At 41.0% G+C, this 122,453-nt stretch overlaps 1 protein-coding gene across 3 annotated transcripts; it reads left to right on the top strand.

The window, feature by feature from the left end:
* Nucleotides 1-25,550: 25,550 nt before the first annotated feature.
* On the top strand, nucleotides 25,551-118,315 carry PRKAG2 (protein kinase AMP-activated non-catalytic subunit gamma 2). 3 transcript variants are annotated; one of them, XM_054390131.1, is made up of 14 exons: nucleotides 25,551-25,656; nucleotides 61,197-61,415; nucleotides 80,053-80,130; nucleotides 92,637-92,746; nucleotides 102,971-103,052; nucleotides 104,501-104,559; nucleotides 107,434-107,479; nucleotides 108,317-108,371; nucleotides 109,155-109,281; nucleotides 110,010-110,175; nucleotides 110,461-110,498; nucleotides 112,588-112,734; nucleotides 115,056-115,149; nucleotides 117,574-118,315. In XM_054390131.1, the coding sequence occupies exons 1-14, from the start codon at nucleotides 25,551-25,553 to the stop codon at nucleotides 117,603-117,605; spliced, it is 1,359 nt and encodes a 452-aa protein (XP_054246106.1). In that variant the 3' UTR covers nucleotides 117,606-118,315. The 3 variants fall into 3 exon arrangements, with proteins under 3 accessions (XP_054246106.1, XP_054246104.1, XP_054246107.1); XM_054390129.1 differs by having other exon boundaries at nucleotides 25,563-25,656; nucleotides 61,197-61,411; nucleotides 80,037-80,130; XM_054390132.1 differs by lacking the exons at nucleotides 61,197-61,415; nucleotides 80,053-80,130 and having other exon boundaries at nucleotides 25,563-25,656.
* Nucleotides 118,316-122,453: the final 4,138 nt, after the last annotated feature.

A 122,453-nucleotide genomic window follows, 5' to 3' on the forward strand; every position in this document is an offset into this window, starting at 1 on the left:
AATTATGCTAGCCAAATTTGTTGATGATGCAAAGAGGGATATTATTTTTCATCAGAGGGAAGAACCTTATTGGGGAAGACCTGGCTGACCTTCAGGGTGAATAATTCTTAACAGCACAAGATACAAGGTTGTTCACTTGGGATATGTCAACAGGAGCAATAAGTAAGAGGTCAGGGAGTGTTCTCTTGGCCTGGAGATGAAGGACTTGGGTGCAGTCCTGTTGCAGAGACAAACTCTTCCACCCACTAGAGTGGGATGACCACATGTAACCTAGGACTGGCCCAGAATTGTGCTCTCTCTGAGCCCAGATGGCACCTGGGGAGTGCTTACAGAAGATAGCAAATCCCCATCAGATGCTTAGTGAGCAAGGCAGACACACAAACAATTGCTCAATGGTTTAAAACCTCTGTCCAGATGATTCATTCACTCAAATGGGGTAGTCTGGGACTGAGTGGTAGTGGTTGTGGTTTTGTTGGGAATTCTGTCATGTAGGAGTTCATATGTTGAAAATGAAGGTGTGAGTCTACTAACTAACCATAGAGTGAGACATTAATACACATAGAGAAAAGAAAGGGAGAAGAGATTAAGAAGAAAGATTCTCTCATCCAGGTGAAATGACAGAGGCAGCTTTCAGGATTCTATTTCTTGTGTTGAAAACTTCTAGAGCTGCCCAACTTGGGGCAAGTGCCACACTGTTCACTGTACTTTTCATTCGCTACACTGAACATTAAGTCTGCTGGATACAGATACTGTAAGACGTGTCTCATTTTGTTGTTTTATTTTCAACAGGGGCCAGTTCTGGATGTATTTTAGAAACCTGCCTAAGAACATTTGGTGTATGTTGTTGCATAAAAACTAACAGTGTCTTGCAACATTTTAGGATGCTTACAGTGCCATGTATGGGCACTAGTTTAGCCTTGAATAAGCAGAGTCAGTCACTAGAAACAAGATGTCTGATGTAGCATGGGGCTCTGCTTGGTTGCTTGATCTCACCAGGGAGCATACTGCTGTAGGCAGAGGGTAGGGTTGCACTGACACTGGCATTTAGCCCTATTCCTGCTGCATTGTGCTCTGCAGACATAGTCACAATCTGACATTGCTCTCCAGCGTAACCAGTTTTAAGGTTTAAGGAGTCCAAGTTTAGGCACAGAGCTCGAAGGTCCTGTATATGCTCTGCACAAAGCCAACACAGGAAATGTTTTGTTGTTGGTTGGGGTTTGTTTGGTTTTTTGTTTGTTTGTTTGTTTGTTTTAATTATGTGAATAGTCTTCCTACTTAGAGGAGATACCAGCTTGTTTGCTTCGACCATGTTTGTGCCTTGATTTATATTCTACTTGCATTGTGCATTTGGATTCCTTGTCTCCAAACAGCCAATTATTCAGTCGAGGTCAATAAGCCATCTCACTACATGCAGGTATTAGGTGTGTTTCATATTTCTGTTCATTCTCATTTTACTGCTTTTCCTGGACCAACACAAACTGATGTACAAGGGTTGTTCATGTGAGCAAAGAGGGTGCAATGCCTTTTTTTTTCCTGCTACAGCTAAGCTACGGAAACAGTTACCGTTCCAAAGCATGTGTGGGAGTTTTCTGCCCACCTGCCTGGCATAGCTTAAGGAAATGAGTCCAAAAAGCACGAAGAACAGGCTGATGATCCATCTAGCTGTGTAACTTGCCTCTAGCACCATTGCCAGAGTCATCACACTGATGGAGTGGTTTATTCCATGGCACAGATTCTTCCACATTCCCAGCTGAAGCATGAAAATTAACTCTGCCTTATGCCTTTTTGTATACACTATGATGACTGTTGTTGCTGCTGGTTTTACTCATAGAAGCACATAATCATCTTTTAAAACTTGCAATCCATTAGTCTCAAATAGTCTAAGCAAGCAATCCTGTTGCAATTCCCAACGCAGGATCACAGGTACTTAGCCCCTTTGATGGTGGGTGTAGCCTATTTCTAACTAATGTGTGGAGTGTCTGGGGAAGAATTCCATGTGGTAATTTCCTTTAATTTAGTAGCATGCACATGTGTATTAAGCAGCATGCCCCTGGTGCTCTGACAACTATCTAATTCATCTGCCTGGCATGATGGAGAGAAAGCAAGCAGCTATGATTGCAATAAATAAAAACATCCTGCTGCTTCTGCTAGGAATTTATGAACAATTTGCTTTCAAGTCTAACTTGCAAGCACAAGGGTAAGCTGACTATTTTGACAAATTGTTGCTTGACATTTTCCATTTCTAGAATTGCTTTAGCATGTGAGGACACCACAGTCTTTTTAAAGTGTCTGCTATGACTGTGTCATCATAACCAAACAAGCCTGCAAGAAAGAGAACATGAAGCAGTAAGGGTAGCACCAGAATGACATCCCTCTCTTGGCTTTTAAATGCCATGGCTTGTCACTTCAGGAAAAACTATAATGAAATTGCCATCCTGCAAACAGTCCTAAGTTACAGTAGTAGTGATGGATTTGTATTATGATTAAAATGAACTTGAAAATATTTTTACTCCTCACTTTCAGACAGAAGATTTTCCATCAGACCTATTTAAATTGCAATGCAAAATGAGGTGCTGTTGTGATGCTTGGTTGTTTCCTGGAGTATGCAGTTGTGAAGAGAACAATGTAGAAGTAGTCTCAGATGATTTACAGTTGATATTTTAGTAAAGTTAATGAGCTTTGATGAAAAAGCTATTACTTTGGGACTGTTTTACCCATGACTGAAGTGTAATTTGTTTATTAATTTACTTACAGTCTGGTTATTATTTCAGGTCTCAGTAGAGGGATTGTGCTCCATTATTCTTGACAAATGGAGACAGTCTGTGTGCCAGAGGACTTAGAGTAGGAATAAACGAGATATGGTCCTTGTGGCAGAATAGATGTCTAATATGAAATCAGTTTTCCAGGGTGCACACAGAATCCATGACAGAGGTGTGAGGCAAACCTGAGGGTCAGGCCACTTCATTAAGCTTGAAACACTCTTTTGTTCTTCTCTAATGGATACTCTCAGAGTATTTGGTACCCAGCTAGAATTGATTTATCCTTTCCAAAAATTTCCCCTGGGCAACTGCTTCTCTTCTTCCTTCCTTCTGCAACAGTACAAGTATATTTTTGTGATATTTTTGTCCATGCTGTCAAAAATAAGTGTGCAGGCACAAAAAGCAGTTGTGCATCCTGCAAGGCATCTCTGTGCTGTGTAGAGAAGCACAGTGCAGAATTCATTGGTTGTCCAGGGCTGTGCTGGCACATCTTCATGCCCCTTCTAGTGACCCATGCTATTTGTGTCTCACAGACCAACTGCCACTTGCCTTTTAGGCTAGAAACCTTCCCAAATGAGAGACCACGCTCTCTGGAAGCCCTTCTGCAATTGCTATGGAGCAGGACCCATTCCCGCTCTGTCCCATCCCAAGTAGAAAGAGGAGCTGGTCCAAAATGCAGTCGAGAGTCCTTTCTGCAGGAGAGAGAAAGAATATGAGGAGGGGGATCCTGTGTTACAGAGGGAGCAGCTATGTGGCCATCATGATGGTCATACGTATCTCTACAAGTGTTTTGGAGCAGTGGCTAACCATCCATTTGAAAGAGGAGGTAATTGCATGTGTGTTTGAAACTCAGCTGGCCTTTTGGGCTGGACTCATATATACAAGCCCTTCACTGACTCAAAGGAGGGCAGATGTACTTAATGAGGCTTGCTTTCATCTCTTCTTTCATCCAAGTCATCCTAGTAAAAGGTGCTGGGTTTCCCTACAGTTACTCCAATGGCAACAATGCCCTTACCTAACTAGACTGACACACATCAGATAGCATCTTGGCAGGTAGAAATTGTTGTCTGCTCCATACCTACTGGTTTGTGTTGCATAATTGGAAGTAAAGGAGCAGGCATGCAAAGGGCTTGAAACTCAGTGGCACACTGTGCCTGTGGGCACATACACTCTGACCTTTGCTTATATGTTCCCCTGGAGACCCAAAACCCACCACTACCTTTTGCCAGGAACAGAGCCCTCGATTCATGAGCAATGCCCCCAGCTGAAAAAGCAGCCTCATATGCATAGAAGAACTTTGCACGTCCAGAAGGAAATAAACTCTGTGTATAGCCCAGCCACAAGCAAATCCCCCAGAGATTTTTGGGTCAGCTGCTCTTAACTGTATGTGGGGAGTATTTAATCTTTACTTCTTTTTTTGGTTTGTTTTTCTGGATTTTTATGCCCCCTTGTTGGATGAGCCTGCACAGTGCAGCACTGTGTTGTGCAAAGATACTCAAGCTAGCTGGAAAGCCAGCACAGGGCCCAGAGGAGATACAGCTGTTAGAAAGGTCATACCCAACATGGAGGCTGTGCTAATTAGCATCCCCACTCTAAAATGGCTCCTCTATTTTGGGACTGGAGTTGCAGTCCCACAGTTGTGGCTGTGGCCAGCATTGTAAAGACTTGTCGAGCACTTTAGAACTTGTGCACTGTGCTATGTCTCACCTTGTGATGGAGGTGTGAGAACTGAAGATGGGTGCTTAAATTCACAAGGGAGACTTTGGGGCACTGTATTTCCTTACTGATGATCATTCATTGCCTTAAATTCAATGTCAGTCACCTCAGTTGTCAGGGGAAGGCAGAGGGTTGTGTTCCAAGTAAAAGCAGTAAATAAAATCCTGCATTATATGTGTGATAATGAAACGTATGCACACATGCTGGAGTTTTTGGTGAAGTGCTGGGCATCTTTGAGAGCAAGGGACAGCACAGAGCCCAGAGAGGTGGCACACACATGCCTGTGGAGGCAGACCCTGGCGAAGGGGATATCTGGCTAATCTCCCACCTGAATAAATAGAAGTTGACTGCATTAGACAAGTTCAGAGATTCTGATGGCCCATGCTGAACTGAATTATTTGAAATCTTTTTTCTTGTTTTTCTCTCTCCTCCTCAGGTGGAAGACAGCTACTCTGCTGGCAGCCCTTCAAAAGGCTTTTTCTCAAAAGGGCTCCAGAATCGACCCTCCAGCCCCGTTTCTGCCCCTGTGAGATCCAAACATAGCCCTGGCTCACCCAAAACAGTGTTCCCCTTCCCCTACCAGGAGTCTCCCCCACGCTCCCCACGTCGAATGAGCTTCAGTGGGATCTTCAGGTCCTCCTCCAAAGAGTCCTCCCCCAGTTCTAACCCGTCTACCTCTCCTGGGGGCATCAAGTTTTTCTCCAGATCAAGAAAAAGTAAGAAATTGCTCATGTTATTTCAGGAAGATAGACGGTACCTCTGGGCTTGGCCCATTCTTTACCTGCGGTAGTGAAGTAAGTGCAGATGAGGCATGTGCTAATTGTTTGTTATCGCTTGCACTGACCATGTGTTCTGGGTTTCTGACATGCTGGCCACTAGGGCATGACCTCTGCAGGGCTACAAACACCTACACAGGGCTGAGGAGGGAAATCGAGCTTCAAAGCTGTGGCTAAGAAATCCTGCATCCACATTAGTGGGAGTGTTCTGGGTGGTTTCACTGATTCTGGTTGGGTGTCAGCACTGGGGCTTGAAAACTGATGGAGATGCTCATGAGTCAGGTGGAGGTGAGCACAGAAAGGACATCATCTCAAGAGCTAAAGGTGACTTGCTTCTCTAGAGCCCACAGAGAATTTCAACTGTTTTTTAAATTGATATTTCTTTGCCCTGTTGTAGGAGGAAAAAGAGACCTTTACTGGACAGAAGTGAATGATATGTGTTTCCAATCAAATAACCATTAAGGGAGTGTTTGAACTCCTCAGCCAGGATATGAAAGGCATCATAGGCCTCCATAGTGCAGAGCACTTGCCTGCTTTATATCACACACAAATCTTCAGCAGCTTGTTGGTTAACAGACCTTTAAGAGTCAGAAATGAACTCAGTGCAGAACAGACTTTAATTATAAAACTTTATTGTGGAATAAATGTTCCAAATGCTGGTCTGCAAACCAAACCTGGTCTAATCAAAGGGTTAGTGGCTATAGGAAGGGAACAGAGTTACAGAGGAAAGAGGAGAACAGTATTCTGCCCCTGGGCATGCTGGATTGTCAGACCACAATGAGTTGTACTTCTGTGAACAGAAGAAATAACTCAGTGAAAAATTATTGTCAAAGCTTCTGTGGCAATGCAGGTACAGATTTGGTGATGTGTATACCTGCATTTGGCTCTATGTCTCCTGCAAAGCACCAATAGCTTTCAGTGACTTTTAAATAGCACGGAGGCTCCTTCTCAGTTTTCTTTATTAAAGATTTCCCTTTAAAAGTTGTTTTAATCAGAACAAGTAATTTCATAGTGACTTTTGTGCACAACAGCACAGCTATACAAACCCATGGAGAGAGGTTTTCTTTATGTTTGTCAGACGTTTGCTGCAGCTTAATTGAAACTGAATCTTTTCCAGTTCTTGCCTGTCTCTAAAAGACCTTCAGGAGACTGAAAGGAGGAGAGTCAGTGTTTCTGAAAGACTCCAAGTAGACTCCAAACATCATTTCTATTCAAGGACCTTTGCTCCTCTCTGCTTGAAGCTCAAGTATGCTTTTTAAGCTCTGCTCTTTTGCAAGCCTCACAATAAATAAAGTCAATTTAAACTCTTTTTGGTAGTCCACATAGAATTGAACACCACATAGGCAATATGCTGCGGACTGAGTACACAGAGAAGGGCTCACTGCTGCATGGATAACAGCAACCCATACACTGCAGAGCAAAGACATCTTGTGACTTCGAAAGCCCATTATCCTAGCAGACAGCCCTGATTAGTCCTAGCTAGGTACAACTGAATATTAAATAAAGGAGTCTTCCAGCAGTCAGCAAAATCCTTTTGATAAGGTCACATCACTGTTGCAGGCTTGGAACAGGGCCACTCTATTTTTGAGCTAACAGAAGATCCCCATGACCCTGCAGCTCCAGAGAGGATTGCTGGAACTGTGCTGGGCTGGGGTGTTCATGGTCTTTTGTTTTTCAGGCACGAGAGAGAGCCTTTTGGAAAGACGTGATGATTAAAACTGGTATTTAAATTGATAACTATTCCTATTCTGCAGCTTTTTGCTAAACAGACTGTTGCAGATAACTATGGGGAGATTAATGCATACCCTTCATTACCTTCTGGGTTTATAGCAAACCTATATTTTATCCAGGCATTGTCCAATTAAAAAAAAAAAAGCACAAACAAAAAACAAACAAGCAAACAAACAAACAAAAAAAACCCCAACAACAAAAAAACCCACAACCCCAAAAAAAATCCTCCACCAAAAAACCCCTCACACCAGACAAAAGTTTAGAGGAGCTTTTTGTCCCCCCCAATTTACCTGAAATGAGGCTGTGCTGCAGTCTTTTGCCTGTCATTATAGAGCAGTATGCAGGGGAAGCATATGCAGTGTTTGTTTCAATTCAGAGGGGCTTGGGAGTTTTTTGTCCTCCACTTTACCTGAAATGAGTGTGTTCTGCACTCCTTTGCCTATCATCATGGAGCAGTACGTGCAGGAAGTATATGCAATGTTTGTTTTAAATACCCTGTCTTCCCTCCCCTTCCTCCTCCCATGCATTGTTCAAAACACAGACTAACCTGTTACTCTGCATATTCCTTGTTTTTCTTGGAAGCAACTTCTTCCTAGATTGTTTTCATTTTAAAGGCTATGTGTGGTATTTGCAGCACTTGCTTTCCCATCTAGTTGCTCTTTTCCCAGATCAGTTATTTTGCCTTTGGAATATATGTGGTTTAGAAAGGGCATTAATGGTTAGGGTAGGATGTTATTAAAATGGAAAGTGATTTGCAGACTTAAAACACTTTCCACTCAAGGCTGGGAGTTAAAAGCTTTAGCTCATCTTTAATATTGTATCACTTGTTTTGGCAATAGCCAAAGCTCATCTTTTCCCTTTGGTTAACCCAGTTCATTGTCTGATCATAATCCCAAGGCTCTGATCTGACAAATTATTTGCCTTGAAAGGAAAAATACCTTCTCATGACATGTCAACCATGTCATGTATTTTGGAAGTAGAGCTTCAACACAGTAAACTGCTGATTTGGGCTTCATGTCCAGGATTCCACCTTTGAAAAGGTAGGAAATCCACCTTAAGCTCTGCATGGACCTTTCTGGGTGAGCTGTGTGCTTGGCCACTGTTGTAGCCCCTTTGGTTAGGGAAGTTCATGACAGAAAAATCCAAGCCAGGTCTTTGTGTGCTGGGTTTCTGTACAAGTGCTTTGAAATTTAATTCTCAGCTTTTCAATTTCTTTTTTGTCTGAGACTTTGCAACAGCACCATTAGACCCACAACAGAAAATGGAATATGGATTTGGGATCAATTAAGCTTGGCTTTGAGGTGGTGCAGATGACTTTCTAATCCTACTCCCCACCACTATGAAGCCTGGTAGATGCAGTTGCCTCCAGTACTGCTCATCTTACATCTCCTAAACCAAGGCACCTTCTGCAAGTGGAGGTTTGGCTCTCTGAGATGCAGAGCTCAGTACCCACATTTTACCCAGCAGTGTAGGTGCATGAGCAGCCGTGGAACATTAAACAATTACATTAATTACATTTCAATTATTTGTAGACAATTAGGTACTAAATAAAGAAATAAATAGTAAATTGGAGTTTTCTAATTTTAGAATAACACTTGTGACCTGTAGCTGACAGAACTGGTGCTGATTTCCTAGATGGTTATCAGGGACAGAGGGAACAAAGTACAAATTAAGAGGTGCCACTTGAAGTTTGAGGTGCTGCAAAAAGTGACTTCAGAATTGGCTTTGTGAAACCACTTTATGGTTTGTCTAAAGTTTGCTCAAAACTCCATGAACTGCTCTCCTGAGGAACAGCTTGGGGCCTGATGCTCTAAGATGTTGCTGAGTCTTGCCTGTGAAGGAAATGCATTTCTCTTGTGGACACATTTATGCACAGGTATAGTGCCAAGAGAAGGAAGCAGCATAAATTTACTCACAATAAAAAAACCTGAGGTGATCCAAAGTAAACACAGAAGGACTGGGGGGAAACAATTCACATTACACTTTTCTTGCATGAGCTTTCCCTTCAGAGCTAGTTGATGTACAGACAAACAAAGAGAGCTTTATTTTAATGAGCGGAAATCAGGGAGCTACCCTTGCAGATGGGCTAAAATCAAGTACCTTGAATATTTGAAGTAGATGGTTGTATGAAATTCAAGTCACTAAAATGTAGCTTTTTCCATGGGGCCAAATGCCCCATTTGAAGGACAGCAGAGCTGTCCTGTTCTGCTTCCCTTTCCAACACCAGCAGCTCAAGTTACAGCTATACTCATGACACATTGATGCTGCTGCCAGTTTTAAGCGCATGGGAAATCAATTAAAAGGTTTCCTCTGAGCAAAAACTTTGGGCTGTGGTGGATGGGATCAAAAGATAAATTTAGCTCAGAATTAAAGGTTGCTTAGAGAACTTTGAATCGAAAACTATACAGCTTTCAAACACCTTGAAGCTGTTGACCGTATTGGAATCACAGTGAATTTGCACTAGTTTTGAGGAAGGAAAAATCTTTCAATACAGAGCTTTAATTTTCTGTCTTCTCCTTTGAAATTCAATAATGTTAACTGTGGTGCCTAAAACAATCCATAAAGAGGGCTCCTGGTGCTCCAATAAAGAGGGACCAGACAGTAGTTTTTTTCAGAAGGCTGCAAGATGCAGTACAGAAAGGCTGTCATATATTTTATTCATTCTAATTATTTATTTTCTTGGAGAACATCTTGTGGTTAGATTATGTCCTCTGCAAGAAAAGTTTATGACTGTACTAATTTTTACCCATAGATGGAGCAAGTAGCTCTCATTTGCAACAGGCCAGGGAAGAAATGTGGAAAATCCTGCAGTTTCGTGTTGCCACATTCAACTCTGCTCCCTTGAGGGCCTTCTGACAGTGGCTGATCTATGTTAAAACTTTTCTTCTTTAAACTGAAATTCATTCCCCAAATTTTCCTCCATATTTGTGACATTTAGATAACAACATGCAATGAAGTGGAGTTTAGTCTAAGACAGGCTGTGGAGGATCAGCATCTGGGAGCATGCATTTCATATGCCATTGACTCAAGCTATTTCCCACCATTACTCTTTAGGAATACCTTCCCACAATACTTGGTGCTGTACAACAGTCTGGCCTCCCTCATGACAGCTGCTGGAGCCTGTATGGGGATTTTTCTTTGCTAAATCAATACATTTGTCCCATAGTCTTGGACCCTCACAGCCTTCAAACTGCAGCTGTAGGGAGTCATCAATTATAACTTGCATCAGGATGCTGGATAGCTAAGGCCACTTCCATGTTCCGTTTTTCATCTGTGTTCACTATCCCCCTGCCTTCTGAATGGGCAGGCAGGTGGGATACCAGAGGGAAAGGCCACGAGGCAGATTTTATCTCTGCCTGTGACTACCCTTGCCATACAGGAGAAGAGGAGCAGTTTGGGGAAGAATGGGACTGCTTGGCCCATGTTCACTTTGAGAGGGAGGTCATCCCATAAAACTTAGGAAAGGATCAGAGCCATTTGTCTTGATTTATTTTCCAGTATTGCTGTGCAAAAACATCTAATAATTTTTCAAGCTTGCTTTGAGTGCAGAGGCAGACAGAGGGACTGACATTGTTCATTTCAGTCTTGTCTGCACTAGAAAAATGGCTTTTTGCAGACAGCATCTATCAGCACAGCTGCAGCTGAGCTGGTGCTGCATACGTTTTAGCATGGCCCAAGACCAGCCATGTTCAGCACCATTTCTCCTGCCAGTTACTGACATCTGCTGTCAACAGCAGATGATTTTTCTGGTTAAAATGTGCCTATGGTGGTTGGTCTTAGTTTATTTGGAGAGATCTTTCAATGTGCTTCCTGTTCCACCTTTGTTTGCCATGGTCAGTGTTATCTGCATAGGTGGAGTACATCCAGCATGCTTTTATGCTTTTATAGTATTTATCTCTCCTTCTAAGAAACAAGAGATTTTGATGGAATGACCAAAAAAAAAGTAAAGTTTTTCAGTCCCTAGCTTTCATCTGTAGCATATGAGGCAGACCTGTGACCAGATGCATTCCCATCTTCTATATCTATTCTGGGGCTTAAACTATGGAAGATGCTATAATTTATCAGACTTTTCAATAACAACCAAATTATTGTTTCTTGTGATGTACAGACAGGACCTTAGTTTTATATTTGCTCTTTTAGAGTCTGCTGCTGGCATGCAGGGGAAATAGAAACTATAGCCTGAACATCTCTGAAGGCTGATGAACCTTTGTGGCCTTTCACTGCTGGTCTTCTTTGTGTCCTTTGATAAGAGAGGTCTCCAGGGCAATGCTCATATGCAGGTGACTTTGTTACCCCACAGGTAGGAATGCAAGTAACAGTAAAGCTGAAGAGAGAGTTTTGAAGTCTCAGGCTGTCTAATCATAGGAAATAATTTGGAAATAAGTTGTAGGCAATTCCTGTGGGGGTTTGAGTTGTGTTTTATTAACCTATCTGTAATTTTAAAATCAGGAATACATGTAGGAGCAGATTTTTCAAACATATTTATGTGTGTATTTTCCAATTAGAACAATCATTTCAGAATTTGATTCCTAAGCAAGTATTTGGTTATCAGTGCTGCAGAAATGCTGTTTATTTTCATAGGTTTGTTCATGCATTTAATGTTAAGTGTATTGCTTTTGCTCAATCTTAGCAAATGCTTGTCACAGTCTCATTGCAAATACATTGTGCATCCAGCCTCTTTTGATATGTGGTTAGAGTCTGAGGTATTATTAATCATTTAAAGTATCAGATCCAAGCTTTATTGATATTATGAGTTCAAGGAAAATATCTCAAAAATTGAATGAATAAATGCGATAAATGTTGAATCAATCAGTTTTCTAGTCTGGAAAAATATGAAATGAAAGAACCTGACCAGCAAGCAGAAAAACAGGGAATATAGTATGTGTAGTAGAATAAGTAAAGCTCAGCTAAATCTGTAGAGCCTGTAGCTCTCACATAGACCTTGTTAAGTCAGTGTGAGTTTTGTCTGAGCTTGAACTGATTGAAAACAGTTTTAAAAAGAAAATAAACCCCAACGGTAAATTGCTATGCTTTGTGAAAGTCAGTAGAGCAAGGTGTAGATTGCTCTCATGTCTCTGGTGTATAGGCCTTGTGGAAATGAGCCTTTGCTTTATGCAACCTTTGGAACTCTGAAGGCATCTTGAAGGAGAGCCCTGATGATAATCAGACTGAGAGGATACTAAAGACTTCACAGGGACTCTACCACTTTTCTGAGCAGATTACTGGATTCATTCTCTGATTTCACTCTGTGTTGTTTTCCCATTGACTGTAAAGCCAAATGAGGTAGCATGCTTCTGAGAGCAGCCCTGCTGAGGAGGACTTTGTGGGTACTGGTGGATGAAAAACCAGACATAAGCTGGCAATGTGCACTTGCAGCCCAGAAAACCAACCTTTCCCTGGGCTGCATGAAGAGAAACGTAACCAGCAAGTTGAAGGAGGTGATTGTCCTTCTCTACTCCACTCTGGAGATACCTGGTTTTGCCAGGAGAGGTTTAGATTGGGTATTAGGAAAAATTTCGTCACTGAAAGGGCTGCAAATCACTGAAACAGGCTGCCCAGGGAAGTGCTGGAGTCACCTTCCTTGGAGGTATTTAAACAATGTGTAGATGTGGTGCTTAGGGACCTGGTTTACTGGTGGACTTGGCAATGCTAGCTTAACAGTTTGACCTGATGATTTTAAAGGTCTTTTCCAATCAAAAAAGTTCTATGATTTAGGCTATCCTGAACCCAGGAGTGGTAGTTGACAAATAACAAACCTAAAGCCATCCCTGAGCTTATAATGGTCCCTGTGCCAGGGATCTCCAGAATGGATCAATAAACTTAACCACCCTCCCCTCCCAGCAGGGATGGCTGGTTCTAGCATGGGGGACTGTTTAATGAAATCTAAATTTCCTTTTTTCAGCTTTAAAGCAAACAAATGGATTGTAGATTGCTTGCAGTCTTGTTACATTTTTTTTTAAGAACTTATCTTATTTCTCTATAGGCTTTCTTCTGTGCCCTTGTCTGCCACAGCTCACCCAGTAGTTGAAGACTCTCTTAAAATAATTGTCTTACTGTGGAGGATATTAATCTGTGTGTACTTGCTATGCAGAACAAGTACTTGGAGTCTTTGATAATCAACCATCAAAACACCTCAATTTCTTAGTTAAATTATTTTGAAGCTTGCCTCAGGCTTCCTATAAGCACAATTTATTGGCCGGCAGCTGTGGTGATTTTCAGTGGGGTTGGTTTGTAGTTTTCCTCTTGCAGCATCTCCTGCTGCTTGCAGCTCTCAGAGCCCAAAATGCAAGTGCAGCTCTGAAAGGCCATGCAGGTGTGTGGCACATGGCTGCAGTGACAAATGTGTGTGAGTAGCTATGCTAAACACTGTGCCAGCTCAAACTGTATCCCCCTGGGAGCTCCTATATGACTGTGAAAGATAGGTGCCCTCCTGTGGGCATCCTGCTGCTCTTCCTTTGTGCATGGAGAGGTGGGGCTTGCCTTGCCTGCGTGAGGAGCTTTGGTTTAGGTTTTGAGCAGGATGCTAAGGAACTTTTGGTATGCTTTCTTTTGATTTTTTGCTTCTAAGCCCATTCAAACAGTGGGAGCTGAAAGCATCCCTCCCTCCTGCCTGTGTAACAGCAGTAATTTCAGCAGTTGTTCAGGAAACCAACTTCTCTCCTTGTCCCATTGCCCTCAGGTCAGGATATGGCCCTCAATATCAAGATAGACATTTATTTGCATTGACAAACGTGTGGACCCTAGTGCAATTCATTTTTGGCTGGGGAAGGCATTTGGAGGTAAGCCATTAATTATCTTTTCTTCAGCAGACACTGAATGTTTCATTTCAGAGTCACTGTGAATGTGTCTGCCTCATTGCCTGCCTAAGCTGGGCAGAAGGTTTGGTGTCATATTTGTTTGTTTAACCTCAGTATAAGGTTTCCCTACCTCTTCAGGTTCACAGCCTTTCCACAGAGCTGTTTAATGGTGAGAGAACTTTGCTGGGCAACCTGAGCTGTAAATCCAACAGAATTGTGCTGTTTGCAGTTACGCAGTTGTTGCAATTCCTCTATCGTGCCAAAAGTGGCAGCAGTAAGGGAAGACAAGCAAGGAGAGATGTTGTGAATCTAGAGAAATGGTCAGAGCTGTGGCTTTCCGTTGAGGAATGTGGCACTGATGTTTGGGATAAGATTATTGAAAGAGAGAGTTGGCTGCTTTTGTATTCAAAGCCTGTGATATTAGTAAGTAAATAAAACAAGTGGCACTAAAGAAAGTATCAACACATATATAAAGAAAGTAACAACACATATATAAAGAAAGTATCAATACTTATATGAAGAAAGTAACAACACATAATTTCCTTTGGAAAATAACCCTACAGGATACAAAATCTGCTGCAGGGATAACTGTGCATGGTTCCTCACTTAAGAACCATATCAGGGACCAGACTCGAAAAATGATCTGTCATGGATTTTTTAACTTCTCTGTCATTTAGCTGCAAGGAAGAGGAGTCCAGTGCTGTATTTTGTCTATGCACTTTGGTCATGGTTCTGTTTTGGCCTGAAGTGTTTTCTGAAGTCCTTTCAAATTCTCTACCATAAAAGATAAGAGGACACTAAGTGGCATCCAGAACTCTTCCTTCAAACACTAAGACACAAGTCAGATTGGGAGAGGGGCAGCAGTCAGGGGAAGGACTGGGGAAAATTTGCTTCCCTTTGGAGTAGCTGGAGTTTGCCATCAGTGAAAATCTGGAATGCACTCACTGTAATGAAAAAATAGCAGGTAGTTAACAATGCTCTTTTTCCCCCCAAGACTCTGTGGATATCCACCAGTAATGATTTACTGTAAGAACTCCATGAAAAGCAGTGTTCAATCTTGCTGCCTTCCGCTTTGAAGGTCACAGAGAGACAGCTGAGTGAACCTCATCAGTGGCAAATGTAAAGCACAAAATACTGTCATTGGGCACAGAAAAGAAGGAGCCAAGTCTTAATCACATTAACAGATTCTCATACACTTTCTCCATGCTATTTTATAAAGTGCTTATGTAACTGAAAAGGTTAACCTTGAAAGAAGAAAGCTAGAAAAAGTATTTTTACAGCTTCTTATTTATAGCTTTACTACAGTCAAGGAATTAGTTTGCATTTTACAAAGCCAAAAAGCGAGGGAGGAGAGAGGAGGAAGGATCTGAATAAGGAGAGGTATTTGCATGGGTCTCAGAATTGTAAAGGAAAACTAAAATTCCAAGGAGTTACTGCTGTCATGCAGACATGCAGACATGCAGGCAAATCCTAGACTGGAGCAGGACTCAGTATTCAGGCAACATCAACATTTTTTGTTAAGCTACCGCCAGCCCCACTGACAGGTTTTGGCACTTTATAGTTACAGTTAAAAAAAAAAAAAAAGAAAAAAAGAAAATTCCTGACGTCACTGAAATTGTTAGAAATTAGTTTCTCATCCATCCAGCAGATGAGAGGTTCAGCAGCACACAGCACATGCACGTCTTACAAAAATTCTGGAGGAAAAGCCTTTGATGAGTTCACAGCTAGGAAGGTCTGTGCTTCCATGTTTCTCTCTAAAACCGGCACTCCATTTCCCTCAGAGTTTCTTACCCTCTTCCTTGGGCACAGATACTCACTGTGCATCCCTGCTTGTGCAGTTGCCCGTTAGCAGAGCTGAGAACGAAACCATCATCTACTAACACCACACTCAGCCCCATTTCACTGTTCCTTCCTCCTCTTCTCTGCCCTATTGGTATTCTATTATGACTCAAAACAACCTACCTGATTTACATGAATATGTAGCTTGGAGCAATAATTTCTGTGTCTGTTAGCACAGAGGTTTTAATATTTTTCACTCCAGTGACACTCTTGCAAATAAGATGACTGTCAGACTTGCCAGGCCTTATTGCTAGCTGCCAAGGTGATGATGGAGTATTTTTTTTCCACAAATATGTGTTATGTAATAGTAACAAAAGCATTCAGTCAGTAATGCTGATAGGTTTTTCCAGGCTGTTTTAGGCACCCTTGACTCTGAGAGCCAGCATGGGCAGGGTGATGACAGCAGCTTAATACCAGATGTACCCACCATTTGAGCCCAGATGTATCCACCATTGGAGCCAAGTCACTAAGCAGAGGGCTCCAGAGCAGAGTGTCACAGTGGAAGAACATTCCCAAAGTGGCAAAATTGCAAAGGCAAAAGTGCAGGGAGGGGGAGGATGTCCCCAGCTCCCCCCTCAGAGTGGAAGGGTGGGCTCTTAGGAAGAGACAGCTCTGACTCAGTGTGGCAGTGACAAGACCATCTCCTACAAGAGCAGTGGTCATCACCCTCCCAGAAGAGGACCCAGCTGTGGTTTCCACTTGGTCAAAACCCATTGCAAGAAGGAACATGGGGACCCAAACAGAGCTCCCACACATACATCTATCTACAAATATAGAGAATGCTCTGGCCTGTTGCTAATAATGGAGGGCAGCAGAGACTGTGTGAAGTGTGATCTGTTGTGAATGATCTGCTTAGCCTGGTGGCAGAGCTGAAAAAGGAAGTGGAAAGGCTAAGGAACATCAGGGAGTTTGAACACTGTTGGTGGGGCCAGAGTCTGCCCTCCTTGAAACACAAATGGGAGCACCCATTGAAAAGTACCCAGAATGAAGGAGTCCCTGTGTCCTGTCCCTGTCAGAATGAAGCCTAAATGAAAAGAGTGAATTGAGGCAAGTTTATGGTGAGGGCAGCAGGTCAACTCCCTGTTTGTCCATCTCAACTCATCAGGTACCTCTGAACAACAAGTGTGGTACTGTGGTTGAGAAAGAGCAGTCAAATGAGGATGTGGATGTGCTGCTGAAAAGCTACAACATAGGGGCCATTCCTGAAACTTGGTGGGATGAATCCTGTGACTGGAATGTGCCTATCAATTGCTACAAGCTGTTGAGAAGGGACAGGAGAGGAAGGAAGGGAGGAAGTTTTGCCCTCTGTGTTAAGAAATGGATAGAGTGTGAAGAGATGTTCCAAAAGAACAGCCAAAAGCAAGTTGAAACGTTATGGGTAAAAATTAGAGACCTGTACAACAAGTTCTGCTCATCCATGATACTAATTTACATATTTTTCAAATTACTTTACAAGGTACAAATGGTGTGATTGGCTCAATACATTGCTAAGCAAAGTCATGACTGAAAGAGTTTTCATGGTTCCAGAAGCCTCTCCTCATCTTAAGGCCTGGTATGTTTTGATGAAGTGAACAGGAAAAGATACTGGCTGCAAACTGTGTGCCTGAGCACTGATACCTGCCCTGTGATCCACAAAGGCACCCTAAAACCTAAGTAACCAAGGAAGTGTTGCCTCTTCCCCACTCTCTCTGGCTTTCAAGGAGTCCCCCAAGGACACAACTGACAGACTTTTCAGTGGCTTCCTTTATCATTAGATTTTGTGAAAAGGTTTCAGACTGTTTTTTGTCCTGCTAGGTATTGTGTTTGCAGACTGACAGGGTTAGCTTTTCCAGGAATATTCTCTTGCTTCCCTTGTAGTTCCCAGGTTTCCAGCCCTTCTGTCATCTAAGCATAAAGACTCAAAAAGCTTGCTCTAGGTTTTTGTCTGCATTGGTCCGAGCCAACCCACTGAGATTTTTCACACAGTCCTAAATATAACAACTCTGAACTTTACAGTGCTTGGTGCTTTCACTTGCACGGTGAATGACCAGGGAGCCTTTTACCACCCAAGCTGTTCCACGTGGTCCTGTGTTTCAACACCATCACAGGCTTGTGGTTCCTGCAGTTGCAGCAGTTTCCCAGCTGGATGCCGTGGATGTGTCCAGATGCTTTTTTCAAGTTATCTATCTGCTGGTTAGATTAATTGGTAAAATTATCAATAAATGGGAAATATTTGAGCTTCGATTTTTTTGTATTTCCTTGTAGACAGCAAAACCATGCCATCTTTTCCTTACTTTTTGCCATGTTTTCCTTACTTTTCCACTGTCTCTATCTTTCTCCCTTCTGTACCCTGGCAGATTGCTAAGGTACCTCTGCTATCATCTCAGTAAACTGCAGGGTCTGTCTTTTCATACTGTGCTCTCTCTCCCTTTAAAAATCAGTAAAGTTTCTTTTGCTAAATAAATGGCAATGTTTGATTTGAGTGTAAAAAATCTCAACATCCCTTTCCCTCCCTGCCCCTCCACTGAAAAAAAATCCAGAACCCACCAAAAAATAATTAATCAAGAGAAAAAGAAGAAGCCAAAAAGATTTTGAATTATTTCTCGTCCAGACCTCATGTATGTGCTAACAAATGTTTCCCCCTCTACAGTCCCATCTGCTCTGGCAGATCTTCTGAAATCTTGGTAACTAATTCTAGTGATCTCTTTGGAGATGCAGCATGTGAGACAACCACTTCAAGCACACAGTGGTTTAACAGTATGAACAGCATGTCATGTTCTTGCAAAGGATGGAGCAGAGCCATTGAGTCCAGCAGACCTGTCTTGTTCTGTTCCTCACTGGTCTCATGCCAGCCTGCTGCACAGAGACTTTTGGAAAGTCACTTCTCCCTGTGCAAAGAAGCTACAAACCATGATACTTGTCTCCTGTCTGCTGAAGATAAAAGGTGCTGTATGAGATCCAGGTGATGGCAGTGGTTCCTGAGATGTTTATCTTGGGAAGTTAACAGAGTTGGTTTGCCAGTTGTGCAATTATTATGACATTCAAGTATGTAATGTACTTGGGTTTATTCCTTTGCTTGCAGAATCATTAATTTGTAGGAAAAGTAAAGGTAGAAAGTGAAGGCAAGTCTTGGGAGTTTCTTGGTGTATTTTTTTTTTAATCCCTTGTTTGGTTGGGTTTTTAGGTACTAGATGAAAGCCTACTTTATTCGCTTGGTACAGCTTGAACGAGTAGATGGAGGGAGCTGGCTACAATGCAAAGAGGCTGTGCAGGAGGCTGGATTTCAGTGCAGTCCCTGTCTGCACACAGTGGATTCCTTCCTTTCTAGTATAATCTCCTTGCTGGAGCAATCCCACTTGTAATGACAATGCAGTATTGGGTGATCCTCTAGGAATTTCCCCTCTTGGCACTATGCCCATGTTTAGTTCATCAGATTGGGATCTGGTTCTGTGCAGTGTCTGTAGTGAGTCATGTAAACACACTGTTGGTAGCTGTATAATAAGTAATTAAAGCCCTACCTGTGGATACCCCAGCTAGTCAATGGGATTTTGTGAGTTTTGAGCTTGATTTCAATGAGCAGTTCAACTCACTGCTGTTCTGATGCTACAAGACCCTGCTTTCACTGAAAACAAACAACATTTGCAATAATTAATGGAAAATGCCCATTCTGTGCAAACAGCTGCATTAGATGTTCAGGGAACCTGAACCTTAGGCTCTCCTGCACCATCATAGCAGCTAAGAGCAGGAGAGGCACATGGATGGAAACTCCTTCAACCTTGAGGTTAGGAGTTCACAAGGAATGATTCTTTCCTCTGGAAATTGCTGCTAATTCAGTGAGCTTTCCTTCTCTCTCCAAATAAATCTCCTAGGGCAGAATCAGTGGGGAGTCAGGGTGCTCTGATTTTTAGTCTCCTGTGTTTTCGGGTATTCACTGTGAGACAGTGATGTGAATTTCACTCTTCAGGTCCTGGCCATCCCTGATGTATCACTTTCTTGGAATAATTTCTGGCGTTATTCATTTGCTGTCATTGACTTTTCGACCCATTCAGTGCTGGTTGAAAGGCTTTGTCTTTAATTTAAACTGAAAGGGATATTTTGTTCAGCCTTACAATGCCCATTTTAACTTTAACATCTTTGAATCTGTTCCAATCCTGCATGAGAAGCGAGAAAGCAGGAAAGAAAGAAGAAGAAGAGAACAAAAAAGAGTTTTGTGACATTCGAGTAAATCCTATCTCCATCTTGAGGTTTTGTGGATGGATATTGTTGAAAGACTTTGATAGATGCAAGACAGAAAGAGAAGCAAGAAGAAATGAGAAAAACAAAAGTGGAAAAACTCTTCTAAGGAACTTTATTGCCTCTGCTGTTTTTTTGGTAAAAGTTACTGCTGAGATGTTTTGCTTTAGCTGGGAACTTACTGAACTTGAGGAGTGGTGTTGTCACACCAGACATCCTGTTGCCTGCTGGATCAAATACTGTTTTGCTGGTTTGAGCACAGCCAGATTGCAGCGTGTATAAGAACAGCTCCATTCTTCGCATTACCAACTGAACTTGCTGAAGAAGTGTGTGCTGGAAACATCTGCACCACACTTTAGTAAGGCAGGGGAAAATGATAAAATTATCATTTGGACAAGAACGTAGTCATCAGTCCCAACGTACCAGTCTTTTGGGGTAGATTCTCTGAGCCTAAAATAAAGTGGTTTTCTTACTAGAAATCTCCAATATGCCAACACTACCATTGCTGTCACTCCTATTCCTGCTGGCTCGTGTTATAAGCTCTGGAAAAGTAGGATAGGAAAACATCACAAACATGCCAGGATGTAGTTTATAAGTGATTTACCAAATTTAGTGAGCACCTTTGGGACTTCTAAAAGAATTAACATTCAACTTTTGAATTTTTAAAAACCAATTTAGTGCCAGCCTGACAGCTTCAGAGATTGAAATCTTTCTTAACACACAGTGAAAGCAGCATGAAGCAGTATAAAAGAGAGGATAAAGACAAAAACTCATTACAGTGAAACACTTGGTTATGATTATGGAAAGTAATTGAGCCCAGCTTGGCATCATAAACTTGCAGTTCTTTTATGGGGTGTGAGCTGGACTTGGCCCAGATGGAGAAAGTGGTAGCTTGTATTTCCCTTTGAAAACGCAGGCTGCATGCTCTGTTCCACCAAACTACAAATGGTGTTCAACAGGCAAAGCAGGCTTTTTGTTACTGTGCATTGCATCAGTTGTAGTCTTGAGCAGGTGTTTCTTAGAGCAGAGATCTCTTTTAAATACTCAGTTGTGTGTTAGTTCAAAATATTTTTCATGTTTTCTACTTACATGACATACAGTTGCATTTAAAATCAATCTGTTGTCTGGAGGCTCATAAGCCTGTCCTGGCACCACTGACAATGACAGAAAATGTTTAATTTTGCTAACAACTGTCTGTAGAATTTAACTAAGAAAATTATAAAAACTCCAACTCAGGGAAATTTTTAAGGACAAGGCAAAAAAACCCATGACCCATATGGAAATGCAAATGTGGTTCATGCTTCACCTATCTAAGGGTGGATCTGAACTTTGTTCCTTTGAGCAACGACAAAACTAGAGGGAATTTTGAACAAGGAAATTCTCAGCAATGAGGAAAGAGAAATACTTGGGTTTGCTGATTTGTAGCTAGAAGCCAGTTGTAAGTGTTAGTTGTTACTAAGGGTATACATTTTCTTTTTAGCCTTCCTGTTTTGTGCTAAACAAGCTCTTTAATTTCAAGGAGGACAGTATTTTTCTTTTTCCATTTCCCCACCAGAATAAACCCTGACAGGACTAACTGGTCCCCGTTGCCTGCCTTGCACTCTGATTCTGCATTTGTAAGGTTAAAGCTCCTATTGAAAAGGCAAGTGAGGAAATGGTTCAAACTATCAGCATTTAAAGTATTTTCACTCTAGCACAGAATGTACACTGTACACTTCTGTGAGACAGATAAATCATTTTGTGTTTCAAAACTCTGACGTCTGGGTCAGACACACCATGGTTGCTGCACTTGGTTGGTGCAATGGCATTTTCCTTATTTGTTATCTATTGACAGAATCTGAATGCCCAACCTCCAATTCTACCCTGTAGAACAAATCTTCACATCCTGTCAAGAGAAAGATTTTTGTTCTGTTTGTGACTCAAGAATCCTGTTAAATCACTGGGGGATGGGTACAAAATGTTCTTTTATCCTGAGAGATGGAGAACAGAGAAATAAGAAGCACCAAGAAGAGAGAGTCCAACCCCAGATGGGGATGTTTGGAATTGTGTTGGAGTTGCCTCCTGCCATAGAACTCTTCTCCACATGTGGACATGTGAATTAGTGAAAAATATAGCAGAAGGAGGTTTAGCTTTTCTACTTTGTGTGCTCCAGCCTCCCTCTTCAAAACAAAACAAAACAAAACAAAACCAAAATAAAACAAAACACAAAACCCCCAGTGATTTAAGGGGATGGAGGGCTGGGATGAGCAGAGGAGAACATTGCTGGGTGCATTGTGCACAAGACATCTGATGGGAATGAGGCAAGAACTGGTATAAGAGAGATTTCCAGGAGGTGTGGGTCTTTGTTCAGCTCTAGAGCCTTTTTAGGCTGTTTTTTGGACTTGATGTTAGATCATCAAAGTAAAACTGTCATAGGATTGGATGACTGGGGGCAAGAGGGTGGTGGGACTGCAGACAGGATGGCAATTTGTCAATGTAGATGATGCTCTAAGGTGATGAAACAGCTTAGATCCAGCCATTTTAGCAGATACAGGACTAGGGAAGCATTTCACACACATACATGAGTGTTTGTTTCTTCCCCCTTAAATAATTTTATTTAGCTGCTTGGTAACTCTCAAAGTGAACCTGTATATGTTTTTTGGAGGGGGATGCTGTTATCCTCATGCAGCTCAAGAAACATAATATGCTATAACTGATTTGGGTGACTTGAAACTAGCTTGACAAGAGTCCATTTCGTGGTTGTTTGAAACAAATCTGTGTTTCAAATCTCTAGAACATAGGTGGCCCCAAAGGTACTCTTTGAAGCCCAGCTTTTCATTATTCATTTTGTAAGGTCCTTCCACTGGAATCATTAAGAAGATGTAGTATCTGGTGTAAATGTGCAAGTATCTGTTAGGCTGTTAGCTGTGGGAGACAAAATGATAGTAGTCAAGCTGCTTAGTGTTTTTTAAAACAAATTACTGTAAAAGCCAGTTGTTCAACAGCATTGTTTCATTTCCTGGTAGCTCTGTGCAGAAACAGTAGGGTCTTGCTGATTTCCTTAATAAGGGGAAATGAGCCCTCCTGGTGCAATAGCCCTGCATGAAAAGGTCATCAGTGACTATTTATCCTTAGCCTCTATCAGAAAAGGGGCTGTTTCCATGCTGAAGCAACACCAGTTCTTATCTCATTAAAAAGGGATTTACATTTTTTGGTTTCTGATGGCATTAAATCATTCTTAGCAGTCCTTTGGTCACTGAAGGATGAGGAATGTTTTTCTAAGGAGGGTAACTTGAGATACAGATTGCATTGATGGTGTAGGCAGAACTTCTTGTGTCATTGGGCAAGTAAAGACTGGAAAGAGAACTGGGTAGTTGTTTCCAACTATGTCAAGGGCTGCTCCAGAGTAGAAGGGAGTAATCTGTTCTCCATGTGCACGGTGGATAAGAAGAGAAGTAGTAGGCTTAAACTGTAGCAAGGGAGATTCAATTTTACTAGTGGGGAGCAGGTTTGCAAATGAGAAGGACTATGAAGGTCATCGCTTTCATGGAAGTAGATTGAGGGCTGGCCCATGGAACATGCTTATGGGGAGAGACAGAGCTTGTCCCACTACAGCTACTCTCTTAGTCATGGTGGCATGAGCATGGCAGAATGAAAGGAAGTGAAGATGAAGATTGCAGAAGCAAATGTGGTGGTCACACATGGCCAGATGGGGTGTGAAAAGCTTGACATTTTCTACAACTACATTAAAAGAAATACTTAAGTAACACTGGCACTTTCCTCTGCCAATCCCTCAATGCTTCTCATTGCTCTGCTTGCTTCTCCTCTGTGCTGGGGGAACAGTGAGCCTCAAGGGAGGGACAGGAGAAGAGGCTTTCTAAAAGCTCTGTGCTGACAAGCTATTTTATGTAAAAGATTGTTATTTGGTGAAATGCTCTGGGATCCTCACTTGGAGAGCTGAAACAGGGCCACAAACTGATGATACAAGAAAAGCAGAGGACAAGTCAGAAGGGGGAAATCTAGAAACAGCCTTAAATTAATTATTGTAGTTCCTTACTTGAATATAAGTGGGAATCTTCTCTGGAAGGTCATTTGGGGTCTTGTTAAGAATTTTATTATTTTGGTCACTAGGTGGAAGAATAAAGGCCCTCTGCACTGTCTTGTTCCACATTCTCCATAAGGCAGACCAAGGGAAATCACTGGTAGCTAAAGGATGGCAGAGGAAACTGTTGTCATTTCTGCAGCTTCTATGGGGGTCCTTGAAGTCCTGGGACATCCTTGCATTGATGCCTTGGAGACAGCCATGCTTCTGAAAGACCAGAGGTTGTAAGGAATCTTTGTTGATAGAGGTATTTGCTGAAATAATCGTGGCTATGTTTTTGTGGGTTTTGGTGTTCGGGGCTTTTTTTCTTTCTAATGATATTAAGTCCCAGGAGCAATCAGGGGCACAAAGAAAAAGGCCTGCTTCTTTGCAGAGGAAAAAGGTGATATGACCTTTAATTCTTCCTAGGAATTAAAAACAGAAAACTCATTACTCATATAGGGTTTCACTTGTGAAAGATCAGAGTCTCAAGCTCCAGTGATGTCCACTGTGACTTAATTTAAAAAAAAAAAAATCTTTTAATTTAACAGAACCTTTGCTGTAATGTTAGGAGGGTTGGCCATGATAATTCAACCATGCCTCAGTTCATGCTTGCACTCCTTTCCAGCTGCTCAAGATCTAGCCGATGCTAGATATACAGACTCAGAGCCTAACATAATACACCCAGGCCAGATGGGATGAGCAATAGCCCTATGAATGTTTGTCTCATTGACAAGACCACAAAGTGGATTTCAATTGTGTTGCAAACAGCTGCCCTGAGTGGCCTTTGCTTTGCAGACAGCAAATCTGAACAGAACAATCTAGGCAGAGCATATAGATATGCGTAGCACAGGAGGCATGTCATTAGAGATCAGCCAATCACTCCAGCTGCAGTTTCCAGAAAGTATCAGCCTTCATTTCAGGAATTGGCAGAATCCTATTGCCATTAATCCTTCAGTCATTTAGTCAGAGGGCTGAGCATTTCAGAGCTCAACGACAGGCAGCTGGACTGTGCTGTCTCTGCAAAGACCCAGCACACATGAATCAAAATAGCTGGGTGATGTCATGTCATGGTGTGAGTGTGCCTGGGACACTTGCTGCCAGGAATTGTCTGTCCAGGGTGGTTTCCTTTTACAGCCTTTTTAAAGAGTCATCATGCCGAGCTGCACATGACAAGTCCCTTCAAGAGGGCTTGTGGCTCCTTTGCATAGTTAGTATTTCTTGAACGAGGGAGCTTATCGAGCGGTTCCTGACCTTTTCCACATGGTTTGATCTGCTGGGAAATGTTGCCTCAGTCTCCAAGGCTTCTGATGGCTGACGGATAAGAGCTTAGTGGCTGCAAGCTGGGCAGACTTTGAACCTCTCCCTGTGCCCACAGACACTTGCAGACAAGTTACTGTACACTGGAATTAAGACTGGAAGCACCCAGCATGTGAGGTTTGGCAGCCTTCTGCAAAGCGGTTCTCCACGAACACCACAATCAAGCGCCTTGGAGCTGAACCACTGGCAAGCTGGACCTTATTATTTGCAGGCACACAGTCTTTCTGGAGCTTTATTTTCTCACACCTGGGCATTTGGTGTAAGTGACACCTGGCCTTGCCCCTTCTGCTGCTTTTTTTCTTGTCCTGGGCATGACCGACAGCTGCTGCTGCGTGAGCGCATGTTGCAGCTCATGAAGCGTTTTGGTAGCTTTAGAGGGAGCAAGAAGAGAAAGGAGCAGTGCAAAAGCTCGGAGAGACGCCAGTCTGATCCTCGTGGCCTCTTCGGTAGGGACCCTCTGCATTACCCACCTGAAAAAGGGGGACATTTGTCTGTGGGAAAGGGCAACTAGTGGGGGATAGCATATAACTGATAAACCATTTTGTGTTTCCCAGTTTCATTGACTGAATTGTGCAGTTGTTGCATGGAGGTATCTGTTGGCTTGCACTGGAGATGAACATCTGAGCTGACACTTGCAGCACACATCAAATATAACCTGATGTGATGGTACAGGAAGAATTCAGTAAACACTGTGAAATGCATTCAAAAGGGACTGTTGACTACTGTGACTTTAATTGAAGAATAGTAACTAAATGCTGAGTTAGGGCTAACACTGTGTATTGAAAGCTGAATTTTAAGTGGAGAAAAATTGCATATTAATCTGATGTAATGCATTTAAAAACATATCTTTCTGTAAATATTGCAGTTATCAATATAATTGTGTTTGCAATATAATTAGGGGCCAGTCTCTGTTAATCAAAAGCTTTTCCTGGTCAGAGTATTAATTCTAGTTACAGATGCTGAGCTGTGTGTGCCAGAAAGCAGTTGTGTATCATGTAGGGATCATCGGGTCAGAAGACAAGGGCTATTCCATCAGGATCTAGCTGGATTTCTTAATAGTGGTGGAGGAATAGGTTTAATACATTTCCTATATGGATTAATGGTAGCTCAGTGGTTCCTTGAAGACCATGAGTGCTGCTGAGAGATTCTGTGCTGTGACTAAGAGGTCTAAAACTGATGTTATGCTGAATCAGCCAGATAAGGCAATTTAGAGGCTGACTTGTATGAAGGATAGACAAGGTTCTTCTCTGTTGGTCAGGAGTCACTGCATTAAAGCCAGCAGAATGACGAAGGTTTGAGTAGTGTTGGACCACAGGGATGGTGCAGAGAGATATACACAGATTCAGTGACAGGAAGCTGCAACTGATGAATGGGTGTATGCCCAGAAACTTGTTTTTCTGTTATTTACAGTTTTACAATTTATTCATTAGTCTGCTGTGTTGTTTTTAAGGTGTCCTTCTTGCAAATGCTTCTTCTTTTGTTCCTGTTATGTACAGTTATGTGTTTTGAAGTTTAAGGTTCTGTGCCCTGTTAGGCATTCTCCTAAACCCAACAGGGCTTCTGCTGGAATTAGGTTAAAATTGTATGAATCAGTTAGGAACCAGCTGTTTCTTGTTTCACAGTGTCAGCAAGATGCACAAAACCAGGCAACATTTTCTACAGGAAGAGGGGAAATTTTCAATTAGACTGCCCAGACGTAAAATTTATTCCCAAATTTCTAATTAAAACTCCTAAATTCTCACCTAGGCAGAAAAACATATGTGATTTCAGTGATTAATGGCACTCTGAGCCACTGATTCACCCACTTCTTGTGTTTTCATCAGTAAGATGAGAATAGCCAATATCTACAAAAGGATTTACTGCTGGAAGCACCAAACCCAGTGTTGCAAGTCTACTTCCTCAGAGTCTAACTGTAAACATCATCTTTTCTTCCTCCATAGACAGAATAATTTGTCCTGCACCAGGAATACTGCCTATATTAGCTGTAATGTTTCTGACAGAGTTATAAAAATCAGTTGAAAGTATAATGCTAGAAATGCCAAAAAATGTGCTCCACCTTACCTTCATTCCCTTAACCCAGCTCTGTAGCCCATTCCAGGGGCACACAGTGAGCTTTAGGCAGAGTTTTCGCTACGGAATTTGCTCTCCAGACTTAACATATGTCATTGTCATAGAGTGTGGCCAGGTCAGCTTCCTGCATTGCATGTCCATCAGGAGCAGAAAGCTACCAAGTCGCAGGAGCAGGAAAAAGCAAGCAGGATGCGTTGTGTTACTGCCTTCCTCAGACATGCTACCATGGGAATTGCCCCTGCTACCCAGTGGAGTCTGGATTCCTTTCAAGAAACAGGTTAACACTCATAAATGCTTCTTTTTTTTTTTTCCTTTTAAATAATTTTAATAATTTTTTCCCAAATGGCCTTAATTATTTACAGGGAAATGTCAAACCAAAAGCTTTGCATTATTTGCTGGATTTAATCTGTATCTTATTGCTATTACACCTTACTAAACATTTTCTGAACAGACCTCAAGGGAGCCACTGGCACTCAGCAGGCTGTAAGATCAGTATTAGTGGTGTCCAGGAGCGTTGGTAGCAGCCAGACTTGGAGTCTAATCAGGTTTGTTTGTGCACCGGTGCATCCCCTTTAGCTGCCATCTGTCATCAGGGATGAGAAATGAATGATGGCAATCCAACCTAAATTTTCCAGCCCACTCTCCCAGGATCAAATGAGAGCAGGGAGACCTGTGTGGTAAAGGCAGAGAGCCCACAGCAGCGTTACTCCAGAAAAGGAGCAGAAGTAGAGAGACCTCAAAGCCTGAGCTATCCACAAACAGCATGAAAGGTGATTTATGCAATATGATTTGGGCAGGGCTGGGGACTGGAATTGTTCATTCTCAGAGTTTCTTCTTTACTATTGCAGTTTCTGCTTGCCTGTGCAGGGCTGCTGGCAGGTTCTCCACCCACCAGGTCTTACTGTGGCCCGGTGTGTTGTAAATAGATAGCCTCTGTGGCATTTCGGAAGGGGACAACTTTTTGGCCCCAACAAGGCTAATTGATCTGCCCTTTAAAGGACACCATCCATTTGGTGAAGGATTGAATGACACATGCAAAAGGCATAATGGTCATAGTGCCCAGTGAAGAAACCACTCTTCAGCACTTGTGTTTGCTTTCACCCCTGGCAATACCTTCTGCCCAGGCATTTAGCCTCAGATTGCTCATTTTGGAGGCTTTCAGCCACATGGAATGTTCAGGAGCTTCTTCTTGCCTGTGCATTGGGCATTTTGTTGGTGTGGACTGTAATTGCCAGTGCTGCCCCTTGGCCCCAGACCTATCCCACCTCAACAACACTCTGAAGGACAATTTCCCTGCCAGCTGTTATAATCCAGGTGTGGATTAGGACTTAATTAGAAGTGAACCTGCTGAATGACTCAGACCCCAGTCACACATGTGCAAACACCTTTGGCCCCTCCATCTACATGAATTGGGCAGTCCCAGTGTGAAGGGCAGGGACTTGTCCCCAGACAGTAACTCACTGAAGCCACCCTTGTTGCACCCAGTGCACATGTATTATCCCATGTCCCTGCTAACTGCCATGAGATGGAGGGTTGCTGAGTCTCTAGAGCAGATCAGAGAGGTGTTGTGTTGTAGAATATCTAAATACTTGATCCAAGTGGAAATCAGTCAGAACTCAAGAGGCTTCTTAAATTGCTTGCCATCATCCTTTCCAGACTCCTGGAGCTGGGATAAGTGTGGATTTTGTGTCAAGCAGAGAAATCATACTCTTCTTTCCTAACAATAGAGATGTAGTAACTGCATCAGTGATCCAAATGTGGAGTTAACATGCCATAGATGCAGCCAGCTCAGACTGATGTCTGTGGGCAAGTCAGTGTGCAAGAGAAGGTGGTTCACAACCTCTCCAAGTGCAAATGGAAAAGTAAGGGATGCTTCATCAACATTTATCAGCATGATGTGTTGTGGACAGTTGCACCAAGAATAGGGACAGAAAACATGTGGGAAGAGGATGGAGAAGCAGTTACAAAAGGAGACAGGACTTGATTTCTTGCTTCTCCAGCCTGGGATGCTGCAGCTCATCCTCTGCTTTTCCCCAGAGTGGATGATGCTGCTTGTGGGAGGACTGGAACTGATACTTATTTTTCTCATTCTGGTGGGATATTTCTGTTCTGAGGCAGTGGGGAAGACACCACAGCAAAAAAACATTTTGGAGAAACCGAGAGTGAAGGGATCACTGCACGTCCCAGCAACTGCCAGAAACAAACTGAAAGAGCAAAATCCTGTTGCTCCTGAAAAGCAGCTTAAAACTGCCAGCGTCAGAGGCTGGGTATGAGAAACTGAGACTGCTGTCATTTGTTAATGATTTTCTCTCCTAGTTGAACTGCTCTGTTGAACTGACAGTGACTTTAGAAAATGTGCAGCCCAGGCTGATCAGTACCAATTAATCTTGTACTACAGAGAGCTCTGGAGGCCTGGAAGCTGTGAAATTTCTGCACTTGGTTGTGAGGAAGAAGAAATCCAGTGATGAGCCTGATGAAATATTTCAGACTTTTTGTTTTGCTTCCTTTTAGTCAGTATGCTACTGCTTTCTGGCACATCCCAGCTTTATACAGAATTTTGAAAGGGAGGAAGAGGATTGTGACTATGAAGCATTAAAATCAGCAAGGTATTTTCAAGCAGGTCAATGTAAATTCAGATAGTAATAAGTCCCAGAAAGCCTCTGGTGGTGGAAATTGAAATGGAGATATATTGAGCAGAGTGTTTTGCCTCAGATTCTTCCCTTGCACCCTCCCTGACCCAGAGCTCTGCAGCATCCTTCCTCTGCAGCCCTTTGTGGGCTCAAAGAAGCTGTAGATCTTTTGCCCTCACAATGCTCTGTCCAAGCATTGTCCAAGCAATTTGCTTTCAGAGAAAGTTATTTTTATCTGAAGGGCAGATTATACATGGGAAAACACAGTATGTTCTCTTGAGGCACAAATTTACAGATCAAATGAACCTGCCCACTGATACCTCCTCCCAGTCCTGCTCCAGGCAGCTCTGTGCATCTCATTGCAAAGTGTGATCAAAAATACCCATATTCCTCTAAGTGGCTCAATTACGCAGCACTGATGTGCTGTTGTCAGCAACGTGGTGAGACCAGCAGGGCCAGCCTCCCTTTTGGTAGGGTGTTGTACAAACTGTTCAAGTTTTGGGCAGGAAGAGCTCCCATCTGAGAGGACTCCATGTGATTACAAGTCCTTGTTGGTGCTTGTGGGTGCAGGTATTTGTCCCCTCAGGCACAGCAGCCTCACAGACACTTCAGCGTTTTTAACGTATGAGAAGGGGTTTGCTGAAGTGGTAAGGGAGAAACCAAGACAGAAGGAAGCTGGGCACTGTGTGTGGATGAAAGCAGATGCAGACACCACCTGTTTCTGAAAGCAGATGATATTTATGTATTTATCAGGATTTCCTTTTTCTGTCCTTCACTACTGTCACCTTCAGGTACCAGGTCACTTCTGATATGCATATGAGAATGGAAAACTATCTCAGTTACATTGTGATATAATTAATTATCATCTGAATAATTTTTTAGGTGAAAAAAAAAACAAACAGTGTAGATAACACTTACACGACAACACTACTTAGAGAGTGTAGCCTGGAATGTCTTCATGCTTAATGCAGGAGGGTCTCAACCTATGTACAGATAATCACTGGACTTACTTATTTCTATGCATGGTCGAAATTGCACTCTCGTCCTTATTGCACCAGGTGTTTTTATTCCCTCCTTTCACTTGTATTTTTCAAGGGCTCTGACTTTTAGAAGAATATCTGTATGAGAAGCTGTTATCCTAGTCTTTCTACTTGACTTGAATGTGCTAAGCTAGACAACAGTTTATTTATATTCCCATGCATCTGTACTACAAATGCTGTTGCCAGGTTTTTAAAGCAAAAGTCAAACCCAGATCTGTTTTTGCAGCCTAAAATTCCAGTTGACAGCAGCATTTAGGTAGGTGGGTACTTGTGTTTAATTAGAAATCAATGTTTTGGACTATTGACTCCTTGCTCAAAGTTTCAGAGAAATACCCAAGAGTGCAGTTTCAAAGATGTTGATAAGGCAGTTTCTTTGTCAGATTTATTGGATCAGCAAATCCCAGGAATTATCAAGATTCAGCTGTTTTCTACTTTTACCTTCATTCTTGTCCAATCTAAAAGCAGTTCAAGGACTTAAAAGTGCTTGGAGCTATGGGATTTAAGGCCTCAAAATTGTTTTAGCTATTTTATTGTTGCTACAGAGTGGTACCAAAATGGGAAGGCTTAGGGCTCGAGAGATGAAGGCTGCTCTGTAAGATATCATTGTGCGGCTGGCAGGCTTGGCTTAGAGGCTGGAATTCTCCATGCTGGAAAGGTCACACAGCCTTACTTGGTTTAAGGACAGAGTGCAGTTCTGCATTGAAACATTTGCTCTGAAGAGTTTCTGTCCTCTCCTTTTTCTGCTCCTCCTTTGATAAAGTTGGGGCAATTTAGCTGGAGGAGGATGACAGGACTAGCTGACATGAATTGAGAGCATCCTGTTGTTTCTTCAGAGTTTTTTCCAGGCATTGGAAAACAGCTCCTTCCCAGTGCTGAGCTCTCTGTGAGGTAACAAGAAGCCTTTTGACACACTCGGAGCTACAGTCTCGGGATTGTTTAACAGATCCTGCCCATCTGGCCCCGTGGTTTTATTTGAGTTGGTGCAAGAACTCTGCTAACGTGCACAGGATTCTTACAGCAGTCCTGCCTTTCCTGGAGCATGATACTCCCAGAGAGGAACAGATGATTTGTGACATCTCTGCTGCTTAACATATAGCGTAATTAGAGATAACGAACAAAAATAGGACAAGAAATTCAGAAATGTAGATGAGGGAGAAATGAGATGGAAAGTCAGCTGCAGACTTAAGACAGACAAAAAGTTTGCAGTGGAGATGTTTTGCTGCAATAGTGGCAATGAAAGTCAGGTGGGAGTTCAGACATGAGGATTGTACCAGCCTCCTTGAGAGAAGGGCTGAGCTGAAAAGATGAAGAGCTTGAATAATGTTGGCATTTTCCAAGGGACATACCTGAATTTATAGAATCATAGAATCATAGAATCAAGAAGGCTGAAAGAGACCTCAAAGATCATCGAGTCCAACCTGTCACCCTAAACCTCATGACTATCTAAACCATGGCACCAAGTGCCACGTCCAATCCCCTCTTGAACACCTCCAGGGATGGTGACTCCACCACCTCCCTGGGCAGCACATTCCAATGGCCAAATTTAGGGATGGTCACTATCCACAGATCAGTATGAGGACTGATAATGTTCCTTAGTGACCTGGATAATGGAGTGAACATATGCAGCAGTACACATTGGGTGCTGATAACTGATTCCCACTGGGAAGGACTTGGGGGTTGTGGTGGATCTGGATCTGGATCTGGAAAAAGATCCCAAAATTTGCTGTCAGTATCAATAGGGTGAACCACACACTGGGCTATGTTAGGAGGAAAGGAGCGATCTAGTCAAGGGAGATTATTATCCCACTCCATCTGTGGAATCATGCCTGGAATAGGATGTCCAATTTCATGTCCTCCATCAGTAAAATGCTGAGAAACTGGAGAGGGTTTCCTCAGAGGACTACCAAGATATTTTGGGACCTACAGCAGATGTTTTGGAATCTGTGAGGAGAGGCTGAGGAAACTCAGCTTTTTTTGTCCAGCAGAGAGAAGACTAAAGAGCAATTTAATAGCAGCCTGCAACTACCTGCAGGGCAGTTTCAAAGGTGATAGAGCCAAAGTCTTCTTAGTGGTGGCAGATGGTAAAGGAAGGAGTAAAAGATGAGAGTTTGCAACTGAGGAGGGTCAGACAGGATGTTAGCAAAAACTACCTCAAGAGGGTGGTATGGCACTGGCAGAGGTGACCTAAAGAGGCTGTGGCTTCTCCATTCCTAATGATTTTCAGGCTAGTCAAAGCATGGCTGACCTGGTCTTGGCAGATACCAAACCCACTTTGAGTAGGACATTGGAGAAGAGGTCACCAGATTCCTTTCCAGCCAACATTTCTATGATGCTCAGTTGTTCAGTTGCAAAGAAAGCTAAATATACTGACTGCATTTTTTTCACCCAATTTTCAATGATGGCATAAAATTGTTCCTGTTTGGATGAATATTCAAGAAGAGAATGACTTCTTGGGTAGAGGCAGCTAGGGGTGCTTGAACATCTGATTTGTGTCAGCAGACCAGCAGAATGAGATCACTGTGAAGCCCAAGACCAACACCAACTCATTTATTGGGCCATCAAAAGCAGCAGGGTCTGTGTTTTCTACAGAAAGCACTCAGGCTGCCTTCAGGCTATTTCCTGTACATCAAATGCCATGTTGAGAGTCCTGGGCAGTTATTAATGCCCCACCCCACAGCTGAGCAGTGTCTGGGCATCCCTGGCCACTGCCCCATGTTGGGTAGTGTTAATCTGCCAGCCAGAGGAATTGCAGAGGGAATGGGTTTGTATTAGCTATCTGTCACTATAGCAACTCCTTACTTAACCAGTCCCTGCACTAAAAATAGATCACCTTGATCTCAAAGAAAGAAAACCACAGGAAATCAAAAGGGGGAGTAATAGCAGAAGCTGTAGAGTCAGCTATTGATTGAGGGCTGGATCATTTGAAACCTCATATAAACGATCTCTGTCCTGTGAAACAAATATTTGAGGAGAATCCAGTTATCCATAAATCCCACTGTGTCAGTGGATTTGAAGCTTTACCAAAAGATATGCATTATTTTTTATCAGAGGGATATGTTTGCAGTTATCTCCCAGCACATGGGGGATGCTGAAAACCTTGTGGGATGTTGCTTAGCTTGGTTAAGACATGAAAGCAATCTCACTTTCCAAGTAAGCATATCTGAGGTTCTGTCATTAGACCTGAGAGATGTCTATGCTCTTGTATATGTGTCATCAAAATCCTTACTCCTTTATGAAATTGTTACTGGTATCTGCAGAAATCTGTGAGGGACCCAAACCTGCAAAAAAGCTGCATGCAGTGAAGTCACTGCTCTCACACTGAGGTTAATGGGACCTGATAGGAGCAGGGTCCTCTGTAAGGGAAGTGCAAATGATACTTGATCTTATTTTTCCTCAAAACCCAGCTAGTGCTTGCATCTGAAGGGCATAAAATAAATCCTTATGAAGACAAAGTGTGAAGGCAAGTTAGCAACTAGATGAAAAACTTGTTAAAGAGCTACAGAATGAACTTAAAGGGCCTTTGATGGGGAAAACCTCAAATACGCATCAAGATGGTGCATATATCACAGGCAGTATGTATGATGCTCAGGAAAGGGTTAAATTAGCTTCCAGAGGTGGCTGGAATTAGCATCACATTTTCAGCATTATCAGTCAGCAAGAGTTTGCTCTTGATAAAAGGACAGATTATTTTAATGACCTTTTTGGGCTGACAGTTTGCAGACCTAGCTGATGTTGAAATGTGTAGGCACTTAACTGCCCCTGACCCATATATTCTGAGTCTTATTTTTGTTTAGTATTATGAATTGTACTATTTGCATTTCGTTCATCTTCTGAGAACTAAGATAAGCAGCTTTCAGTGGTGACAGGCACCACCTCAGGAGGATACCTGTGCAGAGGGGGAGAGATAGCACCAACCCTCAACTGCCACCATTCTTTTCAAGTTAAAAGCATGTTTTTACAAGGCAAAACAGTAGAATTAGTTATTACTACAATTTTTGACCTCACTTGAGATCCAGTGCTTTGACACCATCTAGGGATCTGACCCATATTCTTCACCTCTTCACTGGGTGTTCTTTTTAATCAGCTTTGGAACTGTGAAGGAACTGCACTGCAAAGTAATTAGACATTGTAAGCACATTCTCAAACAAGAGGCAGGTGTGAAAATAAAAATACAAGGTTTTAAAACAGAAGAAATTCATTAGCTGAAGAGGTCCTGTGCTGTAAAGCCCATAAGCTGTCTTTCAGCACAGCCCATAAGTGACCAGTTAGGACAAAGCCACCACTATTGCTGCTCTTGGGCCTGACCAGTAGAGCCTGACCCAAAAGAAGGATGTTTTTGTTCTGAAGCCCATTCATTTGCATGACTTTTAGCCAGAACTCTGTGGCCACCCAGATTGATGCTTACCTGAAAGGAAGTTTGCTTGACCTTTCTGGTGCAGTTTTCTCCTATACTGATTCCAAGGAATGGGTACATTTGCAAGGTGGCATTTCTTGGCCCACTGATAGGATTAGGGAGGTAGCTTTGTATGAGCTGTAGTATGGATAGTCAAGAAATAGTTCACTGTCTAACAGATGGGAAAATGATAAATCTGAAAAACATTATGATGTGTTATATCTGTCTGGAAAACTTAACTCAATAGCTGGAAGTTTTTTTGCTAAGAAAGGGCAGAGATCAAATCATGAAGACAAATTCAGCTGCACACACAAGAGCCTATAGCAAAATAATTCTCTGAGAAGTGGAGATGTGTATTTATTATTTCTTTGGCTTGTGTCTAACTATCTAATCAGTCTTTGAACATGTCAGCAGCACATCCATAATAAGAAAGTGCTGTGTGAATTGTGTGAACTGGAATTAGAGATGTGATAATCAGCCAAACCATTGGAGACAATGTAAAGGCTGCACAACATTTGCATTCCTCTAGCTGAGGAGAAAAACCTTATATGTGCAAATGAATTGCTGGGTTTTTTTCTTCCTGATTTGTTATAACCATGGGCAAATTGCTCTCAAAGCAGTGGTTCCCCGGCAGCTTGCCAGTTCTCACTGGAGTGCCTCCATGCCTGGTTAGACCTGTTCCAGTATGGTGGTGACAGCTATTTTATATTCAGTTAGTAGGTGAGGTGATGTGGCAGATAGAGGCATCTAGTTCTACATATGCCATGGAAAAAATTGCTGATGTGTAGGTAGGCCCACAGCCTTCTGTTGGAGACACCACAACTGGGATTAGAAAGCCTGTTTTCTCATCTGTATAATTCTGCTGATATTGATCTATTCCCTCAAGATGTTGTGAAAGTAGCTAATAACTACAAAGGGAGCCTCTCTTTGTGATCCTCCTACTGCCTCAGTGTCCTGAATTGTTATTGATTCCTGTGTAAGCAATCTGCCTGTTACCTGGTTATTCTTCTGGCCAGCCTCAGGGGTTCCTGTCTAAATCCTCCTTGACTCATATCTTCCTGTATTCTGGTTAACATCGTGACTATCAATGTATAAGGTGAGACTGAAAGTAAAAGGCTGGTGTTGCAGAGGGAAGCTGTGAAGTGCTGAGCAGATAAAAAGCGAGGCTTAGAAGTGGTGAGTAGGACAAGCTCAGCAAAGTCAGATCCTAAATTTAATGTCAGCCCTGTATGACTACCACACCTTTCTTGTTTGGAGGAGGAGAAAGGCATGGGTACACCACTGGTGTGTTGCAGTTCAGTCCCTGTATTCAGCCCCTGCCCATACTCAGTGTCCCATCTTTCTGTGGCAAGACAATGAGGCAGAAATAGGTGAGACTTGAAATGTAGAGCTTGTTCACTTTAATGGTTTTTGTGACAAGAGCTGTCCTGACATACAGACTAGTTATTGATATTTGTAAAATGGTATTGCTCTATACATATAGAGCATTATCCTCCTGAAATTTGTTAATCAGCCAAGTGGAGCTGGCACAAGTTCTGACTTTTTTAATGTTTCAAATAACTAAAACTTGGATTAAGCTTACCTATAATAAGCAGACTTCTGTCCCATGTTGGGTTCCACAACCCAGGACATAGACTCCTCTGCTCTGGAAAGCTGGATGTTTAAATTCTCAGCACTACAGCTTTACAGAGGAAGATGGAAGAAAATCTTACATGCATGTCTAAAGGCACATGGGGTAAGTCTGCATCCCTTTTGTTGTCTCATTATCCCAGCCCAAACCTGCTCACTGCTTACACTCTAGAAAATGCTGTGCTTAAGTGGCAGGTGTCAGAGCTCATCTCAGCTCAACTGGCATCTTGAAGAACAGGAAATACAAAGGGAGCTTCAGTGCCTGCAGTCTAGGAGACAGATTGAAGAGCACATAGTTAAGACATGAGAACACACTGCTGATGGATTGGAAACGGGAACTCACATGGAAATCTTGGGTTTATTCCATGATCTAAGGAACATTTCAGGACAAGAAGATGCAGGGGAAGCTGATTAAGTTCTTTGCAATAATATTCTTCATCAAAGACACTGAGGAGATGCCTTCTTGATAAGCAGAAATAAGAGATGACAAATGTAGTAATGCACTGAAAAGTAGCAAGTCTCAGCTCCGGGCTGTTTGCTGGCGCATTGTGAAGGTTGTAAGAACAAAATACCTGAATTGTAATCAAATGCAATATTTTGCAGGAAACCAATATGATGATGCAGACTGATTCCCTCCTTGATCCTGATGTGATTTTAAAACACCTATGAGAGGCTGTACCAGATGAAAATCGGAATTGCCTCCACTACATTGGTAGCCTGAGTTTCCCTCCAGCTGACTCCTACTCACACAGAGGAGTTTCTGACTTAGATTAAGAGATACTTTAAAGCTGAGCTACTTTGCTCAGCTGGAAGTGGGTTGCTGCTGACATTCAAACTGTAGAAGGGAGGGTGCAGCTAAATCACAGGGGTGCTGCTGCTGCTGAAGTTAGGTCTCGTTTTGCTCTCATTCATAGGGAATAAAACAAACATAGTAAATCCTGGCTAACAGTAGCAGCAAAGACAGACTCTATGAGTGAGGGCAAGGAGCACAAATAGTCCATTTTCAATAGGGTAAGATGGTAACAAAGGGATATATAGAATCATAGAATTGTTTTGCTTGGAAAAGACCTTTAAAATCATCAAGTCCAACCATTATCTAACTCTACCAAGTCTGATGCTAAATTATGTTCCTTAGCACCAGATCTTTCTGCTGTTAAGTACCTCCAGGGATGGTGATTCAACCATCTTCCCAGGGAGCGTATTCCAGTGTTTGAGAACCCTTTCAGTGAAGAAGTTTCTTCTAACATCCAACCTAAACATCCCCTGTTGCAGCTTTATGCCATTTCCTCTTGTCCTATCACTTGTTACTAGGAAGAAGAAGCTGACCCCCACCTCACTAAAACCTCCTGTCAGGTATTTGCAGACAGCAAGAATGTCTCTCTTCAACCTCCTTTTCTTCAGGCTGAACAACTCCACTTCCCTCAGCCACCCCTCATAAGACTTATTCTCCAGACCTTCCACCAAGGGGAGCCCTTCTCTGGACAGGCTCCAGCACCTCAATGTCCTTGTAGTGAGGGCCCCAAAACTGAACCCAGTACTCAAGTTGCAGCCTCACTAGTGTTAAGTACAGGGGAACAATCACTTCCCTGGTCACACTATTTCTGATACAGGCCAGGGTGCTATTGACATTCTTGGCCACCTGGGCACACTGCTGGCTCATGTTCAGACAGCTGTCGATCAACACCCCCAGCTCTTAGTGAGTCCACACAAGCACAGCAGAAAACCAGCAGGATTATACCTGGGGAATGAGAAGAAAATCCAGACAAAGCAAACTCAGAAAGCCTATTTCTCTGTACCAGTGTGTCAGAAGGGGAGAGGGGTAAGTAAGGGCAAGCAGAGAAATTTTTGTGGGTTCTGTGTCCCTTTAAATGCAAGATTATGTTTTGGTTTGGGGAAAACTAAATTTCACAATGATGGCAAATATTGCTGAGCACACAGAGAGGAAACCAGCACATTTGTAATGCACTTTGGTGGCCCCTTTGGAGGAAATCTGATGGAATGTGTGAGTGTGTCTGTCTCTGACACATTGTGATTACACAGAGACACCCTGCAGCTGTACAGAATAGGCTTTAATTCAGTTAAATCAGGTAACCCTATGGCATGGAGCTTTCAGCCACCACCTGCATAAACACCCCAAGGTGCTGGCAGGTGCTGGCTGCGTGGCTGCAGTTTCACATCTCTCAGTTGTGGTACAGACATGCTCTTTACTGTGCTCAGCATGTTGTTTGCCTACATTGCTTACTATTAGGAGGTTTAAAAGGATACTCAAGTGTGCTGCTGAATTTCAGATGACTAGGACTGCCATATGAGATCAAGGTGTTAATGCATGTACTGCTTAGAACTAGAGAGGGGGGAAATTACGGGTTTAGATTTTGTTCCTTGTCAGAGCTCTGCTGAGTTATCTTGCATAAATCAGATACAAAATACTCCCATTCAGGTGCTGGCAGTTCATTTCCTAAAGGCCACAGAGATGCCAGAACAGTCTTCAGTGGTACAGGGTGTCCTCAGCAACCTGTGAATTCCAGTGAGTGCTCAGTGCTTTAGCTAAGGCACTTGGGCAATTATTGCAATTAATTCTATGGATTTGGATGTTAGGTCAGGTTTACAGTTCTTGCCTTAACCTCTCTGTTTACCCAGCTGGCAAAACCTGTGGAAGTCAGAGCTCCCTGCTGCAAGGCTGTGTTTGGTCGGAGCACAAAATGTGGAGGGGGAAGCCTTGCTTTGCAAGAATCTCACTATCTCCACCTGATGCACAGTAATACAGGATGATGATTTGAAGATTCATTGATCTGAGGTGACTATGAAATACTGGATGACACATTGTAAGACATTCAGAAAAGCAGCTGGTGTTTGTTCTGCTAGATACATCTTTGCTGTATCCCCTGTAACTTTTGGATCATCCCTCAGATCTGGGAATGAGTCTGGAGATGCAGCGACTTCTGCCATAGGTATTCCTTTAGCGGGAGGTGGCTGTGCTGGAGCTCATGGCTTTTATTTTACCAGTGCTGTCACTGTGGGAGAGGCAGGGCACACAGTCTGATACTTCCAGAAAGCAGGTGTTGGTAGCACAACTAGTAATGCAGTGTATCACTAAACAAAAAACAACCAAACAAAATAACAACAAAAAGCACAAAAGCCCCAAACCAAAACAACCAAAACCCACTAGACAAATAAAACAACCGACAAACAGGTTTCTGAGTGTTTTCTAGAAAGAGGAGGAAATGTCAGATTCCCAGAACTACAAAGAAAGGAGCAAAAACTACAAAATTTAGAGGGGAATTACATTCTATTTCTCTATATTTCATACTAATGATGTAATGGGTTGTGGAAGGTATGGGGGTGAGTTCTCACCACCTAATCCACCTATAAAAATCTTAACTGGTCCTGTCAGTGCTCATTAGCTGACATACAGCTTCCTTCATTTCAGCCTTTCATCTCCTGATGGAAGTTTCCAGGTGGGGCCTCTGGGTTGGTTTCCTGTTCTGCCTTTTTTGGCACGTGCCAAGCATGATCTTCCAAAAGCAGACTCAATGTGAATCAAGCTTATATGATCCTTGAGCACTGTTGGGAACCTGAAATACGTGCCCATTCATAAACTTGTAGGCTTTCAAGCTCCTATGGGTTTGTTTTGTATGTGAAACAGATGTGATTAGGCTTTCTTGTTGTCATATGATTTAAACCCAAATAATACACCAGATTAGGCATGCTGTCTTAGAAGCATTCAAGAAACGGTGCTTTCACTGGCAACTCACTGTAGTCCAAAGCAATGTGGCTGTACCAGTTGCTGGTGGTAGATGAGGTATACCCATTGTGCTTTTCAGTGACTTACTCTGTATGGGTGTGTTATTAATGCTGTAAGTAAATGTAGGTTTTCATTATATTAAAAAATCACAGCAGAATTTCTGGGCTTAGCTTTGCAAGCACTGTACATGAATAACTCACTGAGGGACTATTCATAGCAATAACTTCTGTCAGCTCTGAGGATTTCTATTCTATTTGCATAAACCTTACCATGAAGACAGAACAAGGAGCAAAGCAGCTGTCCTAGTAACATTGCAGAATTCAACATTTTGTAGGGGATAATATTGAAATACGGGCATGGGGATGGAGGAGTCAGAGGTGGCAACTGGCAAAGAGGACTTCAGGGCAGAAACTTACAGCTATTTCTTCCTCCAGAATCACATTTGCCTGGGATTGCTCTTACATTTTTTTTTTTCCCAGAGAGGATGTAATGGAGCTGAATTTACTGCCCTGATTGCGAAGCATCCATCCATACTTTTCCTCTCCATACTTCTCCTCTCCTACATTTCCACTGTTTAAATCAGTGGAGTTACTTCAACCTTTTTTTTTTTTTTTTCAATCTTTGTGGAAAACACAGGGTTTGGCAGTCTGACAGGCTGGGTTTCACCATTTTACATGCTAAATGTTACATTCTTGGTACTGCTTCGAGTATTCAAGCTTGGCAGTTATGCATAGATGTCTGACAAACACTAACTTGTCTTCAGCTGCTCTGTGAGGGGTTTTTTGGCAGCCACTTAGATCTAAGAATACATTATCAATCTCTGTCCAGATCCCTGTAACTTGTAAACCAAGCTTGCACCCAGGTTGGCTCGAGGGAGCAAAATGGGGAATCTCCTCTGTGGGCTGTGGAGCAGCAGCAGTAGAGTTGATGCAAGGCCATGGCAAGTGTTTTGGTGGCTGTAGTTGTCTTTGTCTCTTAATGACACTACTAGCATGGACCCAGTGCAGCCATAAAGTTGATGGAAAGTAAAAAAGGTTTTCAAAGCAAAGCTGCTCCCCTTCCCAGGATCATGAGCACCCATGGCTTTTGCTGAGGAAGGGGAGGGTTTGAACTCACCTCTCTGGCCTTTAGCTATGCTTTGGCTGGTTTAACACACCTCTGCTCCTGTCCTCACTGCTGCAGAGGGTGGTGATGTCCCTTGCAGAGCCTCTCTGTGGCCTGCCCTCCCCAAAATGCATTTACCCAGGTTTTGGCGACCTTTCACCTCTGCATCTGGCAGATTTGGCTGCAGCAAGAAAGTATGCACTAAGTTCTCAGCATAGAGCAAGAAATGTAAAAATCAGAGCTTTAAACTCAGGGTTAAAGGGCTTCACTCAGGCTTGTTCTAATCCCAGGTGTCTCTTTGCTACCGAATGGCATAATATTTATCCCTCTACAACAAGGCTGCCAAGCCACATTGCTTGGCATTCAGTCATGCATGCAGATTATTCCTTGACTTACTTAGTGAGGAACACCTAGCAGGCATCGTGTTTGCCCACATTTGAAATAATCTTGATTTAAACAAGAAGGATTACAACTTTTGGGTTTCAATTTCACGCTGCAGGAGTGATTGCAATCAATTAAATGGCATCAGGATGAGTTCGGGAATTTTGTGAGGATGTAAAATCAAATATAAAGGAATCATGGAAAGGCATCTCAGTGTTAACTGTCACATGAGTGAATTGCCTTGACAGCTCCATTCTCTGGTGATCAGGATTTAGAACAGTGATGTTACACACAGTAGCAACTGATTAGGTAAATATTGTATGGATTTAAAAGTATTTCCACTGTTCATAGGATTCCTCTTGCTAACTTCTTATGGAGATTAATTCCATAGTCCTTCCACTAGTGCACACAAATACTCTGGTGGAACTGCAATAATGCCTTGTTACTCTCCACATTATTGGTGCATAAATGCTTCTATTTCCACTGATGATGAGGGCTTTTTTAATACCACAGGCATGAAATCTGCCTTTCTGCTTCAGTTTCTTTAATACACCTTATGGGACATCACAGGGAATGGCTTTGATGTCTTCTTTTTCTTGGACATGGCCTTCTACTGAAGTCCCCAGAATGAACTCTTCTAAGATGCTGTGTAGTTTTACTGATAGGAAGTCTAACAGATGTCCAGCTTGGGTTTTTACACGTTGTGGTGCAAATCTGGGTTCTAAGAACCCAAGTTCTGATCACCCCCTGCTCCCCATTTGCCTATACACATGTGCACATGTACAAACACAGGTACAGGCAGCTGGAAGCTGGCCAGTGAGTCTGGTAATTAATCAAATGTCACAGCCAAATGAAAATACTATTCCTTTCCATAACCTAGGTAACAACACTCATTGCCATAGAAACCTAATGCATGCATGGGAAAGACCAATTATATTTAAGGAGGGGAAGAAAACCCAACCTTGAATCCAGCCATTTAAGTTCTTTTGAATTTTAAATTACTGGGCAATAAAAGTGTCAAAGACTGTGTAAGTCAGATCAATTTTCTTTAGAAGTTACTCTGAGGCAGGAACTGCATGTGCAGACACAAAGAATAAGTTGCTAACTTATTTGGAGTCTAGGTAGGGTTCAGTGGAAGTCTCCTAATTGATTTTTATTGGGAATTACAACAAGGCCTTTGCTTGTGAGTGAAATGAGAAAAAGAATCAATCACAAACCATTTCCCCTCTCCTGAAGTACAGCATCACTTATAAACAACAACGATTAAACACCTTAGCCTATTGCCACTTCTTCCATCAGTTTTGAAGATGTGGAGCACATATTTCAGTGTTGCTAAGATGATGTCAGAGTCTGGTTTACATTTTCTAAATATTTTTGGTGTAATATTCAAGAAATTTCGTATGTTATGTAGCATAACGTAGCAAGTCAGAAATCACTACTGTGTGGTAGGCAAGAAATGTCCCCAGCATTCACAGAAAGAGAAATGGAATCCAAGGAATCAGTTTATTTGCTTGAGTGGTATCCTCTCAAATTCCCCTCCTTTTTATAAGCTATGCCATTGTTTCAATTAAACATTCACAGGTATTTGTGATCAATGTCTTTTGTGATCATAACTCATAAGTATTGGTTTTAACATCATATTATGTAAAATGTAAGTCTGAATCTTGCTTCATAAATAGGTACAAATCAGGACTAAATGGAGATACTTCTTTTTCATGTGCATCTATAAATGAGAAAATAAATCAAAAGCAATTTATGATTCAGAATTATCACATCTACATTTATTGCAGCTTACTGAATCTGTAGTCACTAACATCCCTGGCCTTTACTTTATAAAAGCTTTCATTTTCTTTCTTAAAAAAAATCATTAAAATAAAAGCTTTTGTTGGTTTTTTTTTTTCTTGGAACTTTATAGCTCCTTCTGTGTTCGAAGAAATATCGGGAAGACTTACTGTCTCAAAAAAGAAAATACAGACAGGAACCCTCCCATTTCTAGGTGAAAATACATTGACAGTTTGAGGGGTTAGCTGGTGATTTTTTTGGTGGCAATTTGGTGGCATTCTATGATTTGAAAACACTATTACTAATGAATAGAATACATGCATACAAGTGTTCCTTACATCAGGACCAAATGCATTAAAATAGCTATATGGTTACAATGTCATTTAGTTTGTTTAATCCTGGGACATATGAATGGAAAATCAAGCCTCAGAATCATAAGGTAGCTTCACTATCAGAGCTGCCTTACATTGCCTTCACTTTAGTACCATGCTAGCTTTAGGCATGGTACTTTATTGGCTCTTCTTGGTGGTGCAGCCCTCAAGCAAGGTGGCTGACTGTGTGTGATGCCAATAAATGAACAGTTTGGTGGTGTTGCCATACCCTGCTCAGAGTGAGTGATGCAGCATTTGTGCCAGCAGGTCTGAACATACCCTGAGCAAAACAAGGTATTTGGGAGCAAGCTCAGCTTGGCCACTGTAGTGTTATGGCCAGCAGAAGCTACAATACTCAGAAACTACAGTCTTCCCTTCTGCCTGTCATAGATCCACACAGAGTTGGAATTCAAGCCCAGATTAGCTGTCTTGGCTTATTAGTATACAAATGACACCTTGTGAATTTCTTTTGAGAACTGTTGAACTAGGGCAGTGGTTTGGAAATCACAAAATAACTCCACCCTCATCTTGAGCAGAATGGCTGGGGAGATTTTTAGGCCCTTTCCTAGAAATAGAGATGGACCCCAGAAACCTGAACCAGAAAGGATAAGGTCTACATCAGAGGTGAGGCAGAAAGATGCCCTGGTAGGGGTAGAACTGGAGCAGGGGCAAAGGAAATAGTGTGCACACTTTCTGTTTCAGATGTGTATCTTTACAGGTGCTATTGTAAGGAAGAAGGTTTCATGACATTTCAATAAAATTCATACTGTTTCTGTCTGCACTGCAGCATTGTGCTTGTGTGGGAGAATTGGGAAGCCCAGGTGCCACTTGGAGTAAGGAAGAATCAAATGAGAATCTGTTTCATTATCCAAGTGGGATGAAGAATATAGAAAATGGAAAGCAGAGCGGAGCTGAAGGTCCCTAAAGTGGGAAAGCTTGTCTTTAGAAAACAAACAAGGAAAGCCAGGACTAGCCACATTACAGGCTAGAGACATCCCATGTGTTACCATCATGATAAGCATGTGCTTTTCCCATGAGTTTCTGTGCTGCATTCTATTTTACGTGTTATCTGCGAGTTGGCTTCCTGTGAAGCCAAATATTTGAGCAGGAGTCATCTCCATGGTGTTAGAGGGGTCCGATTAGCAACTGAAGTGCAAACAGGGTCAGATGAGTCAATGGCAGAGGCTGACCCCTGCAGCCTGCCAGCAAGGGGCAGCTTTGCATTCCAGCTCAGCAGGGTGGGAACTCGGCCAGCCCTGGCTGCCCAGGAAAAGTCATGAATTAATGCATGGCTCTGCCGAGGCACGGGGAGGTGCTGACGGCACAGCTGAGACCTCTTGGAAAGGGAAGGTAATAGGTTAGTTTGTGCTTCTGCCCCGTTGGAAGAACAACTTTTAACCATTGGGAGCATATGAGAGAGATGTGTAGGTTGTGGTTTGGGCTACATCTTATTGCTGATAATGCTCTACACATTTGATGTAAATGATACAGTGGGTTTGAATCCAAAAGTGTATGTGTAGCTCAAGGGATAAATTGCATCCGTGTTCTCAGGGGAATGAGAGATGCTGCTCTGATTAAGTCTAATGGAAGCTAGTGTCTGCAGCACCCCATATATTCCTCTACTGATGGCTTGCCTTTGTTGGATTTTGTTTTACATTATTCATTAACCATACTGCTGCTTCCAAGCACTTGAGACCCTTTTGAAGTTGCACTTTGATCAACTGAGATGCAGTGTGGTACAGGTATAAACAAACTGATTGCATTAAACTGACATTTTAAGTCGTTCTGTGGCTGGAGAACTCACCTAGAAAAACTTCTCAGTGCTGAATCATGACTCCACGTTGCTTTAAGAAAGCCTCCACCACCAAACAAGCAAATGTATTATCACTTTTAAGAGCTAAACCACACATTGCCACATGTTTTAAGGCAGTTATATTGGTGATTAACTTTCTCTCCACAGAACAGTAAAGGAGGTTGTACTAAGGTGGGGGTCAGTCTCATGTGTGGACATGGCACTTTGGGACAAGGTTTAATGGCCTTGGTGGTGTTAGGCTGACAGTTGGACTCAATGATCTTTGAGGTCTTTTCCAACAAAAACAATTCTATGATTCTAAGGAAACCACAGCCTGAAAGGGCTCTATGTGGTCATTAATAATTTGCTGTAGAAGAGCTGTATTGTGAAGGGTTTGGTCCTCTTTTTTTTTCTGCAAAGAACTCGGTAGTTTAGGATGGCATAGCTCATCCATGGCAATATTGCAGAGCTGAATGGACATTTTGTATTTGATGCAGCTTCTTCTGGGCTGTGCAGAAGTCTGGCCCTATGCTTTGAGCCGTTGGACCTTCCTGCACTTTGGCAAGCACCAGCTCATGCGCAGCTGGTTCTACCAGCTGCAGGGACAGCGATGGTGAGAGGGTACCTTGTGTTCCTGTGTCATCTTCCCCAGCAAATCATGGAAGCACCATGAGTGCTGGAACACTCCCAGCAGAGGATAGGAAGGAGGATGTTTGTTAGCAGAGTCCTGTAATCCCCACAAGGATGTAGGAGGACATAGCAAAGTCAGCATTTTCAGCACAAATCGGCCCTGTAATCTTCACAAGGGAATGAAATCCCCCCAAGGACAGCACCTGGCTGCCAGCAAGGTCCCTGTCTCTGCTGCTGCTATCAAAGTCATTTCTGCCAGTGCAATTGCATGATTATTTCCAAACTTAATCCTGAATTTGAGACCTGTTCATTGAGTGCTGAAGGAGGTGGGGGGAAGAGATGAACTGGGCAGAGCACTGCTCTGGAGAGAGTGGGAAAAGCCTGGGAAAGGGGAAAGTGGGAAAGGGGACTCTTGCCCTCCTTGCCATCATTGCTCAGGAAAGAGGAATGAAAGCCTTCTGGGTAGCCAAATGCCCTTTGCTAAAGATTTTAGATCTACCTGAAAAGTCTCTGGGAGAGCCCAGAGCTGAGTAAAGGAGGTATGAAGTGCTTGTGGATGGCTGTGAATATTGAGGCACTTAATGAACCTTTTGCTTCATATATATTGCTGGTGGATCTTTTCCTTGTGTTCAGCACACATTTCTCCTGTCTTGGTTCAATTTAATTGAGGCAAATCCCTAGTATCAGCCAAACAAAATGGCTCCAAGTGCAATAGAGGAAAACCAACAGCTCCTTAGGGAGGGAGGAGGAGGAGAGGAAGGAAGAGACTGAGCCAGTTTTCCTTGCTCACGCTGTGGCACGTGACCAGGAATCACAGGGTCCCTGGTTGGGTGTCCTCCCATCTACAGTAGCCATCCACATGTCTGTCACACTCTGACACTGGATCTGCAGCAACTGTTGCTTCAGCCAGCTGCTGGCATGTATTTATCATCAGTGGTGTTGACAACTGAGCCAGAGCAAAATGTCATTAAAACTCCAGCTCTAGACATCAACAAGAGAAAAATGGAAAAGGATTTATCAATTTGAATGAAACTATATGAGGTGTATGTATTTTTAAGCACAAGTTTGGGGTTTTTTTTGTTGGGTTTTTTTTATTTTTTTTGCTTGCTTTCAGGTGACAGATCAAAAGAATGAAACAAATTACAGTTAGTAATGTGTTGTGTTGTTCCTGTGTGGATTTATTTCTACCCTTTTCTTGCACACTGCCATAGTACCTAGGTGTGCAGTGGCTGGGAGCACCTTCACCACTGCTAGGACACAGGGCATGAGGAAGCAAGGTCATTGATTGGCACCATTGTGTCTCAGCAATGACACAGTTACATAATTATGTCTGTCAGGGATCCTTTTTCTATGCATATTGCTGAGGGCCTAGCATAGATTGTGCCTTGTTTACCTTGGCCATTTTAGTGACTAAGTCCACTCTGGTTGATATCCTTTTTGTTTCTATAGCACTCACCTCCTCCTGTGGCCAGCTGGGCCCAAGCCCCCCACCCAGGTCTGGTTATTTTTCTTCACACTAAATAGTTTTGTTTCTCTGTCAGAGCCCTTTTAATTTCATTGCAGCTTTGTTTTCCAAGATGAAGCAATGCACTCAGAGCACACAGTAACATGAATAATCACAGTTTTGGTGAAACTGCCCCCTCAGCTCCTGGGGGAGCTCAATCTTTTGTGGTCTGCCTGCTCAGTACCAGCAGTACCATGATGCTTCCATCTCATCTTGGTCTAAACCTAACTACCACTCTTGCTGCTACCACAGTTGAATTGAAGTCAGTGCCTTCTCCAAAAACTGTGATTTCTGGTTTCAAGACTGTGCTAGGAAGTACCTTTCACTCAAACTCGAGGACTTCGAAGAGTAGCAGAACCTGACACAATCCGCGCTTGGAATGGGGCTGAGTGCTCCTTTTGCATCATTGAGATGGACAGGGCTAAGGCAAATGCTGTCAGAGATCCCACACTTGGCTCCATGTAGTGTGAATACCGTGGACATAAGCCCTGCAAGGCTAGTGGCCAGCCACGTGATGGTCCAGAGGTGTCAGCTGGCTTGGGCTGGTGTTCAGCTTGTACCAACTGTGGCCCAACACTGACACAGCTGAGTTGTTCCAAGCTGGATCCCATTCAACAGAACCTCATGGTGATTCTTCATGTTCAATCCTGCATCAAGAAAAAAAGTGCCAGCTAAATACCAGCTACCTTGCACAAAAGAGTGGTGCAACTGTGGCAGAGTGTATGTGTTTAATTAATGAATTAATTTCTAAAATAATTTTTAAAAATAGAGACAAAATAAAAGCTTCTTGGGGCCACAGGTTTACAGTGTCATGGAGCAAGTGGTGCAAATTAACTGGTGAAGCCTCCCTGATGTGACATGAGCCTGTAAGGACAAATCTTTGGGAAACATTTGGAGAACCATGAGCATTATTCAGTACTATCCTGTCCTCTATTCAAAGGAGAATGTCGCAGAACTTCCTGATGTTTTTTGCAGTCACTCTCTAAGTTCTTGGTTGGTAGGAGTCAAGGATTTTATGTTCATGCTGTCTCTGCAGTATCATCTTCTATTTTTCTGGAGGTGTCAGGAACATAATCAGCTGTCAGGAAAAAAGTAGAGGCTCAGAAAAGCCACGGATGTGGTTTTCTTGGCAAGTACAGTCTCCTCATCTTATGTCCTCTGAATCTGGACTGGAAGGACTAGACACCAATGCCCTTTCTCAACTCATTTTTGCAAGACCTGGCCAGCTAATGAGCTATCAGGCACAAACTCTTATCTAGATGGCTCTTGAAAGCCAGATGGTCTTTTCCATCTGAGTGATTCATTTGGGTTGAGCAGCAACAGGCAACTCTCAGCATCAAATAAATTTTTGCCAACGTTCAGTAAACTGGGGTAATATATAATGCTCTACTACCTGCAGAAGTGCCTGAAAACTTGTCACAATCTGTTTGTGGAGGCAAATTCAATCTAAATGGCTTTCTGAGTGGGAGTGCTGGATATCCAGGGGATATGCAGGGATTGGGGTGGTGTTCTTGTTTGGAGCTGCCCATGCTTCGAGGAACAGGTTGCAGCACTGCCTTGCTTAACAGCAGAAAACAAGCAGCTTTCCAGTGCAGCAGCCACTTGTTACAAGGAGAAAACAGCTCATCATTTATTTTCAGAAATGAGGTCAAAATAGTGCAGCAGGGAAGGGAAGTGACTGGCACAGAAGGTTGGTAATGAGATACAAAGCCTTTCCTTGCTAGGTTAAATCCAGCTTCAGTCAGCAGTGACTGAAATCTTTTACCATTTGACAGTTGTTCACTGTGGCCTTTGCAGCACTGGTTTTGCTCCATGACATGAGTCAGTACTTGCATAACCTGCACCCTGATCAGCTGCGTCTGCATTGCATGGACCTGCACAGGGGCCCAGACAGGTTAGCAGGGAGCACCCACTCCTCTTGCCAGGATCACACTTGTCCTGTGAAGAGGCTTCCTGCTCTTCAAAAGGTTTTAGGTTGAACCTTCTTTCTTCCTAGTTTGAAGCCTTGTCTGTGTCCGGCTGTGTCAGTGGGCAAGGTGGAGGGGTGGAGACTGTAGCAATCATCTGCTCCGAGATGAAGAACAGCATTAGAGTGGATCTGCAAGGGCTATTGCAGCAGCTTCACCAGTTGCTCAAACTGGTCGTGGCTGCTGGAGTCATCCCTCACCTGGGAGGTCTGGTCCTGCCCTCAGGTTACCTCCTTGCAACTTCTTCTGAAGCTTCTCTCCACATCTGCCTGTGTGCACAGATTCCCGAGGGATGAAAACCTTAAATAAAAGGGCATGGGTGTCTTCTGGGCATTTCCTTGTCGATTCACAGAAAACAATAGGGCAGACAGTCAGATCACTGCCCACAGGTTGTTCTCTAATGCAGGTCTTCTAGTGATGGTTGTAGCTTTCTTACTGATCTATCTAGGGAAGGAGATACTGAGAACAGATATTTTAAGACCTGTCCATGCTTTTCTTCTCTGGCATGTTAGCCTGTCAGAATTGTTTCTGCTTTCCCCCCCTGAAGAATATTAATCTTTGTCTCACAGATTTTGTCTGTAGATATGTCTGATCTTTCAGATACTGCCTTGTCCTAGCCAGAGAGGTAGCAGACTTGGAGAAAAGGCCTTTTCAAATGTACCTACTTGGAGACACACTGAGCCTGATGCAAAGAAGGCACCAATTACTCTGTTTGCCTTATGTGATTTTTGTGGCTGCTGGATTTGCTTAGCTTCTGCAGCTTGAAGTGTGCTAGTCCTGTGGGTTTGTCACTTAGCTGTCTTGTACATGAACAGACATGGCTCAGCCTTCCTAAGTCTGAGGACCAAAGCAATGGCTGTGAAATCCCTACCCTGTTTCAGAGTATTAACTTCATTATGCAAGGATAATTGAGAGTGTCAGTGTGAACTGACTGTCCACAGCTGATAGACCAAAGTCTCTGGGGATGTAGGGAGACACCTACAAAAGGATGAGTGTCATGGGAAGAAAAGAAAGAATGAAGGGGCAAAGGCAGATCTTCTTAAACATATTTCCCCACTGAGTGAGGGAAATCTCTGGCATGAAGGTGTCCCCTGCTCCAAAGAGTGTTGTTTCAGTACTCCCTCTCAACATGTTGAGTCCTTTTGGCTCCTATCATTTTTATACACTTCATAACAGAATGACAGCTCTGAGGAGTAAAACAAGCCAGGAATGTGACTACTGTCATATGCTGGAAGCATGCTGTAGTAGTTACCTGGGACAGGCTGTGGGGTGAAGTTAGGGTTGGATGACAAGGGAGGGAAGGGATTTCCTGTAGAGGAAAATTGCCTGGCCAGCCCTTTGGAAAAATGTAAGCATGTTCTGCTGAAGGGCACTTGTGCTCCCTCCTGCCAGAAGCTTGCAGCACCACAGAGCTGGGTGTTGAGAGGAGACATCAGGTGCAACCTGTTGTACAGCCAAGCAAAGGAAGCCACCCTGTGGCATTTGGGGGGGGGGGGGGGGGGGGCTTGTCTTCACCTGCAAACAGGTGAAATAAGGAAAAAGGAAATGTATGAGTAAATTATCCCACTATGTGGCAGAAGGAGCAGGAGCCAGCCCATAGCATTTATTTTCAATCAAACAAGAGTCATGAAGTCATTAGTTATTTCTTCAGAAATGTCTTCAGTTTTGGTAGGTGTGCTAGGGAGCCCTGTGCTGGCTCTGCTGTGCCATATGGGCACAAAAGGATTAATTCCCAGGTTAGCAAGACAAGAAGGATGATGAGGCAGGAGTCTGAGTCAGACACAGTGGGGAGAGGCAGGTGCCACAGGATGAAGCAGTGCTTGGGCTCCTGTTGAGTTTTGAAAAGAGCTAGAACAAGGGAGATTTTTTTGTTGTTCTTTTAATAAGAGAAGAACAGAGGGTTTGCAAATATGAAATTCAGAAGCAAAGAAACTGCAAATTACAGCTTCATTCTCTAGCTACAGCTTTCCTGAGGATTTGGAGCACACCACAAATATTTAATTACTCTCATCTCAGTGCCCTTGTGAGCACTGCTGAAAATAAACCAAACTGCACTGCAAGACTTGCAATCCAGCTGGAATTCTGACACCTCTACTAGCACCTCTACAGCTATTTTCTTCATTGTAAGAGTAGGAAACTGAGGGTAATATAAACTGATTAATCAGAGAGCAGGTGCCAGGACCTGAGTCCTGAAGCCTTATGAGCTGCTGTTGTGCGCCTCAGAAAGCAGCGCATCTTGAAGGCTTGCCTTGGGCACCATGGCTGCAGGCAGCACTTCATCATCATCATCACTTGCAGGGCTCCCTTCCCTCGTGCTTTCCTGCCTGCGTTGTAAATGGGGATCCTATGATCTGGATGTGCAGTAATGTTTTGCCTCTTGGTTACACAGAGAGTAGATGTACTATGCAGATGAGATCACCCACAGTGATTTCACTGGGGTTCTGCAGGCTCAGATGCAGACTGCTGTTCATCAGCTTGGAGCTCTAATAACATGTCTGTAAAAATGTCTGGGACTTTTTCAGTTTCCTCTGCTTCAGCCTTGTTACAGAAACAAGGTACATGGTAAAGGCACTGATTTAGAGCAAGCAAGCCTCAATTCCCTCATTTTTCAAACGTACATTGGATAAGCATATCATAAATCACAGGAGAAACAACTTACCCTGTTTTGCAACACCCCACCCCACAAGCAACTCCTCTGAAAAGCTGACATTTGCTGCAGTGATTAAGTATAAAATCTCTAAGTATGAAATTAAGCATCAGAACGAACAAGTAAATAATTACTTCCAAACTTGTCTTTATTATGTTATGCTTAGAACATTCCCCTTCCCAACTCTCCACCCTGATTTCCCTCCCCTTTTCCTTTGCCTGTCAAAACGTTGGGGCCTCTTTTACCTCTACACTACCGATAGCAAAACACCAACAGTGAGGATGGTGACTGTTTTGGAAGCTTTTCTGTGCAAAACCAGTGAGGGGACGCTGGGGCAGAAAGAAGTTACAGCAGCCCCTAGCAGAGAGCAGGGTGATGGAGAGACAGACAGTGCTGGCCACTGAGTTGTCAACGAAGACAGATAATTTGCAGCTTTTTGTGACAGCAGGGGAGCATTTAGCTCAGCTTGGTTCAAAATAGCAAAGAAAGCCTAGATAGGATAGGGAGGTTAATGTGGAAAGAGCTGTTAAATGTTGGCTGTAGTAGCCAGACGTCTTTGCTGTAACAGAAAACAAAAGTTATTTCATTAAAGCCTCTGAACACAGAGTACTCTGTGAAAGTTTAAATGCCAGGTGGTGTATTAAGTAAATAAAGGAGCCCTGCTGTAGGCATTGTTCCTCACAGCAGCCGGCTGTAACCAGCACATAGTACAGTGACCATGTGAATCTCTGCCATGTGATGTAGTGCTGTGCCTGGCTAACATGCTGATACGGGGCTGGGAAGTCAGGGGAGATTTTTCTTTCAGCAGTTATCAGTATGTTGATAAGGGCCAATTGTTGCACGTGGCTTATATGCATGGATTGGCTTATGGTCAGTAGTCATCTGGTCTGGATCAGAAACAGAAACTCAGGGTTGGTACAGATGTCATGTGTCATTCCAGCACAGTTTGAATGAAGAGGATTGATGGATTTTCATTTCAGTCACTTTTCAGACTGGTGTCACAGTATTGCAGAGCTAGCCTTTGTCATAGCCCAGCAGCTACCCCCAGGCAGTGGTTACAGAATGTCACATCCCATTATCAGCAATCCTGGGTTTATGTATAGCAGGAGCCATTTGGAAAGTGGCACCCTGAAAGTCCTCTTGCTCTGCTGTCAGGGGCAGGATTGAAAACTTAGCCAGGTGATTCAGAAAGTGAAGAGCTGGTATTGTCAAGCTTCATGAACCTATGCTCCGAGGATGATGGACCCACAGGAGGCTAAAGCTCTCTCTGCTCATGTGTGCCTCTCAGAGATGCATTCCCAAACCTCCTCCTCCTGCCTTTTGTGTCTCTACAGGATGTTTCCCCATCATGCTGTTATCTGATCACTGTTAACACTTTACTCCTATCACTGGCACTTGTGCTAGCAAGGTACACGTTGGTTGTGTTTCTCACAGAGTGCGGGTGACAGCCATATGGTGTGTGGCAAAGTCTTGGTGCTGACTCCCAGTATAATTACCATGTTGAGCTAATTGCTTGTGCCTGGCTCGGGCACTTACTCAGAGGACACCTCAGCTGTTACCAGGACCTCTTCATTTACCAGCTGTCAGGCTGTCAAAGAGCAGTGGAATGTGCACTTGGCCATCTAAAAAAAAAAAAAAAAAAAAAGCCAAACCAAACCAAAACCATTCTTTGCCATCAAGCTTGAGGGCAATCTCTGTTTCTTTGCTATGAATTACTTGCCTGTGGTATTCTCTCCAGTATTTGTGAGAGAAAGGAGAAGAGATGGCAGAAAATTGTGGTTTAGAAGCCAGGCTGGAACCTTCCTGCCAAGAAGAACTAGAAAAATCCTATTGAGAGGGATGCTCTGTGCCAGGATTTTTAGTCTCTGCTTGCTGTGTTTGGATCACATATATTTATTGCTTTAAAAGCAACACATCAATAATTGTATATATCTCCTGATCTGCAGCTTGCCTATAGCCCAAGAGCTCAAGTTCAGCCCTTGACACCCACCTCTTTCCTCACGTTCAAGCCCCCAGTCAGCGCATGTGGGCTGATAGAAATTTGTCTTCTGATTAAAGGAAAAATGCAAGTCTGCTGAAAACAGGCAGTGCAAAAACAAAACAGATGAAGCTCATCTAGGTGTAGAGAATTACTATTAAGATCTAAGTGTGAAAATGTAGGCTCACTGTGGAAGTTTCAATCTCAAAACTGTGCTAAGCCTGGGAGAGGATAGAAACCAGCTGCAAGGGTGGCTTGCACAGTGGGACCAGGGCAGCTCTGCAGGGTAGATCCCTGAGTGGCTGGGAGCATGTCAGACAGATCCAGCCCAATAGCACAGAGCTGATGCCTGCTCTGGTAACCTGTCAGAACCTCACAGTGCACTCTGAAAAGGCAAAACACCACAAAGCTGAAGCCTTGCAAAGCCTTGCAAAGCCCCTTTTTATCTGAGGCTGGAGGTGTAGCCTGCTTGCGGTTCCCAGATTGTATTTGAAAAGCTGCCTTAAGGAAATGAAATACTATTTCAGTTATGTCCTGTAAGCCACATCTTCTCACATTTGTCAAGCACTTACAGCAAATATAAGATAACTGGTGTATAATCCTGGACAAGGTGGGAGATCCTCTGTCTACCCAGCAGTGCAGGAGAAATCTGCAGTAAGCCCTTCAAGGACATGGCACTGGGATCAGCCTTTCCTCATAAAGGGGCCTTGAGATCTTCAGACAAAGAACAGTTTGGAAAACATCTCTAATTAAATTCTTCAGCTCCTGATTTTCTCAGGAGTTACATCAAAGATTCCCTGGATACATAGACCACCAGCAGAGGAGAATGGGCTGAAATCTGGAAACTGATAGGGCTTCATCTTTGGTTTTACAAAGTGAAACAGCTTCTAAGGCAAAAGTTGGAGCTCTCAGGTTCGGATATCTCTGTAGCTGACACCACTTTAGGAGTGCTTTGCTTTACTACATACAGACTAATGCAAAGAAATTAGATTTGTGCTGCAAAAATGTACATATCCCCATGAAACTTTTCAGACTATATATTTTAATGACTTAGAGGGTGTGTTTTTCTCTTCCTTTAATTAATAAAAAATTGAGAGATGTTTTTGGAAACACAATGGAATCATGGAATCCTAAAATGCTTTAGTCCAAACCCCCAGAGACATGGAGTTGTTTCAGTAAGACTGAAACACACGTGCTTTCTAATGCAGGGAGGAGAGAACCAGGGAGCTCAGATGAGGGCCTGGCCAGCTGGCCTTTGTGTGAGTGAAGCACTGTCAGGCTATATGGTTCCACAGGAGTAGCTGTAGCTCTTCTATGGTGAGGGCATCTTGAATTGATGTGTAAGTGAAAGTGCTAGATAATGTAGGAAATTCCCTGGGCAGTATCTTTTTTTTTTTTTTTTTGGTACAATAACTCTTAGATTACTTTTCAGGCTTAATTTTATTTACTTTTTTTTTTTTTTAAACAGATATTTTACAACATTTAGTGTCAATATCACCACTACTATCTGAATAGAATCAACCAGTAGCCAATAACCTGCTTATGGATTCATAATTTTACTATTATTAAGTGGCATTAAACTTGATTTCACATAACTTACATCAATTTCCTTATGTGTCAAAATTAACATAGCATTGTGTCTTAAGAGTGAATCAGCTTAATGAACAGCCAGCTCAGCTTGCATTCACTTGTGCTCCTAACTGCTTAAAATTCAGCAGCCGCAGCCTGTCTCCTTTTCTGTTTCACTGCCAGCTGAAGAATGGAAATGAAAGGACAGTGTTGTCCTGGGAAGGAATCAGACAAAAAGTGTCACATTGAGCCACTGCAAATGGAAATTCCTTTTGTTCTTTTTTTTTTTTCTGAGAAGCTTCAGTCTAAATGTGAAATGAATATATGCCTATATATAAACTTGGAAAGCTATTTTAGCAACAGCTTTGTATTGTAGCAGTGGCATTACTTGTTTGATCAGGTAAAGGACAGGAGATTCCTAGGAAAAGGTAAATTGCAAAAGTGATCTATTTTTCATGACCAGTAACTCTTGCCAGTTTTAGCAACTTCATCTAAAGTGCGTTAATACAAAAGTAAAGTCTGAGAGCATGCTGCTGGCTATGTCCTTTGGGCCTTCCACAGGGGAGTGTGGCTCAATCACAAACTGCCCAAAGCCAGCCTTTTGTACAGGATCCCTAAAGTCCCTAGGAGGATCGTTCGTGGGCAGATGGCTCCACAGGTTCATGGGGACAGGGTCGGGGTTTTTTCTGGAAAATAGTTGATATAAAAGGGAGGCTTTGGCAGGAATCACTGGGCTGTGAGCAAAAAACCACCAGATGCATCCTGCCAGGTCAGGCATGAAATGTAGGTGACAGAACTAATTGTAGGTGTCACCCAGGAATGTAATAGGAAATAAAGGGTGGCAGCAACCCTTCTTCCCTTGGGAGTACACGAATGACAACATAGTGCTTTATTCTTTCCTGTTATCTATCAGTGGAGGGCTAGTTTGAATCACAATGCCCAAAGAGGTGGGTGGAGAACTTAATGTTATGCAAAATAAGGGGTTTACTTAAAAGAAATAGTTGCAAATACTTAGGGAAGCAAGTGAAAGCAGCAACTTTATTTTTGCATGTTTGGGACAAGCTAAATAGCAGCTGCTGTTCTGTGCTGTTTAGGGCCAAAGCTGGGGGCCCTGCTATTGCATCCCAGTTGTGATGTGTGGCTAGGTCCCAGCTGAAGTTGCTGAGATACAAACACATAGTTGAATGCTGGGCCATGATTGTGTGCCGTCAGGGATACCACTGTCACAGGGAGAAGGCACCGAACTGGAGATAGACCTGATCTGCTCTAAATTCAGACTGGTGCTGTTTAGTTATGTTAGGATCTCTCAGATAATCTGAGTAAAGTTAGACTATAACACAAAAGCTGTTTCTTTACATTAATGCAAATTTGCATCATGTAGTTATAGATTCTCATGGATATTCTTATTCACATGCATATTCCATCAGGCAAATGTTAGGATGTATGATTCACTAATATGGAGATGACAAAGCTATCCTCTTCTTCTGCTCTTGTTTTGTTGCTAGAAAGGAAATGTCAGGATGAATCAGAACATGGCAAAAATACTGGACTGTTTTAAAACTAGACAGGGATGATCAACAGAAAACACAGAACAAAACCTTGCATTAGTCAGTGACAGAGTAAATGATCTTTTAGATTTTTTTTCTCTCTTTTTTATTTTTTGTCTAAAATTTTTCATTTTGGAAACCCTTGTTTTGGGAAAATGAAGAGCTGATTAGTTTCTTAACATGATTTTATAAGATATTTCATTGTCTGATGAAAGAAACATTAGCAAAACAGAGAATTGCTTGCTATTGTTACCAGAACCAGCAGAGTTTGCAGCCCATCTCAAAGATCATTCCTTCTCCAAAATCCTTTGTACATACTGAATTTTTCCAGCTTCATTACAGAAGACTCTGGAATTGTTGGCTAGTTTTCACTGCTTAGCTGTTTTATTCCTACTTTCTCCAAAATGAACTGTTTTCAGCCACGGGATACAGCTGTAGCTTGTCTCCTCAATGGACTTCATTCATAGTAGGACAGGGCAGCTACTGCACATACATATAACCAAATATTTGCACCAGTGCTGCCTCTTCAGATGGCAGTCCAGTAGGATTAAAGTTAATACAAAGTTCAGTTACTCCTGATTTTGGCCTGAGGATATATTACAGGTTTCCATTCTTTTATGCAGCAGGCTTTCATAACATCCATTGTAGGGTTTAGGGTGTTGAGCAGTATCACAGTGGCCAAAAGTCTTTTATTTTAGTAATCATAATAATATTTAACATTTCCTATGGGATTACTCCTTCAATCTCAGTATTATACAAATGTAAGTAACATAGCTGCCACAATAATGCTATGACGTAGGCTTTCAAATGCCAAATTATATAATTACATAATTTAGTCAAATATCCTGCAAAATAATTACAATTTTCCCTCTGCTGCTCTAAACTGAGTCATGTAAAAATTGCTTCTCAAATGTCTTAGGGTGTGCCTCATGGTGAGTACTTTATGTTTTAAGTATCCAGTTGAAAAAGGCATTTTTAAGGCTCAGAGTACTCCCAGTAAAGTTGCTGGAGTCACAGGTGCTCTTCATCCACTCCTGCCAAGTGTCCAAGGCTGGCATCTAAAAGCAGATTCACCACCAGTGAATGTTCTTATAAAATAGAAACCACACTGTCCTGACTTTGATGTTACACAGTAAAGTGGGCAAAAGTTTTCATAGGATGTAAGAGATGTTACTGCCCTGGTCTCCTTTGAACCATATCTTCCTGTGTCCTTTAGATGTCCTCTACACTTAGCAGGCCAGCTTGTTACAATGGTGAATATGTGGTTTCCTTATGCCTGGTAATAGCTCTTTTGGCAGAGCTTGTTGATTCTGGAAATGGTTTTTGTAGGTTTGCTGAATACATTAGCACAAGGAACACATCCCAGCAGCAAGACTTTAAGATGTAATGATGTTTTCTTCCCTTTTAGTGGTTTTACATTTGTATCAATTACAGCTACCATCCACCTCAAACCTCAGTCTGAGTGCTCAGGAAACATTTGTACATCCATAAAAACACAGAAGAGCAATTTCCACAGAACTGTTTATCTAATTTGTCTGTAAGCAAAAACTGAAGAGGCAAGTTAGGTGTCCTTTCAGTCCTTCAGGATGTGAGACACTCTCCAGTTCTCGTGAAATCAGCAGAAGTTGAGGACATTCAAAGGACCAGGGTATCCTTCTTGTCTCGCCCCATGGCATGTCACATTAGCCAATATTTATACCTTCTTACAACACCCAGTCCTTATTGGATCTGTGGTTATTGCTGCTTGACTGGCAGAACTACAGGTCTCTTCATGAAATGAAATGGACGTCTTCAGAGAGCAGCTGCACTTTTGGGAAAGGATTGAAGAGAGGGACTGAATTCCTCATTAATTCCTTTAATCATAAGATACGGTAACTTTCCCCCAGATATGTCAGAAGTAGTAGTTTCTTCAATTAATACATCCCTCCCTGAGTTGTTTGATTTCTAGTCTTTTCATTCTATCATCTTAGTAATTACTAAGTGTTTTTTTTTTCTTTCCATCAATAAAAAGTTTTCTTTACCGGTGCTGTCTGCTAGGCAAAATGTGACACAGAGGTAATCTGTATAAAGTGAGTTGTACTAATGCACTTTCCTCAGGTTGAAAGGAAGGACCAGTGGAGGCTGTACATACACCAGTACAAAGATGAGCTAGACTTACCATGAAGATGAATTACCATGTTCTCCAACACTTGTTTGAATGGCATGGACTAACTGATCATCTTCACAAATCTCTGGAAGTACAAGAAGTGAACCAAATACAGAACTCATTTAGCCCACTTAAAAATATATTGCTCCATTCAGCCTCAGTTTTTAGGCATTTAAGTCTGTCCTGACTTAACACTGGCATAAGAGAGTCATCCTTTGTTTGCTGACGTACATACAGATGTAACAAGAAACACAGATGTTGTAACTGGAATTTCTAATTGGTTGTGGATGTCTGCTGGTTCTTAAATGGATAATAAATAGAGCTTAAATAACCTGTTTGATCACAGTTCAGAACTGCCCTAAGAACGTAACGAAAAATACAGCTGGGGTAGACACACATATCAAATAAAAACAAGATGCTCACAGGAGAAATGATCCGCTGCTGGTACTGAGATTCAACAAAAAGATATGAATAATCTTTCTCTTCAAAGGCTGCTGTAAACAATTCTACTTTGTATTGCCAAGAACCTTATAGAAAGCAGGCTGAGGCTCATGGGAACTATGCCCTGTTTGTTTTTCCTTCTCCTCCTAGTTTTATTCTAACTGCTAGCTAAGATACTGTTAAAATAATGGAAGAAAAAAAAAGAAGCAGCAGCAATCATTAAAGCTCTTGAGCTGTTTGGTATGAGATGAGGTAATCCTGAAACTAATAGAAGTATTAAATTATAACAACAAAGTAATACCAGTGCTGAGGATCATTTTATAAATAAGGAGTCAAGCAGGACATTACTACAACAAAAACCTCCTGCTCTCTTGCCTTGCCACTCTGCCTCCTTGTGAAGGGATCGGACAGTTCAGCGGGCTGAATGCTCCAAGCGTTTTAAGGACAAGACAGATAAATTCCCTCTCATTAACCAGGGGGTGAGAATAGAATCAGATGATTCTATTCTATACATGCTTCAGTCTGGGGAAACTTGATGGAAAAAAAGACAGGTTCACCATAAAGCTGAGACTTCTATCTGCTCTTCTTCTGAACTGATCTCTGGTAACTATTCTTGTTTACAGCCTCTGGCCTCTCCTCTTCTCCGTCTACCCCTACACAAGTGACCAAGCAGCCCACGTTTCCTCTTGAATCCTATAAGCATGAGCCTGAGAGACTAGAAACACGGATTCACTGTTCTTCACCTCCAGATACAGGGCAGAGATTTTCTTTGCCTCCATCTCAAAGTGCAGCCAAGCCTCCCATCATGACACCAGCTCCCTGTGCTACCTCAAAACCAGTAAGTAAAATATGAGTCCAGTTTTCCACTGGGAAATTGACATGGTTGTGTGCTAACTGGTTTTTGTATTGTAACTGATAGGGTAGAGTGTGTGTGTGCATACTGTGGAACAAAACAAGAGCAATGTCATGGGCCTTTTATTTCAGACTTGTCTCAGCTTTCCCAGTACTCAGCTAGCAAGGCACTGGGAATCCAAAGGTGGTGGCTCCCCTTCCGATTTGCCCAAACAGCAACTAATTTTTGCATTATTCTCATCTGAGTTTTGCAGTGGCTATAGATGCCAGCATATGTTGCTGAGATGCCACTTTAAAGAAAGATACAGTTTTATTTAGGATAGCCTTTTATCTCTCTGGGGATTTGCTGATGAGAGAACTAGCAGCCAAGGAGAAGAGATCAAAAAGAAATTCACAGTGTGAGCAGCATGAGTTCAGAGTTCCTGCTGCCTCTGGAGTCTGAGATGACTGGGACAGCTGGTGCCTAACGGCAGTAGTTGCTATCACACATCCTGCTGCAGCTCAGAGAGCAGAGGAAGGGCAGCACCACCAGAGTATTCAGCCCCCCACACAGCAGAGGTGTTTAAATTTCGTAAGAGTGGTTTCTTCAGCTCCTGGGAATGCATGAACTCAGCAGTTCCTGGGAATGCATGAATTCCAGCCTCTGATACACTCCACCACAACATCCACACTGCCTGCCCTTGTCCTCCTCTCCTCTCCCTTGGCCTGTGGGAGTCTGAGAAGCTTCGCTTTTCTCCTCTCCTCTGCCTTTTTGCTTCTCTTTCTTTCTTTCTTTTTTTCCTTTCTTTCTTTCTTTCTTTTTTTCCTTTCTTTCTTTCTTTCTTTCTTTCTTTCTTTCTTTCTTTCTTTCTTTCTTTCTTTCTTTCTTTCTTTCTTTCTTTCTTTCTTTCTTTCTTTCTTTCTTTCTTTCTTTCTTTCTTTCTTTCTTTCTTTCTTTCTTTCTTTCTCTTTTTCTCTTTTTCTTCTTTCTTTCTTTCTTTCTTTCTTTCTCTCTTTCTTTCTTTCTCTTTTTCTTTCTTTCTCTTTTTCTTTCTTTTTCTTTTCTTTCTTTCTTTCTCTCTCTTTTTCTTTCTTTCTTTCTTTCTTTCTTTCTTTCTTTCTTTCTTTCTTTCTTTCTTTCTTTCTTTCTTTCTTTCTTTCTTTCTTTCTTTCTCTCTTTCTTTCTTTCTCTTTTTCTATCTTTCTTTTTCTTTCTTTCTTTTCTTTCTTTCTTTCTTTCTTTCTTTCTTTCTTTCTTTCTTTCTTTCTTTCTTTCTTTCTTTCTTTCTTTCTTTCTTTCTTTCTTTCTTTCTTTCTTTCTTTCTTTCTTTCTTTCTTTCTTTCTTTCTTTCTTTCTTTCTTTCTTTCTTTGATTTTTTTGTTTTGTTTTGGTTTTGGTGTCAATTCCTTTGCACTGTGTCTTTCCATTAACCTTTTTCTGCTTCTTGTAACTAGCAGACTGTGATCTGTCACCACAGTTAACTACCCTGCATCTCTTTCCCAGCTTTTCTTCCTTTTTTTTTTCCCCTCAGAATGCAAAACCTTTGACATTTTCTATATCTAGAAGTCTAGACCTGTAAAGGAGATGAAGATTCATGAGGTCTGTTCCCTGTTGAAGGACTATGAGCTCTTAGTAATTTATTTAAAAGCAGGAAGTTCCCTCCCACTTGCCCATGGGAAACCTGTCCCAGGATCTGAACACACTAACACAGCAATCCCCAAACCTTTTGGATTTTGTATCAGGTACTTCCACAGCAGCAGCAGCTGTTGTTATTCTGGAAGTGTTTAGGCACAGGATCAGTATTCACATACTGCTTTCAAGTCGTTCAGACACATTCAGTAAAACACATGCCCCATTTTGGGGACCCCTTCTGTGATGGTTAGGAAGTCTCTAATTTTCAACCTAATTTTTTCCATGGACTGGTTATGACCATTTGCTCTTATAATGAATAGCCATTTTCCTTCATTGTTTGTTACATCCTGTTGTACCTGTAGCCAACCTTTGTTTTTCTATATTAAGCAAGCCAAACTCTCCCTACAAAATACAGACTTTCTGTTCTCCTGCTATGAAAAAGTAAATAATTCAAGTATTAAATAAAATTAAACCTACACTTATAGTTAAGGAACTCCAGCAGTAACTTTTCTCCAGCCAATTTGCTGCCTTTCCATGTAAGCAGTAGTGTTGAAAAACATAAATGATGAAACTCAAAAGCTTTTAGGACACAGAAATATTTTTGGTGAGTTTCAGTCATCAGTCATATTATTTGCATATGAAATGTGTTTATCTGTTTTATGCAGCTACAGAGGAGTCTTCTGTACCTGTTAGAATAGAAATGGGGAAACAGCATAATCTTAGTATATTTCAGTGCCTGAAAGACTGAAAAGTTTGTTTTGTTTTTAATCATTTGCTGATTTGGACAATAGGAATTTGAGCAGAAGATGCCAGGATAAAGAAACAGAATTCTCTGCAATTATTTATCAGCTGATATGCTTGTACACTGCAGAGTCTGGATGGAAACTCAGTGTGTTGGACTTAATATCTCCTGTTCAGAAGATGCAGATATATATATACACATATATATATATATTTAAAATACATAGGATGTACAGCACCTGATTATCTTTGCTTTGTACCCTCTCTACTCATATATAGCTGAGGACAGTGAGTATGCAGGTCTGCCAGTGAATCGTTAGTTTCTGCACAAGGGCAGGAATCTGAGGCTGATGGGTGTTCACTCAGGATTGTTGTGTCTTTCAATCCCTGTTAAATTATTTACCTGGCATTCCTTTACAAGTATGACAGCAGTGGGCCTACACTCGTGATTTATCTTTGATTTATTCTCATCTGTGTGTTAACAAATACCAGCTTTCACAATGCACATGCTGTAAACAAATCTGTTAAAGGCAAACTCAATTTCTTGTTTACTTAGTTTCTTGTTTACTTAGATCACCATTTCTTGGCACAACAATTCAAAATATCTTAAAAACACACCATAAATGCCATGATAAATAGTTTCATAGTGGCCATACTGTTAGATCAGTTTAACGGCAGGGAAACTTGTATGCTAACTCTGAAATGAGAAGTTGACCCTTATCTACATCTGTCAACTTAAATCTCATTTACTTATTACATTGTTTAGCTAGTGATGATAGTGTGTGAGATCCCAGAACTATTATAAATGATTGCTAGATGTACTGCAGTAGCAAAGAGGAACCCTTGGACCCAGACCTGCAATTATTATTAAAAGCCCCAGTGAACAGCAGATAACAACAGGAAGGTGCAGTATCAGGACTCAGAACTAATCTTAGCCCGTTTTTATAATTAACTGCATCTGAAGCTGATTGTGTTCTTACTTTTTATTGTCTAAGGCTATGGTTCAGAATGGTTACTTCTGTTCAGTAAGAGAGAAGGCATGCAGGAAAGAATAAAAATATTTATTTCCCAGCAGATGTAATCACAACCTTTCATGTTTTAGGTGCATTTAGAAGAGTGTATATTTTGATGTGATTTTTAAGCCTGAGATTCTGGTCAAGGGGAATAAAAAGTGGAAGACAGCTTCTGACAGAGGGAAATCCTTCTTCAGCAAGTATCATCTCAACATAGTATACAAACCTAAGCAATTAACCTCATGCTAAATGGATGTCTGTGATAATCACTAAGGTCTGGATTTATCCCACCTAACTTTAGAAACCTATCTGAGCAGCTTAAGTTGGGAGCATAGTAGCTCTAGTTGTCTCTGTATGCCAGAGACAGGCAGTTGCAGGGGATGGACCAGCTCTTCAGTGGGTTGGACAGCCTTCTGCACCCATTATAAAGGGAGTGACTCCGGGTATTGCATTTCTAACTGAGGCACTTCTGTTAGGTGCCCAAAGCTAGATGTGATGAGGCCATGACAGCACTGCAGCAGCTTTTACAGGCTTTCCTCTGGGTGGGCAGCTATTGCTAGTGGTTGAGTTAAAATATTACAATCAGAAATTTAGCTGATAAGACATCAAAGCTACACTAAAAGCTTACTGTGCACTGCATTAAATAGGGAAGGAGCAATTTGGTTTTTCACAGTACAGTTCATGACTCTGTACTTTGGCCATGTGCTGTTTGGACTGTGTAACCTTCAGGCAATAAGTGGCAAAAGATAACGCCTTCTAATGTGACATTACTGACTGAAAGGAATGTAGAGAGGCTGCAAACTCAGTAATGAATGTTTGCCCATATTTTAAAGAGGAATGGACCATGTTGAGCTTAATGTGGTTTTATCCTTCTCATTTGGTCCTTTCTTCATTCACTGATGCATAAAGCACTGTGAAAATAGCAGTATTCCCTGTCTCCTGCAAACTCAAGCACTTTTGTGGTACATCATTTCCTGGCTTTGAAGGGCTTCCCCTTTCCCAGCATGAGAGGAGGCCAGGCCAGCTAGCTCCAAACTGAGGAGTTGCCTTCGACCTCTCTTTTGGTGAAAAACAGGGTTGAGGCTTCCTCTGCTCAGAACTGTCAAAGGCAGAACATGCCTTTGAAATGGCACTTCCCATATGATTTTGTAGTTAACCACTGTTCTCCAAATAACTTCTGAGCCAAGGAATTTCCCAGAATGTCTCAAAAAGAGGCTGTCTCAGACAGGAGGTAATCTGAGACTTAGTCTAGGCTTGTGTGAGCAAGCCCTGTTAAAACTGCAGATGCAGCACACTGGAGGCATTGAGAGTGTCTGGTCTGTATTCATTTTACACAGCCCAGGGTGCTCCAGTAAATGAAAGAGGAGAGATGTAACGTACAGCTGGGTCTCTCTTCCAGTCACAGAGGAAAACAGGATGGTTTCTGCAGCTACCTGCTTGTTAAACAGTAGCCCTTCCCTGCAAGGCTATTCATAGCCAAAATGTAGTTTCTTAGCCAAAATGTAGTAAACTCAAACCCAGGGCTGTTAACTTGTTCACCATGAAAAGCCATTACATCACACCCTGCTGCTGGCAAGGAGCCTGGGAACCAGGATATGTGCAGCAGGTCCTTCAGTTTGTCTCTCTCCAAAAACCCATGCCACCTGTCAGAGCTCCATAAGGTGGCTGACTGATTAAAGAGTTTTAAATCTGATGAAAATTGTTATTTGATTCTGATGTTGATTTTAAATAAATAAATAAGGGCACAGGCTGGGGGGAAAGGAATCCAGACTGCAGATGTAGAACTCCTCTGTATTTCAGCATTCATGTGATCTGAGGCAATATTTTAGTGTCATGACATTACTGTGATTCAGCTTTGATTCAGCACAGTAAAGGGATCACAGAAATTAAAGCCAGAAAGGCTGTCAGGAAAGATCTTGCAGTGCTGCTGTGTCCAAACCAGTTTTAAGTGCCTTAATATCAGCACTCCTTTTGGGAGATGATTCTGATCTCTAATAGGTCCTATGGACTGTAAGAAGCTATCACTGTACAAACAGTTCTCCTTAACGGATCTGTTGCTCTCCATCTCCAAGTGTGTTTACTTAAAAATGGAACATACTTGTCCAGCAGTTGGCATGTAACTGATTAATTGCAAAGCTAGTAAAGGAATAACTTTTTGATGAACTGTGTAACAATGACATAAAATATTCATGGGAAAATATTTTGAGCCCACTTAGTCTGCTTTCAGTCAGCTTTGACAGAGCATCACCATAGCTCCACTGAATTAAATACAGGCTCACAGAAGAGTTTTGATATGGTTGGAAGGTCCATAGTGAGACTCAGTGGGACTGAATATTAAGAAAATCGAAAGCTTCAACTACACCACACTACTTTTTTTTTTCCAGTTTGGTTTGGATTTTTGTGGCTTTTGTTTGTTTGTTTTTTAATTACAGCTCCCATTTTATTAATATTCTGATTTCCCACTTTACTTTTCCCCTATTAGCTGTATTTTTGGTATCACATTTGGTATTTTCCTCCCCTCTTAGTATTTGAAATATGCAACAGTATCTTACTATCAGTTTTCTACTGGTTAATTTCCTTTTTTAAAAGCTATTTACTTGGTTTAGAAGAAGAAAACCTCCAGTCATAACCTCCTGAAACACCAGTTTCCTAATGGATTTGTATTCTGGTTGCAGTGTTCAGATTCATGGCAATCAATCTTAGGATGCAGAGAAATTGTATTGCACAAAGATGATTTTTTCTGCCCTAAGGAAATGTGTGTCTGTGTCAGCTTGTGGCTTTTTCTGCAGCCACAGAGATAATTTAATCAGCTGTCTATGGATTCACTCAGCATAGAACTTATTTTGATGGCATAAAGTCCTACAATTCCTTTTCCTCCTAGTCCTACATCAAAAAGAGAAAGGCCATGCGGAAAGGATGAATCACCAGAATGCTGAGTTCAATCAATTCCCAGCTGCTTTGACAGCTCTCATAAAGCTCTAAGTAGCTAAGGCAATTAAACCTATAATATTTATGTCTTTTTTTGAGATGCACATTGGTACCAAAATCATGACCCCAGTAGCCTGAAGACAGAGTTAGTGGCTTAAAGCTAAGTTACTTTGATTACCCTAAATTCTAAAGTATGCATGGCATAAAAAGGCTAAACCTAAAGATCTGGCCTCATGTGTCTATATAAATAGATATCTTGTGAATAAGTAACATGACAAAGGAGGGTGCTTTAAGATTGACAGCCTGGTTTTACCCACAGAGCTGATTTCTCATGGCATGGTTTATTTCTGAATGTTATACTTGGTAATTTACAAAGCAACCTGATATTTGGCTAGATTGGAACTTCTCCTAAGAGTAATCTCAGATGGTGATTAGAAACTAGGTATTTAATTTAATGTAATGTAAAGCTGCAATTTAATATAGGATTGCTGACAGTTTCTTACCAGCTCTATCTGGACAATTTTGGAAGACAAAAGTTATTTACCATCTAGGCTGTATATTCACAAATCAGTAGGGATTACAGATCAAAGTCTTAGTGTGAGAATGGAGGAGACACACAATTTTGAACATGTTCTGTTGCACCATGCCTGCTGATGGATTGCACCAGAGGGAAAACACAGCTAAGAATAAGGGACCTCTATGAATTCCTCACCATCCTCATCTGTCCTAGCCCCATTTTGTCTGTGTTGTATTTTTAGCCACACTGTCTTTAATGGCAACAGAGCCTTAAAGAATGTAAAAAGCTTGTTGATACCACGGGGAAATGGACTGCTTAAAGCAGTGATACTCCCTTCTCACTTCCCCACTGACAGGATGAAATAAACTGTTGAAGTTGGGAGAAATAAAGGGAACACCACAAACAACACTCACTTCTGTACAGCTTCTTTCTCCCAGCTTTCATATTTTATAGTGTCCCTACCTGCTTGTGCATGAGGAGAGCAACACAGCTCTTTAAAAATACAGCTTGTGTCTGTGCTTTTTTTCTTTCAAGATTACAATCAAGCAAGTTTGGCCATTTGAAAGTCAGCTGCATGGGCTGCTGACTCAGAAGAGGACTAGATACCATCTTGGCAACAGCTTGGAAAAATGTTTCCATTGTGCTGGTGAAATGAATGCAAAATATTTATTCTCTGAGCTTGTTCACAACAGCATTCTCAGCTGGAACTGAGGGTGGGGCCATGTGGAAGATATTTGTAGGAAGACAACAATGGTTTGTACAGTGCCCAAGGTACGCAAATCTTACGATTAACAAAGAACAAAGCTCCTACCATATGGGGCTTATAAACCAAAGTGTGAACCCACGAAGTAATCAACAGAGAATAGAAAAGTAATAGAGGAGGAGGGTTGGCAAAAGAAGGGAAGGGGGCAGAACTCAAGAGGGGATGTTTTAGTTTGGTCTTTAAGCATGCTTAGTTGCAATGAATTGCCAGTGATAAGGTTAGTACCCTAGTTAGGCTTTTGACATTTTTATCTGTCACACTTTTTCACTTACAACTCCACAAGTCATGGAATCTGCGGTATGTAGAAAGTCATCTTCCTCGTACCTCAGAACAAAAAGTTACTAATTGCTGTTTTGTGGTATGTGAGCACAAGCAGAAGAATAAACATGATTCTTGCCCTGAGGACCTTATTGTCCAAGAACCTGATCTAGCAAAACAGGCCAGGCAAATTTTAAAACTGTAAGAAAGCATTGGCTTAAATAGTATTGTTCCTGTGCACTACTACCAGCATATGCTTGCAGAATAGACTTAAGTGTAGCCATAACATAGCTCGCAACAGCAGGAGGCACTGAAGAAAGGTAACCTGAAGGTTACAGCACTGAGTTTAGGTTAGGGTTGCTATGTATTTATGTTGCTGAATCTCAGGTGCTGTTTTGGTTTTGGTTAGTATCAATGTGATGATGGCCTTCATCCAGAAAAGCACTTAAATGTGTGCTTCATTTTAAGTACACTGGTTAATTCTGTGGGAGTCAACAGTACTAGGGCACTGAAAGTGATGTGCATGCCAACTGACATTGCTGGATCAGGGTCTTTGTACAGTTTTGACAATTAAAACACTCACAAATTACTAGCACGAGTACTGAAAATAGGAAGCTGATGGACAGACAGGATGGAAAAAACGAGTTGTGGAAAGCATTAAAAGTTCAGAAAACACTAAGTGAGGGAAAGAGCTCGGGAATCAGAAATGAGCTCCTGGTGACAATGGAAAATAGCTAATCACTGAGTGGCACAGAGAGCAACAGCTGCAAGACTGCTATCTGCCTGCTGCTGTGTGTTCGGCCTTTCAAGCTTTTGGTGTTCGGATTGTATTTACTTGGAAACACTGGTGGTATGTACTACCTCTAGATCCAGCTCCTTACATAAATGGAAACTGATGAAGGTATGGCTTATGAAAGAAGTCAAAAGATTCCTCTCCTACCGCTTTTCCTTAAACATGCTGACAACAACACAAGAGCACTTCCAAACAGACCTGGCACACAGGCACAGAACGCTGCCAAAGCTGACTTCTTAGTGAGTGCTGTGAGGAACAGTTTCTACGGAAATGGGGAAACTATTTAACTATAGATTCAGTCTGCATCTAAGCTTACATGCTTGTGAACCCTGTGTTTGCCACCTCCACACTGTAATCCCACTGCCCATAAATACACTTTAGTATCCACATCTCCACAAGAGCTGCAGTAACACGAGCATAGTGGCAGGCTTGCTGGAAGTGGATCCCTGGTTCTTACTGTGGAGCTGATTTCAGTTTTTTTCTGTTCTAGTTCCTGGAACACGGAAATACCTTACCAGTATTTCCATGTCTCTTTATGATATTGTTTCTAGTCATAAAACATTTAGCTTTGATACTTGATATGCTTTTTGTTTAGCATAGTCCTTGCTTCAGTCCATCGGGGCAGTAAACCACCCTTGTCATTCTGATCTGTATCATCCTGCTAACGTGGGCTCAGTAGATCTGCTTCCAGCCGTTCAAAACAGCTGATGATCATGAAAATTACCTTTTAATGATAGGTTACTAATAGATTACTAGAGTTTTGCAGCTTACTCAAGCCTGAAGTGTGGCATCAATTAACTTTGGGCTTTCTTGGGCAAAAGATGTTTCATTTTAAGTTACAAAAATACCATCACTGAAAGCTGCTGTAGTAAGTGCTTGCAGAGTGAAGTCACTATCCATGAGTAAGGCTTTGAAATAGAACACTAAGATGGAGAAAGTGAAATCTTGTACAGTAAATGTGTTTATTTAAATCAGATTTGGCTCTGAGTATTTTTTTTAATTGTTATTCTCTGTGGCCTCTGTTATACAGATTACTCATCAGTATCCTGGCCTCAATCCAGCTAAAGTACTTAAGTAAGTGCTTAACTTTAACTAACACAAATAATTCTGTATTCAGTGCCAGCGAATGACAACCCATGTAAACATGGGCTCACACTTACTCTTCTTTTCCACCAACTTCAAATTACCTGTTTTTTACCATTAGTATTACCTTACTCTGTTATTTGGTGGTGTTTGTTTCTTTAGTGTGCATTTCTCACAATAAAATATCTACTGTAATCATGCTTAATACCTGGTTACTGCAGCTCTCTCCAGCAATGATTTCCCCTTGCCCTTAACTGTGCCCCTTGGCATGGTAAGAGGCAAGCCCCATTTCAAAGAGACTTAAGGAGCACTCCAGCATATGTGTGCAAGCAGCTTAAGTACATCTTTTCAAGCATATATGATAACAAACATTTAAGACAAGAACACTTAAAAACTCTGCAACAGACTAAAACTAAGAGTAGCATCCCTGTGTTTGCAGAATCAGGTAACACGTAACATCAGTACTCAATAAGATCGGGTTTGTTTCTCACAAATACTTCACTTTTTGGAACTTTGTGTTTGAAAGGACAGAATTTAGATGCTGGGCTGGTTGATTAATAATATGCAACACTGACAATATTGATTAAGACTCCACCTGTATTCTGCATGTTCTTTGTTTCTGGTGTTAGATCAAAGGGACTTCTGTAAAGCTCTCCTGTTTCTCAGTTAAATCAGTGAAAGAATTCACTGGGATTAAGCCACGAATTCATTTCCATATAGAAATATTTAGGAAAGGCTCTCCACTAAAAATGTGAAATCGCTCTGCACATTCAGTTCACAAGTCCTCAGGAGAAACAGATTTCAACACTCACTACTGCAATTGCAGGGAAGATTTAGTACAAATGCAGCTATCCATTTCATCATCTTCCCTAGTGCTGGATGCACTCCTGTAGATTTTTTGTTTGTTTGTTTTTGGTTTTAGGATTCAGCTAACTTTGATTGTTACTCCATTTATGTTATTCATTTGACATGCTAAAGATCCCCAACTGTGACTGCTTATCACTAATAATTAACTCTGTAAAGTGATTAATATTATAGCTACTGCTATGTGGGAGGATGCCTGCAGTGGGAAGCTAGTTACTACTTACAAAATGTAAAAGCAATATATAGTTCTTTGGTATTCCCTGCCAAAAGACTGCTTAGGACCACAGGGTGAGTTGTAGTCTGATGGCACTGGGATGAAAAAAAAAACAAAAAACCTTGTGGGGTAGAGTTCTTATTCAATGGCACACTCTGTTTTGAGCTGTTTTCAGATGAAATCATTAGAGCCATCTTCAGCTTCACCATAAAGTATTAGAAGTAGATACAGAACATCAACCCTTGCTCCATCACTTTCGCACCTACTGCAGTACAGTTGTGTTGCTAGTTCAGACTAGGGACAGAGCACCTAACTGCCCCCTGTAATGATACAGTGGAGAACACACAGTGCTGATACAGTGCAGTTTTCAATGCCAGGTGTTTTGATAGGATGTGGTCACTTTGTTCTGAACAAATTTATAATCTCTGAGTTGTCACGACCACGTGGCTACAGCATTTAATATTTCCAAAGCCCTTTAAGACTAGAGCAAATTTTATTGCATTCCTTCCAGGCACAGAAAGCAAAACCTTCAATTCAGTATTTTGTATGAGGCACCCCCTTCCTTACTAGTTTTTTTGGTCGTGGAACAGTGGTTCTTTAGAATAAATGGTAGAGACTACAATTCTTGCACAACTGCTCTGTTTACTGGGAGCTTTTCAGGGTGGTGGTGGTGGGGGGTTGTATCCAAAGCAGTAACAGAGCTCTTCCCTAGGACTGAGTGTGCTCTCAACCACCTAACAGACACATGGACTGCCACCTCACTGGCAGCCTTTTCACCATGCAGTTAAAATTTTTAAATACAGACAGGATCCAAGGTGGGATCCTAATCTTAGCCTCTCTGATTCTAGTGTTCTCAGCTGCCCTAAACCACTGGTATCAGTTATCACCCTCTATCAGACAAGGAGTAGTTTAACTTAGAGTTTAACCAGCAAATGAACCCTTTTTTCTGCTAAATTTTTCTTCCACTTCACGAACCAGACTAAACTAAACAAAAAAATAAGCAGTAAGTGTTTAAAATCAATTTTGTACAAACAGATTGCAACAAAATAAGTGTATCTATGACATGCATTTGGAAAAATTCTATGTTGTTTATTGACACCTGATCAGGAGAAGAGCTGTTAACTACTTGAGTTGTATAGAACTGTAATTGTAGTAAGGAGCTCTAACAAATGGTGGGAAAATTACCATTTGTAGTTTACTCTTGCATTCAGAATGGGTTTGCCTCAATTTGCATTTAAATGGGAATTCCTTCTTGTTGCTCTTCAATCCATTAGGTTTTATAAGGTAGGTAGCTTTTTTTTTTTTTCTTCTGAAGTACTTCGAAGGGCGTTCAGTTTTACTGCTGTGCAGGTGGCACCCCCAGCATATTGGTATTAAGCCTTCCTTGATCAGAATGTGAGACCTGTCAGGAAAAGCTCTGAGAAAGGCAGCTCTGAATTTCCTGTAAATGTCTGTTTCTGAATAAAGCACAGGTAACATCTTTGTTGCAATGCTTGAATAAGTCTGTCCCACGCAGACTTGTGATTTGCAGCATTTCTTTTTTTAGGTTGCTCTATTCCTACCCAGTCATCAAGAACTAATACTAATATGTAATCTTTACTATTATTCAGTATTTGCTTTAGACATTTTCTAATTCAAAATAAGGCTACTTGGAAGGGGGGGGGGAGGCAAAGCAAATTTACAGTTGTATTAGATTGTTAATAAACTGGCTGTTGTACAAAACAAAGACTTCTCATTTAACTATATAAAATTAAATATATTTTTCTAAAGATTGGACAAAAATAGAAACAAAAGAAAATAAGTGTGGAAAGGACATTAAAAGTTTATTGTCTCCATAGGACGATCAACTATATGTAACTAGTTCCCAACAAATAAGTTTTTTAAATCCTGTTCCTAAAAACCTCCTGTGCGAGCAATGTAGTTTTTTTCAGCAAAGTGTGTTGGTGCTTCCCTGTTGTTGGGTTCAGAAAGTTCTCCCAAAATCCAGCCTAAGACTTCTTTGCTAAAGGCTAAGTAGATAATATGCCATAACCAATGGACCCAGAAGATAGCGTATCACTTTCTTTTTTTCAAAACCACGTTACACCTGGAGACTGTTGTTATATTTTCCTTCACTCTTCTTTGTTTGGTTTATTTTGTTTTCTAGACTAACAGACCAGGAGGTTTTTGAGTCCTTCTTCACAGATTATGTTTTCTGAACTTCCAGATCATTGTTGCTGGGGTTTTTTTTCATTTTTTGTACTCCCTTGGTTCATTCTTGAGTTTGATCCCCAAAACTGAATGCATTATCCCAGCTGGCATCTAACCAGGGAATGTGTAAAACAGATTCTCCATGTCTTACCTATAACACATTTGTGTATAGTGTAATTTTCCCCCCTGAGAATATGACATTGTTGTCTGACATTTATTTTCATTCTCAGGTTTTTTCCTTGCATGACTGCTGCAAGCTGATCCTTTCCCATTTTACTTTTGCATTTGATTACTGTGCTCTGCTTACCTATATCAAAGTGCATCCTGCTTTTCGAAGCACTGCAGCAGTTCTCAAGATTATTTTAAGTTTTCAGGCTATCCCTAAAAGAGCAGCATCTCTTAGTACTAAGTCATTTGAAAATGCAATCAGGTTATTCATCATTCCTTCATCGTCAGTGAAAACACTGAATGATTACAATACAGACCTCTGTTGAACCCTCTCTTAAACTCTTCCAGTTAAGAAATCTTACTGCCTTCCTTCTGAATATTCTTGTAACCTTCAGCAGCCATTTAATCTAGACTATCTGCCTCGTTTGCGTGACTGTCATGAAGATAGTGTCAAAAGTCCTGTTAACTTGTCCTGCATCTGCTCACCACAAGACTTCTTCCTTGTTATTAGAATGACTGTGATTGGCTTGGCGTTGTTTATACACTCTGGCTATTACTGATGATGTTTCTTTCCTCTAACTACTTTAAATGGGTGTATTTGTTTCCTTACCCATTTTAGAATCAAAGTGACACTCAGTAGTTTATAGGTTCTTGACTCACTCCTGCTCCCTTCCCTTACAGACAACTACTTGAAGCTGAAACTGCCCAAATGGAGATGCAGAGATCCAGTCAGTACAGTGACTGCATATCATTTTATTGTGAGCAGTTGTCTAAAACAGGCCATGTGAAGGATGTCCTGGAAATGTTTGTTCCTTCACTGGTTGCAGAAGCAGCAGTCTGGAGTACCTTAGTCAAAATGGAAAGACACAGGGCAGCTGTCATTCGAAGCATTTTGATATAGCTGAGGACTGCACTAATAGATCCCTATCCCAGTAGATGCATTCCTGCTAATTCGGGGAGGCAAGATGGCAGGAAACTACACCAAAATAACCTTCTGATGATGTTAACTGCTGGTCACATCCCAGGGATGTTCTTACGAACATAATGGGATTCCTTCAGTAGGACACAGGACTAAAAGGACTCTGAGATTATCAGGTAGTTTTAACACATTCAATTTAAATGCAGATATAATTTCCAGGACTGGTACTTCTACAGAGCATACCCTTTACCCTAGAAAGCTAAAGAAAACAGGCAGAAGAAAGTAAGCAGTTACCTATTAAAATTTACATTCTAGCCTTCCCAGAAGTCCTAAACCCTCTTTTGTTTACATCCACCTTTTTATGACTTTTGCTGTTGTATCAACCTTGAGCTGTTTTACTTTGCCTCTTCAAAGACTGCTGCCACTGCAGTATTAAGCTTCTGTATTAACACTATGTCATAGCTCCCTGGGTTTTGGCATCAGTAATGCCCCTGTAAAAACAAAATTGAAACCTGGCAAAGAAGAAATGTTTTCAAACAGCTTTGCATTTATTTCTCTTCTAAACGTTTGTATGTAAAATTTATTTTGCTTAGGAGCATTTACTATACAAAGTATTTACTGTCTTGTAACATTGAGTATCTCAAACAGCAAACAATAGCAAACATTTAAACCACAACCTAGACAAATGCCTTGGTTATAGTTCATAGAAACCTCCTGTGGCAGTAGAACAAATAGACACCAACAAACAGATATTGAAATGTTACAATATAATAGTATCATCTTGGTGGGAATTACAGGTGCTTTGAAAGACAGATATTTTCCTTATCTTTAACCAGTAATCCTTTTATAAAATGGCAGGTAGAGTTTGTAGAGAAAGGCAATACCTAAGATTGTTAAAATACCTGCTGATTGCTCTAATGCTGCAGTAGTTCACAATGAACAAGACACTGTCTTCACCATTGCTTTAAGCTGACTTCAGAGTGGCCTGTTTCCAGGTGTGGCCCCACTGTCACTCCTGCCCTTGGCACGCCTTGTGCCAGTACTAGCTAGTAAAACTGCACAGTGACTTGGATCAGGAACTGGATAAAGCCCAATCTTTTCTTTTAGTTCCTTTGATTTTCAGCTGCATCAGTTTCCTGTTCTGACTCACTGTGTTGCCTACAAGCCAAAAGGAGCTAGAATGCAAAGTGAGGAGCAAAATGAACACCATGATCAGCAGCTTGTCCAAAATTGGTTTAAACAAATTGTGAGACTGCAGGCAGAGAGAAGGATGGAGTTTCAGCCTGTAGTTCTCTATTTCCTTTGGGGTGCCAGTTATATATTAAATTACTGCCTTTATATTATCTTGAGTTTCTCATAGTACTCTTGGTCTGAATGTAGATTCTGTCACTGAAAAACCCAGATCTTGCAGTATGCTCTGAGGTTCACAGGGCAGCACAGCACATTGGATGACATAGACTTACCCAACTTCTTACAAACATATCTGCACTTTGTAGCAGCTGAAATGCAATGCCCACCTTTGAAGCTCAGTATCACTTCCAGTGACAAACAACTTTGGAGTTATTATTTCCTTGTGGCTGGTGCTTAATAGATAATTATGCAGAGTAAATACTTGTTTTAAAAAAAAAAATTAATGTTATGTCCAATCAGAAACATCATCCTATTCTCCTTTTGGTTAGGGATATTATCTATATCAAAGTACCTGATAAAGAAGATAAATTATTTAGAGCTCTTAAAGATAGCTCCCAGAGATAATTAAAAGCTTCCAAAGCATATTAATTAGTAGGCTGAAAATATTATATATTACTATGAACTGCTTTGGTATCTTCTGTGGCTGGTCAGTGAAAATATTTACTGAAATCCTTGAAGTATTTTAAAAATACGATTAGAAATTAAACATTTTTGGATTTTCTTTCAAGACTACCTTTACGGTGAGAAAGAACTGGATATTGCTAACTTCCTTGTCTATCCTTAAAAGTGTTCCTGAGAAAGAGAAGTTGTCACCAGCAGTTAGCTTCCTTGCGTGAAACATCTCTGGACTTGAGAAATCATAGAATCATACAGTGGTTCAGGATGGCAGGGACCCTAAAGATCATCTAATTCCAAGCCCCTGCCACGGGCAGGGATACCTGCCACTAAACCAGGTTGCTCAAAGCACCATCCAACTTGGCCTTGTTCCAGCCACATAACTTGTTACTTTAAAAGGATCTCATTCCTGAACAGGGTAAAAAAAAGTTCTACTAGCAACTGAGAAAGACCAGTGGTTAATAGGTATAGTATTTAATCAATGTCATGCTATATTTAAAGAATGCAAGCAAGATATGCATTGTTACATAGAGTAATTAGATTCTTTTTCAAGACAAAATTCCTAGTAAAACTAAGTTCTAAACTACTGAAATGGTGACTTGATAATGTACATGTTCCAGAAGATCGTCCAATGGAACATTTTTTTTGTCAGGTTACATCAGCACCATGAAAAACCTGAGAGTCAAAGTAGATGAACAGCCCAGTGCTTAACAGTATATTAACATTAAATTTCAACTCCTCAAAGAAATGTTGCTACAGATGCAATATGTAATGCCAGGTAGGAAAATGAGCTTATACATTAGGGAAAATATTAACATTTGTGTCACAAACTTGTATTCCCATGCAATTTTTCATATTAAAATTGACAGCTAGCTTTCTGGTTCCCCATTATTTTTGGCTCTCTCTTCATAGCTTTAATTCCAATTACTTTCTTACTTTCCTATGTTATATACACATTAGTGTGCTGTCCTTGATTGATTCAACCTTCTTCCCTGAGGGACCTGCTTAAATTTTGAAGCTTGAGCCCCTCCTAAGGGACCATGAGATTTCAAATGTTCTCTAATGGCTCCTGTGACTCCTTTGGAGCACTGTGCTGAGTGTCTGCCCACAATATGTTGTCATTGCCAGAGGACTGATCTGTTTATCTGCCTCTACAGCATCCATGTCTGAGCTGGTCCTTTTGACCTTCCTCGACAGTCTGTGGGGACCTGTTCATTATAGTTAAGCCTAGCTATAACTTAACACGTCTCGCTGTCTAAATAAATTCAAACGGCAAATCCATCTCAAATATTTCCTCATTTCCGTTGATTCTGCTCTAGCCTGGCTTACAAGCTCAGGTGCAATAAATTCCACTTTAAGCGGGGGCCTCCCCTGGAGCAAACTCCATCCTTCAGCCACTGTTAACAGTAAGTGGTTTGGGCTGTCAGCATTATGTGCTCAGGTACTTGAGGGCGAACTCAAGGCGCTTCGCCACCTCACAGGTACCCAGTGCGGTTCAGAACAGCTCTCCAGCCGCTGTCTGTAATGGCAGCAATGGCGCGGCAGTCACACTTTTTTTTTTTTTTTTGGCTCTTTCAATTTGATTTTTAAAGTAGGATCATCTAGTCTGATCTGCTGCACAATGTGAACTAGAATGCCACTCCCTAATCCCTGGGTCAAGTCCCTCCTAACTTCTTGCCCAGCTGAAGCCCAGTGAGGAGGGTGTTGTGCCCCAGGGCCGTCTCCCTCCTTTTCAGGGACTGTTCCGAGGCTTAGCGATCAGCTTTGATACAGGCGACTTACATGTAAGACGCTGACATTCGAGCTAATCTTTGTAACTCCTCGAATGTTTTAAACGGAAACGAGCGCGTTTGTTTCCAGAGCGGGTATCCGGGGATGGCGGCTCGGCCCAGTGTGGGAACTCCCTGTCACGCACGGGGGAAACCCCCTCAAGACCCCCTACCCGCAGGGCAGTGGAACCGTCGGCTTCCCCGGCGCTGCCTCTCAGGTGAACGTGCGGGACTGTACCAATTCCTTCTCGCCGGGGGAGCGGAGAGCTCCCCTCCGCCTCTGGCATCGCTCTAGGCCAAAGCAGCCGGGCGAAGAGCCGGGCCCGCCGAGCAGGCTGCGAAAGGCGGCTGGGGCGGCAGAGCCCCTAGGGCAGTGAAACTCTCTCGCCTTCGCTTCCCTGTGGCGCGCGGAAGTGGTAGTTACCTTCTCCTCCCGCCGCTGACCGACGGGCTTGACTGCAGCAAAATGGAATGTACCAATCTCTCCGCCAGAGCGGAGGGGAGCAGGAGGGTGGGAGAGAGGCGGCGATGAGGCGTAGCGGGAAGCGCCGTCCTGGCAAGAGGCGTTTGTCCTCCCTGTGCGCTGAGCAGCCGCCGACGGCTGCTTCCTCCGTGTCGAGGGGAGGCGGCACCTGCAGGAAGCAGGGCCGCGGGGAGCCCGGGGGCCGTAGGGTTAATGGGCTGGGCGCAGCCGCCACGAAGGGGGGAGGAAGGGCGAGTCCCGGTTCCTCCCCCCCTCAGTGTGTGCGGGGTGTGTGTAAGAGGCAGCGCACATCGAGCCGTGCGTGTGTAGGAGGCCAAGGGGCAGCTGCCGTCCCGCCTTCTCTCCCCTCAGCGCTCGGCGGGAACCGCGCCAGCCGCCCTCTCAGCGGTGCCACTCCCCTCTGCCGCGCCGGGTTGTGCCGATGCCGCCGCGGGGCCGGTGAGTCCGCGCCTGGATGCTCATCTCCTTCTTCTCTCTTACCTCCCGCAGGCGGCGGCGGCGGCAGCGGCTCCGGCTCCCGCTCCCTCTCAGCTCCCGGCCGCCTCCGAAGGGATGCTGGAGAAACTAGAGCTCGAAGATGAAGGTAAAATATCGAGGAAGGGGGGCTCCGGGGGCGGGTCAGTGGACATCCACGCACCCAGCGGTGTCTGGGCAGAGGGAAGGGAGCGGGGGGTATCACCCACCTCGGGGAGGGGGTTGCGCCATGCCCGGGACGGCCGCTGTGTTGACGTCTGCGCTGGCAGTGTCCTTGTGGGGTGAGTCGCAACCTCTCTCCCCCAGCCTCTCCTCCTCCTCCTCCGGCCCGGTCGCTTGGCGGTGCTTTTGTCCCGGTGGCTGCAGCCCGACTCGCACGCCGCCTCCTAGCTGATGGCAGCACATGCCCGCGCCTCCGGGACAGCAGCCGCCTCGGCGGTGTGAGCATTTCCTTTGCAGTTCCAGTCAGCCAGGGTCCCTGGCACTCAGGGGAAGGCAACCTTCATGGCATCCCTTCCTCTCTCTGGTAAAACACTCATTCTCCTCGAATACGTCCGCGATACCAAATATAGACTTTGAGATCGAGGCGCGCAGTGATGGAAGGCTTTTTCAACTCAAGCTTCTACTCCTTATGGATGTTCGTTCATACGTCCTCTTCAAGTGCACAACTGTGAACTACATTTTCCGTATGTGGCTGGCCCTTTGTGGTGTTCTTTCGCTATGCTGTTAAGAGCTGCAGTTTTAATGGAGTATACCCTTCTTGTTAGGGGAACTCCTGGCAGATTTTTTTATCTTGCCAAGTACTAAACCGTGGTGGCGGAGAAGCATGAGTCGTTTCTCTCGAACTTGCACAAAGCATTCGTCTGCCTCTGCAAGATCCGTATTGAATATCTTGAGCTTTCATTTTCATAAAGGATCAGATTAGTGGATGCAAATGTGGACACATAGCTAATCTCTATGCTCAGCAATTGTGAAGTGGCTAAGACTTTCATGGGATGTGCTTTTTCTCTAGTTGGTAACTGCCATTGTGAAATGTAGGACAAATATTTAAGGAAAACTTTGAAAATAGTAGGCTGAGTCATTCTGTGAAAAGAATTATCTAAGCCAGTATGCTAATAAGTTAGCTTCTTGGTTACTAGCATGCTCTCCACAGTTGTGGGACTGGTCTGAAAAAGTAGCACCTTTTATTTTAAGCCTTCTGTATGTGAGAAAAGGAAGCTCTTAACAATTGGGCTCTTTAGCATATATATTTTTTTTTTTTTTTTTAGGAATCCAGACAGAGTTTGATTTGCAATGAAATACTTTTGCCTTTGTGAATCTTAAACATGAATAAACATGAATATTTGGTGCAAAGGATTTGTTGCTAACTTGTAGCTTTTTCCCCTCACATTGTTTTAACTATTTTTGGGTAGGCCTTCATTTTATCCTTAGGGAGAGTTAGAAAATTAACAAATTAAGTATTTCTTTTTGCATAAAACCAGATAGGAGATCCTGAAGCCTGCTGAATCACTAATAGTTAAGCTATTTTAAAAGCTATTTTAAATATCTTATACATGTAGGTATCTGAAAAGCACATTGGTTAAAAAACCCCACCAAATAGTTTTGTAATGCCTTTACAATTTTAACAGTGTAAGGTAGTATTATTTAGAAACTCTTGATTGGGTTGAATGTCTGTATGTGTCTTCTAAAACACTTCTTAAGAACTCAGGTATTTTATTGCAAGCTTAGTAATTTTAAAAAAGGGTTTGCTTCCTAGTTTTCAAGCTTCTGTTTTGCTTTGTCTTTAATTCACTTAGCTTTAAAAACAAAGGCTTTGTCTGTGAGACTCAGGCTGTGTGGGTGAGAGCAGTTCAGGCATGTGTCAAAAGATAATGCCCAGTAGCAAACCTGTGACCAGTTTAAAGTAGTATGTTAGTTATGGAAAGAAGCATTTGCCTTACTGGCCTTTCAGGCCTAACAAAAACTTAGTTTTATGCATAATTCTAAAGCCAAGTGGAAAGGATGTAGAATGCCATATTCAGAGGGTAAGATGCAAGTGAAATGAAAAGTGTGAATGTCAGACCGAAACTACCTGTCCAGAATGCTTCTTCTGTATGAGGAGGCCTGTAGAAGGAGAATCAAAGATTGAGATGCAGATGGAAATGACGCACCTTAGTTGCACTATGCATTTTATGACCTAAATTTTTTGCAGTAGTTGCCCTGGTTGTATTTATGCTAACACTGGAGGTGGGGGAATAAAATGACATCTGCCTTTCTTTGTTGTTGTTGTTGTTGGATGGCAAGTAGCAAGTGCTCAGAAGTTGAGAAACTTACTTGAAATCTTTGTAAGATTTCACTGAGTGGCTGTAGCCACGCTGTAACTGACAATCTTTCATCAATTTCTGTCGCTCTGCTGACACCTAAAATTGTGAGTTAAATGAGAAATTTGAAACTTACTTTGAAACTGCTTTCCTCACTGACTTTACTTTTGAATATTTGCTCGTGCTGGCTCTTGAGCTCCCGTATCCATCAACAGTTGCTAACTATCGTGTGTATCAAATTATACTGTGTTTTTTTTGAAACAGAGAACTTAATAAAAAGAGCTGAAAAATGAGACTCAATGAATGAGGCTCAATGAATGAGGCTCTGAATGCCATCCGGTACCTTGAAATGGATTTTTATTTGTCACTATTCTCATTCTCAAGTGAGAATGTGAAAGCACAGAAGGCATTAATTTAATTTGGATTCTAATTAAAAAGGTTAAATTGAAAAAAAAAAAAGGTACTAGAAAGATTTATAGTCTAAGGAGTACTGTAATGAAATATTCAGAGTTTAGCCTAATAATGTGATTTCTAAATAAAATGATGCTGTCACCTGAAGAGCAATTTTTTTTCATTATATGCATTATAGACAAGGAATATATATAAACTGTTCTGTGCATAATTAGTGTGGATGGTATATGAGGTCATTGTCACAGAAGTGCCTTTTTGGTTTAAAATGTCTTTCTTCATATACCTGTCTGGATTCTCCAGGATCAGTGCAGCTCTGTATTGGTGAGTCACTAGTTCTGTCTCACATTGGTGTAACAGTACTGCTTTTATGATGTGTAAAAGCAGATCTTGGTAAGATGCTGTTAAACCACATCGGCTGCACTGCAGCTGAAGTAGAACAGGCTGTATGCTGATTATGTGGAGAAGGACTGGATAGGTCAGCGAGTATTTGATTTTGGGGTTCCTATAGAACCTTCTCCCCGACAGTGATCAGAGCAGGAAAAGGGTATGCTCTGTTCAAAAAAACAAACAGAAAACTTAATACGAGTAAAATACTCTGGATGCATCCTCCTCGTATTCCTTGGATGGGAATGACCTGCCTATGATTCTTCAAAAAGCATGAAAGCTCTCTGTTGATGTTTTTAGCCTAAAATCGATGAGAGACCTCCTCCCAGGAATGTACATAAATGATCAAACCCCAGTTATCTTCATACATATTGTGGGTTTTCTTGTTTGGCTCTGTTTGTGCAATCATGTTTCTTTGTTAAGGTTGGTTTTCGGTTTTCTTCTGATCAATTGCAGGTTTTCTTTTATAGAGCATATGATGAGCCTAGAAAAGAACAAGGAGAAATTATTCTGAAGATCTAATATCAAAAAGTGTTTTCGTTAACAATTTACACTTATTAGCTTTAATTTGTTAAACTGGAATTCCAGAAGTGGTTGTGTTCCAACAGCTACCTGTACTGTGAGAGGAGAAGGCAGATTAGAGTAGCAAAGGAGTAGCAGGGGCATGCCTGTAAATTGTATTGATTTAATTGGTGTAGTTTTAGGATGTTATTTTGGTTGGCTCTCATCCATGTTAATCTCTTCCATTTGCTCAACTTGGGTAATAAAGTAGTGGCTACTGAAAGCAGAATTAACTACTTGTCTATAGCATCTGCTGACTTGGGGAATGTTTCCAAGATGTTTTCTGCAGACAGAGTTAAGTTAATTGCAGGATTCTCCTGTATCTGTGCTCAATTCCAAGTCTGGAAAACAGAATTCTGCAAAGTGTGTGCAGCAATTGTAGCATCAGAGTTAATGGGCCTCATGCGCTTGCTCTTGAATGCTCTACTTCTCTGGAATGTTGCACAAAGCAACGTTTAGACAGTTATTTGATAAACAATTTGCATTAGAGTGGAATCTCTCCTAGTAATGCTCTGGCCTTCATCTTGCTCTTCCTGCATCATCCGTTTCTTCTGTCACGTGCTAATTTCTGCTGTCTCCTGAAATAGACTTTCACCAGTAATTGCATCTCCTCTTAAATTGTTGTGTTTGAGGCCATTCCTTCCCTGCTCTGCAGATTTTGCTTATTGTTTCTTGTTAAAAATAGTTTCTAATTGAGCTCTTCCTGTCTGCCAGCCTCCTGCTGACAACTGAATATCTGAATCAAGGTATGAAAACCGACATCACTTTGGGACCAAAAACAGCTAAAAGAAGCTTGTAATAAAATGCACATTAAGGTGCCTACTAGAGTTTGTTTAATTGTTAAGACTGATGGATCAAGTACTGAAGTTAGGAAATAGTAAAGATAAGGCTGTTGCGACTGTAATTGATTTCTAATAAACATTCATTAGGTGATTGATAAAGCTGGTGTGCTCTGGAGTATAGAAATGGCTTTTTGCCCACAAGATGTGCCTTGAGATACCGGTGTGCGTGATGATAGTGGTAGGGGAGGTTTTATATTAAGTTTTCCACAGCAGATTAGAATTTTAGGGGACACAGCAAGAAATTATTAAGCAGAGATGATAATTTGTATTAACAGGCCTCACATGGTCTTAGATTTGGGGATTATTTTCTCTTCCTGCTTTAGAATCACATTGTGGTGTGATACAAGAAGCAGAATAGCAGATTGTTTAAAAAAAAAAATCTTGATGCTTTTGACCTGGTTGTCTGATCTGAAGTAATCCTGAACACTTGCATCTGAAACTCTAAACAACTGCTTGTTCCACTGAATTTATGTTTATATTTTTCTGTCATTTTCCAATGATGAGTATCAGTGGGATGGGCTTTCCTGTGATATACTTTTCAGAGCTGTTAAAGAATAACATCCAGAGTGTTCAAATATTCAGCTTTAGTAGTTAATGCAAGAAATTATGATCAAGTGCCCTGCTGTCCTAGGCAACCTTATGTCCTTTGTCAATTTGCTATATAGAAACATTGTAGATTACTTCTTTTCTCCTTAAAATTTTTCTTGAAAGATGAAAAATACAGATGAAGTGATAGTTTTATACTTTCAACTACCTGACTGACAAAAGAAGGTGTTCAGGATTTTGTTGTCTTAGATGAAGACGTTTCCCACAACCTATCTTTCCCTGGTGCAAGTCTTGTACATGTCCAAGTTGTTTCGTACCTGCATGATTTGCAAACACCATCTTCTAAGAGAAAGCCATTTTTGGCCATCAGCTATCTGTGAGGAGTATTAAAACAACCTGGTATTCTCCTGCTCTTGAAAGACTTGACTGCTTCATGTGTATGTATACAGGGTAGTATCTGGTGGCTAGCATGAAGTACTGTTTGACAAGTGGCTTTGACTAGCCAGTCTTGCTAGTGCTGTCACTTTCATTGACATCAGATGAGGGACGATATCAACTCTGCTAATAACTTCCATGCAGAACTTCCTTGATCCAGAAGCTGTTTGGTTTGATAGGGGGCTGTCGCTGCTGGTAAACAATTGCTTGCTATAAAGTTAAAAAGTTAGGACACTATCATATCAAATTCCAGGTGTCCTGAGAACTGCTTGACTTACAGCTATTGAGTTTACAGCATTGTGTGCTTAAGTAATGGTAGATGTGGAAGATGTGACAATATCAGTGTTGCCTTACAAATGACTACAAGATGATGTTACTTGCCTGTGACTGCTTTGAGCATTACCAGGATTGAGTAGAGTGACTAGAGAGTCCTTTCCTCAAGAAACTTCTCAGTGGTGGTTCTGCAATGTTCTGATAGGGCTTTCCAATGTCTTGCATATACAGGAAGGAGTACAGATGAAACAGCATTATTGTGTTGGCAGTTTGGTAACCTCAACTGTTAAATTTGGCTGTCATGATCAACTTAGTGCTTTTGGAAAACAGTGTCTTAGGGCATGACTGAGTTCTAAATGAAGGTGACTTGCTTTAAATAGAAGTAATGCCAATGTGACAATAATGATAGCAGAGCATTTGCATAAGTTGGCTCAATCTAACTGATGCTAAACAATCATAAGTTATATTTCTGCTTACTAATCATCTACAACAGATGTAACTGTCCTTTAAGATAGGACTTCGTGTAATGCTTACTGTAATGTTGATAACCTGAGGGTGGATGTTCATGCTTTGTCTGTGGAGCCTGTCTTTAAGTCAGGTCTCTTACATCAGCTTGCTCTTTGGATAGCACTTAAGCTACTAATATTTTGACTTCTGGAACTTTAAACTATACTTGCATTTCTTGGGTTTGGGGGGAGTAGGTAAGTCTGAAGCATCCTAAGGAGTGTTCCATGTCCCAACAATTACAGGAGTTGATGGTACTGTTTTTCATAACACTTCTTGCATCTTGTAGCACAATGTACCTCTTCATGCTTAGGATTGTTTAACTGCTGTGGTAGGCATTACTGTTGCTCTCCAAGTAGAGAAGACTGACAAAAGGAAAATGTGGGAGCTTAGGGGAACAGTCTTCTATGGAAGAGTTGTACCAATGACTAGGATTAATATCTAGCCAAATAAATTTAATACAAATGTAAGCATAACAAGTTAGAGCAAAGTTGAATTTGACTTTTAGATGTCCAGCCTGGCATCTAGTTGGAGCTTTGGAAACCTTAAATAACTCTGACCTTCTAGGAGTGAACCACATCTAAGAGATTTTTGAATGGGATATGGATGTCTTCAAGGTGGTTTTCAAATGTAGCTCGAATAAATCTAACTTGGTTTTAGGTTCTTTCCTCCTTTTCTGCATTGTACATGAATTTTGCTGTTTCATATAAAGCAGTCTGCATTTGCCAATTTTGAATGTAGCAGAAGTTAAATGGCACTCCTATGTTTTGTCTAAAAGCTGTTTTCATATGCTGTAGACCAGTAGATTTATTTGTAATGTAATTTTTTAGACTTTTTTAAGTTATGGAGTTTTGTGTTTCATTTTGTTTGGGTTTTTTTGACAATATTATTTTGTTTTTCTCTGTGTATTGTGGCTGAGTATGTAGTTCTGACATTGGGCATTTTAAGAAACAGAATCACTCTTCCTCCTTCTTTCATACTACTCCATTACTTTCTAGTGTTCATTTTTTTTTTTTTTTTTTTGCTGCTTAGTTAAAACTTCTACTGATGCAGAGGCAGGGGAGGAAGATACCTGAGGTGGTGGAGAAGGGAGCAGAGTGGGATAGGTTATAGAAAAGGACCTTTCTTGAGACTAGGAATATAGAACTTGCTTTAAAGGTGAAAACTAAAAAATTTTGCTCGTTTAGCTTAGTAAAAGGAAAGGCAAGAAGGAGTGTGATAACACTGCATGTGTGAAAATGTCTTGGAGGGGCTGGGGAGGTGGTAAACACCAAAGAGGAAAATTAACTGAAGAACAACATTGGTGGAGGAACAAATGGATATAAGGTCTTCCTGTATGAGCTTTGAAATAGTATTAGGAGTGAGTTTGTAGGATAGATTTTGTAATGCTTTGAATCACTTCAGGATGGAGTGGGATCGCTCAGTGCATGGGATTGTGTGGTTAGCTTTAATAGAAGACTGAATGCAGAAGGTGAGTGCTTTGCTCTATATAAGCAGTTCCATGTATCTCTCTACCACAGTCGTGCTTGAACCCCCCTACTATTTTTGAAAAGAGTAAAAGAGAAAGATAAACTCAAGAAACCAAAAAAAAAAAAACCAAACATAATTGCTCTGTATAGACATCATATGAGTTCAGAGGAAGATCAGCTTTGGGTTAAGTTTCAGTTTATCTGTTAATAGAGAATGGATCAACAGAACTTCTAGACTAGGTTCCAGAAAACTACATAAATGTACTGTTTTGAATACGTGGTGTCTCACCTATGTGAACTGGGAAACTGCTAATTCTTTCACCATAGAGCTTCAAGCTACACCTGCCATTAGGTCAATCTCCTAAGTGATATTTTGAAACAGAAAACCTTGTAATCTATTGAAGTGTGCATACAGACTCATCAGTTCTAGTAGGAATAGCAATAATGGCTATTTGAAAAATGCTGGTATGCATAGGGAGAGGAGAAGAAATGTGTAATGGGAGACTAGAGAGAAATGAAAATGTAAATACTAAATTATTAAAAGCCTCAAGTTCAGACATCTCAGGATTTGAGACTAAGAGTTTATTAGACTTGACTAACCTATTTCTCCAGCAAATATAGTCCAAAGTCCTTAAGACTTAAGCCTAAACATTTATTCTTTCTTGAAGCATTATATAAATGGTGCTCGAAGTTCAGGTTTAGTCTTCAGTGGAAGATCTCCTAAAGAATAAATTTTTGCCCCATTCAATAAGGATACAACTGTGGTTTGTGAACTTGCAGTGTACTCATTTTGAAAATGCTTGTCTTGTGAATAATGGTTTGGTTAAGCTGCTTGTTTAGGTTTGATCTTGCACAAATTCCTAAAACCCTTAAGTGTCTATCTCTTTCTAAAGCATGTGTAGACTGTATGCAGTAGGACTTATGCTTGCTTTAAAGAAATAACAAAAATTCCAATTGTTTATCAATATTCCAGTATAGATACCAAGGACACAGGCTGGTTTATTCTTTCATTAATACATACCTTGTACTTTCATTGGATTCAACTCTACTAGTATTCAGAGGCTTAATTCCATTTTTAGTTTCTTATATTTTGTGGCTGGCGTCTTGCAATCTCGAGGAGCATGTCTGCATTCCAAGCAGGCGGCATCTTAAATTAGATCTTTGTTTGGGATGTTTAGGGAAAAACCATAGTGCTTGTTGTCAAGGAAGGTCTTGTACATGTTTTAGAAAATTCTTCAGGTCAGCTTAGTCTTTATTGTGGTGAAAATCTTAGAAGCATTATTAGATTGAAGGCTGAAGTTGCTACCTTTATTCACAAAACCACTTTCCTCAAAGCACAAGTCTTTCAACTTTGACCAAAAGTTGATTAAGTGCTAGTGGACTGATTCAGACGTATTCAGTTGGACTTCTGATACTGTTTACCAGTTAGTTGCTAAACAAGGCAGCTCTTGCTTGTAAACAAGTAAGTTTCTATGCCTGCCTCAACAAGAAACTTCAGAGTTACTGTGATTAAGTTTGGAATGTGAAGTTTCTTACACTGCTCATCTCTCTTTTTTTTTTTTCTTTTTTTTTTTTTGTCTGCTTCAAATCTCACATAATCATCTGCTTATCCACACTGCCAATGGAGAGCTACAGTAAAAAACAAGTGTTACCTTTTCAGCCCCTTTAGCGGGGCTTGGTAACTTCAGAAATGAGAAACAAAATTTTGAAGTGTGCTATGAATACAAAGATTGAAACACAATCTGAATATTTTCTTGTTTCAGGCAACTATTTGTATTAGTTCTCTTACAAGATCTAGCTGCTACTGAGGTTTGAAGAAGTGGATGTATTTAAGCCTCAAAACCAGAAAAGTGAATTTCTCAAAGTAAAAATCCTATTCTTCCTGTAACATCATGTATTCATGCTGTAATATGTAATTGCATTAATCTTGGATCACTGAGGAATCTTGTGATACTGATCTCTAGATACACTTCCCATCACTTATTTGTATCAGAGTATCTTACATCTGTAAACTTATTATGATCCTTCTTTAGCTGCCAGCTTATGCATTCCTTTGGATGGGGTGGGAAACGTTCAATTTGCAATATCCATATCATACAGCCTGTGGCTGCATGAATAATGCCACTGTGTAACTTTTTCACATGTGGTTTGCCAGGATGTTTTAAAGCTCTTTGCAGATTTCAGAAATTAAAATAAAAAAGAATCTTGTCTCCATCACTCTACCCTCTTTTTGGTTCCTTGCATTTGAAATCGTTTCAGCTTGTGATGGAACAGTCAGCTCTTATCACTGTCACCATATTAATTTCTATGTATTTAACTTTAAACCTGTTTGGTTGGGGTTTTTTTCCTCTAAATTGGAAGCCTTGGTGGTTGTCTCTCCAACGAAGATGTGCTGAGCATGTCCTAAAAACCTAATGATGATTTATCTCCTACCAGTTACAGTAGTCATCTTCATAACCATCTCATCCCACTTTTCCCAATTTTTTTTTTTTACTGTTCAGTTCTGATTTTGTGTTTGGTTACATGGGTGATTATTTTGGTATCTTTGTTGTTTTTCTGGGAATAAACAGAAACCAGATTATTTGGCACAACATCACTTTTTTTTCTATGCTTGCCCTTCTTAAACTATGTTAGTAATATTTTCCTACCAAGTCTGATAGTGATTTAGCTTTTGGTGTCTTGTTCTTGTCTGCTGCTTTTAGCATTCTTGGCTCTTTAGCAGACTGAGAAGTCATATCTTCTTACATTATTCTGTGACAAAATTGTGGTTTCTTCTTCTCTCCCAGTTTTCTCAGTTCCCCAGCTTTTCACAGGATATACGATGTATGTTTTATTGTCTATCACTTAAAGCTATCTAAAAATCTAACAAATTAGTTCTCTTTCATAGGGGGTAGGTTGAAGTAAAACTGCTTATGATTGCAGCAGCATACTGTCCACGCTGTAGTACTGGACTTCTTTTCAGAATCTCTTCCCTTAGCTGAGGAATGATGATAAAATCTCACCTGAACATTGTATGTCTGGAACATTGTTCTTGATTCAGATGTCTTCACTTGCCTTACATCATGTTTTGGGGACTTTGGTGAGCTTGTAGAGACATCTGAGGAATAGTTTGTTCTTACGATTTAGTATCACTGTTGCTCTTGGAATGGATTTGTCTATATCCATTATGGACATTTCTTCAGGTCTGTTAGAGGTGTTTTGTAAATGACTCACAGTATCCTGCATTGTGAAAGTTGTGGGAGAGGTTATCAAGGATAATAAGAGACTAATTCAGTACGTTCACACTGGAGGTGAACAGAAACTTTATAGCCACCTTTGGTGACAACTTTCAGATAAAAATGCAGGCAGAAGAGCAATTTACAAGATTGAGTATTTTACCTATTGTATGCTCTGCCAAGAGTTATCTTTAACAGCAGGGAGAGAGGGTAACTCATGCTGATTAGTCACCCTGGTGTCTTCTGGCACCATGTCACATAGCTAAGCTGATCTAATGGCTAGCTGCCATGGGAAGGATGGTGTCCTTGTACTGTATAGCTTCTAGTGTAAGAAAAGGGCAAGAATAATCTGCTTGCTGCATAGCTAGATACGAGAGCTGAGTATATTTAAACCCAGCACTATCGTGAAGCCAATAACTTGGGACAAATTCATCTTTTCCAGCCAACTTGCAGTGTGAGGGACAGAATGGAATTATACAGCCAATGCAAAGGGATTACTGTCTGCTGCCACTGCCCTGTGCTGACACATATTTAGACCTGGCCTTTTCAAAGGTGGAGTTACTGTGTCTTTGTTGGCTAGGGATGTAAAAACTTATCTTTTAAATTGCTGCTGAAGCCAGATATATGTGAACAACCCTACGATTCTTCTTTCCACTGCGATATGTCTAAGTTGGATTTTTATTTCTGTGTTAACAAAAGACTTATTTTGCTTGATTGAAGGATGTAAGAGAGAATAATATGGAGTCCTTTTGCTGGTTTAACACATCTTTTAATAAAGTGTATCAGTGTATCAATAAGCTTCACCTAATGTGTTGGTGTTGGATCAGTTCTATAGTAAACAGGGGGGTGAAAAATATAGTTTGTAACGTTTTAATTCTCTGGCATCTGAAATGAGAGATTCAATGTATTACTTGACTTTTGTAAGATAAGAGTATGGCCTGGAATAACCTCAAATACAGATATGTATGTGTGCAATAACTGAGAAGAAAATGTTTAGGGTTTTTTCTAGTAGATAGGTTTAGTTTTTATTTTATTGATTGAGAGTATCACAAAAGTACGTTTCTAATCCCCATTTCATTTTTATCCACCATCTGAACACAGATGGTTATGCTAATAGTAGCCAAACTCAAGAGTCTAGCGTTGGATGCTGGGAGTGCCTCGCTCCTGCTGCTCTAAGAAAATTCTTTTTTGAAGTTCCACAGTTTCCCAGCCTGAAGAGAATGGAACTGATCACAACTTGCCTGCTGCCTCTTCAGAAATACAAAATTACCTTGTGGAAACTGGACTGGACAGAGATGACATTGGAGAAATATTAATTTAAGGAGTTTGTCAAGCCTGACACTACTTAAGTTTCAAGCTGGCTTCCTCAGTACATAACTGGAGTTTGTTTATATATTCCAATAGCTTGCTGTTTTAAAACCAAGATTGTTTAAATACAGCTTTTTGGTCTGGATATCCTTTCTTGTCAAAGAAGAACAATTCATTTTGGTTTTGTTCTACATAAGTTGAAAGGAAATTCGAGTCTGAAATGTAGAGATGTCCAGATCTGAAAGTGTGCATTTTTGTTTTGCTTTAGGGTTTCCTTCTGCAATGGTGTTCAGTTGATTTGGCATGTTTCTTGCTTCTTTTTTTTTAAGGTTACTTAAATAAAACATCATAATGTTTTTACTTGCAGCACTTGAAGAACCGGAAAGTGACATTTATGTGCGATTCATGAGGTCACACAAGTGTTATGACATTGTTCCAACAAGCTCTAAGCTTGTTGTTTTCGACACTACGCTACAAGTGAGTATTCTTCTTTCAGTCTGCCTTTGCTTGCAGTTCCTTTTCAAAAAAGATGTTTCCTGAGTGGTTAAATTAAATTTGACCTATTGAGGAGAAATTCTTCCACAAAGCTTCACTTTGACTGTACAAATCTATATTGTTTCAGCTATATCTTTTGTGTTATACTAGAGGAGCTAGGAGAAGGCTTTCAAGAACAGAAAGGGGATGTAATTTGCTTTGCAGTTGGAATCACTATCTAAAAATCTTTCAGATGAGCCCAAACTTACATTGGCTTCTCTGTGGCTGTCAGAATTTACATAAAGATATTTTATGTAAAGATCCTGTGCAGTAGCTAGCGAGTATCCAGGTGTTTTGAGCCTGTTCCTGGTATATTGCTAAGACAATTTAGGACTAAAATGAATGGCTTAATTATGAAAATTATAACGTTCTCCAGAAAATTTTTGTTTTTCGTTTCTCATTTTGCTTTTAATCAGTAAATTACTTGCTAGATTCTTGTCTTTGATGTGTTTTTGCCAAAAGTAGGCATTAGAAGCCTGCTATAGAAACAGACTAATCTGTTCTGCAGTGTGGTAGAAAGCTGTGGCTTTCTTTTTGTTTCCTGGATTTTGCAAGTGGTATTTTTTTGCTTGCTTTGGTTTTCATTTGTTTCGGTGTTTTTGCTTTTGAAGGTGCTCTAAATTCTGGTTTACCTAAGCCCATTAGGCAATTTTGGTCTGGAATGTACTGCTCAATTAGACTTCAACTTTCCAGTCAGAGGCAACCATGTAATAGGTACTTAGTCCCAAGATGTTCAGAAAACCACCTTGCATGTCAGATAATTGTGTATAATACTAGGTTGAGTGCTGTCATCTAAAAGGTAAAGAGCCTACACTGCACAAGGCAAGAGCACTGCACACCTACAATGATCATCAGCACCCCTGAGTTCTGCAGCGTGGCTAAAAGCACTGGAACGTCAGTTACTGCTCAGTACAAAAAAAGTACCTTTGTAACATTGGCTCTGGACTTTTTTCCATTATCCAGGCATCTTGCAAGTGAAGGAGTTTCCTTCATCTCTTAACTATTTAGATTCTGAGCACACTGAGGCCTCAATGTGTTGCCTCTGATACCTTGGCAGAGTCCTCAAAGGTAAGCATCTCATCTGGTACTAGTATTATATGCAAATTTGAGCAAGGCCACTGTTAAGATTCTGCCTGTGTGCCAAAGGATCTTCTGCTGCTAGCTGATCTGGTAGCCAAGAAGGCAGTGCAGTCTGTAGCAGTGTTCCTGGTCAAATTATTTCCTCTTTTACCCAGAAGGCCAGACTTCTACTGGAAACTATCTTTAAGCACCTTGGTATCAACGGAACAGTCACTTTTATTTCCCTAGAGTTCTTTTAGCTCCCTAGAGTTTTACTGGACACTGGATTTTGTAGTGAAAATATACCACATCTGTGATGAGAGATAGGAAAAACTAGCTTGTAGTCTTAGAGGAAGAGCTTTCAGACACAGAGACATCAGTCCTACAGAGTTTAAATGTTCACATTTGATTTTGCTGGTAACAAACACTTCTTGACTGTTTTGATGTAGTCTTTCAGCTACATCTGCTCTCGTATTTCACCAGTCACATGGACTCCAGATATGCAAGTGCTGCAAAGTCGAATGAAGAGTATCTGTTACACTTAGATAGAATACTAGTGAGCAATTTATTTCTGCATTCCTTCTCAGAGATTTCTTTCTCTGTCTCTCAGAACCTTGCTTCTTTGGGAGGTTGAGAGTACTGACTTTTTCATCACCTCAGAGTGGTAAGGTTCTGCAGTTTTTCTTCTGCCCCAAAGAGAGAACGACAGTCAACTCTGGACTGAAGAATCCAGACTCCTTTGACCTGAAAAGTCAAATTTGGGTGATACTGTTTACTGACACTCTTCTTAAAGACTATTAACTTCCTTTTAATTTCAAGAGATATTAATTCTCACGCTAAGAGAGAATCTGTAGGGAGTTGGTACATGCAGCTTATTGGCACGGCCCACAACCTGTTGAGTTCTTAGCTGTCAGTGACCATCTGGATCAAAGGCTTGAGCTCAGTCACTGCTGGAATTGGAAAGACTAATTTTCCAGTACTTCAGGACTTTGCATCAGTAGCATGGAGCTTTGTGAAACATTGTTCCAGCAGTCCTCTCAGACTGAGGATTTTGCATGTATTGTCTTCCCTGGATCTGTTTCACCCATACCAAAATCAGTGTTTCTCCTAAATTAAAGCAAACCAACGCAAAAGCCTTGAAGTTCTGTGAAGATTTGAATTCAGTTTATTAATAATGGCAGAGCCAAACCAGGGTATTTAAAGATTCGCTTTTTTGCTTCACTTAGTATATGCTGGTAGCAATCAATGGAGGAAGAAAAAATGGACCTGGGTTCTAATGGCATCTTTTGCAAGATTCTGATGTTGGATTTTTATTTGATGACAGTATCCTGTCTCCCTCTGCTGGTCAGCAGTCACAGCACATCACATGCTTCTACCCTTGAATATTCTTCATGAGAGACTGTGGAAAGTATTCTGAAACTTGTGTAGCCGTGGGAAAACTGGAGATGTTAATTTATAATGTGGCACAAGTCATACTGCTGAGGTAACATCTATTCATAGGTGTTTAGTCTCAATGTCTGTAAGAAATTTAGTGTAAATATTTGTAAGGAATCTTGGTTTAACCCCGAATAAGAGAGCAGGTGGTAAAGTGCCATTACATTGGCACAGAAAGCCTGACGTAGCAGAAACAGTAGCTAATAAAGAGCAGGAATGGGGCTGACAGTCTTCTTCAGTCCTGCTTAGTTGTCGGTCAAAAGGTGCAGGGGGGCCTCTGAATGCCAGCAACTACCAAGCATCTTGCTGCTCCTAGTGCTAGCACACTAGTCTGGTCTTGAATGACCAGAATACCCAGCACCTACACTTGGCTTTTGTGAAAGCAGTGGTATGTCTCATGTGCTCTGTTAGGCATCAGATCATATGGTAAGGGAGAACTGTGCTATGCTTCAGCTGGAGAATGTGCCATTGGCACAGGCTTGAGCAACATCTATGTACTGAGCCAGACCTGAGCCAAGGTCTGTTTACCTGCCTGAGGCCAACTGGCACAGCTCAGTTTGCCTTAATATAGCTTTGCTTATTTCCCCCCAAACAATACTTGCATCTAGCCTGCCTGCCTACCTGAAACGGTCCCTAGCCTGTACTGTACCCTGAGCAGTGGCACTTGTTGCCTGGAAGAGGTGCTAGCTGGCACAGGGCTCCTGATTTAGACTGACAGTGGAATGTTTTTTCAGCCTTTTAGTTGACTAATACAGATGTAGCCTGTATTTGCTCCTCATAAATATTTATAGAATCATACTGAACTCTACTTCAGTGCTGTGGCTTTCCCCTGCCTGTGACCTGTGAATGCTCCTTGTCTGTGACAAGCTTCAGCCTTTTTCCCAGAGAAGATGCTATCTTTGCTTGACGCAAATTGAAGAAACTTTTTAACATCTTATCTGACCAGGAAGGGAGTCAAGAGACAATTGGATGTTATGAGCTCTCCCTCTCTGGCTGATGGGGAAACTGGGCAGGTTACAACAGTGTGCATCTCATAGTGGATCAAGTGTCTGTCTAATCTCTTGCACATCTCCCAAGACGCAAATAATAGGAGAACAAACACTTTGCAGTCCCTTTAAGGGGCTTAGGAGTGTTGCCCTCTGAAGGGCTACTCTGTGAATGAGCGTTTACTTGCTATTGTTTTAATTATTCGATAACTTGATCTGCATTGTCTTTATAACAGACTCCAGGAAAACACGGAGCTGAATGCAGATTTGCTGGTTACCATTTTGTCTTCAGCACAATATTTGATACTCTGCAGGTGGTAATGCATTTGATGTGCATTGATGTCTGAGGAAATAAGTTGGTATCCAGATCTGCCTTTACTTTCGGATTGTTGCTTTTAACTTGTATGAGATATATATAGTGACACCATTAACTGAGCTTTTTCTTTGAATTTAATGCTTTGACAGGGAATAGGAATTTTAGTAATTACAGCATTGAATTCAAATGTCAACAAAATGTATCATTGTGTTCATGTTCTGTCAGTTGGATGCTTTTATCTAACATCTATTAATACAATTTCACATTTTTCCATGTTATTGCATATGTTTGACTTTGATGTTGTCTTTAAAGACCAATGCATTTTCCCCTCATCCTGAATTTTGTTTGAATTCAGAAAGGTAATAGCCCTTAGCTATCTTACAGCAGTCTTTGAAGCTTAACTCTGTCTGTAAGCTTACTTAGGGCCAGATTTTTGTCTGACCTTCAAACAAATTTGTTAATTTGTTTTGACTTTGCCCAGCCTACATAAAGATGAGCTTATTTTGTAGTGCAGAGCAATTAACTCTCCAAGAGGAATGTAAAAGGTAAGTATAGGACAGGGCCTTCCTGTTCCATGTCGAACAAATTAACAAACAGTAGCTGTGTTTCATGAAGTTAGTGTAGGCTCTCATGGGGAGAAAAGCTCTGCCTCACCTTTAGCTAGATAATAAGCTGTTAAAAATGTATGTACTACACAACTACATGTATAGCTTTTACTCACCATGACTTTGAAACTCTTTTAATTTGTCCAGCACTTCTTCATAAACTAATAAAAATCCTATTTATGTGGAAACAATCATCAAAATATCAGGAAACACTGGACGATTAACCTTCCAGTTAGATTCCACTTAGATTAGTTTTTTTAAGCATTTCTCTTTAATGAATTATCTAAATTGGTAAAATACCAGATGTTGTTATCACTAATGTAAGCTTTTGTCAGTAACTGTCACACACTAGGAAGAGCTCAAATATATTTCTGCAACATAACTAGACAAAACCATTTGGAACAATCTTCTGGACAATTCTTTGGTGGTTTAATAAGCTGGAAGTAAATATAACTTCTCCAAAGCATGTGATGGATTCCACATTAGAAGAATGGAAGAGGATTTTTTTCTCTTCCTTGTGCTAATTCTATTCAGTAAATGGCTTTATTCTTGTTCCCTCCTGGTCATTTTTGACTTGGAGTGTTGCCTCTCTCCAGGATAGTGAGATAGACTAGGCTCTCAGGAAGAATGCTCTAGAATCTTTTGCTTCCAGAAATATACAGCAGACTCTTGGTCTCCTGTCACAACAGAGTTCTCACAGCTTTGTAAAAGGATTGACTATCTGTTGTTTAATTGGCTTTGAGGTTTTTCCTAGTCAAAGCTGCTAAATTTTTAACTAATACCGTCTGCATTTTGGAGGAGTGGCAGCACCCCTCCTTACTTGTCTCACAGAACTGTAGGAGAATAATATAATTTAACTTCTGTCTGGTGTGTGGGCTGAGGCATTTGATCAGGCCACATAAAAGCTCCCTTGATTGACATCAGGCTGGAGTCAGTAATGTAATATGGGAAGACCCCTTGTGCTTTTTCAGAGCTGCTCCAGTTCCTTGTGCACAGCAAGCATAGGAGCTTAATTCCTGCAGCTCTCAAAACCCATGGCAAGCATCCATTACTGGATCTTGGAGGAAGGTAATATGAATTCATTGTACCAACTAAGCAGATACTTCTTGGTCTGCAGAGTGTAGGTGAGATATTTGTGCATGGCTGAGTGAAAAGTCATGCATCATTCTTCTTCCCTTCCCTGCCCTCCCTCCCCCCCTCCATTTTTTCCTGGTAAGATCTTAATCTGTGAAAGAACTTCTGTACCGTTTCCAGTGGCTCTGCCCACAAGGCTTACTGCTTGGAAAGCTGGTGTTGGAGACTCTCTGGGAAATTGGCCCACCTTCCTGAAATTTCCTTGCTTCAGATCTTGTTAGAGAAGAATTATCTTTTCCTCTGAAGGTGTCAATGTTGTTGCCATCTGGGTGTGAATCATTTCAAAGTGAAAGTGCATGATGTGCTTGGAGCATATTTAGTTTGTACTTCTTTTATGTTGTCAAGATGCTGATTCTGGGGTCTGGGGATGAGTGCTGGAGTCCTTGGTTCCCGTTTAGTCCACAAAAATTCTCAGGCCATAGCAGTAAGTCCTTTGAAGATGATGCTGATATTGTGGAAGCAGAGGGTTGCCCAAAGAGCTTTCTGTGGTAAAGTTGTGTATTCAACTTAGGATTGTGGACTTTGGGGAAAATGAAAGTCTGGGCACTTCCAGCCGTTGCTGAAAAGTATTTTTCAGAGAAGAAAAGATTATAACTTACTAGACCTGAGAGTGGGCTTGTGCCCTACTTTGCCCTGTTAATGTGACTCAGCTACCTTGTTTTGCCTCTTCGGTGGCTGTACTGTCAAACAACTACACAAAACCGGTGGTGAGTTCCTCGTGTGAGATCTGCCTTGCAGTCTGATATAGAGATATCACTACCTGAAATCCTGGTGTTGTGAGGGAGTAGCAGGGGTGACATTATAAACCTGTTAGAGTTTCTGTACTAAGAAAAGCTTGCTCCTGTTACGCTCACTGTAGTACCTGATACATTCAGGATTTCAGTTGTGTTGCTTTGCCATATTGAGACCCTTCTACTCAGGTGCAGAACACTGGAGACAAGTAGTGACATAAAGTGGGATTCCTCGTCTAACTGTAAATGTCTGGATATCTTCTAGTCACTGAGGGGGGAAATGGCTTCTGTGGGCTACAACTTAACCTCTCTCTAAGGCTGGTGAATCATGCCACAAGGAATGACTCTTACCCTTGTTGGCTACAAAGAGGTGCGGTGAATGTGAAAGGTCAGCCTGTGATTCAGAGTAATCTCTAAATCTGGGCAGATAAATCCCATTTTTAGTGTCTCGTTGTGTGTGTTAGGACCACTGCATGGTTAATAAGAACAGAAGTGCTTTGTTCAAAGGATGTTTGTACATGTTGAACAGCAACAATCTATGGGATCTGGCTGACAAACAATGGTTTTGTGAGGGTCAGGCCAGCCCAACACTTGAGATCAGAGAGCATTGCTGGTGGGGTCAAGAATTAAAAACGCTGTTGGAGGCCCAAAGATTGGGACATGGTAGAGATCTTCAAAGGCTATAAACTATGTATAATTTGAAAGGAAGGCCCTAGTGGGTATTTTATGCATGAACATCACTGAAACATCTAAATGTGCTGGATGGATGCCCAGCTCCACACCCCAGTGCTTTGGCTGGCCACCAAGCAGTACTTTAGGCAACTGAAATTGGTAAGCCACAGAAACTAAAGGAAAGCATGGGTGGACGAGTGTATGTTTGTGCTTGCAAGCAGCTGTAGCAAATAAGAATGAAGTGGGTTTTTTGCTTTGAAATTACTTAGACAAGAGACAAGTGTTAACATTAAGAACCAATGACATTGTTTTATTTTAAAGGTTTATTTTGAGACTTTTTGCTATAAAACTGAAGAAAACAATAGGAATATCAGTCAAGCTGTGGTCTAGGAAGATGGCCAGAGCGATGTGTTTTAAGTATTTCTTTACCAGATTTTGGTGATTTATTACACCAGATGCTTAATGTTGTAGTACCCAAGCTGAATATACTGTCTTTTATGAAGGATTTAAGTTTGAGTTATCTCAGTATTTGTTCAGCAGCCCAGAGCTTCTTCTAAAATCTGCCTTTCAAAGCTTGACAAGATGGCATCTAACTTAAGGCTCTTGAGATTTTTGGAAACAAATAACTTCCACATAAACTGCCATGACAAGAACTGATACTTTGAGGCTATTTTCATTCCGGATTGTCTACAAGCTCAGCGTCTTGCCTAGTATATCTTTGGAGTTGTCTCTCTTGAAGTATTTCTTCTGAATCTGAACTAATACCTCACTTTTCTACCATCTTGCCCACTTGAACATTGTGCTCCGTGGTGTTCTTTGCTGCTACTGTATCTGAAAAAGAAGTATTAGCAAGAATTTGGAGGGTGCCTGAAGTAGTTGGCTCTCCATATCTCTTCTCCTGTGAGCATGATTCTTTTCCAGGTTATCACAGTTACGGAGTTCTTAAACTTGCTTGAGGAGTTCTGTTGTATGATAACTATCTGAAAGAAAGCTATTTCCCCCCTGGCTTTAGTAGATAAGATGTTACATTCTTGCTCTAATGCAGCTTGAATGTCTTACTCTTATGGAGGACTTGGGACATAAGTTGTCAATGACAGTCAATACATGCAATAGCTGTTACAGAGAGATACCAAAGCTAAAGCTCTTAGTTTCAGGTAGTTTGAGTGTGTTTTTCTTTTTTTGGTGAAGAATGGTTAGAACTTGTCTTACCCCATGGTGGAGTTACTCTGTTTGATCTCACTTCTGTCTGCTACCCAGATAGCTCCCTGCTGTTAGTTTTTGCTGCATAAACTGTAAGTGTGATGCTGCTGTGTGGGAACACTTCGTGTTTCTGCCTGGAGGGTTTCTCTGTAGTTTCAGTCTTCCTTATGAGTCAGTGAGCTGCTGTGGTCAGTTTGGTAATGTTGGATTTACCTGACTCCTCCTTGTGTCAGTGATGTGGCCAGATATTTCTGGGACCTTTCTGTGTAAGCATTTTCTGGATAAATAATCTGTAGTGTTTCTCTTACAGCTTTATTTGTGACCCTGGGTATTTTTCTACCCTCATATAGTGGCTTTAGTTTTAATGCAGTTTAGTGGTGGTGATTGTAAAGCAGATTGTTACTTCTGTTCCCTGTTCATTGATAACATGGCAGAAACATCTGAAGTCAGGAGGCAGCTCTGAGAAGTGTCATCTGAGAAGTGTCATCTGCTAAGGTCAAGAGGGTAAATTTGCTCCTCATAGAGGGAAAGTGGTTGAGCTGCATAGAGAAAGCAAGAAATACAGACTGCTTTTATCAGTCGAATCTGAAAGATTGGACTTCATGTGCAGTAGGAAAACTCTCTGAAACATTCACTGCAAGCTACTGAAGTGTGGGCAGAGACCCTGTGTTCTGGGGCAGAGTTAGAAGTCTTACTAACATTTAGAAGTTGAAATTGCTGCATTATAACACTGAGTCTAAATGGAGGTTCTGTCAAGCATCATATGGCACTGGCTGCCATGTGGAGGGCTTTGAAGACTTTTCCAAGAGTTGGAGCTAAGAATGGCAGATATATTTGTCTGCTAGTTTTTTTCTATCTACATTTTTGTTTGCTCCTATTTTTTTGGATGCTGACTCCATTGACTGTAAAGTCGTCTTATTGCTGAATCTATTGTGGCACCTAACTGAAAGTAGACATTTGAGATACCACTGTGTACTCATGGTCTGTTCATTGCAATTGCTGCTTCTGTGCTATTTGGACCAAGGACTAGTTTTATGGATGTAAAGATATAGATGGTCTGTGTCCTAGTTTTGTGCCAGACCAGGTCAAGGCCTGGGCAAGAACCATTGCTTCTGTATTGGGTTTTCCATATGAAGACTATTTAGAAATGTGGGCAGGACGGGATCAACAATGTACTCAGGCATATCACCAAGAGTTCAGGATTTAGGTGTGCTAAAGTGTGTCTACTTCATGTTCCCAGGGAAGATTTTATTTTCTCTTGAGAATGGCCCTATAACCTTATAACGTCTGATTCAGAAATTGGGGAGGATTCATTTTAAAAATGAAAGTATTTGGTTACCTGTTTTTAGCAGCAGAATAGGCTAGTTAATCCTTTGAAGTCATAGCTTAGTCATATTTAAAATAACCAAACAATCCCTTTTAATTTGTATAAATCATGACCCTAAAAGCTGTAGAGGAAACAAGACATGGGTTGGTTTGGAAAGGACCTAAAGATCATCTAGTTCCAACCTCCCTGCCGCCAGCAGGGACAGACACCTTCCACTATCTCCAGACGTTAAGCTCTCAGTAAACTGAATACTTGTGATAATGATGTTCAGTACAGAGTTGTTACGTCCACACAAATCACAACATTGAATTCTTATGGTTACTGTTAAACAGGCATGAGAGGTTGAAAAGGCACACCTTTTCAGCTCTATCACCTTACTTCATCAGAGCCTTTCACTTAGAATATTCACAGAGCAAAACCAGATATTTTTTTATTTTGTTAAGCTTTTTCCTAAGCTTTTAAACCGTTTTAGGACTGAAAGGCTCAAGATTTTAATTTGGTGTGTGTGATTTTGTGGTTGTTTTGGGGCGAATTTTTGTTGGCTTTTTTGTTTGCTCTGTTTTGCTTTTATTTTTGTTTGCTCAGTTTTGAATACCAGTTACTTGTTGAAACTGCATTTTTTCCTAGTAATGGGGGAAACCCTTCTCTTGTTGTCTGGTATGTGAAAGTGAGAGCAAGGATTAGTTGTTGATTTGTTTTGCAGGTAAAGAAAGCCTTTTTTGCCTTGGTGGCAAATGGTGTGAGAGCAGCTCCACTGTGGGAGAGTAAAAAACAGAGTTTTGTAGGTAAGTAGTTCTGACATTATTCAGGATTATTTGAATTTTCAGAGTTGTGGAAGGGGCTAGTGATCATCTAACACATCCTGGGGACAGACTGGCAAAGAGGGTTTCTCCTTTTTATGAGGTGGAGTGATAGGTTTCATAGTGATCCTGTGCTTTGTAAATCATGATTCTTCTAGGTCCTAACCTCCTGAAGTTTGGTCTCTAATACGTGCCTGTCACTGTGTATTTAAAAATTAAGGTAACGGTCACAAAAAAGGAAAGCTGGAAATAGGAAATAAAATTTAATGTTACAATATGTGACACAAGCACGTCTTTCTCTGCACATTCTCAGTAAGGTGTACAGAGAAATCTTAAAATACCAGAACCAATACTGAATATTAAAGATATGTCCCATATTGAGAGAAAAACCTTAGATCTATATATTGTTTTTTTTTTTAAAGTCGTGTAATTAATTCTCACAACAATCATTTCACAAAATTAGGTCTTTGTTGCAGTTAGAAAATAGGATCATAGTAGCAGATAAAAATGTGCTGCCTGTGACCTGGAATGTAGATTGAGGGTTCTTGGAAATGAACAGTAGATACTTTATAAAGCATTTGTTAAAATACTTCAAATCTCCAAGGGTTGAAGAACAGTTGTTTCATGTAGTACAGCATAGGAATGGTTTGTCTTCTGCATTTCATTTCTTTTTCTACCTATAACTAAGCTGTAGTGATTTTAATCTGACCTCCAGAACAATTTTTTCCCTTCCACATTACTCGTTTTCTTCAGTTTAGATGTATGTGGAGCATTTACATCTTCTTAAATGTAGAACTTGAAAGCTCAAAAAAATGAGTGTTTTCAGTTAACTAGACTAATCATAAATATTATATAGTTTAGTGGTTAAAATGTCTATACTATGGATGTGCTATCTCCTTTAAAAAGACTCCTGTTTCAATACAGGCTTTGAGGATTATTGTGGAAATAATTGAATGAAGTTCTTCAATTAGTATTATTCAAGAAAATGGATTATACTGTTCCTTCATTTGAGTCTGAGTGCCTGCCTGACTTGGCAAGTACGTGAGAGTGTGTCTTTCTTGAAAATAAAAGGCAAGGATAGGTCTCCAGCCTTTAAGGATGTTCTAAACTCCTTTTCTTTCCATGCTTTTGGGGACAGATGCAGTCTGGTCTTGAGCTTTTGTTTGAGTCAGACCGAAAGAAGAGAATCACATAGGTTATAATTTTGAATATTAATCCAGATATCTGCTTTTATAGGGCAGTATTATATCAGTGTGAAAGTGAATATTCATAGTTTTGGAATTCCACTTTTGTTTAGTCCAATACCAATGGTACGTTACATGGATTTAATCTTCATTAAATTATATATTGTGAATATAAATGTAGAACTCTCAGCTATTTTCTTTGAGTGTACATCTGAACAACTTTTTTTCTTTATGTATCACTTGTTACAGGAATGTTAACAATTACAGATTTCATTAACATACTGCATAGATACTATAAGTCTCCAATGGTGAGTATGATGTTAAGGTACACTTTATTTGTCATACAGAACCAGGGGCTGAAATATCAAATTGAAAGCTTGATGATGATCGTTATTAAAATTAGCCTGTGGAAGCTTAGTCATGTTACAGGTATACTCTCTGTGGTTTAGTGAATGAAAAGATGGCTTTGTGAGCAAGGCTTTGAGAATGGCATCTGGACACCTGGGTTCAGTTCCCAGCTTTAGCCATGAAAGTACTAGGAGCTTTGGCAGGTAACAGAATCTGCTTCAGCTATACACATATGAACATGAGGAATTTTCTTAATCACTGCTACCATTTATTATGTTTTGTTTGGTGCTGTACTGGAATGATGACCTTCATTTTGGATGCAAGGCTCCACTTAATGTTGTAAGCAATGAATAATGCATTTGAGATGAAGGATCTGGCTTGACAGACTTACTGAAAACTAGATGTGATACAAATATGAAGGACAATATTTGATAATTAATTGCTGTGTTTATGTGTGTTCAGGTTGCTTCAGCTTCAAAGCACACATTTCAACAGCAATCAGCTCTATATAAATGACAAATATCCACCACAAAGCATTTGGGGAGAATATCTTTAAATTACATGCAAAAGTTCTTTGTATTTGAAGATCTGGTACATAGCGGTGCGTGGTTGGAGTGTTCCCATAAAGATCTCTGTCTCATAACCATGGCAGAGCCGATCCAAAAGGAGTGTGTGGAGTTCAACACCACGCTAGCTTACATGGCTTGGATGCATTAAAAGTTTACTCTGTTCTTGGAATAAACAAGTTAAACTAGTTAAATATATGCAAATATTTTAGTTCCATGGCTGAATTGCACAATCAGTGGGAGATGTGTTGACTTCAATTAACTGCAATTTAAAATTCCCATTGGCAGTCAGCTGATGAATTCACTGCATTTACATCCATTTCTTGTTCCTGTCAAAGCACAATTCTCCCCTACCAATTAAAATGTGTACTGTATTTACTAGCTGAACAATCAAGAGCAGTTGGATGAGGCAGACATACGAAATATTTGGCTTGTCACAAAGCTAATGTTAGTTTTTTTTTAATTTATAGTGAAATTCTTGTCACATGTCAGTGTGCTGCACTGTCCTTCCTTCTTGGTAAAGGTTACACAACCCTCAATCTAAAATGCTTCTAATTTCTCCATGTCCTGCTTCAGTCCTGTTTGCATTGCTTGACATCCTATTCCATAGCTGTGATTAAAGTGGCAGCAGAAGGAGGAATAGTGACAGGGTTTGACTTAAGTGATTGATATATTATTAAAATCATGTTCCATCGAGGTGCACTCTAGTTAACACAGGTAAGATTATGCTGAAAATATAATTATTTTGATCATGCTTTCTAAATGCATCATGACACGTACAGTGCGAAGCATGTTGCTGCTCTTGTACTAGATAATACCTTTAAATGATTGATGAGGAAGTTTCTCCCTTGCATGTGGTCCAAGAGCTAGATCTAGCCTCATCTCATCCGTATTTAAAGTGGTCTCCTATTCTTCTGATCACTTCGGTAGATCTTCTGACCTGAATTCTGCTGTCTTAACTACCTTTTGTCAAGCTTCCCAAAAAATTATTTGACTTCCTTGTGTAGGTAACACTTAGCCAAAAATGGTGTATTTGAGTAGTCCAATTATAGTATATCAGTTTAACATTCCCTTATACTCTTCAAAGGATGCTAATTCCAGAGAGTAATCATTAAGTCTCCTTTAGCTCAAAGATAAATGTACTAGGTTTCATGGAGACTTCTACCATTCACCTATAAACTCTTCAGCTTTGGCAGTGTTCAAAGAGGTGCCTGACAGAGAAGAGCTGTGTAAGGGCTGATAGACACCTCTGGCCCAGGCTATAGCAAGTGCAATTACTGTTACAAGTGGCTGGCTTGCAACTTGGTACCTTCAGAGAAGGGTAGCATCACATCTGAAGGACTTCTAGAAAACCATCAGCAAGGTGAAAGGAGCTGCTATAGGGAGGTTATGCAGTCTTTTGGGCAAAGAACTTTGTGAAGTAGCTGCTGAACATCAGGAAGTTGGGGATGTGACAGTGTCTCTCCTGGTTTTCTGTTAAACATAAGAGATTGGACTCTTGAGGGTGGTTTGCCATTGCTGATCTGATTTGATAAGCTGCCATCAAAAGTTGCAGACTTGCCACATCCTTTGTCATTTGCCTGTCCTTTGTGTGAGCCAGTTAAGGAAGCTAAACCAGCAGAAAGATGGAAATGTTTTTGTAACCTTTTTTGGCCTGTTTTATTCCTGGGAGCAGCTGAGCACAGGTCAGATGAACAGCATTGCTGGCACAGGAGAAATGCTGAGGGCATGCATGGCTTAGGTACAGAGTCTGAAAACATCTGAAGAATCTAACACCAGTAAAAGATTAAGCTTGGGGAGAGCAAGGAAGAACATTCAGCGTAGGTTCTTCTGACTGAACTGTGCTCTTGCTCACTTGATCAAGTAATCAAGCGAACCAGTAAAATTTATCTCTGTTAGCATTAAGAAATCAAATGATGAACATAAGCTTTTAACTGGTTTGGGTGAAGAACTGCCATGATTTATTTTAGGTGAGATAAATTACTAAGGAGATGCATTTGCATCTAGAAGAAAGCTAGACTACAAACCTAGGCAAGTGAAAGATCTTCCGTGTTGCTTGAAATGTTAGGTCCAATATGGTTCTCTAGATGGAGCAGGACTGCACCCTTTCTTCTTGTTACTGCCAAGAAATGTTATTTCAGACTGTTCTTATTCTGTTAGATTGTCTGCAGTGAAATGTAAGGAAACTACTCAGGTATGCACAAGCCATTAATGATGTTGGCTTTAAAATTAGTACTTCAGGCTAAACTTTCCATCTACCCATTGTAGGTTCAGATTTACGAATTGGAGGAGCACAAGATAGAAACCTGGAGGGGTAAGAATATTTACTACTTCATTGATAGTTTAGTATGTTTCTAATGTTCTTCATTAGTAGTACTGGATTTTTGTAATTAATCATAGATGTAGCCTGTCTCCACATAATTTTTCATGAAACCAGAAGTAGTAGTAAAAGCTTGTCTGTTAGCTCTGGCTGCCTTTTTAAAAGCTTGTCTGTTAGCTCCGGCTGCCTTTTTATTTTTTCTTAATCTGAAACAGGATGTGGGCTAGAATGGTCTGGGCTAAGTACCACTTTGCCTCCAATTTAAGATGAGCGCCACTTTGCCTTTTAAGAAAGAAAAAACAATGGAGTAAGGCTGCATGCATGGCTGTACTGTTGATTAGTGTATGTGGAGTGGACGTGTGAGAGCAAGGATGCAGAGTGACTGGATGACCATATCAATTGAGTGAACTGATGGATAAGCAGCAAAATATGCCTGAGTGAAGTGCATGATGCAACTAGGAAATTGTAAAACATGCTGGATGTGAATAGAAGTGCTGAACGCAGGGAGGAAGCTTTATGTGAAAAATAGAACATCTGCCATAAAACAATGTATAGAAGTACTCCAGCTGGGGAGGAGAAGCTGGTGAAGAATTATTTGCTGCTGTTGCAGTGACCCCTGGTGGTATTTGCGGTAGTCCTGATCTGAAAAAAATAGTCTTTTCGATGTCAATAGATGAATGTGACTAAGTGGTAGAGTAACTGAAGAAACTGTCTCTATTGCTGTCTTTCTTCCACTTAATTTCGTAAGAATGAATTCATAAAATGTTTTCATAAGAAAAGCTGATGTTTGCCTATAAAGTGTTAATGGTCAATTTTATTTTCTATACACAGAGCTTTATTTACAAGAGACATTTAAACCTTTAGTGAACATCTCCCCAGATGCAAGGTAGGATTTTGCTTTTCACTTCTCTAGTGATTGCCTCCAATAATGATATGCTATATCCTCAGGAAAATTGTCATCAAGTCATGAATAAGTCATTTCATTAATTCATAAGGAATGTATTTGGAGTGGTAGCTGGTTGCAAAGGCAAAGAATATTGTTAACACAACAAAACAGTAAAATTGTCTTCAGTCAGAGATGCAGCAAGAAAAGTATTGGAATAAAGACAGTGCAGTAGGGTATTTGTGAAAGGATATCTCGAGTCAGGTTGAGACACGATTGAGAACTGGACTTGGGTTCAGTGACAGTAAGGATCATTTAGTGAAATTTTCTAATAATTGTTTTGATTTAGTTGCCTGTATGTACTTATCCATTAAAATGTTCTTCCTAGAAAATGTAACAAAAATTTGGGATTGAAATAAACAGTGAAGAACGGAGTATTCCTGATGTATCTGAAGAGAAGTACCCATTCTGAGTGCAGGGATACTGTGAGCACAGCACTTAATGGAAAAAGGATAATATTTCTGCTGTAGTTTCTACCACAAAAAGAAACTTCTCATCTCTTTACTGGTTTTGGATGCTCAAGAGTAGATTGTTGATACATCAACATATGTTGTCTATAGTCTTATATGTTGCAGAGGTTTATCTGAAATCCCTAAATGTCTGTTTCCTGTAGCATTAAAGGTGATGCAAATAATTACTCCCAATAGGCACTTGATGGAGGGTTGTAAGTATCCATGTATATTGACACGACTCATCAGAATTCATTTTAATTTTTTTTCTCTTCAGCCTTTTTGATGCTGTATATTCATTGATCAAAAACAAAATCCACAGATTGCCAGTTATAGATCCAGTCAGTGGAAATGCACTTTATATACTTACCCATAAAAGAATCCTCAAGTTCCTCCAGCTTTTTGTAAGTATTTGAGGTTATGCTTTTCTTAACTGATTTCCCCCCCATCGCCAACCCCTGCATTCTTAGTACAGAAACTTCATTATAAACTACTATATTCATTGTTTGTATCTTCTTTTGATAACTGAGAAATTAAAGTTTACGGCAGGACCTGTACGTTACCTTTACTTTGTTTTAGTCATTTAAAGAAAATTAAACACCAAGGACTTGTCCCAGCTATTTGAGTACTATTCTGTCCTTTCTGGAAGATGTACTTGGCCACAGAAGCTGGCTTACATAAAAAGAAAAAGGAAACATCTCCCAGAGATTATCATTACTCACTCTAGCTTATGTTAGTCATGTTAGGAATGACTAGCAGGCCAAAGCAACCAACGAGTTGAAAATAGTCTTCAGTGTATCTAGTATGCTTTATTGTCTTCTCCCTCCACTTTCAGTGGAATGACATAGCTTAGGGTCAAAAGCTTTCAGTGATGAGTTACTACAAAAACAAATGGCCAAAAAACAGTTACATAGGCTTAATTTGGAGCTTCTTTGAACAGAAATAATGCTTCTAGATCTCAGCTTGTCTTGGCTATACATGAAGTTAGTAGCAGGTTATAATGATCTGTGAGAGTCACTTGGAATGTAAATGGATGAGAGAATACAGATTTCCTAACATACATACCAATTGTATGGAAACGTAGAAAGTGCACAAAACTGCATTGTAAATACATCTATTCTAACTTCCCTAGATGTCAGAGATGCCAAAGCCTGCCTTTATGAAGAAGAATCTGGATGAACTTGGAATAGGAACTTACCATAACATTGCCTTCATACATCCAGACACTCCTATCATTAAAGCCTTGAATATATTTGTAGAGAGAAGGATATCAGCATTGCCTGTTGTGGATGAGTCAGGTGTGTGTTTGGTTTCTGTATGCAGATAAGGCCAAACCCTGGACCGATTTGGGGGAGTGGGGTGGAGGGAAGAAGAAAGAGTGAAAACTTAAAGGAGACAGGAAGAAAGGGAATAAAAATATTTATGCAAGATATATGCTGATAGGCTTGGAAGTGCTTGGTGGTTTGGTGTAGGTTGTTTGGTTTTTTCCTGTCTTCCCTTCATGACCTGTCTGAAAGACAGAAGCAAGAAAATTAATTTTGTATTTTGAGCACTTCATTAATGACTTCTTTTTTTCTTTTTAGGAAAAGTTGTAGATATTTATTCCAAATTTGATGTAATAGTAAGTATATATTTTTAATTCTATTAAATATTTCATGTGCAGTAAGGATTTGCAAATTAATTTGTTAGTTTTGGCTGCTTTGTTCCTTATATTTGGTTCACAAACTGAAGAAAACAGATTTGCCTTGCACTGCATTTTTAAATTATTTATGTGAGCTATTTCAGGTGCCTGCTGCTCTAGATGTTACAGGCTTGTTATGTTTGCTTCTCTTTCTGAAATAGGATATTATTTGCCTAGTCACTGCCATTCTAGTCTGCAAACAGTGTTCTTAATACTGAAAACTTCAGTGTTCTTGCCTGTCTTCTAGATATTTGTCTTCTTGTTCTTTGGGGCTCTCTGCTGTTGAAGACCCTGTTCTTCCACAAAAGCTGGTCAGGAAAGAAGTAGTAGCTATAGCCAGAGTGATCTAACACATTAAAGACAAGGAAATTTCATAGTTGGTGGGTTCAGAGCTTCAACTTACTTTGTAACTGACTTAGACTTTGAGGCAGGACATGATTCCTTTATTTTCCATTCATTTGCAGAAAAACACCAAAAGGAAGAGTAATCCTTATGCTTTTCACGTCAAGAATGACAGGATTTTTAGAAACACTTTGGAAAAACTATGTGCTGGCATCAGGAAAATAATAAAATAATAATAAAACCATGACAAAGGTTTTAGGATATAACTGCTAGTCCCAAGTAGGAACTAGGAAGGACATAGGGCATTGATTATTATTTGAGATTTTCCTCACATACAGGGTGGGGGCGAAAGATGATTTTATTAAAAAAGAATGACCTCTTGAGGCTTCCAGCTTCTATCAGTCGTCTTCAACCTGATCTTCAAGCTTTGAAATAAGACCAAAAAAATACCTGAAATGCCTATTCAGATCTTACACTAAACAGAATTTGCAAGGTTCAGATGGTGATTTTAACTTCAAACCATGTGGCTATTATGCTTAGTTAAACCAGTGGTTTAAGTTATGCTTTTATATACAGCTGGCAAAGTTGCTAGGTATAACAAGAGTTCTGAAGTAATTTTCAGTTTCTTAATGGGAGAAACCTAGGAATGGTGTGATGGATACGAAATAGCTTCATGTAACATAACATTGTAGAGTAGTTTCAATTTGCAGAGGCTTTTTATGTTCTCCTATTGTCCTTCATTAGGAATTAGGAGTTAAGTAAGTAAAACTGCTTGTGTTGTCATGATCATCGCAAAACTACCATGTCAGATTCAGTGTAATTCAATCCAAAAACTTGATCAACTGCAGTATATCTAGCCAAAAAATAATTCCATTTTATTGCTTGGTCTAGTGTTTTCAGTTTAAAGTTCTGTCTTTCTTCGTCCTTCAGTGCACAAAATCAATAATAGGCCAGGATGTGCCAATACTATCAAAATATCACAGCGTGATCACCTACAAAGGAAATCTTTTGCTGTTCTACAAGCAAGATTCTGTTCTTAAAACGAAAGTTGCAAATATCTTGGTTTTATTACTTTTAGTCGTGGTGCTTTATATTATTTTTATAGTACTTATTGAAATAATATTTATACACACACACACAAATTTGTTGTGAAGTGGCAGTGCCATCACAGCCCAGGAGAGGGAGTTTGAGCCCACAAATAAAGGTGAAGAAAATCTTTATTCTCTGCTGGGTTCTCCACTAAGATCTACTTCATGGGTGGTGTTCAGAGCAGTTGGGCTCCTCCTCTATCCTATGAAAAACAATCAACCAAAAATTGTATATTCTTAAAGTATATTTTATATATTCTAAATCTTGCATAACTTCATCTTTGCATTTTCTGCTCATGGCGAAAACACAAGTGACATCAAGGCAAACATCAGATAGCAAAGCATGATGGTATTCATCAGCCTAATGCCCATCACAAAAATGTTTATCAATTAACCCTATTTGTGATAAGGTTTTTAACATAAGTGCATGCTTGGCTGCTCCCAAAAAGTGAAGCTGAAGAGCATCTGCTTTGTCTTATATATGACTTGGAATAGTCTCAATTTACAGCAGGAATGTGTGTCTACTTGATGCCAAAATATTTACTGAGTACTTTATTACTAAGTACTGAGATGTGTTATGTGCCTTGGGCTCTTTTCAGAATCTTGCTGCTGAAAAAACCTATAATAACCTAGATATCACGGTGACACAAGCTCTACAGCACCGCTCGCAGTATTTTGAAGGTGTTGTAAAGTGTAGTATGCTGGAAACACTGGAGACCATTGTGGATAGAATAGTGAAGGCTGAGGTGAGTTTGGGTTTTATTTCTCCCCTCTAGTGTAAGCTAAAAGTAGTATTACCAAACTAAGAAATAGTAGAAATTTCTCCTTTTAAGTTATTTTGATTACTTGGTGAAAGGATGTTTTTCATAACCACCTGTGTTGGGTATCAGTTTGCTTTATAGACTGGGATTAGAGATGTTTATAGGAATGTGCAAAATATCTTACAGTTCCTCTGTAATTACTCAATTACCTGTCTCTCTTTTATGACATGAACTGAATTCAAAGCTTCTTTGAAATAATTGAGTTTCTTCCCAGCCTACCTTAAGTTTTGCAGACAAATAATTCTTTAAACTCCATCGTATACAACTAGGTTGATTGATATATTGTTCAGCAAATGTAATGGGTACAGTTAGTTAATGCATACAGAGTCCTGCATTGATTTCATACAAATACTCTGAAACAGGGCCTGAAAATAGATTCTTGTGAGGAAGCCTCCAATGATTTACCTGTGCATCCTATTCTTCTAGAGCTGTTTGTCTTGTTTGATAGGACTGGGAACATACACATGGAAGTGAATGAGTACATAAGAGGTGAATTGAGTATTTAGGTCTTTCTCTGTTATGCCTCTCTGCAGAAGAAAATCAGTATTACCTGAGGTGTAATTGACTCCATGTAGATGCTTCTTCACTTACAAGATGATTTACTTTTTTTTTACTTCAGGGCTGTAACCTTGATAGGAGTAAAATTTCCACTTTGAACCCCTTAGAACCTGCATTAGGCAATTTTTACTCACCTTTCTGCATCTGCTTGATTTCCCCCCTCCCTTCCTGAAACTGAATAATTTTATCATTGCTGATACACAAATTTTCAAATGTGGATAATTTTATTATTATCTTAAGAAGCTTTAGACGTTTGGGCTTCAAAAACAACTCCTACCCTTTCATTCAGTCTAAACATAGTGAGATGAGATATGAAAATGAGTCAGTCAAAACTACAAGCTATTTTTAGCTGCCAGACGAGTGCTTGATCTTACTGGAAATGAAACAATTGCATTGTCCATTTTTCTTGAATTCATTACACTGAGAGAAGAATAACTATGTACATATATAGAAGATAACCCAAACTAATATCACCAACAGAGTTGCATCAAAAAGGAAATGCATCAATGTGGTCTCTCCCCTCCCCACTCCTTTTCTTTCCTCACTGTGTCAGACAGGTATTTGACTATTCAAATAATTCAGTGCTCCTCCTTTCTTGTATCTGACTAGCAATGAAGTGGTTGACCTCAACCATGAATTAACATCTCTCTTTAAAAATACGGTCGTATTGTTGATAAATCTTTCTTCCCAGCTGTGTCTGTGTATTAACACTGCCGTGAATTTGCACAGATGAGTTGAAACTTTCCTTTCATGTGAAATGAAGGATTTTGAATGAGGATTTTAAAACCAATCTGGCACTCATACTCAACTGTGAGAAAAATTCAGCTACAATCAACTTGTCAAGATACAACAAGTTTTAGTGCCATGCCTCTGAAAAAAATATTTTTCAGAAGGAAGCCTCATTTTATTTACTTTTTGAGATCACAGGCTGAGTTGGGCAGAGCCTGTAAGCTGGGTAAAAGTCTTACGTGAGTGCTACTTTCTGAGAGCAGAAGTCTTTTAAAGACCTAGATACTGGCTGAGCTGTCACTTCAAATCTGATTTTGTTGCCGTGTCAGATAGCTGTGTGCTTTTTAAACATGCACTAGTTTTTATGTAGGGCAGGCATGTCTGCACTGAGGAGGAGAGCCACAAAGAGGATCAGGGAGCTGGAGCACCTCCTCTATGCAGACAGGCTGAGAGAGTTGGGATTGTTCAGCCTCGAGAAGAGAAGGCTCTATGGAGACCTTAGAGCAGCTTTCCAATACTTAAAGGCTCAAAGGGGGCCCACAGTAAAGATGAGGAGGGACTCTCTTTATCAGGGAGTGTAGCGATAGGACAAGGGGTAAGAGTTTTAAACTGAAAGAGGGGATATTAGGAAGAGATTCTTTGGGTGGTGAGATACTGGAGCAGGCTGCCCAGAGAAGTTGTGGATGTCCCATCCCTGGAAGTGTTTCAGGCTGGGTTGGATGGGGCTTTTAGCAACCTGATCTAGTGGAAGGTGTTCCCTGCCTTCTAGTTGGAACTAGATGACCTTTTAAAGGTCTGTTCAACCAAAATCATTCTGTGATTGGTATTGCTAACACTTTGAACCATTCTTTTTTTTTTTTTTTCCCCTACTCGTGCACTTTAAGATCTTTTTAGTTTTCTTTCCTATAGCTATTACATCAAATCAGGCAAATCTCTCAGAATATTTTCCCTGCTTTCAGGTCCATCGATTGGTGGTAGTGAATGAAGCAGATAGCATTGTGGGTATCATCTCCCTTTCTGACATTCTACAAGCTTTGGTACTCACACCAGCAGGTATGGGTGTTGCCTTCTGACCTGTGCCATAAGTCATTTGGCAGGGTGTACACTTATTAACGTTTTAATGGGCAATAAGGGATGAAGTTGAATGTTTTGTGTACAGACAACATCTACAACAGGGCCCCTTACCTACCTTCCCAAATGTCTGTGCTCTGCCCCACTGTGGATGTAGCTGTGCTTTCTCTAGTAACTCTGCAAAACCACTTCCTAGGAGCCCTGCAGCAGTCCAGCTCTGCTGTGGGTTTTGGTTGGCACAGCTGTCAGAGACAGTACCCCAGGCCACCAGCATTATTCCAGTAGAAACCTCCAGTGTCTTACTAAACATGATCTGGTTCCTTTTAACAAGAGGCTCCAACAATAGATTTATTTCTGATACTTTTTATGTTGATTGGTTAAGGGCAGTTGGTTTGGGGCTTTTTTTTTCCTTTATTGGAGGTTTGTCTTTTGGGGGGTTTTATTGTATTCTGGGTGTGTTGGTGTTTTTGTTTGGTTTGGGTTGTTTTGGGGTCTTTTAAAGTTTTGCCCAGGTTACTAAGCTGCTTTAAGTTCTTAACTGTAACTTCACTTTGAACATGTAAATGACTTCAGTGTCACAAGAACTAAAGAAAAGCCCTCTTTTCTTTTGGCTTTGTGAGGAAGACAAAAAATGTCTTGAAGACCTCAAGTTTATCTCAAAAAGCAAACAGAGCTGGATATGTCCTTCAGAAAAAGTCTAAATGTGAGCTTCATTGGAAGCTCTTACTGGTAGATAATTCAGTAATGGAAAAGCCTTTCTCTTCTGCAGTTGTAAAAAAACCCAAAAATTAAAAAAAATACAAAAACAACTAGTTAGTTCACTTTTTTAAAATAGAAAGACTTCTCTGAAATAAGTGATGGGTGATACTGCTTCAGTGTCAGTGCATCTGGTTCCTTGAAATGACCTGGAAGAGCATGCAACCCAGCTTTCTCTGAAAGGTATGAGCATGAGAAACAGGCCCAAAGGCCTGGGTCCAGAGGACTCATTTGCCCAGAAGGAGAATGGAGGGGTTGTATCCATCCCAAGAGGGAGGTGTAAAGACAGGCAGAGGAGGTAGTTTCCCTCCTGACTGGAGGATAGGAAGATCGAAGGGAGTAGTAGAATTATTGTTAATGGTGCAGAGTTTATTGGAATTTGGAGCAAAGATGAACCTGGATACTGACAAACTGAGAGCTTTGCTATACTGGAATTACATAGATTTCTCAGTAGTGCTCTGTAATTCAGAAGCACAGCTCCTGCTCCCATACTCTGGGCCATGCGTTTCTAGTGTTTAGTGTGTAGCAGCACCCACACTCATGGCACTCTGAGCTGCTCTAACAGCTTGATCTAAACTGAAATTGAAGCAGCAAAAAAGCTGCAGAGTTTTGTCAGTTTGGCGCACACTGAACAGGCTCACAGAAGAGCCTAGCAGTGATTACAGGGCCTAGAGCAGCAAAGGGGGCATGGATTATGCCACTGGAAGAGATGAGGTGAAGGAAGGCATCTTTTAGGAACAGTTAGACATTAGATTGCAGTTACACAGGCAACTGCTTGATTTTAGATTAGAACTTGTCTTATGAAGTGAGGATGTCTGCCATGTAGATTTTGTTTGTAGAGTCCAGAATGTGATGAACCTCTTAAAGTGGTTGTGCAAGAACAATGGGATAAACCATGCCCTAAATTGTCCATCTTCTTCACAGACTATAAAGAAAACATTGACTGGCAGGAATTAAGACCAGCCTATGTCAGGGAGAAAAGTGTCAGTTACGATGTTAAATCTGGCTGTATTTGATGAATCCTTCAGTGTTTGATTATACATTACAAGTAGTAACTCCAGGTTGCTGGCAAGAGATTCTTTCTCTCTGGAGTGAGATGCTGAAGCCAAACTCCCCATAGGGTTCGGTTGTTGCCCAGCATGTGGCTAGTTTGAGTATTTGGAGGAGAGGCAAAATGCTGTGCAGTCCTGCTGAGCAGGTCTCTTGGATCTTTCCCAGGAAAAATGGGTCCATCATCCCAGTGTAGTTCAACTGAGTTCTCATTACTTAGTTCCCAAGCAGGACTTCATTTTTGAGACTATGATGATGATTAGGCCTGGCTCCTGAACTAATGGGCAGGTTTGGGATGTACCTTTTTGGTTGGGTTTATATTTTTTGCTGGTGAGAATTTTCAAAGCCACTTGTAGTAACTTCCCAGAAGAGTTCTTTAGACTACCTGCCAATGAAGTTAGAAGCAATGATGGTCTCGAAGCCTTCCCCACTCTGTTTCACATGAGCATTTTCATCATGCCCATCTGTAAGTGGTATCCAGCTTTAAGATTCTGATAACAGGGTCAGACAGAGTTCCAGCATTCAGAATGAGCAGTGCTTTTCCAGAAGCCAAGCTGTGTGCACAGGGAAATCACACATGCTTTCCTCTTCTGTTAACAGGTGCCAAACAAAAGGAGAACGAAAGTGAATGACTGCTGTGAATGTATCCACTGCTGTAGGAGAACCTGAACAAAGTTTCTGGGTCAAGTTTGTCTCAAGAACAGTGACTGCAATAGAACAGAGCAGGATGGTTGAGAATGTGTATTGGGACTTAGTGATGGATGATGAGTCTATTCCCCCCAGTGATGTCGCAAAAAAAGCAGCATGACAAAAGCTTATGTTAAAATGTAGGCTTGTACTTCAAAATGTCTTCAAAACATTTGCTGGAAGACTTCACATGATGTCCTTCATTAAAATGCACTGTACTCTGAAACTTTTTCATTTTGTATTTGGCAGAAGTCACTGGTCAGCAATGGATATATGTGACATAAGGCAAGTGTATGGCATATTCATATCATAGTGCCTTATGTCAAAATACAGCAATATGTCATCACTGTTGCCCATCACTGTCAAAGGAAGTGTTGTGCTAAATGAGACACTGTATTTGAATGTGAAAGTCTTTAAACCTAAAACCAAATCAGTTTCAGTTCTCATCAGATTTGTCATAAAAGCTGTAATTTGAACATTGATAGACTTTAAACCTTCTATGACAGTTTTGTGTTAAATGTTGCATTCTGAACTGAGATGTAAAGCAAGACTGATTTTAAAAACAGCTTTATTTATTTTTACTTTCATGACGATTTTTTACACATCTTTGGTGGATAGCTAAAATTTCACCATATTCATTAATAAACTGTTGATTGTTATACAAATAAGTGGTAGATTTTTCTCATTATTTAAATCTCTGGAGTTGCAGAAGATGTGGCCTATTGATCAGTCCACATTACTTGAGTTGAAGATTCCAGAGGCATGGATGAAAGTGCTCAGTACTGTAATACACAGGCACCACAGAGGAAACAAGGTGCCAGAGAACAGTATTTTCATCTGTATTAAAGTGTAAAACAATATTTGTACAGCCAACATGAACCTTTTTTCATTGTATATGATTTGTACAGAAGTGGAGGAGAGAGGAAAGCTGTGGGTTATTTGCTAATGTAAATGTACTGTAAAGCTTGAAGATGAGACTTTTATAATTGTAGATTCTTGTAGATGGAAGTAATTAAACCCTACAACATCAGTTTGCTTTTAGCAGTTCTTGCCAAGTTCTTCTGCATATATAAATGTACATGTACTTTGAGTGTGGACTAAGTATAGAAGCATTCTTCTTTTCCTTTGATTTCAGAGGTGGCTTCTGCTAATGTGATAATGCAGGCAGGGCTGCTCTGTGCTGTCTTTCCAGCCTGGACACTACGCTGGGATAATGCAGTGAAATGAATGCATTATTTTTCCATTTATATGCACTGAGGTAAAAGGTTACTGGATTTCAGTTTGCTTATAAAATTAGAGGTGATTCATAGTAAGGGAAAACCCTTTCATCAGCACTCTTTCACTTTCTAAAAGAATTTAAATTTAGAACTAAATGTGTGACATTTTTCTTCTTATTGGCATTTTTCATGTATAAAAATATTCCTGTGTAGTTCACAATGGAAACTGTTCTCTTAGACTTTATCTCTTATTTCACTCTGTGAAAAACATGGTTGTCTCCTCTAGCACCTTTTCTGACTGGGTAAATATTGACTCTTCCCTGTAGTTCCAGATGGTATGGAATTGAAACAGCTGCTTTGGCCTAACACCAGCCATACCTGGGCCCTGGTGCTGACTGCTGCTGTCTGAGATCAGCACAGCGCTGATTATCTTTCTTGTGGAGTGATAGAAATTAAAAAGAGTGGTGCCTGTTCTGGGGGTAGGGGGTGGATAATTTGTGGTAAAGGAGAACTCTGAATTAAAGATAAATGATCAGCACTGCTACATGCCAATGCCACCCAAGCCACAGAGATGCAATACTGTGAAAGCTCAGGCATGGCTCCAGTACCTGTCCTGTAGCCTCCTCTGGAGGTGGGATATCAGGGACTATCTAAATCCAAATCTCCCTGTGACTAATCTGCATAAGCATATTCTTCAGCCCTAGACTCAAGGTATTTTTTAATATAAGGATTGAACAACTCTGAGGTATTTTATGTACTTCATTTTTTTAACAAAGTCTTTTGGCTCCATTCCTTGCAGACAGCTTTGGGCCTGTCTGCACAAACTGGTATGCAGAAAGCCAGAATGAATTTGCAGTTTTCCAACAACCACACACGGGACGGGCTTCCTATTTTACCATTACAGGTGCTGTTGACATGTTTCGGACACAGGACCAGGAAAATTAGGGAAAGCAACCTCCTCAGGGATGCAAAACTGTATTTAGAGAGCATCTACCCTTACTGTCTGGAATTTAGTTCTGAATTTCACATTTGTGGGAAGCAGAGCTGCAGTGTAACTCCAGCAGCATGAATAAATAGCAGTGCTCTCAAAGGTACTGTGTGTGCTGGCACAAGTGCCAGTGCTAATGCAGTAGACAAAGCTAAAGCAATCAAGTCATTTTTAATACAGATCAGTTTCGGGGGGAGATACAAAAATGCTCATGCCAGCATAAGGGAAGGGTGACTCAGCAGCACTGACTTTATATGGTTTGTGAGGGCTCTCTATGGAAGAGCATCAAGAAAATGTCATTAAACTTGGGTTGTTGCACATTTTCTCCTCTGGACAGGCAGTAAGCAGTGGCTCCACGTACTCTTTTTTTTTTTTTTTTTTTTTTTTCCTTCCAGACACGGACAATGCCGCAAATGGAGCTGGTGGCAGTGAGCATCCCCACTGTATGCTGAAAGCTTGTTCAGTAACACCGATGTGAATGGATGTGAAATGCTCTACAAAGGGATTTTGCTTTAACCAGTGAGCCTATAAAATGCGATTGATTGATTGATTGATTGCTGTGCTTCCCTCTGTGTTTCCTGGCCCAGCAATAGACATCTGTAAAAGAGAATTACTCCAAAGGGATTCTTGGTCTTAAAAGGGAGCAGATCAAGTTTCGGGTTTACCTGCCCCAGATATTTTTTGGTGTTCAGGTGTAAGAAAGTGTTTCTTACTAGATTTCAGCCCTCAATGTTTTTTGGTATCTAAAGATGCTCTGAACTAATACAGGAAAAAAAGTCAGGCTTTGCTAGCATTGGTCACTTGAGTGATGTTTTACTTCTGGAATCCTTTAATCTAAAAGGTCTAAGATCTTTAAGCCCAGCTCCTTGACAGTATTTGAGCTGAACTGCAATTGTTGCATATCCAAGGCCTATTCATCTGCTTTTACTAAGGAATAGTTGGCTGGGAATGCTTGGCTAACAGAGAGAGCCAGCCTCACCTTCTGAGGCCAGAGCTCTTGTCCTCAGAGCCGATGAGCAATCTGACTGAGGCTGTTCCAAGGCTATGCACTGCTTTGAGAACACCCTTTGCCATCTTTGGAAAGAGTGTAAGGTAAGTCACATCTTGCAGTTTTGGTCCAGCTAGAAGGAAAAGCACATGTGCTTAAGCTGTCCCACAGTAGGCTCTCTAACTGTACTGAGCTCTCCAGTTTTAAGTAAGCAGTTCACTTCAAAAGTGTCTTATGAACTTTCACCCCTTATGCTCTCATATTGAGCACTTATTAGAGGCAATTTCCAGAGGAAAATGCCACTCTCAATGATTTAATACTACCCTTGTAACCACATCGTACATTTATGCAAAATGCATGCTCCTGACACTGCTCTTTACTCTGAACTTGAGGCTTTAAGTGTGGTTTTGAAAGTGACTTTCTCAGTACACATTTGTGTGATGACAGCAGTCAGACCTGTTCCCAGGGAAGTGAATGGGAACAGGAGATGATCAGCACTCACAGGAAAAAGTACTTACAGAGTGTGTCCTTGCCAGCTGCACACTAGGGTCTGCATGGCATCAGCCTGTGATGGCAGTAGCCCCTGTGAACCACATGCATTTCTTAACTACTTCTGTGAAGGCTTTGCCAGGGTTTCTGCACTGTGGAAATGCAGGGACAAGTGTAAGAGTGAACTGAACGTACTTTGTAACCTCTGTGAGCAGCAGAGTCTGTGCTGTACGTGTGGAAGCATGCCCAATGCAAACACTGGACACACTTCAAAGTACTCCCAGGGAAGGTCCTGATTTGGGAAAGGACAGGGCAGGTAATTACACTGGTAATTGCTGTTACAGGAATTGAATGCACGAGTCAGAGCTGTTCTGTATTTGTGGGTTTCTATGTGCTGTATTACCATAGAAATACTTGACTGACAAGTTTACTACATTAAATTAATCATGGCTTCTTCATCACAGAAAAGCAGATACAGGCAACAAAGGAGACACATTACATTCTTGCAGCCTCCCTCAAGGTTGCTTCCTTGTCTCACTGCACACACTTTGTTGGTGCCTGCAGTTCCAGTGTTTTCTCTTTCAGACCATGGACTGTACCTCATGTGTAGCATTCATGCCCATGTTGTTAACTCATTTACAATAAAATTAATGTAATTTATCAGCTGAACTGACATGAAGGCTACATCTGATTTGAAGGAGTACCTGACAAATCCAGATATGAAGCAGCCCTGCATCACAGCAAGCGTGTAAGCACAGAGTGTACATCTTTTGTCACAGAGTTCTCTGAACTCTGTTGTAGTTCAGACCACAACTTGCAAACACTAGAATTGAAGCAGCTGGAGCAGTACCAGAGAAGACAGAGGCAAAGCTATAATCTCTAATGGTACAGCTGCTACAGAGTGTTGTGCTGTGAGATCACAACCCGAACATCACCCTGAGGCTGTTAGAGGGGGAGAGAATTTTAGCAAAGGGCCACTTAGTGACTGTGTGAAGCTGTTCAGCCATAAGCATGTAAATAGTGGGAGTTGAAATTGCACACAATCAGCCTGAAGAAGGCTCCAGGAAGGAGATACTGTCTGAAAATGCAGATTAGGTTTCAGCAGAGTAAA

Source organism: Indicator indicator, chromosome 20 (assembly GCF_027791375.1).
Source record: "Indicator indicator isolate 239-I01 chromosome 20, UM_Iind_1.1, whole genome shotgun sequence".
NCBI lineage: Eukaryota > Metazoa > Chordata > Aves > Piciformes > Indicatoridae > Indicator > Indicator indicator.

Excerpts from the sequence above, each read along its gene's own strand:
- PRKAG2 (XM_054390131.1), top strand. The coding sequence starts at position 25,551 with ATGTTGCAGCTCATGAAGCGTTTTGGTAGCTTTAGAGGGAGCAAGAAG. Across the intron at positions 104,560-107,433 it reads GATACTATAAGTCTCCAATG|GTTCAGATTTACGAATTGGA; the intron begins GTGAGTATGATG and ends TACCCATTGTAG. Across the intron at positions 112,735-115,055 it reads ATAGAATAGTGAAGGCTGAG|GTCCATCGATTGGTGGTAGT; the intron begins GTGAGTTTGGGT and ends CCCTGCTTTCAG.